Source organism: Coenobita brevimanus, chromosome 71 (assembly GCF_032717465.1).
Source record: "Coenobita brevimanus isolate Jiangsu-jjx chromosome 71, ASM3271746v2, whole genome shotgun sequence".
Classification (NCBI taxonomy): Eukaryota; Metazoa; Arthropoda; class Malacostraca; order Decapoda; family Coenobitidae; genus Coenobita; species Coenobita brevimanus.
Window position 1 is genome coordinate 4,905,406 of NC_137024.1, and position 135,697 is coordinate 5,041,102.

At 41.0% G+C, this 135,697-nt stretch overlaps 2 protein-coding genes and 1 non-coding gene across 3 annotated transcripts; 2 read left to right on the forward strand and 1 right to left on the reverse strand.

Moving 5' to 3' along the window:
- Positions 1–42,353: 42,353 nt before the first annotated feature.
- LOC145406637 (solute carrier family 22 member 15-like) lies at positions 42,354–45,637 on the forward strand. The gene is made up of 3 exons (XM_080277713.1): positions 42,354–42,402; positions 44,038–44,222; positions 45,440–45,637. Exons 1-3 carry the CDS (start codon positions 42,354–42,356, stop codon positions 45,635–45,637), a joined length of 432 nt encoding a protein of 143 aa, XP_080133839.1.
- Positions 45,638–58,403: 12,766 nt separating this feature from the next.
- On the reverse strand, positions 58,404–119,105 carry LOC145406678 (DBH-like monooxygenase protein 1). The gene is made up of 13 exons (XM_080277774.1): positions 119,037–119,105; positions 97,517–97,745; positions 95,012–95,284; positions 94,221–94,309; positions 92,729–92,891; positions 88,149–88,299; positions 83,130–83,182; positions 79,454–79,608; positions 67,373–67,548; positions 65,647–65,790; positions 62,052–62,226; positions 59,963–60,137; positions 58,404–59,111 (listed from the first exon to the last, which is right to left on the reverse strand). Exons 1-13 carry the CDS (start codon positions 119,087–119,089, stop codon positions 58,983–58,985), a joined length of 1,965 nt encoding a protein of 654 aa, XP_080133900.1. The 5' UTR covers positions 119,090–119,105; the 3' UTR covers positions 58,404–58,982.
- On the forward strand, positions 82,323–82,441 carry LOC145406993 (5S ribosomal RNA). Its single transcript, XR_013898658.1, has one exon. It is a non-coding gene; the product is annotated as a 5S ribosomal RNA (ribosomal RNA).
- Positions 119,106–135,697: the final 16,592 nt, after the last annotated feature.

Below are 135,697 nucleotides of genomic sequence, written 5' to 3' on the forward strand. Positions count from 1 at the left end.
CAAATGTCAAACACTTGCAGTCACACTTACTTAAGAATATTCAGGAACAGCAGCAGCAATTCTTGCAGTAAATCATGTGTAGGTGAACTGCGAACGAGTTTGGCATAGTATGATAGCCAGCAATGACTTCAAATATTAGATATGATAAACTAATATATTCTATTTGCGGTTATTTTCTCACTCTCATCCTTCCACCATAAACTCCTCTTTCTCATAATTATACCTCTCTACTCCATCCCTCCATCTCATCCCCGGTCTCTTCCCTCTCTCCCCTTCTCCATCTCACTCACACTCTTATCGTGCAGCCATAGACTAATGAATAATAAAGTTAGTTTTTTTATTTTTTATCTGTTGGGTGCGAATATTTTTTTTTTTCCGTTACTTTTCAAGATGTATTGAAGATTTATTTTGGTATGTTACCCATTAACTTCCATGCATATCAGTCAGGATAATGTTTTAATTCTTAATTCATACCTTCCCCTGCAATACTCATGTTTAATATTATTCCGTTTTCTGTCATTGGGGCAACTAAAGAAAACGCATAAAAGGAGACAGACCTATAAATAATGTGTTTACCGAAACACTGGGACAAATGAGGAAGTGAAGGAGCGTTGTGGTGTTAATGTGGATGCGGAGTTACGTAGAAAGACAGACAAATTAGGAAGTGAAGGAGCGTTGTGGTGTTGATATGAATGTGGAGTCAATGAGCTGGATGTAAAAATCAACCGGTATGGAAACGGTGATAGGGATCTTCCTTTATTGACGAGAAGACGGGCCTATATTTAATCCTCTCACTGTGAAAAGTCTCTCACTATAAGATCATTTGGGAGGAGCAGGAATAAAGTCAAACATGTCATGAGAGTGAAGTGGTTGTTGAGATTCATACGGTCAGTACACATTACTCTAACTCACCTATTGCAGATTGTATTTCTGGAGAAGATGGGGAGTTGCCAAAATGGATAGACTGTCGTAACTATCCTCTGTAGTCAGTAGTTGTAAGTCTCCTCCTCTTCTTCCTTCTCCTTCTCCTCCTCCTCCTCCTCCTCCTCCTTCTTCTATTGTGGATCATATTTCAGGGGTAGACTGGACCTTAACCATCCTTCATTATATGCCCTCATTGACCCTAGTGCAATCAGGAGGCACAAACCTAACCTTTTTTCTCTTCCCTGGTGCTGTAGAGGGACGCCTTCGTGTGGTGTCACTGATATAACCATGCGGTTCCACTACCTGCTTATATAAATGTCTCTCATCTTCATTTGCGTCCCCAGAAGGATGATGCTGGATTGCAGGAGGACATCTTAAGCCTGCAGTTCATTGAGTTAGCATTTCAGATGAACTTGATGCTACTGCTACTACTATTACTACTACAACTACTACTACTACTACTACTACTTCTGCTCATCAGGAACATGAATTTGGCCGACTTCATACATTCATTTGCAGATGTCTGGACAACTTGTATTTAAAAGACTGGGAGCCATAATATGCACAGGGAAATACAGACTAAGGATTCAGTGCCACCCTGTTGCATCAATAAGTAAATGATTGGCTTTTAACTCTTGCATTAGAGAGCTGAACAGAAAAGGGTTGACAATATGCTGCCAAACAGGTGCTTCACACCCACTGTAATGAAGGAAGGATGCAAGCGGAGAGTTTGGAAATGCTGAGGCCATTGAAACAGGGATACTAAAGACATGAAGATGCAAAACTGCGGCAATGGGTGAGGTTGAAGGGAGTCATTGAGAAGAGAGCTGGTGAGATGAAATGTTTTTGACTCCATCCAGTTTAGAAGTGACATATGTGGGAAGCTCCTCCCTACCAACAAGTGAACTGTGCCCCACACAGAGGTGAATAAGACCCATATAAAATGTCAACAGCTGTTCATGGTAAAGAAAATATGGAATCGGCTGAGCACACCTTATCTCTTGGAACCATATTTTGCATTGGAGGTAACATGCTGTGTCCATGATAGGTAATAGAAACAAGGATATTAATAGATTTTGAAGGACTGGGCCGTATAATCCTAAACGTTAGGGGTTATTTATGTGGAAGATCGTGTTGAGTTTTTGATGCTCTGAAAACAACAAGACTTTTACTCAAATCGGAAATGAGCGCCAAATTGGAAATTAGGTGAGTCACAGCCTCATCCCTTGACTGCTGAAGCAACTGCTGGGAGACGCAGCAAGTGAATATTTAATGGATGGAGTCATCAGCATATGGGTGGACACTGTTACTTATGCAGATCAGAAGTTCATTGATAATTAGAAGGAAGAGAATTGGTGACATGACAGAACCTTGAGGAACACAAACACTGATAGCCTTAGAAGAGCAACTGTGGCCGTCTACAGTGGGATCTAAAGAACGACCAGAAAGGAGGCATGAGACGAAGGCACAGAGAGTAGGACAGAATCCGTAAAAGAGAAGTTTGGAAATTATGAATTTATGTCAGACTTGGTCGAATGCCAATGATATGCCAAGTGCAATAGTAAAGCTTTCGCCAAAGCCCCAATAGGAGGATGACGAAGAGTCGGAAAGGAAAATGAGGATTTTGTCACTTGAGTGTCCCTGGCAGACACCACACTGACGGTCGAAAAGATGGGTACTTGAAGAAAGATGTTTGAAAATCTTCCTGTTATGGATAGTATCAAACTTTATAGAAATGCTAGATATTAAAGTTGTTGGACGATAGTTAGAGGGTTGGGAATAGTCACATTTCTTCGGGAAAGCATGAATGAGAGCAACCTTCCAGCTAAAAGGTAAGGTAGTTATTGACAGGCAAGGATGAAAGAGTGTTGCTGGGCTGGTATCATCAAAGAAGCACTTTTTTTTTTTTTTAAATAGAGAAACAGGTGGCACCTCATAAGGTCTCTAGCCTTGTGAGTATTAAGACCAGTGGAGGTAGAAACACATCATTTGAAGAAATTCTAATGATAGGCATGAGGTAGCCAGGGGGTAGAGATAATGGAGGGGTAGCACCGGAATTATCCAAAGTGAAATTCAGGGAGAAAGTCTGGGCAAAGAGTTCTGCCTTATCAGCAGAAGAAACAGCTACAGGACTATCAGAGCGGAATAGAGAGGGGAAGGAGGATGAGGTAGTTATTCGGAAAGTTTTTTGCAAGATGCCATAAGAAGCGGGAAGAATGAGTTCAAACATATTGAGCAAATGAAATGATTTTTAGCAAGATGGTGTACAGACCTAGCACGATTCCGGGCAGAGATAAATAAAGAAAATTATTCAGGAGTAAGTCGGCTCCAGTTCCATTTATGAACCACCTCACAGTTGTGAACAGCATTGGAACAAGCAAGATTTATTTATTTATTTATTTTTTTACATTAGAAAGGGAGTAAGAGAAAGATATGTATGCTTCCATGTTCAGGACAATGACCTCTTAATGAGTGCAACACACTCGAATGGCTTTCGGCCATGGATGGAATAATCGCTCCGGCGAAAGCCTAATGGCTTACCAGTCTGTAGCAGGAAAGTGTCTTAGATGACTCTGTATGGGAAGATCCACAGGTCCTACTGGAGGAACAGGACTGGTTGCTGAGATGAGACTGATCGGAGGAGCCCAATGGAGAGAGAAAAAATTAGTATAGTAAATAGAAAGATTGGTTTTAATTAACAGGTCTAATATGTTACAACTCTTCAAGATGGTCAGCCAATCCCTTTGACCTAACATAATGAAAATTCATTGCCCTGACAGAGTGCTAATCACTTTGACCTGACGCAATGGTAGTCCCTTTGACATGACAGGACCCTATTGTCTTTGATGTAACATCCTGGTAATATATTTCACCTGATATAATGCTAACCTTTTCAACCTGACATAATGCTGGTCCCTTTGACCTGAAATAGTGCTTATTCCTTTGACTTGACACAGAGATACGGACACATGATCTATAGTTACTTAATGCATCATGAAGAAACCAGTTTGCTGTATTTCTTGTAGTTCCTTAACTAAATGGTGTTCTCTCTGGCAGATATCTACTAACCTGACCCAGTACCCAACAGCAGCGCCATACATCCCCCCTGAAGACAAGGCATGTGCTCACGTCCACATGTCCACCGCCCACCTGGTGCCCTCCAGTGGATGCCCCCCTATCCCCTTGGTTGGCTTGGTCCTTGCCTTTGGCCTCGTGGTGATGCTCGTTCCCTAGCAGTGTGGGGTAGATGCAGCTTCCTCACACATGAGGCTGTATTTATAAACTTAAGCTTAAGTTATGTATAAGATGGCTTGTACTCATATACTCGCTTGCCCTCATTCACACAGCTAGAAGCACTTAACTCCTAAAGCCCGGAGTTAAATCTAGCAAGCCACTCAGTGTATGTGGGGATATTTTCAAAAACTGCTTGTTTTCAGACCATCATATCTTAGTAAGTACACCACCTACAGCATTCAGTGAAAGACCAAAATATTCATCAACCCTTCGTCTCTCTCTCTCTCTCTCTCTCTCTCTCTCTCTCTCTCTCTCTCTCAGTGCAGTTTTAGAAGCAAGTGGGGACACATTAACCCTTCCTCACCCTCCATCTCTTCTTTCCCTAATCCTATCTAATTAATGATATACAGTTAAATTAAATAACTATTTCTATGTAGTTTAGTCGTGCCTTTTGAAATGTCTTGAAAATACAGCAAGCACTGTTTTGGGTGTGCCTATGTCACCATTACTGTGCTTTGTATTTAATGCCTGGATCATATCCACCATACCAAGTCACCCCTTGATGCGACTTTACATAAGAAAGTATGATTCTGTACGTGTTGATAAATCACAGTGAAGGAAGAAATAACTTGATGCTTCTTTTGCTCATCAGCAAGAAAGCTACACATGCGAGTGCTGTCAAACAATAACAGTGAGCAGGTTACGACCTTGACCTGTAAAGCCCAAAAGGCAGCACTGGTCATTGGATAAGAAGTGTTTGGAATAATTGTTCTGCTGATGGACACAGCCGTTCTTTATTCCCACCACAGTTTTAAGTGACCGCCAATTTCTTTTATTACCACAGTGTCATGCAAGAATAGGGGAAGCTGCCATATGACATACACAGTGAAGTGCATGCCATGGAAAGGTGTAGAATGACTAGCTCTTGTTCCACATCGTCTGATTCACTTGCTACTGCCACCACCGCCCAACCGGCCCATGCCACCTTCACTCTTGCCAAGCCACTCACTCATGCAAGGAAGAGATTGAGTGAAAGTGCAAATGGGAAGAAAACAGAGGTGCAAGTGTCATCCTGTTCGGACCATTCCGCCCTAGCCACGGTCTTGAATGCTCATCCAAATGCAGCCTTGCCACCACAAAAGCGACGTCTCTTGTAAACTTTTGCAATCCACAACACACCCACCCTGGCACTTGGCGACACTTGCAGTGGAGAAATGAATGGTTGGTGAGTATTTTTATTGAATGTTCTAGGGGGTGTAGTTGCTGAAATATGATAGTCTGAAAACAAGCAATTTCTGTAAATATCACTGAGCACAGCGAGTGACGAGCCAGATTCAATGTCGGGCTCCTGGTGGGTTAATCTTGCTCTTGTTACGGTATCCTGGCACGTGGTTTCATGCTGTCCAATGATGCATGGCAGCTAGAAGAGTGGCTGTTGCATGACAAGCAACAGTACAAATAACCTCTCACTGGTTACAAATTTGTGAGGTCGTTGTCAGATAACATATCGTTAAAATGATATTAAATACATTTAACACTGAACTACATCGTTGCCAATAACTTAATTCCACATGACATTTTGCTGAACATATTGTAGAGTGAGTGTCTCTGTTGTCTGGAATCTGTCACAAAGTTCAATCCGTAGCCCAGGGGGATGGCGTGCGGGGATCACCCCCCCCCCTCCAACCACCTCAGTGCTCTTAATTCCACTTTGCTGAAGTAGTTAATATTATTTTAAATCCATTCTTTAGGTTGTTTGGAGATATTAATTTACTCTCCAGTTTTGGAATGTTGTGAATAACTGAGCTTAATATGCTTAAATTTATTTTGAATTGCGGCAAAATAATATGCATATTTCAACAGATATTTTTGCCATGCACCTAGTCTCCAGAAAATTTAGTGGCAAAACTTTTAAAGTCGTTTATTCACGTAAATGCCAAAACAATAATATTTTTCACTGATAACTCGCAATAATGACTTAAAATTAGGAAGAAAACTGTTTCAATACACCTTACGGTACTGCTGTAAATTGCAAAATAAATATATAAACAAAAAATTATAAAAATGGGGAATCTTAAGTTACCTTTAATGTTGTGCGAGTAGGGATAACAGGTATAATAGAAAACGGTAAACCCAGCTAATTAAATCAATATTAAATACTATAGTAGGACTCGCCCACGTTTGCGGCTGTGGTGTTGTCCGCACCTGTGTACAGTGTTGCCACGTTTTCTATACCGTTATCTCTCTCTCTCTCTCTCTCTCTCTCTCTCTCCTGGCGGGAAATGTGAGCCACCCTGAGTACTTTTGATTCTTTTATAAGTTATTTATAATTGTGCTTTCATTTGTTAATTTGGTTTTGTTATATTTAGTGATGCCGACAATGCATTCAATGCATGCCCCTCTCCTGCCTCCCTCTCTCTCTCTCTCTCTCTCTCTCTCTTACCGACTGGGTGTGGAAGTGTTGCCGCTCGCGAGTGAATAATGTTTTTTTTTTTTTTTCTTCGGTATTGGCGTATGCCTACTATTTTGTCCTACATATTAGCTTATGATTATAAATGTGATTATTCCTCGCCCTTAAAATTATGGTAAAAGCCGGTAAATGTGAGCATTTTTCCCTAGCAACATCTGTACAAGATATGCTTGGGTCTACGGAGGTACGTACTTTATCTTAGGCCAGTGTAAGTGTTGCCACTCACAAGAATTACATGAATTATTTCTTTTACTTTGGATATTGGCATATTTCTTCTTTTTTCAGGTCATTATCTTATATCCATAACTGTGATATTATTACCCACCCTAAAACTACGCTAAAAACTATTAAAAGTGACTACAATTTCTTTTAGCAACACTGTACAATATGTATGCCATGTTTCTGTGTTACTGTATAAATATTTTATGCATAATAAGATTACTGTTAATTCATCCATCAAAATACACAAGTGTAAGTTTTATTCATCTGAATTTATCGAATTTGTGATGCCTTGTACATAAATAGCTTCCGTTTCACATCGCAAGTTGGGGAAACGTGGCACCATTGTACACAGGTGCGGCCACACCACAGCCGCAAACGTGCGCGAGTCCTACTATAGCCTATAGTCTCTTATTTATATCTTATTACGACTGCTCATGTATTAGACGCATTGTTATTCATGCCAGGATAACGACAGCCATGCAAGTATAATTTGCTAAACTGACAGTTTTGCCCAACTGAGAGGCATGATATCAGTTTCGTATTTTTTCAATAATTCCTAACTTTTACAACGCTTGTTATTTCTTGTTCATGTTTTTAAAATTTATTATTATTATTTTTTTTTCAAGCCACTCATTTACTGACCAAGGTATAAAGAATTGATGGAGGCTAATCTACTGGCCAGTGTTGCCAAATCCCCGTTTTTGTCGCTAGATCTAACATCGTTAGACAAATTTAGCGAGAAAATTTTTTACACTCTATAACTAGCGCATTCTAAACTTCAAATCAAGTTTAGTGCGAAAGTTTGAACCGTCCAGCCATAGCTTAAGACGTATTATTTTCAGTTTGGTGCTTTTCAAGAAATCTTTTGGCAACACTGCTACCACTTGCCAGGCAGGCACTAAGATGACCTCTCAAACGAGGATGTGTTGTCGGTACTGTGATATTTTTTGTGTGTGTTATGAAATTTACAAACTTTCAAGGAACTGCGTGTCACCCAAGGACTCTTCAACATCCCTTGCTCATCGTATGGTAAGCGCAGACCCTGGAAGCAACTGTTTCTATTGTAAATGACTAGAATCCAGTGTTCATTTAAGTTTTTGTAGGCTATCCAGTTTTTAAAAGTGTATTTATTCGCCTTTAACTCCGTAAACGAGTGGCCGTATTACTCATTCATGGCTATTTAACGTCAATCGTTACCGTTGATTTTATCTACAACACATAGATAGTTCCTATATGTCACTGAAATGAGTTTATGGATTTGTTTTGCTTTTCACCGATGCTTTGTTACGTTAGCTTCACAACACCCAAGGCAGGTTTGTTTTCATTTGACGGAACTGAGCCTCTTGCATAGCTTGAATACTAAATCGCGGTTGCATGCAATTCGACGAGCCTTCGTTATGAGATAGTAGTGAGTCTCCTTGATTACTAGTCGTCAGTCCCCCCTCCCCCATCTGACAATGTAGTGCCAGCAGGTTAGGTTATGATTTAGTATAAGTGAAATATAAGTGTAATGTGAATGTAATTTGGTAATTAAATACAATTTAGTATAAATGTAATATAAGTGTAGTATAGTGTGATTTTTGTACTGTAGAGATAAGGTAGGAGGTAAATATCTATGTATTATGTAATTTGTGTTAAGTGTTGCATCAGACGATTACACTTCCCCCCCCCCTCCATGAGACACGCTGGTAACAAAGATTTGGCGGTCGTTTAAGTTAGCCGAGACTTCATAGTCTTCCAGCTGAATAAATCCAGGGATATCCTTCAGTCCTAATTCATTTCAATGATAGAGCATTAATTGACGAGTATCAGAAAGAGAGAAGCAGTCCACACGACATCCTATGAGGCGTTAACCTTGAATTTCTAGCAGCGGTGTGCACACCCGAAGCCGGGTTTAACCGACATAAGTAACGTTCGAACCCCATAACAAAAACTTAATATTAAGTGATGTGATCACTGTCAGTAGTTCTCAAATTTTAACCATCGTCGTACAATTTTTGTGAAATACTATAAACCCCGACAGATCAATTACAGAGTAAACGACTCTTGACATGGGTGCTAAGGAATAACAGAGTAATCGGGGAGTTGACACCCTCAGGCGTAATCGGACTGGTCCCCGTAAATAAACAAGAGCACGAGTGGTGTTCTCTTGGTCGAGGCTTTTTTACCATTAGTGTAGGTCTAATTATTTGTCTCCTAGGATTTAGTATAGGTTAGCGATTTGTCTGTTAGGTGATTGTTTTAGGGTCTTTAGATTAGGTGTTTTTGTTTATGAATAATGTAAGGTAATATATATATATATATATATATATATATATATATATATATATTATATACGTGTGCATGAAAGTGTCTGTATATATGCATGCAAGTGTGTGTGTGTGTGTGTGTGTGTATATATGTATATATATATATATATATATATATATATATATGTATGTATATATGTGTATACATATAAGTATACATATATGGCCTTAATGACCAGGGGCTTTGGCCCCAGTGGCCGATAGGCCGGGGAAAAAAAAACAAAAAAATGTGCGTGTGATTCCTTGACCATCTCTCGTCTCATTCGCAGGTCAGTGCTTAAAGTCATTATATCCTCCCCCCCTTAATTTGTTTCTACATTAAGTTTGTTATTTGCGTTGATCATTCCCTTCATATTGTGAGTTGTGGAGAACAGAATGAGTAACAGTTGTAATCTTTAGCATAATTCTTGATTTGTGATTCCGTGACCAGCTCTCATCTCATTAACAGGACACTCAGCACAAACCAAATCATAATCTCGCCAGCCACGTCGTCACACATAAACTTACACTCCCCCCTCTTTGTTTATTCCAGTTCTAGATTTAGTTTGAAATGTAATTGGGCACAATCCTGATATTCTTTTCTTTATTTCATTGAGGTATCGGAGCGTGATTGTTATTAATATAGGGATGAGAAGTTTTTATTATTATTATTCAAAGGTGGAGTAATGAAATCAAATCAATTTATATGTCGTAATATTACTCCCTAGGTTTCAAAAATTGTATTCGCTAAACTCTTGTAACTTTTAAGTCCTCTAGTCATCTGGACTGACTGACTTATGTAACTGTCTCATTTTTAGTACGATAGTGGAGAGTTGCAGTGATAAAAATCGATCCTCCCCGAGTCCACCTGCGACCAAGGAGGACGGCCCCTTGATATTGTTAAACAGGTCATTCAAAGTAGATAATTGTGAGAGAAATCAGTAATCAGAACATCGAAAAATTGGATTTAATAACATTAGTGGTATCATTAAAAAAAATGCAAATATCCTATCTCGGCTTTTCCAACTACTTACTCCAACCAGCACGATGTGGGCGGCCCGCAAGGTGTACTAGGGAGTAAATGGACCCGTATACCCGAGCCAACCAAAACTCGCACTACCCTCTTTAAGTGGAAATTCGAGCCAAACTTTTTGGTCACGTTTCGACTAACTGCCTTGGACATATCAGAAAACAGGGAATTAAATCACTCCAGTTAGGCTTGGATTTCACACTCAAGGCTGAGCTATGTACCCTAGTGGCAGTCACATGGGGGATCCCAAAAGGTTTTAGGACATTACAACAACACAACCAGCTGAACTGAAAAGGGTTATGGATCTTCGTCAGGGGAAAGCAGACCCATTCAATTTACTTTCATTTCCACTAGTTTAATCATACTTACTACAGGGTTGCCATACGTCCGGATTTTCCTGGACATGTCCTCCATTTAGGTGTCCAGATTTTCGTCCGGGACGAAATTCAAAAATTCCCCTAAAGTCCGGAATTTCAGCTTCCCTCACTTTTTCCCGAAAAAAAATAATATACCATTAAACTCTGTAATAAGAGAGAGAGAGAGAGAGAGAGAGAGAGAGAGAGAGAGAGAGAGAGAGAGAGAGAGAGAGAGACCTTCGTTGTTTCCGTCAGCTGTTAAGTGTTGCCAACTTGGCTGGTTTAGTGCTAGTAGCTAGATAAGATGTCTTGCCTCTTCTTCAGCCACGATTTTTTTTTTTTTCCGTAGCGCTGTTATAGCCATAAAATAAATGGTAATTGCACACAATTATTGGCTTAGTTTTCATTGTTACACTGTAGCATTTGTTATTCTTATGATCTTATCCTGCATCTAGTTTTAGCATTTTTCATCCAGCCAATTCTGTACTTTGCCTGTTTTCCATTAGATTGTAATCAGATTGTACAGCAGTTTTGGTGTGTATGTGTGTGTGTGTGTGTGTACCGGTATATATATATATATATATATATATATATATATATATATATATATATATATATATAATGTCAAAGGCCCAATGTGTGTTAGGGGGAGGCAGGGATGGATCCAGGGGGGGGGGATGAGGGGATGCATCCCCCCCCACCGGCCATGCATCATTAAATAAAGAGGCAATATCAGTATGTCGCGTCAAGTCTTTGGTTGAATCAGCGAATCAGAACCCCCCCCACCGAAAATTCCTGGATCCACCCCTGGGGGGAGGGGGGGGCATGGACCTCAGCGTAGGCGTCCGGAATTTTTACTGTTCAGATATGGCAACCCTAACCTACTATCATTTGCCGTAGTGGTGAATGCTGTTTGTTTATAAAGCAGTCTCATACCACTTTGCCATGTTTAGGCCTTTTTGGTATTTATTTAATTGTTAGCAAGCATTTAATCGTTTAATCCAAGCTTGTTCATCGTTAATTCTCGTATAATCAAACTTATCACATATAGTAGTACTGATCAGTATTTTATAATTTACTCAAGTACCGGGTATTACCATGTTTTTAGTTCTGTATTCCAGTGTGCCATAATTACCTACGCCAAGGAGGTTATGTTTTCACCCCTGTCCGTTTGTTGGTTGGTTGGTTTGTGAGCAAGATTACACACAAACCACTGGACGGATTTCCACGAAACATGGTAGAAGAATGGGCCTTGGGCCAGAATAGACTCCATTAAATTTTGGTGCGGATCCGGATACAGGTGCAGATCCAGGATTTTTTTTTTTTTTTTTCACTTTCTCTAACATTCCGAGATAGGACGTTTTTCGACATTTTCGTTGGGCCTTGATGGAGGTATGCGCTCTACTGAGTGCCATTCTAGTTACTATATTATACGATTTTGACCTCAACTTAGCGTCCTTTTATACCAAATATCACAATGTTCAAGTGAAAGGTAAAGACAGAAACACGACTTTACATCCTTCCCATAGCACTGCTTCGTGACTAGCATCATATACAAGTGTTAATTAGCTGCTGCAGTTCAGCATTAAAGATGGAGAGATAGCTACGGAAAGTGTTTCCTTTGATAAAAAAAAAAAAAAAAACGGGTGCAAAATGAAATTGTAAGTTAACACAAGCAAAATTTTTATGGGTTTTCAAGTTGAGATCAGCATTGCATTTCTACGAGTATTGAAAAAAAAAATCCAATATGATTAAGAATACAGTAAAGCTAATTGTTTCCCTATTTTATGAACAGGGGCCAGAAAAGCTCATTTGGTAGCGCTCGTGCTTCATGACCGTAGAGCAGGCAGTTCGAGCCCCCACCAGGGTAACGTATTATTGGTGAGATGTAGAAGTCTCTCCAAGAATCTCTCCTTGTCCTGAAGAGCTATATAGTCCAATGGTCCTAGCTCGGGAGACTCACCATTTTACCCTTTCTGTTTTAATAATCTTTCTCCGTAAGTTAATTACATGGACGTTCTGCTAAATGAAGCTCCCCCCTCCCCCCACTGAATTTCCTGGATATGGTCCCGATTTCCTTCAGTGATCAAGTATTAAGAAATGTTTGAGGCTTCACTGGTGTACTGTTCACTACAGTAAAGTTTCGTCAACCATACTGACGCCTTGATAAAAGTTTCAGTGTAAGGCTTAATCAAACAATAAATATCCAGTAACAGGTTTATTTGCTGGTTTTCATAATGATGAGAAGCCTTACCTTTTGTTACTGTTGCGATCTCCATATATTTGTGCTTCATAATAATGTCCGTTTGCTGACACTGTAGCAGTCGTACAAAAAAAAGAAAAAAAAAATACAGGGATATTGTCCTTTTTGACTGGTCCTGACGGTTATGCCAACTAACAGCTGTGCTAGGTTAGTTCTACAACTAACTTATATTGCCAGTTTTCTTGTATGGATGTGAAATTAGGGACTATGAGAACCTGGATATGCTAAACAACAACAGATTTCTGAAGGAACTACTTAAGTTGGCTAGGTCTACTGCTACATGTATGGTCTATGGGGAACTTGGGCCTAAAAGTATATCCAAACACATAGACAACACAATGGTCAACTTTTGGCTTAGAATTGCAACAGGTGAGGAACACAAAATCTCAAAGGTGCTACATAAGTTTATTAAGGCATTATATGACACAGAACAGTATAAATCATATTGGTTAAATAAAATAAAAATCCTTATTGTCGGCATTGGTATGTCAAATATCTCTGATGATCCATTGAACTTTAATGACAAGTGGTTCAAGGAAGCATTCAAGCTTAAATGAAGTGATATTTATGGTCAAAAATGGAGGGGAGATGTTGATAACACCACCGTGTGTTTAAATTGCAGGTTAATGACTACAAGCAAGGAGCTGCAATATTATCCCGTTGCACTACCAAGAAAATATTCAGTTATGTTAGGTAAATATAAATGCGGAAACCATAAGTTACCAGTTGTTAGGTGGAGACATGACATCATTTTAAATGAACGAGTGTGTGGTCTGTGTAATGATTTTTTTTTTTTTTTAATGAGGGGAAGAAGGAACCAAAAGCTGAACCCGCATGGACGCTCCTTCCAAGAAAAAAAAACAAAAACAAAAACAATACAGAGGAGAGCCAAATTCAAGATCCATTCATTTCGAGATGCCTGGACACACTGCGTTTGAAAGACTGGATCATTGGAAGTAGGAAATACAGACAGAGGGAGACAGTTCCAGAGTTGACCTGTTGCATAAATAAAAGACTGGGAGTAACGGTTAACTCTTGCATTAGAGAGTTGGACAGAAAAGGGATGAGAGTTTGTTGCTAGACGGGTGCTACGCGCCTGTCGTAGAGGTGGAGGGATGCAAGCAGACAGTTCAGAGGAGTAGTGACCATTGAAGTAGCGATAGAAAAGAGATAAAGAGGCAACAGTGCAGCGAAGAGACAGAGGTTGAAGGGAACCAGTAAGAGGAGGAGAGTTGATGAGACGAATAGCCTTTGACTCCACCCTATTGAGAAGAGCTGTATGTGGGGAGCCTCCCCACACATGAGAGTTGTACTCTAAACAGGGGCGAATACCTTGTATAAAGTCAACAACTGTGCAGGGGTAAAGAAGGCATGGAGCCTGCTTAGCACACCTAATCTCTTGGAAGCAGATTTTACAAGAGTTGCAATATGATCTTTCCAAGATAAGTCCCGTGAGAATGAAACCCCAAACATGTTCAAGGATGATGCAGGATTGAGCTGGATATTATTAAACAGTGGGTACTCCTGTTGAAGACTTTGACGGGTTGATATGTGTAAAAACTGAGTCTTTGATGCATTAAAATCAACAAGATTATTTTTACCCCAGTCAGAGATACGAGCCAAGTTAGACATTAGGTTTGCCATAGCCTCATCCCTTGTTTGTTGAAGTAACTGCTGAGATGGACGTTGCGAACCAAATGGAAAGATGAAGAGTGGGATCATCAGCATACGAGTGGATAGGATTAGATGTACAGCTTAGAAGATCATTGATGAATAAAAGGAAGAGAGCTGGTGATGGGACAGAGCCCTGAGGAACACCACTGTTGAAAGATCTAGAAGAACGGTGGCCGTCTACAGCAGCTGCTATAGAACGACTAGAAAGGAAGCTAGAGATGATGGCACAGATAGAAGGATAGAAACTGTAAGAGGTCAGTTTGGAAATTAAAGATTTATGCCAGACTCGATCGAAAGCCTTTGAGATATCAAGTGCAATGGCAAAGCTTTCGCCAAAGTCCCGAAAGGAGGATGACCAGGAGTCTGAAAGGTAGGTGAGAAGATCGCCAGTGGAGCGTCCTTGACGGAACCCATACTGACGATCAGAAAGAAAGTTGTGATAGGAAAGATACTTTAAAATTTTTCTGTTAAGAATCGACTCGAAAACTTTTGAGACACAGCATGTTAAAGCATCTGGACGATAGTTAGAGGGTTGGGAATGGTCACCCTTCTTTGGGACTGGCTGAATGAGAGCAAACTTCCAGCAAGAAGGAAAGGTACAAGTTGAAAGACAAAGTCCAAAGAGTTTACATAGGCAGGGTGTAAGCACAGAAGCACAGTTCTTGAGGACAACAGGAGGGACTCCATCAGGCCCATATGCCTTCTTAATACTGAGGCCAGTGATGGGAGAAAATGCATCAACTGAAGAAATTTTAATGTCAGTCATGAGGAAGTCAGAGGGGGGAAGTGATGGAGGAGCAGCACCGGAATCGTCTAAGGCGGAATTGGAGGAGAAAGTCTGAGCAAACAGATCTGCTTTATCAGTAGAAGAAATAGCTACAGAGCCATCAGAATAGAAAAGAGGAGGGAAGGATGATGAGTTAAAGTTGTTAGAAAGGTTTTTGGCAAGGTGCCAGAAGGAGCGGGAAGAATTTGAGTTGGAGATTAGCATTTAGTACAGATGAAATTATTTTTAGCAGAGCGAAGGACAGACTTAGCACGATTCTGGGCAGAAACAAAAAGGATGTGATTCAGGGGTGGGTTGGCTCCGGTACCTTTTATAGGCCCTCTCCTTGTTGCGGATAGCATTAGAACATGCGTGATTAAACCAAGGCTTTCTTGCATTAGTCAGAGGTTATGAGAAAGGAATGTATGCTTCCATGCTCGAGAGAATAACCTCCGTAATGCGCATGGCACACTCAGATGGCTCCTGGCCATGGAAGCAATAATCATTCCAGTTAAAATCAAAGAAGTACTGCCTGAGGGCCTCCCAATCTGCAGCTCCAGAGTGCCACAGTCGACGTCTCTTTGGGGGATCCACAGGCGGTACTGGAGTGATAGGACAGGTTGAGGTAATAAGGTTATGATCAGAGGAGCCCAACAGAGAGAAAAGGCTAACAGTGTAAGCAGAAGGATTAGTTTTAAGGAGGAGATCAAGTAGGTTGGAGCTCTCTCCAAGTCGGTCAGGGATACGGGTAGGGTGCTGTGCAAGCTGCTCTAGGTCGTTTAGGATAGTAAAGATGAAGACTTGTTCACCATGTGGATCAGTGAAAGGAGAGGAGAGCCAAAGGTGGTGGTGAACATTGAAATCTCTTAGAATAGAGATTTCAGAGAAAGGAGAAATGGATAGAACGTGTTCCATCGTAGACGTAAGATTGTTGAAGAATTTTTAATAGTCAGTAGCATTAGGAGATAAGTAAACAGGGCAGATATATTAAGTCAGAGAATGATAGGACAGCCGAAGCCAGAGAGTAGAGTATTCAGAAGAATCAAAATCAGGAACACTAGAACAAGATAGGTCATTGCGTACATATACGCAATATCCACCTTTGGCATTGAAATGAGTATAGAGAAGGTAGGAGGGTACAGAAAAGGGTTTGCTGTCAGTTGCCTCAGACAGCTGAGTCTCAGTAAGGAAGAGAAGGTGAGGTTTAGAGAAGGAGAGGTGGTGTTCGACAGACAGAAAGGTAGAGGAAAGGCCGCGAATGTTGCAGAAATGAAGAAGAAGGGAGTCAGACAGTTGATCCAGGCAGCTCAAAGAGTCGGCACCGGGAAAGGGGCGAACGATAGGGGCATTTATGATCCCCCCACCCCTCCCCCAGGGACTCCGAGGCCTGATTTGTTGCAGCCATGTTTCTTTTTTAATTTTGAAGAGGAAGCGTAGTTTGTACTGTGCATGTAGTTTGGTGTAGACAGTTAGAGAAACATGTATTGGAGAGCATGCTGGCCTACTCTCTGTGTTACTGAATCACTGAAAAATTTCAGCAAAGGGGGATGGTCAGGAACTAGTCCCGAGGGCTGATGAAACTGGAGCTCCAATTCTCCCTGTCATTAGCTTTCCAACCACCTTGGGAGTACTGCCCTGCTCGACTGGTGCTACAGTCTACTCCTCAGAGTGATATTGGTGACGAATTTCTGTATTTGTTTAAGAGTTCATATTTCATTTCGCAAAGGAAACGATATATGAAGAGATATTATGACGACCCTAATACGATACAGAAGTCACAGATATTCAGCAGCAAACAACACTGTTAATCTTAAATTGGCTAAATTTGTAGGAAAGATAATGGAATGCCTCAGCTAATGTAAAACAATCTGAATGATGTATCTTATTATTTCTTCCACCAGTAAACGAATTATTTATTATCTATGTCTTTACTTTTATAAGTTACTGTATGTATTGTATTCCATTCTTTTGCAAAACCTTATATACCCCCAAATCCCACTTGGGGTCACTTGAATAACATAAACCTTTCAACCTGTCAAACCTTTCACACCCACGACCCTCGACCCCGAAACTTTATTAACCCCACGACCTGTCAAAAATTTATTCAGAAAAGGGTTATAATGAATGCCACTATCCAGCCTAATGGATAGTGGCATTCATTATAACCATGACTGAAGTGAAATCATTTGAATCCTGCAACCGAACCCTTTTTTTTTTTTTTTTCCTTGCAGGTAATTAAATCTCAGAATGAGAATTCGTTTAGTAGAATTCCCATGTGTTTATTTTCAATCATATAATTTGTAGGTTCAACTAACAGCAACAGGTGAGTATTAATCACAAATAACACTCCAGGCTAGAAGAGTAAGGTACAGTATATGTGAAAAACACTATTCACTATATATCTGGGGAATCCGCCCTTTCACAGGTTCCAAAGGCAGTTACGACATCATGCCTGAGGAAAAATACCAGATATTTCAAGCAGGTCATCAATTACCATAGTTTCTTGGTGTTACTCGGTGGATACCATGTTGTACGGGCAAAAGAAAGGCCACAAAAGTTCAATGCCAGGAATATTGGTTAACTGTCATTAATGGGCTTTGGTTATATATAAAATACTTATGTTGTTCAGATTGTATCACTAAACAGGAGCGTTTCTAGCATTACTGGTCACTTTACCACTCATACATTCTAGCTTCTTGGTGTTTCCATGTCTGAATAGCATCTTACTGACTGCCAGTGGTCATATTTCCAAAAAAGTCACCAAAAAAGAAAGGCCGACAGAGCGGAAGGGATGAAGCCAGTCTGTTTTTCCCGCCAGTTACGACCGTCTTCCACAATTTTTAAAGAGGCCGACTTCTTGTCACCAATCATTGTGAATTTCCTTTAGTCTGCAATAGTATTGATTATTGCCTTATACCCGTGACTTGCAAAGCGGGTGGAGGTACTGTTTTGAGCGGCTTGCGCACGTGTTGTGTGTGTGTGTGTGTGTGTGTGTGTGTGTGTGTAAAAATAATTCAAACAGATTTGATCCAATTTCAACGAAACTTGGTGGAAGGACTGGAAGACAGCCCATGAGGAAACCTATTGTTTTTAGAGCAGTAGGTCAAAATGTCAAGGTCACAGGGCCAGGTCAAACACTGACCCAGCAGTATTGACTTGAGATTTTTACCCAGTTTTGACCAATCATGGGGAAAGGGAAAGGGTGGAGGGTTAAGCAAGAATCAAGTGATTATCAATACTGAGAACACTGTCAAAGGTCAAGGTCACAGGTAAGGTCAAGATCGACCCATGTGTGTGCCTGTTAGCAAAATAACTCAAACAGTGTTGATCCGGTTTTAACCAAACTTGGTGGACTGAGTGAAAGTCATCGAAGAAGTAAACTTACTGTTGTGGAAAGCAATAGGCCAGAGGTCAAGGTCTTAGGGCAAGGTCAACTCAGCGTGTTTATACAATTTATATTAAACTTTGGAAGTGTTACGGGTAAGGCAAGAACAATGGAATTCAATTTTGAGAGCAAATAGAGGCTGCAAGGCAAGGTAAAAGTTTGACACGTTTGTCTGTGTGTAAACCTAGTGGATGAGTTGAGGATCATCCAAAATACTTTTTTTTTGTTTGTTTTCTCAGTAGGTCAAAGTCACGACACTGTCAATTTAAATAATATTTATTCGACATAGATTAAACTTTATGGATGGGTTTAGGTTAAAACAAAGATAAAGAGGTTTGATTTTGAGAACAGTCAAAAGTTTAACTCACAGGAAGAGATAAAAACAAATTATGGTTTCTGGGCAGTCAACTCCAGGCAGTTTGGTCTGATCTGAACCAAGGTTGGTGGAAGGGTTAATGTTTAAGCAAGAATTATTTTATCCGATTTTGAGAGTAATTTGTCGAAGGTCAAAGTCACAGGGCAAAGTCATATATACGGCCCTGAGGCCATCTGGTGTTAGCAGATGTTGAGCTCTGATTGTTCCTTCTTCTTCTTCTTCTTTTTTAAATCTAAATGAAGCTTATTTCCTCTACACGATTATGTCACAGACCCGGCTGCTGGTGTAAGGGTGGCCTCATTAATGTTGGACTTGAAGATTTGTCCGATTCTCTTTAATATATCTGTTTAATAGTGTTATTCATATATTCCTTACGTTTCCAGCAAAGCTTACTAGTATGATATAAGGGCTTTATTGTAGCCTTTTTCTGAATAAATTTTGACAGGCAGTGGGTTGAGGGGTGTGGGGGCCATGGAACTATCCACGTTGACAGCTGAGGTGACTGATGGTACAATCCACTGATGAGATAGTTGACTGATGGCTATGCATAATGCAGGTAACTTTCTATTGAAATTATATCTTGAAGCTAATGAAGGACAGTGGTCACCTCGAATTCAAATCCCATATTCTCGGTGATTAGGGAAGTTCTCTAAACCCTCGAAGTGATTTATTTTCCCTATTACACCTTGCCATCTTCTGTGTTACCAAAATAAGTCTGATATCACCATATTCTGCATAAATAATGTAAACAACGATATTAGCCAACTGTATCCAAGAATAAATGGGTAAGGAATAGGTGTTAGGGAGCTACCGTAACTGCCGAGAATACGAGCCTTGGTGTGGTAAGAGCTGCAAGAAAAGACAGCTAAAGTAACTGATTGGCACATATGTATTTGTGAACTGCCTTTTCTGTGCTCAGTAATGATACTTTCTCCCTTAAGAAGTGCAGAGTGATGGCAATCTCCCAGTCTGAGAAAAAAAATCACTCCTACTTTTAAGTTAACCCTTTCACATGCGGATAAGTTACACGATATGCAAAAAAAAAAAAAAAAAATATACGTACATTACGGCCGTGTGAATAAACATTCAGGAGCATACATCTCACTTCCTAACATCATAAGTCGAATGTTTACTAATCAATTTCTACATATTATACCATCATTGGAAAGAGAATTTTATAAGCTTTGGAATGCTGTAGGTCCCAGTTTGATGCGAAGTATGGTGTTCGAGTAATAAGTGAAAAAGTATAACCCATTTCCGACAGCCAATAGATTTTTTTAGTCGGGGAGCTCTAGCAAAAAACTTTTCTCTCCACTGTTATACTTTTATTTTATCATCCTATGCAGAATTTCATTGGATTTCATTTGAGTCCAAAACGATGATACTAGGCCTCATAGTTTTGGAGAAAAATGCAAAAACTACAGTGTACCCACGCCATATCATGACTGTAGATCGGTTTCCTGCCTTCCTCTAAGCTACTGCACGTATTTCACCAATTCTTTGTACACTAGATATGCACATTATATTCATATGATTCACTGTCACTATTTTTTATAGCTGAATACTCACATTTGGTACAGATTAGAGGTAGTATAGTTGATTAGAAACAGTAGCACAATCTTCATTGGGCCAACGGCTGATAACGACCAGGAATGCTTCACAAACACCAAATTTCCTACTGCAAACCCCAAATCTAATCAGAACAGTGCCCAAACACTATACACAAGCACCACTGGGATAGTGAAATATGTTGCATGGCTGAGACGGGGGTAAGAGTGGAAATTTAAAGGGACAGAACCGCGCAGTACCTTCCCCACTCACAGCTCATTTGATATTGAATAACATGTCAGCTCTCTTGCTGGTATTGGGCCCCGCTGTTGCTAACTCATTACTTTTGACGAGGAGCAGGGGAGCTATGACGCCTCCAAAAATGACGCCAGTCAGACGAAATCTTTTCCTCTGACGAAAGTTTTGTGCTTTAATGACACCAAAAGCATCAATGTGTATTTTCACAGCCAGACCCTAATGACGACAAACGCGTGATCGTGTACGAAGGGGTTAAATACACATTGGACCCAAAGAAATAGTAAAAGCTTTAAATTAACTGGAATTTGAAGTATATGGCCGTGCTAAATATACCTAAAAATTAAGCTATATTTGTTTTAAAAATATATGTGACCACATATGTAAATTGAGTTCATTGTGAAAATGCAAAACATTAGGCTGCAATTGTATTGTAACAATATACACAGTCAGTATGTGAGTATAATTTTCATGTGAACTATTCCTTGACAGGGAAATTAAGACACTAAATCATGGATGTAGCTAAGTACAGCAGTGCATTTCTTCTTATGACAAAAATCCCAAACCCCTTTCAACTCTGTTGATGGCCAAATGTAGTCTGAGGGGAAAGTTGTTTTGACCAGTAACCAAGGATTAAATTCGGCACCATAACTAAGGCTCATCAAATTTCAAGTTGTTGGATTGACCCGGCGCTGTCAGGTGAAAACTGATCTATAGCGGTATGTCAGAGCTTTCACAGTGGTACAAGTTGGCCTGAAATGGTCATCAGTTTTGTGACCAATGGGACAGAAACAAATAATGCAATTATCTTTTTTGCCAGCTCTTGCTGCCCTCATTGTTGGTCATGTTTTCATGCTTGGTTTCTTTTTTAGTCTTTCCTTTGGCCAGCTCATGCTGCCCTTATTGTTAGTTGCATTTTCTTGTTTGGCTTTTTGTTTAATTGTGGCAGGCACTTTTCAGAATTAACTGATTCCAACCAGACTTGGACACAGTGACCAGCCTATGACCTAGTTGTGTCTGCAAGGTGTTGGTTGCTAGGTAACTATTCGTTGCCTAACAATGGCTGAAAAAACGTTTTTTTTTCTTCGTAATTTTCGCATTTTGAGCTGTAGAAGCATTACTAATGGGTGCAGAATGTTCTGAGTTCTTTAGGTGTAATCTTGAGGTCATTCCCCATTGGATGCATGGCATCCACTTTTCGTCCCTTTCCTCTAGTTTTCACATGGCAACCTGGCGAAGATTAGCCTCAGCATCCCTAGCAACCTGTACCATTTTTCAAAAATGCCCCCCTTGTTCCACAGCAGCTTAATGGAACTGAATGAAAATTTGCATGCTTATAGACACTGACTACTACTACAACTTTCTATTAAACACCTATGTGCTACATTGGCCAGGTCAGGGGTCAAAGGTCATGAAATGCAAAAAACGGTGAAAATAGCTATAATCATGACTATGCTCGCTCAAAATGCTACGGCTCCGAAGATTATTGAGCCAGGGCCATGATTCTTGGGTGGAATGTTGCACTGGAGTACCTCCACAAAATAAGATTTATTGTCGAAAATCACTCCTAGTCACTGGCAGCGCCACCTAGAAGTTGTACCTCTGGTGGGCCATTTGGCAGATTTCAAGTTCCCCAGCTCCACAGTGGCTGGATGGAATTGAATGAAAGTTTGCATGATTATAGACGTTAATGAATACTAGAAGCGTGCTTCGTATATACAAGACCTATATCCGCCACGTGAGGGGTCAATTGTCATTAAATGCACTTCAATCGAAAATGGCTAAAATCACGGCTGGCTCAAATTGCTAAGGATCTGAAGGTTGTTGATCCAGAGCCATGATTCTTGTGTGAGATGTTGTCCTTCAGGACCACCATACAGGAGTGACTTTTCATACCAAAGCTCGCTTCCGGTCGCTGACAAAGCTTGGTCCACTAAGAGCTGACCATGATTGCCAATTGGTTTGTCTTGCTTAATTGTGGCAGGCACTTTTACCCTTCAGAATTAACCGATTCTGACCAAAGTTCGACACAGTGATAAGCCTATGACCTAGTTGTGTCAGTAAGTCTTTGTTTACTGGGCAACTACTCGTTACCTAGCAATGGTCAATGAATTTTCACGTTTTGAACTGTAGAAGTATTACTAATGGATGTAGAAAGCTCTGACTTCTTTAGGCATAATCTCGAGTTTATTCCCTATCGTAAGTGTGCTTTCCATTTTTCCTCTCTCTCTTCTAGTTTTCGAGTGACAACCCTGTGAAAATTGGCCTCAGTGACCCTAGCAACCAGCACCAGTTTTCAAAAATACCTTGCTACTTCCCCAGCAGCTTGATGGATTTGAATGAAACTTTGCATCCTTATAGACACTGACTAGTCATGGAACTTTATACTGTACACCTATGTGTTACATTGACCAGGTCAGGGGTCAAAGGTCACCAAATGCAAAAATGGTGGAATTAGCTAAAATCACTACTGTGCTTGCATGGAATGCTAAGGCTCCTAAAGTTCTTAAGCCAGGGTCATGATTCTTGGGTGGAATGTTGCATTGGAGTACCTCCATACAATATGATATTTAGTGCTGAAACTCACTTCCTGTCACTGACAGCACCACCTGGAAATTGTACCTCTGGTGGGCCATTCTGCAGATTTCAAGTTCCCTAGCACTGCAGTGGGTGGATGGAAATGAATGAAGCTTTACATGCTTGTAGACGTTAATGAGCAATACAAGTGTGCTTCATATATGGAAGACTTATATTCATAGGCCAAGGGTCAAAGTTCATCAAGTGCAGAAAATAGGAAAAACGCCAAAATTACAACCTTGCTCGAGCAAAGTGCTAAGGAACTGAAAATTATTAAGCCAGGGCCATGATTCTTGGGTGGGATGTTACACTGGAGTACTTCCAAAAGAAAAAAAAAATGACAGTGTTAAGCTCACTTCCGGTCACTAGCAGCGCCATCTATAGTTTGTATCCCAGGTGGGCCAAAACTTGATCCACTTAAAGTTGGCCATCATCGCCTACTTTTTTTTTTTTTTTTTTTTTAACCAAGTATCCCGGTGGCATAGGTGGCATATTGCCGTTGTTTGTTGCTGTTCGGCACTTGGAGAAAATAAAACCAATCAACACACGCAGTGATTGTGGGGGTGTTGGGGGGGACCTAGTTAGCTATCCCCACACAAGTAATGAAAAATCGTTTAACGTTTAACTTGCTTCTTTTGTGGGCAGATATAGTAGGCTAGGTTAGGTTAGGCTGGGTTATTGATTAGTCACTACCCTAACCTAACCTAACTTACTATATCTGTCCACAAAAGGAGCAAGTTACCCATCAAATTAGTTTCTATGATGTGGGGATAACTGATTAGACCCCTCCTACACCCCCGCACTCACTGCGTGCGCTGATTGGCTTTATTTCTCCGAGTGCCGAATAGCAATAGACATCAGGAATACTGTATGGACCCCGGCGTCCCTCTGGTAGACAGTTGGAAAAAAAAATGTTCAAATTGAAAGGTAAAGAAAACCAGAGAAAGGTAAATTAAGAACACTGGGCATCAAAATTTCCAATTTGGCTTCCCATCACCTGATGGCCGCCCTTGCGTCTATATTCTGTTCTATTTTTAATAATGATAATATTGATAATAATAATAATAATAATAATAATAATAATAATAATAATAATATCATCATCATCATCATCATCATCATCATCATCCGGATCCCTTTTCCCACCCTAGGGCAGGGTGAGGAATAGCAACGTCCAGATAGCCTAAGTTTGTCCAGTCCAATAATGATTAAAAAAAAAATAATAATAATAATAATAGAGTAAATATGTTAATAGCCAGGAATATATGATATTATATTGTAGAATCTCGAATAAAATTTGCCATTCTCAGTATAAAATCAGAAGTGTTTATAAATGACCCTAAGCAAGTTACAGGATACGCAAGGCTCCATAGCAGTTTACTATTATCACACTATTATTTTTCCCTATCAGAATTCCTTTATTCTTCCCCGAGCCGCTTCTCTGTGAAATTCGCTTCCCTAGATTAATTTCCCTCCAAACTTCAACTTACAGCAGTTCAAGTCACACTGTTACGGATATTGTGTGTTGAATGGAGGACTCCTGTAATCTGGTACATGGAGTTTTTTCCTGTATTTAATGTGTTTTCCTTCTTCTGTTCATCTTCGTATTTAATAAATAAATTAATAAATTTTCATTGTGATTTAACTACGAAATGTCTTGTGCTTTTTTTTTTATTTTTAACAAGATGAACAGATGGCAAACTAAATTAAAAAAAAAAAAAAACATTCATCAGATTTCAAGTGTCCCCCAGTTATAAACACAATCTGTAACTGTTGGTCTTGATCTACTGAAGGCTGAAGTCTGTAGGGAAGCTAATCCGAGGAAGCAAATTCAAAGACAAGCAGTTCAAGGAATAAAGGAATTCTAATAGGCAGAAGTTTTGCAATATGGCAGTGTGATAATCCAGTCATGAGCGCTACCAGATGCCCAGGTAGCACGGGAGAGGGCGTAGAAGGCACAATGGATGCAACTTCTTCCGAGCATTTGCCATAAAATTATCTGTAAAATAATGCAGGAGTGGCAACACTCTGGCTAACCTGTAGGGGATGTAGTTCATTTGAAATTGAAAGGATATGAATTATTCTTATAGCTTTGTTCTGAATTTTGTCCGGTTGTTTTAGTGCAACCTCTCTACATCAACTCTGCAGGAGTGAGCAGTATTCCAGCTGAGAATGCATATGACTCGTGAAAATTACAGCCAACTGCTTTACAAATACAAAAGATGTTACTGGAATGAAGGGGTCCAGAGAATCTATACGGTAAATGCAGGCCCTAGTGTGAGGAAGCCACGTCTACCAGTGTGGTGGAGGCGAGACTCCTCACACTGCGAGCGGGGCCAGCATCACTGCGAGGAAAAGGATGCGGACCAGACCAGCCAAGAGGATAGAGGGGCGGCCACTGGAGGGCACCAAGTTGGTGGTGGACACGTGGACATGGGCACAGGCCTTGTCTTCAGGGGGGACGTAAGGTGTCGCTCTTGGGTACCGGGTCAGGTTTGTGGACAGCTGCCAAAGAGAACACCATTGAGGAGAGAAACTACGAGAAATACCGTCAACTGTACTGCTTTTACTCTAATCTGGCCTAAAAATGCCATCTCTCCATCTTCACTACTGAACTGCAAACACAAGTTAACACTAAGGTATGATGCTAGTCGTGAAGTGGTGGAATGAAAGTTTGCTGAGCTGTGGCAGTATCTGATTATGCCACAATCATCGCGAGATTAGCTGAAAGGGGACAGAAATCTGGGACTGGTTAAGATAAAAAGGGTGTAGTGTCATGATGACACAAATTTAATTGTACCGTTGTTAGGTCAAAGGAAAAAGCATCATGACAAGTCAAAAGGGTAAACAGTATGTCATGTCAAAGAGATTAGGAGCATGATAGGTCGAGGACACTAGCACTATGTCAGGTCGGAGGTATTAGTAGTCTCATGTCAGTTAAAAGAAGTTAGCATTACTTGTACGTCAGATGAAAGGAATAAGCAGTATGTCAGATCAAAGGTATTAGCATTATGCTGGGTCAGAGGAATTAGTGTTGAGTTAGTTATGTCAATGTTATTATATTATATTAGATCAAAGGAATTAGTATTTTATTAGGTCAAAAAATTACTATTATAGTGGGTCAAAAGAATTAGTGCTGCATTAGATCAAGTCAACGGGATTAACCAGTAAAAGACAAAGACTTTCAAGAATTAGCAATGTGTTAGGCCAAAGAGTTTACAATGATCTCTGGACAAAGGGGCTAGCTAGTCAAAGGTAACTGGCAAAGGCTTACCTTCTTGGATTAGCATTATCTCTGGTCAGTGGGATTATGCTATGTCAGAGGGCCTGGCTAGTCAAAGGTCAAGACTTACTTTCAAGGAGTCGCCATAGTTGTACTGGCACTTGATGACGTGGTCGCCATATGTGAGCCTGTTGTTGATAAGCTGACGATCGAGGGTGTCCCAGGGCAGCGTATTCAATGCCTCCTGGTACCGCCGTCCATCACCCACCTCTGGGTCTAATATATAGGCGGCCAAGTTCAGGTCTCTGGAAGAAGAAGAAAATGGGTTAGATTTACGCATGATGATTGCACGATGGTCTTTAACATCTTGAACCCGGTACTGCATTTCCAATTTTATTCTTGCTATCCCCAGGCGATATTATTCATGTTAGGGTAGGGGTTTTGAACATAGAGATGCAAACGGCAGCGCTCCACTAAGGTCTTCAATTGATGTTACCGTAAGTGGGCCATCTGCCATGTTGTTAGGCCCAGTTTAGCCGTGCCTAGGCTGAACACAAGATAAAATAGGAACTTGTCTGTTGTTTCTTGCAATGTACAGAATAGTTACTGTGTCACAATGATTCAGTGAGCGATGTTGTATTGATTCATTGCTGGAATTACGTAAAAGTGATAAAAGGAGTTACTGACGCCTCTATCAAGTCCTCTTTAGCGTATGAATTATATGATCATGTTAGTTATGGATTATACACAACCATATAATTTGAAGTCAGAGTAATGTCAAGCATACCGTAATATCTTCAGAATAACTATTACTCTCACAATGTAGCCAAAGGTATGCCGTGCTGTGTGGCGTGGTAATGTCGCAGCCGAGACACATTCAGCTGTGGTCTCCGTGAATATGATCAGTATAATTCGATAATGTAATACTGCAGTATGGTTTGTTGTTGTCATGATATGTGTTTGGCACGACTAAATACACATCAATCAATCAATCATTTCCTGTGGCACCTTCGGGGATGCATAGGGCCTCGATGGACTCACACCACCACATCCTATCTTGTGCTAACTCCTCAAGATCTCCCCAACACTCATCTCCAGCTTTCCGTCTCATTGTTCTCACCCACGTCTCTTTTGGCCTTCCTCTACCTCTCCTACCAAGTGCCACCCACCCTGGTGTACCTCGTACTATTCCCTGTCTCCTATACACATGTCCTAGCCACTTCCATCGTGAGAATCTAACATATTCATCGATTGGCTGCACTCCCGTTATTTCTCTAATTCTACTATATCCTTTCCCACCACTTAACTCCTAATATTCTTCTAAGTGCTTTATTTTCAAACACCAAGAATTTATTTTCCATAGTCACTGTGCTGTACCAAGACTCGTGTCCATAAATTAAGATACTCCTAACCATTACCTTATAAAGTTTGATTTTTGTATGCACAGAAAAATTGTTATTATTCCAAATATTTTTAAGCATTCCCATTGCCTGATTAGCCTTCTTTAACCTTTCCTCGAATTCAAAGTTCAAAGAACCATCCTTGGCTAAATAAGTACCTAAATATTTAAACCTATCAACTTGCTTTACAACCATACCTCCAATTACACATTCCTGCGCATTTTCCATATTCATATTGATTATTTCAGTTTTTCCACAATTAATAACCAAACCCACTTTGCGACCTTCACTCACCAAACAGTCCAACACTCTCTGCATCTCTTCTGGCCCATCACAAATCAAAACTATATCATCTGCATAATCTAAATCCAAAAGTTTCCTGTTCTCTCCCCAAAGTATACCTGCACCGGTTTCTGTTCCAACGCGTTTCATAATGTAATCAATGACCAATATAAATAGTAAAGGCGATAGAACACCACCTTGAATTACTCCGGACTTGACTTCAAACGAATCACTCAGACAACCATCAACCATCACTTTACAAAATGTGTCCTCATGCATGTTCATAATGACCCTCACAAACTCCTCTGGTATTCCATAATGTCTCATGATCTTCCCCATAGTCTCTCTCGAAACACTATCAAAAGCCTTTTCAAAATCAACAAAACAAAGACTTAACGGTACTCTCATTTCATAAACTTGCTGCATCAAATGCCTAACAATAAAGATATGATCATTGCAACCACGTCCCTTTCTAAAACCAGCCTGTTCATCCCTCAGAATACCCTCAACCACCGGCTCCAACCTATTTAACAACACTCTACTGAAAACTTTCAAAGCTATCGGTGACAAAGAGATTCCCCTCCAATTACCACATTCACTCAGGTCTCCCTTCTTCGGAACTTTAACAATTACACCATTCTTCCAAACTGATGGTAGTAACCCCGTCACCCATATCTTATTGAATAGCTTGGTCAAGATCATTATTAATCTATCCCCTCCACTTTAAACATTTCCGGAAATAAACCATCCTCCCCTGGTGCCTTATTATTCTTTAACTGTTTTACTGCTTTCTCCACTTCTGCAAGCCTCAACTCTCCTGTTTCTATATTTAAATCTTCCTGAGCAGACGTTATATCCTCTTCTGGTGGTATTGGTCTATTAAGAACTGTCTCAAAATGCTCTTTCCATCTGTTTTTAATATCTCCATCTTTGGTCAATAAATTTCCTTCCCTGTCTCTAACTGGTATTTCCTTGCGTTTACCTGCTTTACCACTCAGTTCCCTAATCGATTCATATGCTATTCTTTGACTCTGTCCATCATTTTTGTTTATTAAGATTTCAGTCTCTGCAACCTTTTCATCCACACATCTTCTTTTATCTCTCCTAGCTAACCTTCTTACTTCTGAATTCAAACTCCAGTACGCAGCTCTTGCTAATTCAATCTCTCGTTCATCAACGCATTGCATCTCACTTCTCAATTTAGCCTCACCTCTCTTTTTTATCATATCCCACGTTTCCTCTGATATCCATTTCTTTCTCCTGAATCTATGTCTCCTTCCAATCGTACATTCAGCAGTCTCATGCAAAACTTTGTTCACATCCTCCCACATCTCATCTACACTTCTCTCCCCCTCTTCCAACGTTTCCAACACCAAAAACCTATTTCTGCATTCTAATCTGAATTCCTCCTTTTCTTCACCTTCCCTTCTAAGCTTAACAATATCGTATCTACCAATACCAGATTTTTCCTTCTTCTGATTTTTAAGTTTAAACCTTATTTTTGCAATGCTGAGTTGATGGTCACTACCAATATCCGCTCCCCGTTTAACATGAACATCTAGCAGAGAACTTCTATGCCTCCTACTGATAGCGATGTGATCAATCTGATTTTTATATTTTCCACACGGCGACACCCAAGTTGTCTTGTGTATATTGCAATGCTGAAAGAGTGTGCCCCCGATGACTAAGTCATTTGCTAGACAGAAGCTTCCAAACCTCACTCCGTTCTCACTCATCCTACTACCAACTCCCATCTTACCCATACATGCCTCAAATCCCTCATTTGAACAGCCCATTACTGCATTAAAGTCTCCAACGCAGATCAAAACATCATGTCTAGGTACCCTTCCTATTCCTTCTTGCAACTTTTCATAAAATGTGTCTTTCCTTTCATCGAGTGCATCATTAGTAGGTGCATAACACACAAACAGACTGATGTTGCCATGATTTGATTTAAACCGTGCGTATAACAATCGCTCATCTATAGGATCCCACTCACATAAAGCCTTATTTGCCTTACAACCCAGCAACAATCCTACTCCCTGATAATGCATTCCGTCCTGTCGGCCAGAGATCAATAAACGTATACCATCCTCCAAATCCAACTTATCAACTCCAGTTAATCTAGTTTCTGTCAGAGCACAAATATCAAGTCCGTAATTTTGAAAAACCTTCACTAACTCATCGATTTTACTGTCATGATTTAGCGTTCTCACATTCCAGTTACCAATTTTAATTGTATTTTTTGCATTAACAAATGAATTAGATTGTAATTGAGGCAACCGTGAGATTCTTAGCACCCCCTGCCCATTTAAGGGCTGCACGGGACTGGGGGCCATTATTGTTCTTTCAGAGTCCATCAAGGTTTCTTTGGCTAACTTCCTGAACACCTCGCCAATGTGTTGCAGTCGCAGTAGGCATCTAACTTGCCTCATTGCCCACACCCGAAAGACCCAGCTATGCTGTAGCCAGTCACGTGCCGGCATGCTTCCCAGCCATTTCACTCTCAAGGAGTTCCTCTGCCTGAGAAAGCAACCACCCCCCTGCTCCCGAGGGTTTTTGATCTGTGTAGGTAGAGGGCGATCACTCCCTCACTAGCCATATACAGTGTATACAGTGTATAGGCTACACTCACCCTAAATGCTTAAATTAGCATACTTAGATGACTGCCGGGTGAGGCTTGCTGGTATCACCACTGGGTACACTCTAAGATATGGGCCACGAGCTCAAATTTGTATTTTAAGTGGATTTAAACTGGGTGGGTGGGTGAGATGCGGGCTTCATTATCTTATTCATAAACAAGTGCTACCGAAGTTAATGTCAGGGTATCAGGGAGGTGAGCTCACCACCCTCTGGCGTCACAGCCGTTCACTCAACTAAAGTTCGACTATATAGCTGGCCAAGTTCAGGTTCCTCGTGATGTATGTGACTTGTGGATCATTGCTTGTGGCGAGGTACAGTCGGGGAAAGTTCCGCATTACCCACCTCCCGAAGCACTGGAGTGAGACGGGTGAGTGTGAAGCAGCAGCAAGTCCTCATGTGTCTGGTAACTGTGTGTGAAGGAGGGGGAGGCGGGGGATTGGGGGCACAGTAGGGTTTGGTGATAGTTGGAAATCACGTGTAAGTCCACAATGTATGACTTGAACGGTGTGTTAATTTAGTAAGGATAGATGACAATATGACGCTAGCATTTTATTTACAAAATAAAGGAAATGTCTGCAGAGTTAATGTTGTCAGGAAAGTTATGGAAGTTTGCTGAGTAGGGACAGAGGTTTGAATGCTTTCATTCCCTCTCGACGTTTCTCCAGGGGATATTCATGACAATATAACATATGTTTTGTGTTGACACGAAAACAAAGCCACTCTCTCTCTCTCTCTCTCTCTCTCTCTCTCTCTCTCTCTCTCCTGTGTGTGTGTGTGTGTATATATATTGTTACGCTGTCCGCCTGTCCGTTCCCACGGGTGCAGCCGTTACAGCTGGGTTAGGGGATTATGCAGTATCCGTGTCATTCGCGGAGTTTAAATTAGCGAGTGTTACAAGTTCTTTTGTTTCTTTCGTTCCTGTCACTGAGGGCAATTTTATTTAATACCATGCTGAGAATGCATTTGATTATTTTGATTGTCTTATGTTAGCTACCAGTATATTTGATGTTTTGCTTGCATTAGAAGTACCAATTCATTGTAGAGAGAGAGAGAGGGGCACGAATTTAAGTTCCTTATTAATTAATCTGATTCATGCGTTCACGCTTGGCTGCACACGAGCCTAGCATCAGTCAGTCCAGTGTCTTCCCAATCAGCTTCAGTATTGTGTGTGTGTACACTCTCTCTCTCCCCAGTCATTTTTTGAGCCGAGCTGGCGTTTTCATTTAAGTTCATTTTATTCTTTTGTTTGCTGACTGAGGGAAGTAGCTATTTTATTTGATGTTGTGACCGTGTTGTCTTTGGAGGGGCAGGCTGGTTCACCGTGGTCCTCTCGTTGCCTTTATTAACGTTCCCCAACACACATACATACACACACACCCCTAACCCCTACACAGTTCAATCCCATCCCCTTGCACAAGGCTAGTGAGAACTATCGTTAGCTATCAACTGCTTTCCCCCTTGGACACGGGTTAAGTAGAAATTCGTCACCACCGGAAATAAGTGGGAGGTGTTCCTGTAGAGTGTCTCGGGCGGTATTATTTCCGGTAGTGACGATAGTAGGCTAGATCCATAGGTAGGCTGCTCCGTTTGTTACTATCAAAGTACAGAGTGTTGCGTACTTAAGTGATAATTCTTCCGTTGCGCAGTTTTCTCTAGTTTACGGAGTGTGAGTGCCGGGGTCTGCGTTATTTTCACAACGCAGTGGAGGCCGATCATCTAAAACTACCTTGTTGTCTTTTTGGTAATAGCCCCGGGCTGGCGCTACCGTAACAATATATATATATATATATATATATATATATATATATATATATATATATATATATATATATATATATTGTTACATAGCCTATGATTTCATCATCCTTTGTGTAATTTTAACGCACAGTATGCTGCATGTTTGATCACGAGCGTGTTCTGCCTCAGTTCCCTCCTTCTACCGTTATAGTAGAGTAAGTCGTCATTTCTGGAGTTCAGACCAGGATTGTCAACTCTTTGTCCCCATGGCTTCATTTGCGCGTCCTTCTTACAAGTTGTATCAAGCTCTGCTGGCCCCTATATAATGAGCTCAGTCTCTGCATCATTGCCACTTAGATCTGCTCCTCATTTTGTTCACATCTCTGTCCTCCCCTGTACAGATATTATTATTGTGAGTGTTCAAGAAATCTCCAAACATCTAGCAGCTGTGTGTAATTTGAGTATAACTGTTATTGCATTTTTTTCTTGTACTGTATAGCATAAGTTTAATTTGTAGGCCTAGTGAAGTTTTTGTAATTCATGTAAAGTTCTTTATGTCAGTCATTTTTGATAATAGTTTGTATCTGTAATCATTTATCTGGCCTTCACTTAGTATTATCTGGTATCTCATTTTTTCAGGGCTGACTTAGATAAATTTACTCTTGCTAATTTCGTGTTAATAGAGGCTATTGCAGTTAACCATATATTTAACCTGTTTTTTGCCATTACATTATCCATATGAGTCCTGAATGTTTTGTTGTTAGTTTGAGCATTAAACTTTAACTTGTAATTTTACCTAACTCTTTTGTTTTGAACCTGGAACTTTACGGGACAGTAGTGATTTTTAGTATTCTCACTTAAAGTGTACATTATCTTTCTCTGTTCCGTAACATAAATTTGGCGACCTCATATCAGGATATCCAGGATATTATCATAAGGATATTGTTTGTTATTTTGTGACTGTGATTTATTCATGATGTCTTCTATTACTACGCTTGATGAAGCCAATTATTTTTTGTCAAATGTGCAAACAGTGTTGGATGTAGAAAACAGAACAAAGAATGAACTTAAGCTTGTTGCTCAACAATTGGGAATTGTTGTTCGCTCTCATCATTCTAAAGATCAAATTGTTGACATGATTAATGAAAGCTTGTTTAATGTAACTCCTCCAAATGAGCAAACGCAGATTGAATTAGCTAAGTTACAGCTAGCCCTGCAGGAGGCCCGTGCTAGGGAGGCTGAGGCACAAGTTGAAATTGCTAGGATTCAGGCAGACCATGAGTATCGCATGAAACAAGGTGGAACTGGATCATCTAGCTCTGATGATTTTGATGTGGCTAAAAATGTTAAACTTGTCCCTCCTTTTAATGAATCTGATTTAACAAAGTATTTTCAGTTGTTTGAGAGGGTAGCTACAGGTTTTAATTGGCCCAAACAGAATTGGCCAGTACTCCTTCAAACTGTTCTCACCGGTAAAGCTCAAGTAACTTATGCATCTTTGCCTCAGGATCAGTCTGATAATTATGATGTAGTTAAGAGCTTGATTCTTAAGGCCTATGAGCTTGTTCCTGAAGCCTATAGAGTAAAATTTAGGACAACTTACAAGCAAGATAAGCAATCCCATGTTGAGTATGCAAAAATCAAAGATCTGTTAGAGCAGTGGTTAAATTCTAAGAATGTGGATTCTGATTTTGGTAAATTTAAGCAGATGATTTTGCTGGAGGATTTCAAAAGGTGTATTTATAAAGATGTAAGCCTATATCTTGATGAGAAAAGACTAGATAATTTGTCTGATGCTGCAGTTTTAGCTGATGAATATGTTCTCACTCACAAGAGATATTCTAAAGAAAAAGGGAAAGCTGAGAGTAAGTACGTTGCCTCTACTTAGAGTACAGGTAACAGGAAAGAGAATAAAGATGATGTTTCTCAGGAAGTAAATACCAGCTTCACCTCTAGATTTCAGAAAAGTAAATGTACTTATTGTAGTAAGCTTGGTCATACTACGGAGAGATGTTTCAGGAGACAGCGTGATGTGAACAAAAAGGAGTCTTTAAATATTCAGTCAATTGGTCTAGTGTCCACTCTTGAGAGTTCCCAGAATTCTTTAACTGAGTTAACTGAACCTGCTTTGAGGGGTAACTTAAATTCTCATGATGGAGCTCCTCTTTTGAGCAGTAACGTGGGTGACACTCTCAAGAGTTCATGTGCTAATTTCCTGTCTGATGGTTTTGTCAGTCCTCTGGACAGTAATGACAGGAAATCAGTTAAAATATATCGTGATACAGGTGCTTGCCAATCCCTTATGCTGACCAGTGTTCTAGGCTCTAATGTTAATTCCTCTGATGAAACTGTAATCTTACAAGGTGTAGGGAATAATTACTTCTCTGTCCCTCTGTGCAGAGTGAATTTAGAGTCTGGTTTTGTTAATGGTTCCGTTATGGTTGGGTTGGTTGAGACACTCCCAATGTCAGGTGTAACTTTCTTACTTGGAAATGATATTGGTGGAAGTCAAGTGTGTCCAGCTCCTCAGTTGTCTAGCGAGCCAGTGGCTGCGTCCCAGGATTGTGATGTCCCTGATGTGTTCCCAGCATGTGCTGTCACTAGGGCTAAGTCTAAAGTTACTGATGATTTAGAGGATAATGATGATGATGATGTTATCCTAGCTGACACTTTTCTTGCTAATTTGGACCACTCACCAGATGAGGCAGTACCCCGTAGTGTTGATAATTTGTCTCGTCAAGAGTTGGTTGAATTGCAGGTTGCTGACCCTGAGTTGAAAGGTCTAGCTAACTCTGCTTACAGTGAAGAAGAGTCAGCCGGTGCTTCTACTTGTTATTATATAAAGTCAGGAGTACTTATGAGGAAGTGGAGACCCCCAACAGCATCAGCCGACTGTGAATGGGAGGTTGTACATCAAGTTGTCATCCCTCGTGTTTGTAGGCAGGATATCATTAGAGTGGCTCATGATTCCAATTTGGCAGGACACCTTGGAGTGAGGAAGACTGTGGCACGCATTTTGAAACACATCTACTGGCCAGGTATCTTCAGGGATGTTTCCTGGTATTGTAAGTCTTGTCACACCTGTCAAGTTGTGGGGAAGTGTAATCAGACCGAAAAGGTTGCACCTCTAGTTCCCATTCCTCCTTTTGAGGCGCCTTTCACCCGTGTGTTGATGGATATTGTGGGCCCTCTTCCTAAGACTTCTTCAGGATTTTCTTATGTGTTGACCCTGATTGATATGGCTACTCGTTATCCTGAAGCCATTCCACTTAGAAATATCTCAGCAAAGAACGTGGTTAAGGAAATGCTAGGGTTCTTCACGACGTTTGGTCTGCCCAAGGAGGTATAGTCAGACCGGGGAAGTAATTTCATGTCAAATGTTTTCAAGCAGTCTCTGAAAGAGTTGGGCATCACCCAGATCACGTCTTCAGCTTACCATCCCCAGACCCAAGGAGCGTTGGAGAGATATCATCAAACACTCAAATCGATGCTCAAGAAATACTGTTTGGAACATCAGAAAGACTGGGATAAAGGTCTTCCATTTGTTGTGTTTGCCGCAAGAGAATCTCCAAATGAATCACTGGGCTTCTCACCTTTTGAACTACTGTTTGGCCATGAAGTAAGAGGACCCCTTAAGTTACTCAAGGAATGCTGGCTGTCGGAGGAAGATGACGTCAACCTGCTGGAGTATGTGATGAAGTTCAAAGAACGGCTGTCCACTGCTTTACAGCTGGTGAGAGAGAATTTAGGAGCTGCTCAGGAGAAGATGAAGACTTGGTATGATAAGAAGTCCAGGTTACGCCACTTTCAGCCAGGAGATCAGGTTTTGATTCTGCTACCAGTTCATGGGCAACCTCTTCAAGCCAAGTTTAGTGGTCCTTATTTCGTGGAGAAGAAACTCAGTGATGTCAATTATGTCATCGCCACACCAGATCGTAGAAAGAACAAGCAACTATGTCACATCAACATGCTAAAGTTATATCACAGGCGGGACGAAAATAATCCAGTCTGCACTGTAGCTGTTCCACCCGAGTCTGCAAGTGAAGCTCTCCCATGCAGTATGAGCCTGAGTGATAGTTTGGGGAAGAATCCTGATATCATGAATGATCTCCAGACTAAGCTTTCTCATCTACCTCCCGAGGAAAGGCAGGAGTTTTCGGCATTACTGCAGGAGTACCCGCAAGTGTTCCATGCTACTCCAGGAAGAACCACTGTGTTGATGCATGATGTCGATGTTGGAGACGCAAAGCCAATTAAATTGCCTCCTTACCGTGTGAACCCAGTGAAAGTTCCTCTCATCCAGAAGGAGCTTGGCTACCTGTTGGACCACAAGATGATTGAGCCCTGTCAGAGCGAGTGGAGTTCTCCTGTCACTTTAGTCCCTAAGCCAGGTGGGTCACAGAGGCTTTGCATCGACTACAGACGTGTTAATCAGATAACTAAAACAGACACCCTCTCCCTCGTGTGGAAGATTGCGTAGACAAGATCGGAAAGGCTAGGTACATGAGTAAGTTTGATTTGTTAAAGGGATACTGGCAAGTACCTATGACTGAACGTGCTAGGGAGATCTCATGTTTTGTAACACTAGGAAAGGTTTTTGCATGTTCTGTAATGCCATATGGTATGAAGAATGCACCAGCCACATTTCAGAAGCTCATGAATGTTGTAACAGAGGGTTTGGCAGGGTGTGTTGTTTATATTGATGATGTATTAATCTTCAGTGACAACTGGAAAGATCATCTATGCCATGTCAGTAAATTTCTTGACCGTTTAGTTCAGGCTAATCTTGTAGCTAATTTATCAAAGTGTGAGTTTGGTCAAGCTAAAGTTCAGTACCTTGGGTATGTAATTGGTGATGGACATGTTGCACCACCAGGAGCTAAGGTTCAGGTTATAAGTGATCTTCCCAGTCCTAAAAGTAGGAAAGAGCTACAAAGATTTTTGGGAATGGTAGGTTATTACAGATTTGTTCTTAACTTTTCAATTCTTGTATCACCACTTACAGACCTACTGAAAAAGGGAGTTAAATTTGTCTGGACCGATAACTGTGAATCCTCTTTCAACAAACTTAAAGCTATTCTATTAAGTCAGCCAGTGCTCGCTACTCCAAATTTTGCTAAGCCTTTTAAGATGGCTGTTGATGCAAGTGATACAGGAGCTGGGGCTGTTTTGCTGCAAGAGGATGATCAGGGTATTGAACATCCTGTATCTTATTACAGTAAGAAGTTCACTCCACCTCAAAAGAACTACTCCACTATTGAGAAAGAGCTTTTGGCCTTGATTTTGGGTTTACAGCATTTTTCATTTTATTTGTGTTCTGGTTTTGACCCCATAGTCATTTATACCGATCATAACCCACTGAAATTCCTTAGTAAGTTTAAAGATAATCAGAGATTGACAAGATGGAGTCTACTTCTTCAGGAGTTTTCATTAGACATACAACATGTCAAGGGGAAAGAAAATGTTATTGCAGATTGCTTATCTAGACTTTAGACAGATTGTTTTAGAGTAATAAGAAATTTCCTTTGTAAATTTCTTTTTCTTTGTGGGGAGGTGTTACATAGCCTATGATTTCATCATCCTTTGTGTAATTTTAACGCACAGTATGCTGCATGTTTGATCACGAGCGTGTTCTGCCTCAGTTCCCCCCTTCTACCGTTATAGTAGAGTAAGTCGTCATTTCTGGAGTTCAGACCAGGATTGTCAACTCTTTGTCCCCATGGCTTCATTTGCGCGTCCTTCTTACAAGTTGTATCAAGCTCTGCTGGCCCCTATATAATGAGCTCAGTCTCTGCATCATTGCCACTTAGATCTGCTCCTCATTTTGTTCACATCTCTCTCCTCCCCTGTACAGATATTATTATTGTGAGTGTTCAAGAAATCTCCAAACATCTAGCAGCTGTGTGTAATTTGAGTATAACTGTTATTGCATTTTTTTCTTGTACTGTATAGCATAAGTTTAATTTGTAGGCCTAGTGAAGTTTTTGTAATTCATGTAAGGTTCTTTATGTCAGTCATTTTTGATAATAGTTTGTATCTGTAATAATTTATCTGGCCTTCACTGAGTATTATCTGGTATCTCATTTTTTCAGGGCTGACTTAGATAAATTTACTCTTGCTAATTTCGTGTTAATAGAGGCTATTGCAGTTAAATATATATTTAACCTGTTTTTTGCCATTACATTATCCTTATGAGTCCTGAATGTTTTGTTGTTAGTTTGAGCATTAAACTTTAACTTGTAATTTTACCTAACTCTTTTGTTTTGAACCTGGAACTTTACGGGACAGTAGTGATTTTTAGTATTCTCACTTAAAGTGTACATTATCTTTCTCTGTTCCGTAACAATATATATATATATATATATATATATAGGTATATATATATATATATATATATATATATATATAGGTATATATATGAGTGTGTGTGTGTGTGTGTGTGTAAATTCTTATAAATTTATCCGGTCATCCTACTATAAATATCCTCCTGAAAACATTGCCAGTGTGATTCTAGTAATTATTTATTTCGAACTTAGAGTCTAGGGTAGTGTTTAATAATAATAAAGGAAGAATATATATAAGTGATTAATAGACTTCGTTTTTCCTTTAGAAAGAATGACATGGGAAGTCCTAACTATAAGATTAGTCTCAGTATCTGTCATTCCTATTGAACATTACAAAACGAAGGCAAAGATGAATACCTTTGATAGTAAACATGTATTGTAGTATATGCAGTAATGTAGACTCAGAGAACAGTGTGGTATCAATACAAACAACATGCCGCTTTCGAATCTTGAGAATACCTTGGGATACTGTGACGTAGGCAACTCTCCAAACCCCCCCAGCCCCAGCCACCCTCCCTCCCACTGACAGTTACCAGACATGGGGGGGTCTGGCTGCTGCTTCGTGAGTATTGTCGACTACCAATGCTCTGAACAGTGGGTAATGCGGAACTTTCCCTGACTGTACATCTGTGTTTAGCATTAGCTCATAAGTATTTGCCTATCTGTTCGCTTCCTGATGCTTTGTCCTCTGAGATAAAGAAAGGTACACGCCTCTTGGTTTTTGTGAAGATTAGAAAACGGTGCACAAATGAATGAATTATGCTCCCATGCTAATACTGTGTTGACTTCAGAAGACACAAAAGCATCGGCCCAGAGGAGGACCTAGGATGAACTATAGCTAATTTCACATTAACTCAGATTCAGGAAGTTAAGACTATTCAATCATTAGAATCTAGAGCACTATAACACAAAACACAATAAACAACTGACATGATACACTCACTCAGGGAAGCAGGTGTTGATGAGGTGCATGAAGAGATGATACGTAGTTAAGAAAGCAGAATGGAATGTTTGCTGGAGATATGTCAGAAAGCTTGGGTAAACGGAGCTGTAGCTGTGGAGTGGGAGAAGATTGTAAGTGTGACCTTGTACTAAACTGAAGATGAATTAAATGAGCTTAAAAATGAGCATGAGATAGAGAATGGCTTATGGAAGTATATTTCAGAGATGAGAAATGAATCAGGTTAGTGAGTCATGAACAGGGGGGTTCAGCAGTGGCGTACTTGAGGGGGGGGGGCTATTTGAAACTGCCCCCCGGGCCCCCAATTGAGGGGGGGGCCTAAAAGCCTTAAAAATTTATAAGCTTTTTTATTAATATTTAAAAACATATATATATATATTATCGTCCCGACAATCCTGGCTGAGATATTAGATAAGTGTTGAGAATGAGGGGGGCTAGATTCTTTAGTAGGGCCCTCCTCCGGGAGGGGGGCCCCGCAAAGAACCTAGCCTCCCGGGCCCCAAAATCTCTAGGTACGCTCCTGGGGGGTTGGATTCATATAAAATCAAAAGGGTTCGAGCTGACCGTATCCTGTAACCTTAAATTTGACCTTGATCCGTGAACTTGACCTGTGAGTGATTGTTCTTAAAAAAAAAAAAAAAAAAAAGTTTAATCTTGCCTTATCCTTAACACTTCCACAAAGTTTAATCTGAATCGGACAAAAAATTTCCCTTGCCCTTTGATCTTAGCTCTTGACCTATTGTTCTAAAAAGAAAAGACTCTTAGCCTTACCCTCAGCCATTCCATTAACTGTGGTTAAAATCGAATCAGAACTGTGTCATTTATTTTATCTGACACACACAGGTGTAACTTTGACCTCGCCCTGTGACCTTGACCTGTAACTATTTATTTTCAAAACTGAATCACATCATTCTTGCTTTACCGGCAACTTTTCCTCCAATTCTGGTCTAAATTGGAAGAACACTGTGTAATCTGATTTGCTAGGTCAGCGTTGGACAGCCCTGTGACCCTGACCTTTTGTTCTCCCACCAAACTTTTGTTCTCCCACCAAACTTTTGTTCTTCCACCAAGTTTCCTTAAAAATGTATAAAAACGGTTTGAGTTATTTTGTTCACAGACAGACAGACACGCATGCCGATCAACTCGTAACTACTTCTCTCGCTTTGGGGTACGCGGTTGTAATATACATACAAATCCGTTTCTGTCTATATATCTATTTACTTAGGTAGACAGATGGACGGAGAAATGGATAGATAGATAGGTAGATAGATACAGGTATTTCCATAATCCTAAGTTCAAGTCTGTCTGTCTGTCTGTGGTGTGCGGTTTGTGTGTGGCATCACGAATACATGGTGAGAGAGAAAAAATCCAAAAGCAAGAGTACTTAACAACCCTATAGTATATCTTCTGGAAAAGTCGACCGCGTACTTGCATCGCACCACAATAGCCGTTGTTTGGACCCTCACGCACAAACGGTGAGGAATATCAACAAAATCCAAAACCAGAGTTGTTAATGCCTTGTGGAGTATGGCCTTTAGTTTTTTTTTTTTTTTGGGGGGGGGAAATAGAATGGAATACTGTACACAAATCATGTTCTGTTGCTTGCCATTAGTGAACTGATCTTTGTAGACTGGCTGTGAATATCTGTAAACAGCTTGATTTAAAGCTAAGTACAGTATAAGTAAGGGGTATGTGATGGTTGTGAAGACAGGCTGACAGTGTGACGTGCTAATAAATGGAGAGACGAACTGGTGAGTGAGTTCAAGCACTTCGGTGTAGTAATAATAATGAAGGGTAAATGTACAGGGACCTGGATTAATACGTTGACCATTGAGACCGTCTAAGAATGCTGATTGTTACGTAAAGGAAATGTGGAGTGGCGGACATATAATCTGAGGAAAACTTGGCTCGAAACTAAGAGGTCCCAGGTTCGACTGCTTGATATTCCGACTGTTTTGATTTTTTTTTATAGTCTGCACTTAGAGCTTAACTTGGGACTTGGAACTGTGGTGGGCAGATGCATGTCCCTGTCTGAGAGTTTGTCGTGTGCTTTCCTTGTCAGTCACACAAAGGGGGTGAAGATTAGAGCGGTTCAGGGGAGAAAAATTACATGTACTATGAAAACCTTGATACAGAAAGAGATCTCAATATGGGAGTTGCAGGAGGGATGCTTAAAGATATAGCACTACTGAGATTTAACATTCAGGTGTGAAAGCTTAGTCAGGCAATATCGTGAAAAGACAAGTAAGAGCTGTGAAAATGTGACTGTTGAGGATTATACATGAAGCGTGTAAAGTAGATAGCCTAAGAAACGACGTTATTAGCAAAAGATGTAGAGCAAGGAAGTATGTTCAAAACGGAGTGGAAGAGATGTGCTTTAGATTGTATGAAGAGAATGGATGAAGGAAAGTTGGTGATGCAGCTAGATGCGAAGAAGGTTGAAGGTGAGGGGAGGAATGGTAAACTAAATAAAAATGTGTAATGATAGGATAAAGAACGGGTGAGAAGGAGAGAGAGGGAAGTTGGGGAAGCTGGCGTATTAACAGAGGCTCGACTTACCTGGATGAGTTAGATAGGGCGTGGATTTCACAATATTTTTTTCCATTTGATAGTTAATGGTCTAACTGACTTACAGGTACATATGAATACCATCTAAATGAATATATATATATATATATATATATATATATATATATATATATATATATATATATATATATATATATATATATATATATTACATCCCCCTAGTACGCGCCTATAAGGGTGGCAGAGGACGTCGCATACTAGGAATTTGCGTACTGTGAATACATAAACTTGTGGGAAAAATTACATATAGACGGCACCCCCCCTTCATGGGCAACCCTTGAAACGCCTTTCAGACCTAAGTATTGTACTGTACAAGGAAACTAAGACATACTACCTAAGATAAAGTAAACCAACAAGATTATGGCTTTACTAGGTAAATCAACAAGGATATGGCTTAACTAAACCAACAAGAATATGGCTGCTCACCTTAACCCAAGAGGACAACGGCTTTGATGGAGGTAAGAAGAGGATCCAAGGCAGGATGAGGCACGTAGCATGCATCTCCTGCATCACCCACCACACCACCCAACACACCACCTTCCTCACCGCTTTCGTTACCGGCACTTTCGACACTTTCACTGCCTAATGCACTCACTTCGTTCATAAATTCTTTCAAAGTCTATTTGTGACACCTCAGACATCGCATCATCCTCTTGATCCTCCTCAGGATATGGCTCTTCTGATGTTGAAGGGAGTGATTCCTCACTTTGTTCAGTCCGAAGGAAACGGGTGATGAAGGTTTGCTTCTGTCTGTTTACTTCCTGGTTGTGCTTGTCGGTGTAGTAGCAGAAGGTTTTGTCCAGTGAAGACATCACCTCCTCCACCCGCAACTGAGAGCGTTCGATGTCCTTGAATTCTTCCTTGAATTCATCAAGGGCACACAGTACCCTGCTGATCTCCATCATGGTCATATCTTCACTCTCCATCACTGGTGTTGCTGCCTTTTCTGCTGCTATCTCCTGCTCTCCGTCGGCCTCGTCCACTTGCTGCACAAGGTGTGCGGATCATAGGCAACTGTTATCACTTCTTGGGGGGGCAATGTCGCGTACTCGGGGTAACCCCAGATTGGGGGCACTCTTTGCTGCCCGTCTCGCTTACAAGGAGTTCGATTCGCATTCTAATAAAAAATACACTAAAAAAAAAAAAAACGTCCTCCCGTACAAGGGGGATCGCTACTCCGAACTCGCGTACTGTGGGGATGTACTGTATATATATATATATATATATATATATATATATATATATATATATATGCAGATGTATAGGCTTGTAAGATGGTGTTAGGAATCCTGGGGTTTGGAGTTTGTGTGAATGATTGCGTGGCTCATTTCACTAAACTTACTATTGATACTTATCCCATTTTGTACATTTTCTTTCTGTCTCTGCTTCTCCATCCATAGTGGAAATGATGATGATGATGATGATAGATTAACAATGAAGTTTCTGATGGCAATAGTCCTACAAGAGATAAGTGTGGATTTTGATTTCAGGAATTAGTTGGCTGATGATGGCGCTGGCTCTGGTGGGGAAGCTAACTCTGTCTGCAGCCTTTCAGATCGTTTACCTGCACCTCACTGAACTCTTCCCTACTGAGGTGCGAACAAGGGGTATGGGTACGGCTTCCATGATGTCCAAATTGGGGTCCACCATTTCTCCTTTCCTCGTCGACTCGTTGGTTAGTATCTTGAGCTTTCATTTTCCTCTCACGATTTTCCTAGTGTAACGCATAGGCCTACAGGGTTTATTGATCTTGTTCAAGGCTGTTTGGCAGATTACCGTGAAGTGTATCCATACAGAAAAATAAAGCTGAGATGATTAGACCTCTGAGATGAACCCGAGCTTGGCTGATGTGAGGATGGGTTGTGTGGCTGTTTCTCCGTACACGCATTTGATACTTCTCCAACCTTCCTACTTTCTCTCTCCCTTTTATTTTTTTTAATGATGATGATGATGATGATGGTGATACTGATCGAGTTCCGTTCATGACGAGGTTCAGTTCATGGCATTTATTGAATCCTCTAACCCCCTGCTACCCAAATCTGAAACATTATTAAAGCTTCTCTGGTCGTTGGTCAAAGCAGTATGTCTCAGTTTGCCTATTTAAATTTTCTAATATCGTGTGTATAAAGTCTGATTTGGCGGAGATTTTCGTTTTTCGGCAAAATATTTCCCATAACTTAGTGGTGAGATAAACCATTTTACTGCTGTACGTCCATGCCATAGCACTTCTTCGTGACTAAAATTAGTTTCTAGTGTTGATTTTCTAACAGTTCAGCATTCAGATTGGAAAAAAAGGTAACTTTAAGCTAATTTAACGTGGATATGACAGTACCTTTCATTTTGTCTGCCTTGATTTCCTTGCAGAGTTCGTTATTTTCTTGATAATGTTACGTGTCTCTTCTGGAGTGAAGGAGGTGTGTGTTGTTACTGAGTGGAAAGATTGCCTATTTGTTGTTTTTCTGACCCAGTATGAGTTGGTGTAAGGTGACTTAGGGTTTGCGTACTAGTTTGTAAGTCTGCTTGTTCCTCGTAAGAAGGGATTTGCTGGGTGTTGGCAGTGATGAATGTTCTGTAGAGCCTAGAGGGTTTTGGGATGTGGTCGATGTGATCAGAAACATTCTTGGCCCACAAGTTAGAAGTCCTCGTTTAGATTCCCGTACCAGTCATGAGACCTTTGGCCAAAATGTTCATTACTACAGCCTCTTGAAGCCTAGAACCAAAGTAGAGACCTAGATCATAAATTCATAACTCGAGTTCAGTTCTTGGACTTATCAAATTGGCTTCCTGTTTGTTTCCCCACTGTCCCTGTTCACTCCTTAGTATAGTTTGGGATTTGGTCGTAAAATCGACGGTATTAATGTAAAGTTGTAAACCTTCATCTTTCGTATGCAGCGAAGTGTGTGGGGGTCAGCGCCATCTATAGTCCTGGGCTGCACTTCCTTGCTTGCTGCCTTCGTCACCTGCCTGCTGCCAGAGACCAAAGGCGCCGCACTCCATGATACAGTTGCTGGTCTTGAAGCATCTGGTTATGTGAGGTACTACCATGATTATATGCTTACCTGTACACTACCCCGCAGGTTGTGGCCTTAGATGGTGTTATTATGAGGTATTTTTGTGCTAGAAAAATGACACACACAACAAAACCGTTTACAAGGGAAGGTTCCTATATGACGTTCAAGGGGAAATGAGACATGTGTAAGGCAAGACACACTGCTGGCAGGAAAGTGTCGGCGAACCATGGCTCATAACCGCACATTCGTTAAGCCATAGTTTCAGCTCACCCCCTTAATCCTACCCCTGGATGGAAAAAACTCACAGCCAGGATTTTGCACCAGATGAAGATGTGTTGTTGAAGCTTTTCTTGAGTGCACGAGTAACAGTGTCATCGCGAACTGTTCCCCCTACACTCGAACAAAGCTTAAAAATCCCACCTTAACAATGGCGAGTTTTCATTATGTGTGTAATCCTGGCTGCAACGTCCCTCCAGGCATGGGTTAAATCAGAATCAGAATCAGAAAGCTGTGTACTTCATCATTGGTAGGAATGTTCCGTTGCGAGTTAGAATTTCTTCCAAGAGACACGACTGCTGTGACTAGGAATACAGTGGCAGATTCTGAGGCGTCTGTGCTCAAAGACAATTGTTGGTTCTTATAATTTATACGTGACTATTACGTTCTGTGCAGGTTATTATTACTGAGCCTCAAACACTGATGGTAAGCGAGAATAATACAAAAGGCATATATGCTCAGTTTCTGTGTGTGTGTGTGTGTGTGTGTGTGTGTGTGTGTGTGTGTGTGTGTGTGTGTGTCTGTCTGTCTCTCTCTCTCTCTCTTCTTTCAAACACTTTGCAGTTTGATTCCATTCCAATATTTCTTCACCACCTCGCTTCAGACTCGGTGCAATTATTCCTTAGGTAAAAAACCCAAGACGACTTTTTAAATTTCAGTAAATAAGGTCTTTTAAAGGGCTTCATAAGGGTCTAAGATCAAACCATAAAAACACAAATTTGGGGATCCTGTGTTCTTGTATAATCGTTAGTCATACCGTCCATGTGCACAGAGTATGCAAGTGTGCTGCATTTGTTTGGAAACCATTTTGCCTTCTCTTGGGACTGTAGGCAGTTTTAAGTGCTAAATTATTTCTCTTCTGGAATGATAGATTTTCGTTGCAATACTTTTATTCCTGTATGTTATACCTAATTACCTTCAGTGACATGATGGTTCATGCTATTTAAAAAAGCTGCTTATACTGTCACAAATATAAACATCTAGGATAAAACTGCCAAACTTCAGTGGCATTTCATTCCTGGTTAAAACGATCTTCCAATAAATATGGTTTATTTTGGTTTTACTACTTTGCAGATGAAAATAAGAACTTGCAGAAGCTTGACCCCTTCAATCCAGTCACACATTTTCTATTAAGTTTTCATTTTCTGCTACCACGCATATTTATAAAACTTATCAAGGACCACAAGTCGAGATAAGGGTGTCATTGGAGGTCAGTTGGAACTTCTTGAGCTCAGGAAATCTAAGTTGAATAAAATCACCTGGTAGTAACAAGAATTAAGTTACGTACTCAGATTGAAGGGGTTGATATTTTTGCACACAGTATAACATCCGATATGATGAAGTGGCCTTATCTATCACAGGAGGAGGAAGTACTCAGCCAAGGACGAGGTGAATTCAAGATAAGGACAGGCCACCTGGTGTGTTCATCGACGGCCTGTGCTGCACCGTGAGTCTCAGCGAAAATTTATCAACGCACATCAACGCACATTTCAACGCACATATCAACGCACAGTTAGGGACAGGAATTCGCCTACTGTTTCACTGCATCAGCGTCACATTTGAGGCACGTCCGTCACATTCCACCCAGACGCACCGTATCAAGGAGAATCATGTACTGACAGAAAAATATACCAAGTCTCTCTCAGCTCAGGAACGTTAGCCACCGAGGAGAGTGATGAGTAGAAGAGGTGAAATAATTAGGATAACTTTTGTTCCCGACTGTACCAACCACTGTCATTTTGCTGTACTCATCAACTTCAACTCGACCTAAAACTGCCACGACTCCATCATGAATGCTGAGCTGTAACTAAGAATTTAAGGCCATTCAGTCCGATGATGCATTTATGTTTCATTCTGTGGTACATCCAGACATTTATTTTTTACTGTAGCATGAAACTGTCTGTCTGAATAAGTTAGATACAGCCTAATTAACCCTCCATTGGTTAATACTGACTAATGATACTTTGATTATATTGAATTAGACGTCGGAGTAGTGAAAGGGTTAATTTCACACAAACGGCCACCTCTGTATATCTTGAATGCTGAGTTGTAGCATTATGTTAATAATACGAAGTGATGCTGATCGTGATGAGTTGCTATGGAAAGGTGTAGAGTCATAGCATTATTCTGCCACTGTCCCAGGTGAAATATCAATTATGCCGCTGAAAAACGAAAATTTGCGCCAGCTTAAGGTGGACGTACTATACAGATCTAAATGAAACTGTATATATATTTGTCTACTTATCCCAGCATCCTGTGAGAAGAGGCCTTGACGTAAGGATTTGGTGGGTTGTGGGGATAGGGTAGGAAAGCACGGTATGCCCTATGAGAATGCGTGTTGTAGAATGAGTGGTTTGAGTGCAGTGACGTTTATTTCAGTATATCCTCCAAGAATGAAAGTGTCAGGTAAGGGGGGCAAAAAAAAAATGAGGGCGAGGGAAAAAGAAATGAATGGGATAAGGTGTAACTGTGGTGGGAGTGGAGCGGGGCCGTGAGAGTGTACCAGTACTTTGTGAAAATGAGTGCTGTAGGATAAAGGGTCTGAGTGTAGTGAAGATTTATTCCATAGTTTTCCCCAGAAGCAGCAAAAACAAGCTAACCTGACGTTGCAATATTTACCTCGCCTCTTGTAATACAGATAAAAACAAAAATACGCGTTTCAACATTATTACTTGTTTCAGTATTCCTAATCATATGCATTTGACTGTGTTGAAAAAACTCTGAGGTAGATTGGCTGTAAAATAAACTTGGATAAAGCCTACTTTTTTTGTTATTGCTGTTGCTATAAAGTGTAATTGCATGATCGACGTTAATGGGGAAAAAAAGGAAAATGTTTTGCTCCTCCCCCTTTCAAAAATGCGCCCCAACACACTGCTATCCTTCCATTGGCGTTTTCCGTTGTATGTGTGTGTGTGTGTGTGTGTGTGTGTGTGTGTGTGTGTGTGTGTGTTCGACTCGTGGCACAGACTTCGTAATCCGCTCCCTGAGTCCGCCAGTCCTTCCATGCACCTTCACATATCACCATTTCATCACTAATCCCGAACGTTCGTACTGAATACAGGCAGAGGGTATTTCACTCAAGATTGATGTAATACATTTAACTGAGATGCTTTCATGCCATGTCCCTGGATTTTGTGTCAAGTCAGGAAAGTATTTTAGCGAATTTTCAGATCATCAGCTCGTTCCGTGCCCTAACGTGGGATCGAAACTGAGCGCATTCAGGCAGCAAACAGCTTCTCTTACCACTTGGCCACCACCTCCACCCCCCTTGGATATACCTACAAAGTTTTCCTTTCATAATATAGGTGCCATTAGCTCGGGAAGTGTTGCAATGAAGATGGTAATTTGATTTTGGTAGTGATGGAAACGCCTCTTACAACTTCTATAGTCCTTTTTCCTTAACTTGGCCCTGGTTGTTGTCTTTTTGTACTTATTTCACATAGCTCAGTGGCGGAAAAAAATGATACACCTCTACATGCTCCCCATAACACTTCTTTGTGATTAGCACCACAGTCTAGCGTTAATCTCTTGTCCTAGCTCACCATACAAGATGGAAAGATGACAATTTTAGACCAAGTTAGAGTAGAAAGAGTATAGTTGACCCCCTTCAGTAGATGACATAATAACGCTTCTAGCCCCGTACTCTCGTCGGTTGAAGAAGCTCCCTAACACCTTTTCCTAAGCGATTTATTTTCTTTATTAAATCTTACTGTACTTTGATATATAAATCCTTCCAGTATCGCCATATTCTGCATAAATACTGTTCAAAAGATATTAGCGATATTGAAAAATAAATCGCTAAGGAAGAGGTATTAGGGAGCTTCCTTAACCGACGAGAATACAAACCTAAGTCTTGCTTATCTAAGACTTTGCTCAGCTTAGGGAAAGAAATCAAGCTGCAGTGAGGTTAATGGAGACTGTTTATAATCTCGTATCTACAAGTGTTTTTTTTAAGTAAAGAAAATCGCAGGAGGAAGCAAGAAGAAACTATAAAAACAAAACAAAAAAACAAAACAAAAACATGTCTGATGAAAAAGGGGTAGTGTGTAAATAAAACTGTAAGTGGAATAAGAAAGATATGGAAATTATGTTTAAAAAAATACTAATATTGCTTCTGTGTTGTATTTCTTCGTGCTGTGTGTGTGTGTGTGTGTGTGTGTGTGTGTGTGTGTGAGAGAGAGAGAGAGAGAGAGAGAGAGAGAGAGAGAGAGAGAGAGAGATGCAGTAAATAATCACTTTGTTTCACGGTTCACTGTATACGTTTATTTTGCCTTAATAAACAAACTTTGACTCCGTTGTTTCTGTACTCAATCCTCGTCAGACACCAAAGGCATTGTTACCACTATACCCTGTCCACTTTAACTTGGCCTAAAATTGCCATCTGTCTATCTTGAACCTTAAGCAGTTGCAGTAGAATAACACTAGAATCGAGTGCTGGTCACGAAGAAGTGCTATGGAATGGATGTGGAGCCGCCAATGAGCTATGGGAAAGAGACAGCTAAAGGATAAACCATGACATAAACATCTGAAGGAGTTCCCATGATGTCTTGTCCTTACTCCTACCCGACATGATGATGGTGATGATGATGATGATGATGGTGATACTGATGATGATGGTGATGATGATGATGGTAATGGTGGTGATGATGATGATGGTGGTGATAATGATAAAAAAATAGGCAGCACTCCTTCAGTCCCAAAACGCGATTGTTCTTATATTCTTGCTATTTTCAGAGGCCTTTATTCACATTAAGATAGACGTTTAGACTGGAATGATTACATAGAGACTTCATTACCCTCTCCTGTAGCGAGGGTTCTCTCCTGACCTGAAAAAAATCAACTATAGCACGTTCATTCTCACCTGACAACGATCCCTAACTCTCTTCAGCTCAGGTGGTCAGGTGTTCTCAGATTGGAAAGTTGATTTGTCTAGTAACCAAGAAGATCCATTTCTGTCTTATAGCGAAGGGTTATCGAATATTGCACAATCACTACTGAGCATTAAAAAATATAGGAGTGGCCTTGTTCGGTCAGATGAAAACAAACTGACTGTCGTAGTGGCAAAATAAACTAAAAATGAAGAGGTCAAGCACTTCACGAGAATTTGTGCTGTTTTCAGAGTCTTTTTATTCAGTTTGGGAGTGACTTTTCGAACTGAGGGAGTCCTTAATCCCTTCAGTACGAGAGACAGTATAATGTATTGGCCTGGAAGCAGCAGGAGTAAAAAGAAAAGTCACTTGATTCAGGGGGTTGACTCTCCATGTTACTTTTTGTCTTAACTCCCTTCTCTTAGGTGGGAGTCGGTGGTGCATTGGTTAGCCTAGATTTAGTCCGATGACTGGGAAGAGGGATGACTTTCAAGAGCACAACTAACAGCACCAGGAGAGTGTTACAAATGACACTCCAGGATGGAAGAGTAAGGTGTATGTGAAAAACACTGTTCAGTATATATCTGGGGAATCCGCCCTTTCACAGGTTCCAGAGTCAGTTGCATCATGCCGGAGGAAAAATACCAGAGATTTCAGGCAGGCCATCAATCACCATTGTTCCCTGGTGTTACTCGGTGGATACCATGTTGTACGGGCAAAAGAAAAGCCACAAAAGTTCAGTGCCAGGAGTATTGGTGAACCGTTATTAATGGGCTTTGGTTATATATAAAATACTCGTGTTGTTCAGATTGTATCACTAAGCAAAGAGCGTTTCTAGCATTACTGGTCACTTTATCTCTCATTACCGGTCACTTTATCTCTAGTTTCTTGGTGTTTCCATGCCTGAATAGCATCTTACTGGCTACTAATGGTCATATTATCAACAAGTCATCAAAAAAGAGAGGCCGGCAGGGTGGAAAGGGATGAAGTCAGTATGTTCTTCACGCCAGTTACGACACTCTTCCTCAATTTTTAAAGAGGCTGACTTTTCGTAACCAATCATTCTGAGTTGCGTTTAATCTGCTACAGCTCTGATTATTTCCTTATACCCGTGACGCGCAAAGCGAGTACGGGTACTGTTTTGAGTGGTGTGCGATCGCACGAATTGTGTGTGTGTGTGTGTGTGTGTGTGTGTGTGTGTGTGTGTGTGTGTGTGTGTGTGTGTTAAAAAATATTTCAAACAGATTTTATCCAATTTCAACGAAACTTGGTGGAAGGATTGGAAGACAGCCCATGAGGAAACCTACTGTTTTTAGAGCAGTCGGTCAAAAGGTCAAGGTCACAAGGTTAGGTCAAATGCTGACTCGGCAGTATTAACTTAAGACAGGTTTTACTCAATTTTGACCAAACTTGGGGGAGGGGTTGAGGGTTAGGCAAGAATGAAGTGATTTTCAATACTGAGAACACTTAGTCAAAGGTCAAGGTCACAGGGAAGGTCAAGTTCCATTCGTGTGTGTGACTGTTACCCAGTTAACTCAAACAGTTTTGATCCGATTTGAACTAAACTTGGTGGACTGAGTGAAGGTCATCAAAGAAGCAGGGTAAACTTACTGTTGTAGAAAAAATACCTCTTAGGGCAAGGTCAACTCAACATGTTTACACAAGTTATTTTAAACTTTGGAAATGTTAAGGGTCAGGCAAGAACAAAGGGATTCAATTTTGAGAACAAGTCAGGGCCTCATGGCAAGATGAGAGTTCGATTCGTGTGTTTATGTGTACACTAAACTAAAAGAGCTTCGATCTGAGTTGGATCAAACCAAGTGGATGAGACGAGGATCACCCAAAAGGCTTTTTTTTTTTTTTTTTTTTTTATATTTATTTTTTTTAACAAAAGGTCAGTCACATGGCAGTGTCAACTTAAACAGTTTCTAGTCAATGCAGACTAAACTTTAAGATTGGGACTAGGTTTAAAAAGAGATATGGAGGGTCGATGTTAAGAACAATTAGTCAAAGGTTTAAGTCACAGGGGGAGAGAGAGAGAGAGAGAGAGAGAGAGAGAGAGAGAGAGAGAGAGAGAGAGAATAATAGTCACTAGGCAACGTCAGCTCTGAACATCTTGGTCTATCTGAACCAAGGTTGGTGGAAAGGTTAATGTTTAGGCAAGAACTGACATCCGATTTTGAGAGGAATATGTCGAAGGTCAAAGTCACAAAGAAAAGTCATATATACGGCCTGAGATCATCTGGTGTTCGCGGATGTAGGGCTCTCTTGTCTGTTCCTTCTTCTTCTTTTTTTCCTATATGAAGCATCTTTACATAATGATGTCCCTGACCCGGCTACCAGTGAAAGGGCGGGCTCGTCAGTGTAGGACTTATTTGATTCTCTTTAATATACCTGTTTATTAGTGTTATTCACATACTCCCTCCTTTTCCAGCAAAGCCTACTGGTGTCACTCCTTTTTTCTGAATAAATTTTGACAGACCGTGCGTCGAGGGGTGCGGGGATCACGTTGTCAGCTGAGGTGACTGACGGTACAATCGACTGACGAGATAGCTGACTGATGGCTATGCAAGAATAATACAGGAAAATTTGTATTGTAATTATATCTCGGTGAAGTTAATGAAGGGCAGTGGTCACTTCGAATTCAAAGCCCGTATTCTAGTAGGTTTGGGAAGTTCTCTTATACCTCTTTCTAAGTGATTTATTTTCCCTATTACACCTTGCCGTCTTCTGTGTTACTAAGATCAGTCTGGCATCACCATACTATGCATAAATAACGTACAGAAAGGTATTAGCCAATCGTATCAAAGAATAAACGGGTAAGGAAGAGGTGTTAGAAAGCTGCCTTAACCGTCGGAATACGAGCCTTGGTGTGGTAAGAGGTGCAAGAAAAGACAACAAAAGTAACTGCTTGACACTTTATTTGTGAACTGCCTTTTCTGTGCTAAATATGACACCCTCTCCCTTAATGCATGCAGAGTGACGGCAATCTCCCAGTCAGAGAGAAAAATCACACCTATTTGTAAGCTAAATACATACTGCACCCAAAGAAATAACAAAAACACTTGAAAGTAAATGTCAGAAGAAAAATATGGCTGTGCAGATTACAAATAAAAACTAAGCCATATTTGAATATATATATATATATATATATATATATATATATATATATATATATATATATATATATATATATATATATATATATATATATATATGCCTGTGCACGTTACAAATAAAAACTAAGCCATATTTGTATATATATATGTATGGCTGTGCAGATTACAAATAAAAAGTATATATATATATATATATATATATATATATATATATATATATATATATCACAGTGGGTCCCGGAATTCCTGTGCGAGGGATTTTGCTGGAAGGCTGGTAAGCGTACCTGTCGGCTCATAGTCGCGAAGCTTGCAGGTCACAACCCGGGGGTTCCCTTCTTTATTAAATGTTGAAAGTACCCAGTTCCGTCCTATATTGAGGACACTGGGTGCGAATGGTATATATATATATATATATATATATATATAATTTCTATTTATTGTGAAAAAGTAAAACTGTTGGCCACAACTGTTTTATCATGCCAATATAGAAAATGTCAATATGTGGGTATAGTTTTAATGTAAACTATTCCTCGGCTGTGAAATTAAGACACTAAACCATGGATCTATTGCATGTATTTTTTTTTCTACCTTTCAGCCCCGTTGATGGCCAGATGTAGCTTGAGAGATGGGTTGTTCTGACTAGTAGCCAAGGACTAATTTCTACCTCATAACTAAGGCTCATTAGTGGCCCGGCTCCGTCAGGTGAAAAAACAGATCAATATACGTAAGTCAGAGCCTTCACGGTGGTACAAGGCGGCCTGAAACGATCATCAGTTATGCGACTGAAGGGGCAGAGACCATCCATATATATATATATATATATATATATATATATATAATATGCATGCAGAGAGTTCACTTCACCGTGAAGATATGTATGCAAAATAACCACAGGAGAAATGAAAGGAGCAACAGTGAGTACTTTCGTATATTACATCTTCAGACAGAGACAGAAACGTAGAGGGTAGAGGTCTTTTATGCATACCCTCAGCAGGGAGTGGCACACAGAACAAAGCATGACCTGAATTTTTACCTGTGGCTTAACTTATGGTCACCTGCAGCAGGGAGTGGAACACAACAAAGGATGACCTGAATCTAAAAATGGGTGATGCACAGAACAATTGGTACCTTTCTTTTTTCATCCTTAGGGATGCGCGTGACAAAGGAGGGAGGGGAGGAGGAGAGGAGGAGGGGAGGAAAGGGGAGGGGGAGGGAAGGGGAAGGGGTAGGGGAGGAGGGGAAGGGGGAAAGGGAGAGGAGGGAGGGAGGAGGAGGAGGAGGGGAAAAATACTGCTGCTTAACTTAAGACCTGGAGGATTAACGCTAGGTGTGTCCCACACAGGTGTGACTACACTACCAGGAGATGACAGGGAACAATCAGTTGTTAGTCTGGGGGATACTGCTTTAAAATTAATTCAGTTAACAATTTATCACACTTAAAATGACCATAGCTCATGTTTACATTCTTTTCATATGTGCCAGAAATTAGACAAGATTCTATTACATTTCTTTCATCCACTCTTTTTGATCTTGCTAGAATCTTAGAGCCTGCCCAGTCAGTATGGTGATCACTGGATGCTTTGTGCTGAAATAAACCACTGCTCTGTTGGGCTGTCCTTACACTGTATTTATGTTGTGAGTTTGTAGTTTCCAGATCTTTTCCAGATTGTCCTATGTAAAATTTGTTACAGTTTTTACACAGGATTGTGTAAACAACGCCTGAATTACTGAAAGGGCTGTTCTTGATGAGTTTTTTTTTGATGGTGTTCTCATATTTGAATACTACTTGTACATTGAGTTTCCTCAGTATGTGAACATCATCAAGAAAATTTTCATGGAAGGGGAGGACAAGGGTTCTTTGAATATTCTGGCGATCTGGCTTATTAGTTTTCCCTTCAAGGAATCGTTTCTTGGCTGTACTGTGGCACTGAGTTAGTATACTCTGTGGATATTTTAGCTTCTTTCCAATACTCTGAATCATTTTTAGTTCATCATTTAAAAATTCTGGGTCTGAAATTTTATATGCTCTTAAGTACATGGATATGAACACAGATGTTTTTACATTAATGTGATGGTTTGAATAATATTGCACATAAGACATAATATTTGTAGGTTTCCTGTATACCTTAGTCTTCAAAACATTTTGGTCTCTGATAACTTTTACATCCAAAAATGGCAATTCATTATCCATGTCCATCTCATGAGTAACCTTAATCGATGGACCTAACGAATTTAATTTCAGGAGAAATTCATCAATGGGAAGACTGTTAGGCCAGAAGCACAGGATATCATCAACGTATCGGAGCCAAACTATGTTTTGCTCCTTTATGGAGGTCAGTAAATGTTTCTCAAAGTATTCCATGTAAATATTTGCCAGAACTGGGGAGAGGGGATTACTCATGGCCATACCAAATTTTTGTGTGTAAAATTTGCCTTCAAAGGTAAAAGATGAGTTCACAATGCACAATTTAATTAGCTTGATAATGTTTTCAGAGGGAATACCATCAGTGTTACAACCCAGAATGCTTGGCAGGAAAGTTAAAACATCATCAACAGGGACATTTGTGATGGTATTCCCTCTGAAAACATTATCAAGCTAATTAAATGGTATACAGGAAACCTACAAATATTATGTCTTATGTGCAATATTATTCAAACCATCACGTTAATGTAAAAACATCTGTGTTCATATCCATGTACTTAAGAGCATTTAAATTTCAGACCCAGAATTTTTAAATGATGAACTAAAAATGATTCAGAGTATTGGAAAGAAGCTAAAATATCCACAAAGCATACTAACTCAGTGCCACAATACAGCCAAGAAACGATTCCTTGAAGGGAAAACTAATAAGTCAGATCGCCAGAATATTCAAAGAACCCTTGTCCTCCCCTTCCATGAAAATTTTCTTGATGATGTTCACATACTGAGGAAACTCAATGTACAAGTAGTATTCAAATATGAGAACACCATAAAAAAAAAACCTCATCAAGAACAGCCCTTTCAGTAATTCAGGCGTTGTTTACACAATCCTGTGTAAAAACTGCAACAAATTTTACATAGGACAATCTGGAAAAGATCTGGAAACTACAAACTCACAACATAAATACAGTGTAAGGACAGCCCAACAGAGCAGTGGTTTATTTCAGCACAAAGCATCCAGTGATCACCATACTGACTGGGCAGGCTCTAAGATTCTAGCAAGATCAAAAAGAGTGGATGAAAGAAATGTAATAGAATCTTGTCTAATTTCTGGCACATATGAAAAGAATGTAAACATGAGCTATGGTCATTTTAAGTGTGATAAATTGTTAACTGAATTAATTTTAAAGCAGTATCCCCCAGACTAACAACTGATTGTTCCCTGTCATCTCCTGGTAGTGTAGTCACACCTGTGTGGGACACACCTAGCGTTAATCCTCCAGGTCTTAAGTTAAGCAGCAGTATTTTCCCCCTCCTCCTCCTCCTCCCTCCCTCCTCTCCCTTTCCCCCTTCCCCTCCTCCCCTCCCCTTCCCCCTTCCCCCCCCTCCCCTTTCCTCCCCTCCTCCTCCCCCCCCTTTTTTCACGCGCATCCCTAAGGAAGAAAAAAGAAAGGTACCTATTGTTCTGTGCATCACCCATTTTTAGATTCAGGTCATCCTTTGTTGTGTGCCACTCCCTGCTGCAGGTGACCATAAGTTAAGCCGCAGGTAAAAATTCAGGTCATGCTTTGTTCTGTGTGCCACTCCCTGTTGCGGGTGTGCATAAAAGACCTCTACCCTCTACGTTTCTGTCTCTGTCTGAAGATGTAATATACGAAAGTACTCACTGTTGCTCCTTTCATTTCTCCTGTGGTTATTTTGCATATATATATATATATATATATATATATATATATATATATATATATATATATATATATATATATATACATATTTTGTGCACCAAGTGCCCTGATGCCCTCTGGCAGACAATAAAAAAAAAAAAAAACAAGACTGCCCGCCATCTGTGAGCCAGGTAGACTGTAATAATGGTGTTTGATGAATCCTTGACTATTATGTATCCATCTTGGATGACTCCCAATGCTGGTTGAGTGACATGTGAACTCAAGTTGTGACTCTATACAAGTCTTAATAACTTTTCCCACTACAAGCAATACTTTCTGAAATTTGAGTTCTCGACACAGACACACAGATAAAGTACATTTCGTACAAAAATAATGACCATCAACTTCGTCTACGTGGCTCAAGAATAGTACTACTACTACTACTACTACTACTACTAATAATAATAATAATAATAATAAAACATATAAACAGCCACGAATATATAATGAATATATTCTATAGTTACGAATAAAATCTGCCATTCTCAGCAGAAAATCAGAAGTATTTATAAAGAATCCCAAGCAAGTTACAGAATACACAAGAGTCCAGAGCACCGTGATTTAACTGTGAAATGTATGGTACTTTTTTTTTTTTTTTATAAGACGAAAAGAACACAAAAAACAAACAAACAAACAAACAAACAAACTTCCATACTCCAGATTCCAGGTGTCTTCCAGTCATAAAAAATCTGTAACAGTTGGGTTGATTTGCTGTAGGTTGGAGGGAAACTAAACTAGGGAAGCAAGTTCCAAAGAGAAGCAGTTCGAGGAATAAAGGAATTCTAATAGGCAGACGTTCTGCAACATGGCAGTGTGATAGTCAAGTCATGAGCGTTACCAGATACCTGTGTAGCACGGGGGAAGGCGTGGAGAGGTGGCACAATGGATGCAACTTTCTCTGAGCATTTGCCATAAGAGTATCTGTAAAATAATTCAAGAGAGCCAACACCCTGTCTTACCTGTAGATGAAGTAGTTCATTTGATACTGCAGCGTTATTAATTATTCTTATAGCTTTGTTCTGAATTTTGTCCAGTTGTTTTAGTACAACCTCTCCACATCCACTCCATAAGGGTGAGCAGTATTCCAGCTGAGAGCGCACATGACTCGTGAAAATTGTAGCCAACTGCTTTACAAATACAAAAGATGTTATTGAAGTGAAGGGGTTCAGAGAATCTATGTAGTAAATACAGGCCCTATTGTGAGGAAGCCACCCCTACCAGACTGGTGGGGGCCAGGCTCCTCACACTGCAAGGGGGGCCAGCATCACTGTGAGGAAAGGGTGGTGACCAGGCCAGCCTAGGGGGTTGAGGGACGGCCATTGGAGCGCACCGAGTTGGCGGCGGACTTGTGGACATGGGCACAGGTCTTGTCTTCAGGAGGAACGTAAGGTGTCGCTTTTGGGTACCGGGTCACGTTCGTGGACGGCTGCCAGAGAGAACACCATTTAGGATAGAAACTAAGAGAGATACCATCAACTGTACTGCTTTTACTCTAAACTCGCGTAAAATTGCCGGACCTCCATCTTCACTGCCGAGTTGTAAAAACAGATGAACACTAAAATATGATGACAGTTACGACGAGATGCTATGAAAGTATGCAGAGCCGTAGTAATGTCCGATTCTGTCATTGATATACGCTAAATTTGCTGAAAAGAGGACGAAAATCTGTGCCTTGTTAAGGAAAAAAAGAGTGTAGTATCATAATGAGGCTAATGTAATTGTACCGTTATGTTAGGTCAATGGTATAAACATCATGCTAAATGAAAGGGATTAGCAGTTTGTCAGGTCAAAGAAATTAGCAGTATGGTTGGTCGAAGAGATTATTATTATGTCAGGTCAGAGGCATTAGTCTTCTGTCAATTAAAAGAAGTTAGCATTAGGTCACGTTAAAAGAATAAGCAATATGTGAGATCAAAGGTACTAGCACTAAGCATTATGCTGGGTCAAAGGAATTAGCATTATGTTAGGTCGAGGATAATTAGTATTGTTACCGTACGTCAAAGAATTACTATTATGTTAGGTCAAAGAATCACTATTATGTTCAGTCAAAAGAATTAGCATTAAGTCAGAGTGACTAATATTACATCAAGTCAACGGGATTAGCCAGAATTAGCAATATGTTAGGCCAAATAGATTACAATGATCTCTGGACATAGGGGCTAGCCAGTTAAAGGTAACTGGCAAAGGCTTACCTTCTTGGATTAGCTGTATCTCTGGTCACAGGGATTAATATTAAGCTATGTCTGAGGGCCTGACTAGTCAAAGGTCAAGACTTACTCTCATGGAAATGCCATAGTTATACTGGCACTTGATGAGGTGGTCGCCATATGTGACCTTCTTGTTGATAAGCTGACGGTCGAGGGTGTCCCAGGGCAGCGAGTTCACCGCCTCCTGGTACCGCCGTCCGTCACCCACCTCGGGGTTGAAAATATAGGCATCCCAGTTCATGTCTCTGGAAGAAGAAGAAAAAGGATTAGATCTATGCTTGATGATTGCACGATGGTCATTAACATCTTGAACTCGGTACTGCATTTCCAATTTTATTCTTGCTATCCCCAGGCAGTATTATTCATGTTAGGATAGGGGTTTTAAGCAATGCGATACAAACTGCAGCGCTCAACCAAGGCCCTCAAGTGAAGTTACCGGGAGTGGGCCATCCGCAATGTTGTTACTCTCAGTTTAGCCGCACCTAGGTCAAACACAAGGTATAATGGATTTCGCTTGTCTGCTAGTTCTTCCAAAGCACAAAACAATTACTGTCACAATGATTCAGTGAGTGATGTTTTATTGATTCAATGCTGGAACTACGTAAAAGAGATTAAATAAGGGGATACTGACGCCTCTATCAGATCCGCTTTAGTATACGAATTATATGATCATGTTAGTTATGGATTATACACAGCCATATAATTTTAAGTCAAAGTAATGTAAAGCGTACCGTAATATCTTCAGAATAACTCACACAGAAATATATTACTCTCACAATGTAACCAAAGGTATGTCGTGCTGTGTGGCGTGGTAGTGTCGCAGCCGAGACATATTTGGCTGTGGTCTACGTGAATATAATCAATGTAGTTCAATACTGTAATACTCAAGTGTGGTTTGTTGGCGTCATAATATGTGTTTGGCACGACTAACGCACACAGGGTTGATGCCTTACCAGAAAACGTTGATGTTGGCTGTAACCTAATGTGCAAAAAAATTTACCAGATTAACTATAGCTCAAGTTCTAAAATTCTTACTATAGCTAAAGTAGTGATGTGTGTGTGTGTGTGTGTGTGTGTGTGTGTGTGTGTGTGTGTGTGTGTGTGTGTGTGTGTGTGTGTGTGTGTGTGTATGTGTGTGTGTGATTATCTGTGACATAAATGTGCTAAAAGACTTCTAAGACGAAAAAGTTTATTTATTGACATATCCTGTACCACAGGCAGTATCAGTAGGCTACAAATAGCCTTTGTTACTAATCAGATTAGTGAAAAAACACTATACAACATGCTAATACTTTAAAAATTCGTGAAATCTTTGAAACTGTGAGTATAATACGCTATAGAGAAGGCAGTTCGATTTGAGGCGTGGGGAGAGTGGGCACATTTTGATGGCTGCCAGGTGAGGCTTGCTGGCATCACTGCTGGCTACATTCAAGGTATGGGATGCAAGTTGTAATGTGTATCTCAGTGGCTGTGAACTGGGTACAGGGGTGAGATGTGGGCTTCATTAACTTCATAAACAAGTGCTACCCAAGTTAATGGCTGTGTACCAGGGAAGAGCACTTACCACCCCCTGATATCGTCGCTGTTCACCTACCTCAAGTTCGGCTGTATAGTTGGCCAAGTTCAGGTTCCTAGTAATGTATGTGACGTGTGGATCATTGCGTGTGGCGAGGTACACACACTCAAAAAAGTATCGTTACAGGGGGGTCCAATGAATTTCGTACTGAATAATCCAGCTGTCTCGGTAGGGCTGGAGGGAGGCTGTTATATGACGTTTCATTCGTGGTGTCAGTTTGTATCGCGCACAAGGTGTAACGATACTTTTTTGAGTGCGTGTACATCTGTGTTTAGCATCAAGTCATAATTATTTGCCTACCTATCCGTTTCCTGATGCCTTGTCCTGTGAAATGAAGAAACGTACTCGCTTCTTGGTTTTATGAATATTAGAAAATCGTGCACAAATGCGTGAATTATGCTCCCATACTAAGACTGTGTTGACCTGAGAAGATACAAGAGTTTCGGCCCAGAGAAGGATCCAAGTTCAACTAAAACTGATCTCCTTTTAATGCACATTCAGAAAGTGGAGACTGTTCATTCATTAGAGCAACTCAGAGCACTATAACACAAGACACAATAAACAAATGACATGATACACTCACTCAGGGAAGCTTTTTAGGCGGAAAACGTCTTTGAGAGTCTCCGGGTGTGGTGATGAGCGGCAAGTGGCGAGCTCCAGGCGAGGATAGTGGTAGAGGAAGGCTTCGCACATCTCGTCCCGCGTTCCCCACCCAGTGAACGTGGCATTATCTCTGTTGCGGCTGTCGTAGTCACACTCTAACAGGAAAACAAGTAGAACCAGCATTATCAAACCAGATCTTTTTTCCTCACCTCACTTAACTCATCTTGACGTAAAGCAAAGAAGGAGAATCAACATCGTCGCCATTATTTCCTTTCTTCCCATTTAACTTAACCTAATCTAAGCAGTCATTCTGTAACCTAACCTGACCTAGCGAAAAGAGAAACAGAAGCATCAACCTGACTTTTTCCTGATAATCGGATCTAACTTACCTTGAAAAGAAGTACAGAATGTACAGTCATCATCATCATCATCATCATCATCATCAACAAGATGATCTCTTCTTCATCTAATGATAGGATGAGGTAAAACCCAGACAACTAGGAAAAGGAAAATGCGAAAGTCAAAGAACTATCAGCAACAGAAACTTTGTAGTACCCTAGTACGAAAGAAAACACACACACACACACACACACACACACACACACACACACACACACACACACACACACACACACACACAAGAAAAAAGGCTTGTGAAGTGAAGCCTGGATTCCGGGTTTTCAGCGATGTATGAACGATCTGTCTCATTTCACTGGGATGCCTGTTTTATGAGAACAGAAAACCCAGGACTGAAACCTTACAAAACTTTTCCTTTCAAAAGAGATCTGAACAAAGAAAATGGCAAATCCGGATATGCGTTTATTTCGAGAAGCCTGGACACACTGAGTTTATAAGGCTGGAGGTCATAGACAGTGGGAAAACATAATAAGAAAAACAGTTTCAGAGCAGCATCAAACACTTGGATTACAAGTTAACTCTTTCATTCAGAAAGGGAGTTGGTGTGAAGCTAGACGGGTGTTGTATGCCTGTCATAATGGGGGAGGAATGCAACACTTCAGATCAAAAAATGACCAGAATAATAACGACGACGACGTCGACGACGACGAGAGAGAGAGAGAGAGAGAGAGAGAGAGAGAGAGAGAGAGAGAGAGAGAGAGAGAGAGAGCAAATTCCGGCAAAAAGAGAGAGGCTGAAAGGAATCCGTGAGAGGAAAGTTCTGAAATAGAGAGCCTTTGTGTCCACCCTGCTTAGATGAGACGAACAGCCTTTGCGTCCACCCCGAGTAGAAAAGCTTTTGTGTCCACCCTGTTTAAAGCCTTTGAGTCCAGTGTTTAGATGATACCAAGAACCTTTGACTCCACCCTCTTTGGAGCCTTTGTGTCCACCTTGTTTAGATTAGACGAGGAGCCTGTGAGTGCAACCTCTATACTAGGTATTGTATGTGAGACCCCCACCCTGCCCGCACATACGCCCTCTTTTGCCAGTTGTATGTGGTAAGAACCCCCTCTCCTCCACACACATGACAGCTGTTCTGCACTCATGGTAGATAAGTTCCCTGGACAAAGTCATCAAATGGTAAAGGCGGGGATAGACGCCACGAGGCGCTTTGCCGAGGCGCTCATCTCTGTAACATTGGCCTTTGTGCCTGTGGCGCATTATGCACCCAGTATCCTGGTTACCACAGTTACCTCCCAAGGTGTTACCCTAGGTACTCATTTTACCTGCCAGTTCACAAGTAGGTGGGGTTAAAGAGTGTGCGAATCGATACATTACACTTAAAATCTGCCTTTGCCATTTATAAAGAACAGTGAACCTCGATATTATCATTCTTATCATTTATTTATGCATTTTATATCAAAGGAAAAAATTTGTTAATATATATATATATATATATATATATATATATATATATATACACACACACAAACACACACACGATCAGTAGGTTACATAAGTGCATTGTTTACCAACTGGAGGCTAGTACTAAATGATAATGAGGTGTAAAGTGTTGTGCAGAACATGTCAGAATTCGTTCGTATCATATGTTGCATGACCAGTCAGATTAATTTATAAACATTGGTTAAAAGTTTTGGTATACTGAATTCAAATACAATGTAAATATTTTCTTAAAAATAACGATATTATTCTTTATATGTATGTAATGTTGGACAGAGAGGTTCTGTTGAATTTACATACTAAATGCACGTGCACGAGAATATGCTCGCCTCTCCTCCTACTGCCGCATTAGTTTTGGTCTTGTTTCCTTAAAATCTAGACCTCTCACATACTTCAAAGAGTCCAGACCACCTTTAGACTTTCATCCTAATCGACAAAATCATCCAATACCAGTCGTCACCATATGAGTACCTTCAGTATTTAATGAAGCCTCCAAGATATTTGTTTAGGATGCTATTCTGATGGATTACTCCCACAATATATCATTTTACCAGTAATTAGCACCTTCGTGACCAGAGCTCCTGCGCGACGGATTTTGCTGGAAGGGTACTAGGCGCACTGCCCCCCTGCCTGTCGGCTCATAGTTGCGAAGCTCATAGGTCCCTACCACGGCGTTCCCTTCTTTATTAAATTTTGAAAACGCCTAGTTCCTTCCCATATCGGGGACGAGGGTGCAAAGAGGTTAACAAAAAAACTTTACACCTATGTATCTCGACTAAATTTCCCTGTACCTCTCGAATTCAAATTATGGCCCTTCATACCTCAACATATGTCAGTTGCTTTACCTTTTATGTTTCCTTTATCTTGCTAAGACCCATTCCCTCTCCACATTTGGTTACTCTTTGACTACGTTGTTTGGCGGTAAACACCAGCGACCATCATTTTCCTTTTCTTCAGTCTCCCATTTTCCTCGTACTTCCTGTTAGCTTTCCCCCTCATTCCACTGGTGCTTCAGGCAGAGGTGTAGGTAAACATTTTTTTTTAAATTTTTTTTACCACCAATGTCATCCATGCCCCAGTTATCGAGTGGCCATTCTCAGCCACAGTTACGTGGCACATTTCTACGTAGATGCCCCACTGTACCAATAGTTTGCTCTCATGATTTTTGCGGCACCAGGAGCGTGGGTGACTGACATAAGATCGTGGCCAGTTTGGGAGGAGTTCATGGCATATGAACCTAACTTGGCTCTTACAGTTCTCGGCAGTAACAAAATCGATGAACAGACTAGACTGGTTCTGTTAGCTGGGGATATTGTCTCTCTGGCTGAGGAAATAAGGAAGAGAATCAGGGCAGTTGCCATGTTGTGGGCACTTAATCCCGTCTGAGGCTCGGGGATGTAACGTCAGCTTGATATAACACCATAATTAACGTAATCAATGGGTGCTTGAGAAGGCAGTCATTTACGAAGGCATGATTCCACCCAGTGGAAAAAAAATATATATATGAATTAGAGTGGGATGATGTCCACCTAAATACAAATTTCTCAAGATCTCTTCATGCACCTGACTAATATTGCTTGGGATTATTTCGAAGCTTAGGACTAGGAAGTAAGAGTAGAATAAAATCAGTGTAAGTGAGGGAGTAGATGTAACAGAGTATCCGTTAGTTGGTGTTACAAAACCTTCAAAGCCACTTAGACCACGACCTGTATACTTACCAACTGAAATGTGATCCCCAGGCATTAGTTTAACCTCCTCGGAGAGTACGTGGGACTGCTGGAAGTGGGTGGCATAGTTGAGGTCTTCCATGAGGGGTGGCAGCTCCACGTTGCCCCGAAAGTGACGAACTCTGATGGCCCGTGCTGCAGTATCACAAATGTTGTAACAGAGCTAATGTCTCAGGAAACAGTAAGTTATATATTTCAAGACGGGTTTTCAAATCATGCATTTAAGAAAGGAAGTTTAGAGCTGGAATTTGAGATAATTTTCCCCTTTATTTAATTATTTATTTATATATTTACTTTTTGCCTACAGGAGATGAAGAGTTCAAATTATCACCACCACCACCAACAACAACACAGCCAAATTCTCAGATATACAGTAGATGTAAGCAATGGGAAAATAGTGTCAGCAGATCAGAGTTTAAGTAATTTCTCTTAACTCCTCCGTGCCAAGCTGTTTATACCGCTGTCGCCCTCTCAGTATGGGCAGTTTTCCCAAAGTTGCTTGTTTTCAAACCTTAGTATCTCAGAAAGTACAGCAACTGGGGAAACAAATGAAAAAGCATATTACTCACGAACTCTTCTTCTTGTGAATAAAACCATCCACAGGTCTGTTGGTGATCGTGTTGACAAGTAAGGACGTGATGAATATACATATTTTTTGGCCTCAGAGCAGGCTGTATTTGTGCATGTGCGCATAGCACTGACTTTCACTTTGCTCTGGACGTGATAACTTCTCCATTACTAGATATACTAGACACAGTTGCATCCAAGACATGCCATCTTGTACTATCACTTAGCTCTTTCCTAGTATCCCTAGAAAGAGGCTTGGCAGGGGTAGATGAGGCAAGGGTTCACGTAAGGCAGGGATGAATTGGATGAGAGACTTAAGAAAAACATCCTACACTCGGCAGGCTTATAGAGATGACTGAGGTATGCTTGCCTTGGGTGCTGAGAGACTATCTCCACCCTTTGGTGATGAGATCAAATGGCGGCCACTTCAAACTGTGGCATGAAAACACTTGCAGTTATAGTCATCCCCTGGCACCCCCGACCCACCAATTTCACGTCAGATATAACCGTCACCCGGCACTTAGGGGTTAATGGTGACTTAAAATATTCGAGGAGAGAAAGGTGATATCCTGAGATGATCCATATATGAAATTATTTACAGCACCTGGTTCCTGTTTCGCCAGAGTGTGGTGATTCTGAGTCTCTGTCCTGCCTTGTAAACATCTGGACAAGAACTACGAGTATAGCATTTTAGTGTCTGTCCACTTCACTTATTTTCATATTATGAACCAATAGATACTTTATATCAGCAACATTGGACTGATTCTCAGGCACACGGAAAATCACACATTTTGTTGCATAGACCTATCATATTTCCCTGATTAGCTGAGACAAGCTTGCTTTTGAATGTTGGTGCTGGCATTCCAGTCGGCCAGTAATTTTATCCAGAAAAAAAAAAAATATATAATGAAATTAAGGGGAATAATTTAATTCATTTCAAGGGTATATAATAGGTGTGAAGCGAAAAAGTTCAGACACCCCCCCAGTTATCCTGATAACAGAACCTTAGCATGAAAAATCAGTGGCTTAAAGAAGAGCAGGTAAATTCTTTCCACCAATGTATAGCATGAAATATTAGTCGCTGTATTTTAAAGCAGTCACAGTGAAGCAGAGGCACTGAATACTGAAGCTGAGTGAAGTAAAAACTGACCGAGGTAGTGCCCGTGGAGGAAGACGGTGAATATGTTGACACCCTGGCTTGGGATGGCTAGTGCGGTGCATTCAGAGGCACAGTGACCCACTGCACGCCAGAAGGGGGTGCGAGGCGGCACCGTCAATGAGAATATCAGGGAGTGACCCAAGGCGAGGTTAGCAGCCTCCTCCTGTCTGATGGCACAAACAGTTATTGGTTTCCACTGCTCATAACACTGAAACAAATCTGAAAGAACATTAATGATAACATGTAACAATACATTTACACTACATATTTCAAGACGTTGGTCATGCTAGCATGTGAAGTCTTGGTCAAAGGATGGCTGCTCTCCAGACTGCTCAGTCTTTTTCTGCACCTCCGGTTAGCTCCATTACCCAGGGGTTTTTATGTAAGACCTCACACCATGTCTTCCTATGTCTTCCCCTTGGTACTTTTCCTTCACCATTCATATTCATACTGCTCGTCACCCAGTAAATCTCTTCCTTTCTTTCTGCATATCCATAAAACCTCGGTTGTCTCGTTTGCATAGCATCTTTAATGCATTTTATGCCAAAGTGTTCCTTCATTGCTGCACTGTGTAACCTGTCCCTCAAGGAAAGAATAGTCATCCATTTCACTATCCTCATCTCAGTTTGCTGTGGCTGTGTTTCACTGCCTTATACACCAAATATCTTCGAAAAAATTAGTTCATAGTTATTATTGATATACTACATTGTCATTGTTTTGTTAAAAATTTCTGAGCAATACATGGAAGTGGTTTGTTCTCAGAGGAAGAAAACACTTTACTCTCTGCCTGAAGGTAACAAAACTACAGTACATTAACCTTAACCTGTTGGAGATTTTCGTCCTCCTGCAGTTCTATTGTACGTCCTTTCCGTGACAATTTTTGCGACTAGCACCATATTTTGGTTGTGATCTCATGCTACAACTAAAGCATTCAAGATGGAAAGATGCCAATTTTAGGCGATGTTAAAGCGAAACTTCCTATGGATTTATGCATTATGTAGTTGTACTTCTACTTTTCCATCTTTATTTGTAAGATACCTCCCTTGTCACTCACCACTAACAAGACCAACATTTCTTTTTTCTGTAAAGCTGCTGCTGTGTTTTACTGTTGTCTAAACCATGATAATGCAGTTACTGAAATGAGTGAACCCAAGCAGGCGCAGATATCTCCCCTTAACAGTTACCATTGGTTAACTGTAGACTGGCAGGATTCTCAGCCATCGCAGCTGACATGGGAAGGGAAGAGAGAGGCAAGTCTGAGTGTACAAATTTCAACTGCCAGATTTCAAACTGTACAAGTAAAAGTTTGAGTGTACAGGGTACTGAACCCGGCACACACCACTGAATAGCCAGGAACGTACCAGGTACCGAAACCAATGCAGAGGAGATAATTTTATGTAGTGGTAGTCTCAGTAAAAGCAAGAGTACATCGTCATAAAGGAGTGCTTAAGAAACTGAAACGTGTGTTTTCGAAAAGTAGTGATATTTCTCAAATATTTGTTCTCTGTTTCTTCTTGATGTAGGCGTTCTTGTTCTTACCAACGTTTGGTGCCACTGTATCATCACTTTATTTCTGTATCATGACTTTATTTCTGAACTGATTGGCCTTATCTCATGATAGTGACTCTGATTTATTTTATCTGCTTGGATAATTACAGGAATGTAGAAGGCACAGTAACTTAACGTCCTCATTTCTTTTTAATTATATTCTTGCTACCACTTGATAGTTTCATTAGGCCTGTGTTGACTGTGAACTGGAGTTTTGACAGGCTTCAGTAACATCCTGCACTGCTAGACATAATTTAGAAGCTTCATAAAACTGTCCAGAGTGGCAAGAATAAACTAAAACAAGAAGGAGGATTCAGGGAGTGCAAGGTCCACCCTCTACAGTTGGTCTAAGGGCCTAGCATTTAACATTGCCTTGTGACCTTGACCTTCAACGACTGATTGTCCTCAAAACTGAATCACGTCACTCTTGCCTGACTTTCAACTCTTTCACCAGCTGAGGTTCAGACCAGATCAAAATTGTTGCAGTTCACCTTGCCCTTTGACCCATTTTTCTCAATCCTTTTTTGACCCTTAATCCTTCCGCAGTGCTTGTTTCATATCGAATAATAGTTGTCTGGGTAATTGGGTCGAACATTTGACCTTGCCCTGTCACTTTTTAAATATCTTCATCCTTTGCTGACCCTCAACATTTCCACCAAGTTTGATCAAAGTTGGATCAGAACTGCTGACGTGGGCCTTGTCGTGTGATCATCAACTCTGGTCTTTCTCTGTGATCTTGACCTTTGACTGACTGTTCTCAAAATAGACTAATTAAAATGAAGTGAAAAACAGTAGATGAAATTTAATATAAATAAATGTAAAGTAATGCACTCCTGCAACAAAAACATTATATATGAGTATTGCATGCTTGGTATTCCACTGACGGTAGTAAAGGACGAAAGAAATCAAGAAGTTACTGTTAGTAACGATCTTAAATCCTTTATGCAGTGCGCAGTAGTGAGTAACGAGGCAAACAAAATGCTCAGCTTCACTGCATGGAGCTTCCAGCACAAAACACCCGATATAATATCTGAACTTCATGTGTCATAAGTTGGACCACACCTACAGCGTCCCCAAACGATATTAACCCCTTAACTGCGGGGCATCACTTTCGTGATGCTCGGGCACAAGAGATCATACTGCAGTTCGTCACTTCTGTGATTCTGTGCTATTTTGAATTCGCCCGGGCTTTCAAGTGGTGGCTTGTATCATCTGTCAGTACTGCCAGTGTCCAGCTATAGTCAGTACTGCTAATGTCATCTGTACTCCCACCCATTGTTGACAGTTTAACCATTTTTCCCCTGTCCTTGACTCCTCTCCTTACCTCCCCTCCATTACCCTCTCCTTCTGCCTGCCCAGCCATGCCGCGCTACGCATATCCTGCCCGGATTTTTACACTCATTTCATCCATTTAAATGTGCCCTATGCCCTATTCTTAAACAAAATAATATACAAAAAAAAAGAGAAAAGGTAATTGATACTGCCATACACCTGGAATGGGCTAATTATCACCTGGCAACACCCCACGTGCACTCGTTCACTGATTTTCCCTGTTTATTTCCCATTGAAATATGCCGTATGACCTATTCTAGTAATAAAAATATATACAAGAAAGGAAGAGAGAAGCCTAAGTGATATTTACATTCACCTGGAACTACCTAATTTATTGTATATTGTCTAGATTTCCTGCCAGTCATTCCTATCTATCTATCTAATGACAGGCACCTTAATCCCATATGGGGTGGCCACAAACAAATCACCTCCACGTCACCCTGTCCTCCACCATTTCACTGCCCTGCTCCCAACTCACACCACCCTCTCTCATATACCTCTCCATTCCATCCCTCCATCTCATCCTCGGCCTCCCCCTCCCTCTCCCCCCTCCACTTCACTCACATACACTCTCCTCATCAGTCTCTCACCCTCCATCCTCTCCACATAGCCAAACCACCTCAGTGTATTCCTCCTAACACTTCCTATCACATCCACATCCACACCACAACGCTCCTTTATATTCTCATTTGTTAGCCTGTCTCTCCATGTGACTCAACAGGCTCCTCTTAAATAACTCATTTCCACTGCTCTCACTCTTGACTTGTGTCCTTCCAACAACGTCCAAGCTTCACTTCCATACATTAGACTTGGTATTACAATACTGTCATGTAGTAACTTTTTCACTTCCATGCTCACATTCCTGTTTCTTATCACTACTTTCAAGGAACCAGCAACCTTTCTTCCTTGTTGTACCCTTTCAAGCACTTCACCCTCCACTCTTCCATCCTTACTCATCACACTCCCCAAGTACAGTGATCCAATGTAATAGAGCCAAAGGCATGTCCGGATAGTGATCCTGTCTGGATATTGGGCCCCATCCTCCTGGACTTGTACTTATGGACCCTAACTCAGAAAAACACCTATAAAACTCCCTCTGGACATGCATAGCACCTATTTAAGACCCAAATCACACCAATAAGGGACATAAAATACTGAAATAAATGCAAAGAACCATAAAATGAGGTTTTAGAGATGAGTTTATACAATATTAAACATTCTGGGTACTTACAACAAGTCCCTGGCTCCTGGACTGGTTTGAACCACCAGTTTGCAGTCCACAGTTAATCCTTTTGCACTCTAAATTCTAATTTCTTAACTCTGCACAACATTGTAAATTCCCATGTGTTCTAGTGGCGAGGTATTGCAGTTCATTCACTGTTTATTCACAAAAACGTGCACCTGTGTCTTGCATTGCTATAAGCATCTGCTCTTGATCGGAGTTAGGCTGTGACTGTTGATGATGGCGGGGGTAACAGAGTTGCCAGATCGCAACAGCCACATTATCAAACTCCTCAATTTTCATTAGCATTTTTAACTTTCATTACCAAATTCGTAAAACTAGCATCTATTCTTCACTAATTATATACACAAGTGGAAATACATGTAATCACTCTTCTTATAGTTAACAGCATGTTGATTATTATCACGCTATATAGGCTACCAAATTAATCAGAGAGAGCAAACAATCCACCATCTCAATCCTGTGTATCCTCATACATGTGAAAAATCCGTTTGGTATTGTATTATTCTGATTCATTACCAAACGAATTTTTCATTACCAAATTGGCCCACATTTGGTATTGAAAAATACCAAATGGCAACCCTGAAAGGGGAGGGGGGAGGGGAAGGAAGGAAGGGATGAAGGGACCATGGTGTAACAGCTGTTTGGCGCCATGCGGCAATTTCAAATTATGGGTGGGAAAAAAGTCAGATTTTTTTTTTAATTTTTTGTGGTTTTTGGCCCATTTTGGGAATATTGGATCCCGGGACGAAAATGTCTGGTTATTGGGGATGTCCAGAAAATGGGCATCCGGATATTGGAGGGATTACTTTAAACGTACTCACACTTTCCATTTCCTCATCATCCAATCTCACTGTACATTCACTGACTTCCCCTCTCTCAAAGACCATCACTTTACTCTTCCCTACATTCACCTTTAGATTCTGTTTCTTATACACTCTCCCAAACTCATCCACCAAGCTCCCCTTCGTCTTCACTTAACAACAGCATCTGCAAACAACAGTACAGGGAGTTTCCAAACAGTACCCTCTCTCACTAGGGCCACTCCAACATCCACTGCCCTACCTTGTATCTCTTTTATTACCCCATCCATGTACAGATTGAACAACCATGGAGACATGACACATCCCTGATTCAACCCAACCTTCAAAGAGAAAAATTCACTCACTTCACCATTCACATGCACTGCAGCCTTAGCACCACCATACATACTCTTCACAGGATTCAGCAACTTCCCATCTACTCCATATATTCTTAATACTTTCCACAATCCTTTTCTATCCACCCTGTCATATGCTTTCTCCATATCCACAAAGGCCGCATACAACTTCTTTCCCTTCTCTAAAAACTTTTCCACTAAAGATCTAAGAATGAATATCTGATCTACATAACCTCTTCCCTTCCTAAAGCCTCCCTGTTCTTCTCCAACTAATTCCTCTCTCATTTCCCTAACTCTGTCAATAAGTACCCTACCATACACTTTTCCTATTACACTAAAAAGACAAATACCCTATGATTACCACACACTTCTTTTTCCCCTTTTACTTTGTACAAGGGAATAATTATACCTGACTTCCAATCTTCCGAGACTCTACCTTCCTCCCAGGCCAATCTGCACATCTTCCACATCCATTCTACTACTATCTCTCCCCCATGCTTCAGCATTTCACCACACACTCCATCAATTCCTGGGTCTTTCCCCAATTTGACTTTCTTCATTGCTTCCACAATTTCTATCCTACTGATTTCTTCCTGTCTTCTCACCTCCCTCAATCTCCCAGCCATTCCCCAGCCACTTATACTCACATTACTTCCATCCTCTACGTTCAACAATTCCTTAAAGTGTTCTCTCCATCTGGTCACTTTTTCTCCCTTCTCCACTATTAATCTACCATTTTTGTCTTTCACTCCCCTACTAACTTCACTGCCACCCTGTCTTTCTCTCTTCACCTCTTTCCAGAACATTTTCTTACAGTCCCTCCACTTTACACTCAAATTCCTTCCAAATTCCTCATGCACTATCTTCTTACTCTCTCATACTACTCTTTTCACCTCTCTCTTCCTTTCTACATATAACTCTCTCTTCCACCTCTCAATTTCTTCCATGCCCCTATTTCTCATCCATTCTTTGTATGCTTTCTTCTTTTGTGCCACAGCCTGTCTCACCTCTTCATTCCACCATGCTGTTCCTCGCACCCCCTTCCGTCTTCTCTTCACCCCACACACCACATCACATGCTGCACATATTTCTTCTGTGAATAACTTGCACACACCTTCCACGTCCCCCATCTGCTTCAATTCATATTTACCCAATCGTTCCTCCACTTCTCTCTTATATTCTGCTTTTTTCTCATCTTCTTGTAACCTTTCCACTCTCCTTGCAACTACTCCTTCCTCCCGTCCTTCCCTTCTTTTATTTCTCCATCTTACTTGGATCTCAATTCTGGCCACCACCAAGTAGTGGTCAGAAAGTCCACTCCCCCAACCTCTATAAGCTCTTGCATCCATTACACATCTTCGCATCCTTTCATCTACACACACATAATCAGTCTTTGCCTTCCTTTCATTCAGTTCACCACCCACCCTTCTCATCACTCGCCATGTATACCTGTGGATCATTTTGTGTTTGAAGAGGGTATTGGCTATCACCAACCCCCTCCCAGCACAAATGTCCACTAACGCACTGCCATTCTCATCTATCTCTGTAGGCACACCCCACTCACCAACTATTCCATCCACCTTCACATTCCCTACTTTACCATTCATATCACCAATCAAAATCACACTCTTATTCCTTCCTGCATATAAATTAGCAGCTGTCACCACGCTGACATTGTCAACCCTTCCCTGCCCATAATATGCCATATCATTCAGTTTACTGTCATCTTTCGAGGTGAAACCATATCGGATTCGCGCCCCTCCATTTCTGCCGCTTCGTAGCCCACTGCAAAGGGCCCTGTGACCTCTACTCCTACTAAACCTCGTGTGGGAAGGGGTAAAGGACTAAGTGACTCTGCTGTGGAACATGAACTGGCTAATTTGTCCATGATAATGATGGACAGTGACTATGATCTTTCTGGTAAATCGTGTGATAAGCCAGTGGAGGAAATGATGACAGAAACTCCCAGTACGAGTGCTTCAGTGTCCCAAGTTCATCCTGGCTCCAAAGGAAATGAGCCCTTAGTTACTGCAAGTGACAGTGCATAACATAGTGTGAATAAAATTGATATGCAAATAATGTAAATAAAATAGAAAATGTAAATAGAAATGTAGATAATTACTAATATAAGAATAAGAGTATAAATACTTGGAGTAATGACAGTGAAAGTGAAAGCTTCGCTCTCTACGCTAGTTTACTGAACGAGAAAGTGAATGTCTGGAGTGAAAATAAACTACTAGTAGTGAAGGAAACTTATAGATAAATATTGTATATATAAATAAGTGTAATACAGTACTAGGAATATAAAGTGTGAGTGTGTTTATAAATAATGAATGACAGCTCCGCCTCAGAATACCAGCAGGGAACGAGTGTGGGTGGAAAGCTGGTACACGCTCGTAATTTACATTGCTTCCACAGTGTTTTTTTTTTTTTTTGAGTATGGATTCCAAACTACTTGAAATTCATAGAATAGTGTTTGTAGTGATAATATCAGGCAGTGGTAACCATATTACGGGGTATCGGGAAGTGTAAAGTGAAGACTTCGTTACCCAACTTCAGAAGTCTCCACAAGTCCTACGGTAGTCGACGAAGGCACAACAAACATCCCAGGGGAAAGCTGAAGGTATGTACCATAGGAATTTATAATTATAATATTCTAGGACTAATAACTGATTTTTGGAAAATATTTTTAAAAAGTCAGTCGGAGAGCGATTATCCCCGCAGGACGGTTACGGCGCGCTTCCGACATCCCCGCGATTAAGGGGTTAGGGAAGAAATATTCGATAGACTACTGCGAAAAACTAATAAAATGATACCGTCACTGTTATATCTACCATACGAAGAATGTCTAAAGAAACTAAATATGTCTCTCTCTCTCTTTCTAAAAAAAAAAAAAAAAAAAAAAGACAAAAAATACCTGATATAAGTAGTTAAAATTCTTTTAAAAATCCAACGACGTAAGATATTATACATTGTTCGAAATACATAAGTAGACTGTGACTAGAAATAATGGGGCTAATTCAAATGTAAGCGATGCAGCACTAAAACAGTATTCGCGCAGTTGAACAGAGTAAACTATCAGCAACAGTAGTTTGTGCAAAAACTGTAGATACACTGAAAATCCAGCTAGATAATTATTTCGAAAGAGTAGGCCACAAATAAGAGTGTTTTTTTTTAGTTCCAGACTGACGTGCACGCTGACGACAGGTAGACGATTGCTTGGTTATGAGGACATTCTGCGATCGTATAATTATGGTTCTTTTTCAGATCTGAGGTTAGAAATTGCCTAGAGCATAACTTTTCTACTTCTTTCCGTATAAAAATTTCCATACATATTATTTCTAAGAAGCATAGTGTTTTCTGGCTTTCTTTCCTGCTGGTTATTTTACTGGATGATGTGGTGGGTGAGGGAGAGCCCTCCTTTATTCTATCCATGTCTCACACACGTTTAAGTTGTATCGTAATAAAATTATTATTATTTTTTTAAATAAATAACCTCGTTATGGGGTAATAGGCCTTCTATTATCTGTACTTCCTATGTAATTGTATGTATCACCGTTCTTGCCTTACCCTCAACATTTCCATCAAGTTTGGGTTTAATCGGCTAAAACTGTTTAAGTTGTCCATGTCATGTAGCCTTGACCTTTTGGCTGACTCTCAACACATCCACCAGTTTTCATTAAAATTAGAATAATACTGCTGTAAATATTATGTTCACACACACACACACACACACACACACACACACACACACACACACACACACACACACACACACACACACACACACACACACACCACGATCGCGCGAGCCCAGTAAATCCCAATACTCTCACATCGTAGTGAAGAGGGCAGCAGAAAGATATGAACATGACAGTATTATTGTCAAACAGCTAACAGATAACTATAGACACGGCTCGCGACTCTGAGGTCGTTATTATTGTGCCCTGGCAACCTACCCCTCAACAGTGCGTTCGATTTCGTGTATAATATGAGACACATGTGATTCGTGTATATGTTGATATGTAATAATATTCGTGTATGATATATTCGTGCATAGTAATATGATTCGTGTATATACGAAATCGGACGCACTTCTGAATGGTAGGTTGCCAGGGTACGTTAGTGACAACCTCAGAGTCATGCGCCGCGACTATAATAAAACAACAGTCTGTAAACTAAGAGACAGGAAGAGTTTACTGGAATACCTGAAGGAAAAATGAGATACATAATTTTCCTAGGTGGGAATTTAAACGGATTTATTATCAGTAATAGACTCAAAAACTCAAAGCGTTGTATAGCAGTCAGTAACAAGGCAAAATAAAATGCTTGGCTTCATCACAAGGAACTTCAATTATAAAACACCTGATGCAATGTCTTATATTTTATACGTCGTTAGTTACACACCCAGAATACTGTGTGCAGCACTGATCCACAAACGTCATTAAGGACGAAGACAAATTCGAGAGAGCGCAGCGCAGAGCCACGGAAATGATCCCATCGCCTCGACATTTATGCTGCGTTAGAGCGACTAAATATACCAAATATGTTTTCTCTTTGAAATCGACGAGTCAGTGAGGTCTAAAGAAGTATTTAAAATTTTTAACAAATTCTACGATATTAAACAGCATAATTTGTTCGAAGTACAGAATGATACTGTAACCAGAAATAACAGGATGAAGCCCAAAAGCAAGAAATGCAGCACTAATATAAGTAATTATTTCGATATTTGCGTAGAGGACTTGTGGAACAAACTTCCAGCAACAGTACTTATTGTAATAACTATTTATAGGTTTAAAATTCGGTAAGGCAAATATTTCGAGACAATAGGCCATACCTAACTGAATGTGGTTATTTCCACGTTAGTGTATGCTTACGACAGTGAGATGTTTGCTTAATCTTGAGAACATTCGGCGATCGGGTATGCTTTTTCTATTACAGATCTGTTGACTAGAAATTACATAATGTATAGCTGTTCCGCTTCTACCTCTCCTAAAAAAATAATAATAATAAAAAAAAACTGAAGCCCCGTTCTTTCGAACAAGCATGTTTTTTTTTTTTTCCCCTATTTTTTCTCTGCCGGTTTTACCGGATGGTGTTGTGGGGTGGGGGAAGAGCCTTCCTCTCTGCTGTACTTTACTCTTACATGTTGGTTATAGCTAAGCAGAATTAGCTTTTTTGCCAACAGATAACCTCGTCAAGGATCGTTGGCCTGTTATCTGTATTTCTAACGCCACAGGCCTGACAAGTGAAATTTGGGAAATGTATTCCCTTTGGACTGGATAAAAACTCATATGATGAATGTTGCCCGTCAAACATAGCTTGTGGATGTCCTAAGCTTTAACTGGTTAACACACACACACACACACACATACACACACACACATACACGTCAACATTGCACCCTCAACTTTTCTACTCATTTTCCGTGCTTGCATCACAATCACCTCAAAAAGTAACACCTAACATTTTGTGGATATGTATATATATATATATATATATATATATATATATATATATATATATATATATATATAGATATATATATAGATAGATAGATAAATAGATAGATAGATAGATAGATAGATAGATAGATATAGCTATCTATCTATCTATCTATATCTATATCTATCTATCTATCTATCTATATCTATATCTATCTATCTTTCTATCTATCTATCTATCTATCTATATATATCACGCTGCGTTTGTGCAAAACGTGTTCTTTTCGGTGTCTCAAAACACTAATTTCCTCCGTCTTTCTACTGGCCAGTCTTTCACATGACATCACCTTGCCTTCAACCACACAAAATACTAGCTTTCACCATTATTATTATTATAAAATTATCATTATTATTACAGTATTAATATCATTATTATTATTATTATTATTATTATCATTATTGTTGTTGTTGTTGTTTTTGTCGTTGTTGTTGGTAGTTGGTATTATTATTATTATTATTATTAAATTTATATTCTTTATTTTCCATTCAGAACAATCCTATTACTCAGGGGACGTTGTCGCTGAAGGCAAAGCAGGAAAAGGAACATGAGAACAAAGGGTGTAAAGGGTGTAAAGAATACTAGGTCAGCCCTTGGTTCACTCCCTCCCTTTCCCCCCCCCAAAAAAAAAAGTTAATCCCCACGCATGACGTCACTGGCAGTAGAAAGACGATATCACGGGATAATTTGCCCAGAGGAATGCTATCAAAATTTCTCACTTTGTTTTCCAGCGATTCGTATTTTTATTGTAAACTTTTGTTCAAGCTAACAGTCAGACATGTCCATTAAGTGCTGAGGGTTGGGGTGAAGTTCGTGCTATAGTAAGACGATCTTCTTTTTTTTTCGGTTTCTTAAGAATAAAGATCGTTTTCTTAGGGACAAAAGTTAGCCTAGTGCTCCGCTGTATATACGACAAGCTTGGGTCATGTCCGCCAGTCTCTTTCCTCAGTGAGAATAGTTTGTGGGCAGAGATGTATACCAAGCCTCTCTTGGCCGAGGAATATTAGTTAAAGACATAAAATTTCAGGTTAATATTAGGCAGGAGAAAATAAGAAGTAGAAGAGACAAAAACTAAGGTTAATCTTAGTTTCCGATCTTACTTCACACTCCATCAAGGCACAAGAGAAAAACGAATGTGGTGAAATTTCCAATAATCTGTACAGAAAGGTGTAACAATATTCATTTTGACTGTGGGTAAAAGCAGAGTATATAAATCAATGAACTCTACAAACATGGCCTTGAATCACAGCGACGTATGAGCTGATTCCCGAGTATCTGAATTAATTACCTCAGTTTGTCCGTGTAGTAGATGTCCATGGCCCAGTCCACGGTAACTCCCTTCTTGAGCATGTAGTTGTCGTAGTGGGTCTCGAACATCAGGTAGGTGGAGCCCCCGTGCTGGTCACCCATGGGAATACCAACCCTCTCTGGCAGGATCTCACCCTAGGAACACACGTCACATGCGTTATTATTATTTTCTTTGTTTTTCAGAAGAATAAGGGAAGGAAAAACAAATAAAAAAAAAACATACACCAGATCACAGGTGTCCTCTCTTCATAAAAAATCTGTAACAGTTGGATTTAGACTGCTGTAGTGGTGGTATATAAGCTTTATCCTCTTGGACCATCCTCTTGTTGGCTTGAGAGATTCGTAATATATCTTCTAGAGTTATTTATTTTCTCCTAGCTTTATTTCCTTTAGCCTGGGAGATTTTGTAATTCCTCTTCCTCAGCGATTCATTGCCAGACGTTTCTAGGGTTCGGCCGAGAAATGCCTTTGTTACCGAGTTACTTACTGACTGATTTACTTTCAGGCTAATCTGAAATTAGCTTTTTGAAGCCTCCCCAGAGCTTCTTGGACAGTCACAGAGGCTTTCCCAGTCCCCCCCCCCTCCTTCCCCCGTGGTCAGTAGAAATTTAAGTCATATTTGGAAAAATCATTGAGTTAGGAATTATTATAAACAGTAAGATTCTTTTTGAATGGCAAGTTAAAGGCAGAAAGTGCCTTTTAAAGCCCATTGTTTGGTTCAGGGCTCATATTCAGATTTCTAAGTCATATTTACAAAAACTTTTAAGCCATGTTGATGAAGACTCTTAGACTAAAAGTTTTATAAGTGACTTAGAATTCTTTATGTAATAACTGAACTGAAACTTAACAAATGAATCACTGGTCTTGGCCGTGATTCGATGTCAGGCCCTCGTGCTTCATAGGTGTGCACGTTACCACTGGGCCAAGGAGAGGATTCCCACTGTACCTCAAGGCAACTCAGGCTATTAAAGACCCCATTACATAACCATGTTCTCCCCTTGGTGATTAATTTGGTGATTTTTGAACATGGCAGTGTAACACTGGAGGCCACCACTGGGGACGCTGTGGACCACACTGAACAGCTGATTCCCGGGATGTAAGGACTAGGACACTGTCAGCTAACCAACATCATTACCCTCCATGCCTCACCTCACATCCCACACCGCTGCCAACCAATGTAATAACCGAAATGAAACTAAACAAAATAATCACACTGGCCTGGCAGAGATTCAGTCCCAGGCCCTGGCGCTTCCATATGAAGCACGAGGGCCTGGGAGATTTCGTAACATCTCTTCCTCAGTGATTTGTCTTGCCTATTATCCCTTCTTATTTTGTCCTTCTTGTTTGTTACAGATACAAACTACGTCATAAAAGGAAAGAAGTGGCACGAAGACTCGTAGCAATGAGTATACAGCAATAACAGTACAGTGCATGGAAAACTTAGGTCAAGTAAAACGTATGACAGTACAGTGACTGCTGTATCAGTGCAGATCTACATGTTACGGGGCATTTGTCGTGGGAAAATATGCAAAAAATCTATTATTATATTTGCCTTTTCGTTACATACAGTATTGACTTCAGATTGTTCTGATGTATAATAAGACCAATTATCTGCTTATAAATAGGTTATTTTGCCGTTCATACTATGGATGCGTCGTGCAGGACAGGCCTGGAGTCAGTGGAATGTGAAGCTCAGAAACAAAACTTAACAGAAATCTATGCTGAAGCTGCTATTTTAATGATCACCTGGGGTAATGTCTATCACTAGTAAAAACCAAGACACAAATTGCATATCCCACATTCTGTATTTCATGTATACCTGCAGCCACCAATATTTTCCAGTAAGGTATATAGCATGCATAATGTTTAGCGCACCATTTTTCATAATCATACACGCTTGCCGTTCAGCATAATAGTACTTCTGTGTCAAATTTCATATGTCTGGGAGAATTAGACCAGGAGATAAGGCAAAATGAGTTGTCCTCTTTCAATGAGCCGTCCTTAAAAAAATCTGGTGTAACTCAAGTATTTATTGACCAAAATTTAAAAATGTTTCACCCTCATAATAGCATATCCATGTCAAATTTCATGTGTCTAGGTGAATTAAATCAGAATATGAAACAAATGTGTTGTCATCTTTCAGTGGGCTGTCCCGAAAAACTAAATTTCAGTATAAAATGTTCCACAAATTGGCTATTTGTTGATCAATTTTGTTTGTTTCGAAACCATTTTACTGACTTCTGGGCACAAGAAAAAAAAAAAAATGCATTTTTAAACATTTAAACTCTCTTGCTTATATGTACGACACAGATCTTGAACTTTTAGAATTTAAGAACATATTATTTCTTGCCCAAAATATGTTGCGTAGATGAATAATAACAATTAGTTTTTTGTCTTTAAATTTCTTGGTAAATTACCCTTCAAATGGACAATACCGCAGTATAAACAAATCGTTCGTTCGTTCGTTTAAAGATTTCCTGCACATATAGTGCAGGCCGGGCCATACATTAGCCCGGTCAGTGGGGTATGGGCTGGTTAAAAAATAGTAAGAGGGGAGAACAGGACCTGGGGATTGCCCAGCACACACATCCTGTCTCCTGGCTGGCTTTGTGGTGTGTGTATATAAACAAAGAAGCAACAACATTTTTATTGACACGAGTAATGTGTGCCGTGACAAACGCTCCTTAAGAACGACTGTTTAATTGGTTGGCCTCACTTTATGACCAAAGAATATAGCAAAGAATGAAATTTTTAAAGTAATCTACTCGAAAATTATATTAGTAAAAGAAATTTTAACACTAATTCTCTTATTCTAACCCATTCTTTCCCAAAGATTAATGAAATCGACTGGAGACGGTCATACCGCGTTGAGTACACCGCTTCCCGTCCGATCAGCGAAGTTAAGCAACGTTGGGTCTGGTTTGTACTTGGATGGGTGACCGCCTGGGAACACCAGATGCTGTTGGCATAACGTTCTCCCTACGTGTCAAGTGGGGTTGGTGGAGGATTAGTGCCCCTCCCTGTAAAACAATTAACTCTAAGCCCTTGGCCACCCCGTTTGGGATACATGGCGTCTGGCAATGAATGAAAAAAAAAAGAAACAAAAATGGAACACTGAACGTCATAGTGCTGAAGTGATTATTGAGGATTGTTGCTAACACATTCAGCGCCAGGGAGTCTCTTATACTGAATACATATTAACCAACTATAGCAAGAAGAAGGGAAAATTACACCAGCATATTTAACGGGCTAAATTAAGATTAACAAAACTCTAACCTCCTTATTCTGAAATGACAGTATTCAGACAGACAATACTAGACAGGTGCAAGGTTATAGACAAAGACTATATATAACGTTTCTAAATTATGGTTATTTACTGAACCCTTAGACGACGAGAATCCACTCCTAAGCTGAGTATAAACATCAGGAGAATATAATAAGTCAAAATATTTGTCCTCGTCACAGGGTTTAGAATATACCAATAGCAGTTTCAGTCATCTGTACAAGAAGTGGTCAGCTAGGGCGCTCAGAAACGAAGACAGACTAGACTCATAAAGCGATATTATAACGTGAAAACAGAGACAAAGTTCCAGTGTTTCCTACTTATGTTTTTAGCGCTTGTCTGCCTTCATTTCTGTTCACCTCAAATCATTTACCTCACTGCCGATGGCCCAGAGGATGAAGAAGCGGTTGCACTGGTAGAGGTGTTCTGAGGAAGAATTCATAAAAGATATTAACTTTTTTTCATGAAAGTCTCCAAACGCGAGGAACATCAGGAATATTTTTTCTTCATTTTCATTCTAGTTTGGTTATGAAGGTGCTTCTATCATCAGGAATAATTGTGTGTGTGTGTGTGTGTGTGTGTGTGTGTGTGTGTGTGTGTGTGTGTGTGTGTGTGTGTTCATTCATTTTCATTCAGTGTCGCTATGTTGTGTTTAGTAGCCGTGTGAACGAAGATAAAATTATAACAGAGTAATCATACACAACTAAGGACTTGTGCTTAAAGTTTTAATCGGAGGCAGAAAGGCAAGACCCAAGACTCAAATTTTTGAAGGATATTTATAGAACGCCTGTGATAGATATGATTAGCCTGCATCCCATAATACAGTGCGCAGTCAGCAAAGATATGGAGACGCAACACACGTTCCGGCTGGTCAGACTAGTGCACTCGTTATAGATGGGGACCTGGAGACAGCTACAAAGACCAAAGGCTGGAAGTTTGAGGAAGAGTTGTTCTTTACAGGAGAAAAAAAAAAAAATCCATTTTAAAAAGCCATTCATTTCGAGATGCTTGGACACTTTGCGCTTAGAATACTGGAGGTCATAGGCAAAGGGAAATGCACACTAACATAGATCCTGAGGCGACCATCTGGATACAGGAAGGAGTGAAAGTATCAGATAATATTTTCCTTTTGCCGCCGATTGGAGAGAAAAGCCCGGTGAGTGCGTCGCTAGACAGATAATGTGTACCTGCAATAATGGATGCCGGATGCAACTAGCCAAAAAAAAAAAGAAAAAAGAAAAAAATGAAAAAAAAAACAGGGTCGTGCTCTGACGAAAACTGAGACAACAAACATTGATTGTCTGTCACAGTGACCCTCGAACAGTTGACAGGTATAAATCTAAATCTTCTCCATCTGTATCCGTCACATGGTTCAGAAAACATCGTCAAAGATCTGGGGCTTGCCTTCTCTTTCTCGATTCAAGTTTTAACCTCTTTAGCCTGAGGACGTCTTTTTGTACTCTGTTCTTCCTACTGCCAGGCGACTTAGGTTAGAGTACCATAGTAGTTAATCAGTTCATGAAATTGTATAATAAAATCTTTCCAGCTTAAAAAGTCTTTCCCAAGCTGAGTACAATCATTTTCGGGTTGTAGGAGTTAGGAGTTTGGCGTGTTTCGCTAGTTTTAAATAACTGTGAGACAAAACTGTGAAGAGATATGATTTCTTCCTATACACATGAGCCATAGTTCTGCTAACTCTCTACCCGTACCCCTGACTGCAACAAAAACCATACAGTGATTCGTAGCTTTTCCAGACTGCAATAGTGTCAGCGCAAGCTGTTCCTGTTTAGCAAAGCTTCTAACTACCACCTTAGCAGTGAACAGCAGGTGTGGGATTCACAGACATATCTGCGACCGATTCCTTGCTGTGGCAGGTTTATTTTTGTAAAATGAACTATAGGCACGGGAAGGCTATGCACTCTATTTCCATGTTCTCCCTGCATAAAACAGATGTAGCCAGCAATAATTTTGTTCTCATAATGGATGTATGTTTTTCGTAGGAGAAATAGTATACTTGGAAGGACTCATAACTCTTCTTTCCCTCTACTTCCTTCTAAAACAAATTTTGTTTACGACAAGGAGTCGATCGTAAATTTTTTCCAGACTACCATCCAGGGTCTTCCTTGGGTGTGAAACTCTGGCTACGGCTTCCCTCTAGACAGCGGCAGGATTAGAAGATGAGCAGAAACTATGGCACACAAGTGTATAGTCAAGGACAAAACTTCGCCCTTTTCTGTATTTCTTTTCCTCTGCTGACGAATATTGAGAGACTCATGTATGTTTCTCTGCCCACAGGCGATTTACTTATAATGTGTCATGGAGGAAAGTAACGGACATATCACAGGTGTGAATTAGGCCTGGGACTGAGGCCTGGCCTCCGTCTCGTGGCCTCGGACGCGACCTTGGCATCTATCTCCAAAGCTGGCCCTCTGGAAAGGGTTCAGGCCTTGTAACAGTTCCGAGACCAAACCACAGTTATGGATACAGAAGTGAATCCCAGAACACACACACACACACACACACACACACACACACACACATACACACACACACAGGAAGGGAAAGAATCAGCACAGTGATATGCCTGTTTTTTTTTTTTTTTAATGATAGGAAGAAGGAACCAAAGGCCACGAGCCCGCAATAACTGTTCCTTCCAAGAGAAAAACAAAATACAAGAGAGAGCCAAATTCAAGATCTGATCATTTCGAGACAGATAGATAGGGTTGCAAAGATACACTGAACATAAAAAATAAGCCTATGTGCAGTCAGGACTTTGCCGGAGGTGGAACCCAGAATTATAGAAATTAAATCTCGGTGAGTGTTCGTGTGGCCCTTATTTAGTGACACAGGGTTTTCTTAATCTAGGTCTTTCTTTCTTTTTGTGGAGACCTTGAAACCACAACACTTACGTCTGAAGTAGTGTTATGAGGCTGGCGGTGTTGATGAGATATAGTTTAAAATGTTTGAAACATACGATACTGCAGTCAGTCTGACATAAGAGAGTGCACCATCATGTCTAGTCCCGAACAAGAACAAGATTGCAATGCCAGCACCATCTTAGGCACGTCAAGTGTGTGAATACAAGCTTAATCCACATCCCAGTATTGTTAGTACCACAGAAGCCAATATTATTTATGATGGCATCTCTCAGCTTCTGAGTTCGTTAGCAGCATATGTGGTTGTGAATACTACTGTGGTTTATGTTGTACTACTACTCTGTAATAGGGTACGTCTGTGTTAAATAAATTTAATTTGTCCTAGTTTCTGTTCGTCATAGTAGACAAGCATTCAGCAACTGGTACAGAGATACCTATAAGCTATGTAGATAACACATTCACCATAAATGTTTAAGTGATATGATGGTATTTACATTTACCAGTCATGTCCTATGAATGTCCACAGTACTTTATTTTTTCTAGACCAGCAGCAGTTGGGGTAATACTGCCGCACTGTCGACAACTTCATTCTCTAGTCCCCGTGCGGAACTATCTTTTGAAACTACATTGCTAATTACTGCACATGGCAAAGGCATCACTCCATGCAAAAGTAAGTGGTTTTTATCAGATGTAAATCAAGTTCCCGTCCAAATATTGAAGCTGAGATTTCTGGTAACTTAACAATGATCAAACCACTGCCATATCTCTCCCTCATAGCTCCTCTACCCAGTTCATTGTCCACTGATGTACGCAATTACCCATATGAATGTTTTCAAAGCGATTCTATCTGCTTCGTTTTTGTATCCTTTATTAATGATGCCCAGAAAAGCAACTTAAAGAGATTCGGACCCATAAAAGATATGATAATAATTAAGGAAAAAAAAGTGTGTCTCTTTTATTGTACTTATATATCTGAAAAGTAATCACTGACCGTAAAACATAATGAAATAGTTTGTGCATTTGGAAAGGGTAGTAGTTTGGTGCTTTTCTGCTAATTATTAAAGTTTTAACAAGGAAATGAATAATGCTTATTGAGTACAAGAAATGAACCCTCTAAAAAGGGGTTTGTGTGAACACTGAAATAACACAGAGGACGACTTTCCGTCACCAAATTATCTGAAATTCCATAAGGGAATAATTATTGGAAGGTCATTAAAACTGGACAGAGACTGGCGAAGCAAATTCCATTCAAAGCTACATAACCAGAAAAATAAAAAGCTCTGAGACAATGAGCATGATCCTGCATTCAGACTTTGACCTTTACCTCCACTTTGACCTACCACTGATCTGTTCAAAAATATCATTACATCTCTGCGTCCCCACACATAATTCTCCAGCCGAGTGCAAGTAGGGTCATTGTCCAAACCCCGTTATAAATTCAGGTTTTCATTATACTTTTGTAAGGTACATGTGAAACCTTCCCCAATGAGTCAAGAGATTGGCGTTTTTACCACTGAATGCAATGTCACTTACGATGGTACTTCTTTGGCGAAACTCAAATTTAGTATATTTTTAGACACTGGCCCTCCTTGCACACAGCCGGAGAACTCATGTGCCAAGTTTGATTCAGACTGCATTACTGATTAAGAGATAATCCCACTCCCTAATGCTGCACCTAGAACTTTGGCCTTGACTCGTTACCTTAAATTCTGTTCATTCTCTTTCAAAATCCAGTAAGTTATTCCCAAACCACTACACAGTGTTTATGCTAAATCTGATAAATAAACGGAAAAAATATGAATGAGGTAGCTAATGCTGCGTCACGACACTGTACCACGAACTTTGACCTCGGCCTGTGACCTTGATGTTTGATTGTTCAGTAAAGAAAAAACATGACTTCTTTTCCAAACCCACCCACAGTATATGTGCCAAGTTTGATTAGAATAGGATCAGGTGGCATGAGGCTACTTGTTAACATTATACAAACAGACTTGATCACAGAAGCTATTGCCATTTTTAAAAAATGGAAAAGAGAAAAATGCATTGCTTAAAATTAATGAAAAAGTTGCTGGAAGGTGACCCTTTTGTTTTGCACAATTTTTCAAAACCCGAAGAATGTCGTTTTCCAGTCCTGTATCCCACGCATCCCTTAGCAAATATGAGTCGTGAAATGGTGGTGAGGGTGTTTTCAGCTTTGGTTAGGTGTTGGTTTGTGCAATACTTTTCACTAGCTTTCCTGGATTCACAAAAATCGTAGCAAGTTAATGTTTGTTTCATAATAGTCTTCATGAAAAGAAATAGCGGTAAAACAACTCTCACTTCCTCCTCTCTCTCTACCAGGAATTACTTCTGCTCCATTCTGCCGTCAGTTCATCCTGCCATCATCCCCTCACTACCGTTGTCTGCTTTCATCCTCCTCTCCCTCATGACCCGTCAACAAGAAACAACCAGAAGTGTGCGTAATAGGGACAGGGCAATGTCACTGTTTCACCGGCAAGGAGTTGTACAGTTCCTACCTGGCATATTGGGTGTGTAGCACTCATAGCCTGGGTGACCCACATACTGCTCCAAAGTCCGGCTTGCATCAGTCCCGTCCTGCGTGTGGCACTCAAACGCCACAACGTGATGAAGGTTACTACGAGCGTTCCTCCCATATTTCAAGCTGAACTGTAGAAGTAATAAAGCCATGAACAAAATACATGCATGAACATACAGTAAATGCACCCATAAATAAATTATGCACCCATTAACATCCATTCAGCAGTATTCATATTTGCTTACATTCATTCTAGTCATTTTAAGTAATTTAAATACGTCTGGGCACAATCAGGTTAATTTATGTTCTTCAAGGTTACCTCAGGTCAAGTGCATAATCAGTTCAGGTTAAATATATTCAGTGAAAGCATTTTTATTAAAATTTACTTGACTTACTTCAAGACCGCTGTTTTTAACCTCTTCATGCAAGATGACACAACGTGAATCATAAGCCTTGCAATCTGAAGTGACAGATGACCCAACATGATGCAACTTCCCTATAAATGGTAGTAGAAACTTTTCCTGTGGATGGATTTGTGTCAAATTTGGTTGAGTCAAAGCTGAGGATAGCCAGGTCTAGGGGAAATAATGGCAACACCCGGGAGCTTATCGGTGGAGCCAGCGGCCTATATTTAGCTCAGTACTCTCCTGGCAGTCAGGCTCAAAGGGTGTGTGAGCGCACGTCGGGCATTTAAACCCGCGTTTGCTATTACCGCACCGCCCATACCTTACGTGTGTATAGTGATATTGTGTTGTATATAGTGCAGTGTGCTTGTGAAGAACGTTAAAAGTGTATTCTTATATTTTTTCAGGGAAAGCCAGATTTGAAAATTCATAACTGATTTTTACCGGTCCGTTGCAGTATTACACTACGGAAAAAATGTCTTGCAAGAAGTTATCCGAGAAGGACTGTATAGAAATACTTGTTCAGTGGCAGTGAGAGTGAGGAAAGTGATAGTGAAACAGATAGTGAATATATTGAGGAGGAGAGAGTGAGGAGCAGGAGAGCGAGGGGGAAATCTGACCTGAGGAGTGATAAGCGCAAACCCCAGGTCAAGGCCGCGGAGATAAGCACACCAGAGAGTAGTAGTAGCACCATCACTACCACCACTCCTTTCACCACTGCCACCACTGGTGTTACTAAAACTCCTGTTACCGCCATCACTCTGACGACATTTTTCACCTCTCTAGAGACTACCACCATCCCTGCCATCATTCCTATCACCCCAGACACCGCTGCCTTCACTGCCACCACTGAAACCACCCTGACCCTGGAGACTGAGCTGCATTATCGCCACCTATCATCCCCCCCCCACCACCACAAGCACTGACCTCTTTCCCCATAGTCATCCTACACTCTCACCACACTTGAAATCACCTGCATCTCACCATCCATCCAAGATATTTCCATATCATCTTCCCCAGCTAAATCAGGAAAGTCACTGTCCCCTTCAGACTTCATTCCCCCTGAATATAAGCCATCATCATCAGCAGCAGCAGCACCACAACCATCTTCTCCACAACCATCACCACCACAACCATCTTCATTACAACCATCACAGTAAATCACATTGCAAACACACACACACACACACACACACACACACACACACACACACACACACACACACACACACATCACAAATACTCACACACACACACAGGCTGTGATCGTACCTGTCCTCCTCTGCAGCTCCATCTCCTCTCAAGAAACACCACAACACTGCTAGAGAACATGAGTAACCGGCTTATTTGTCTAGTTTTTATACTATTGTATTGTAAGGTATAAAATGTGTGTTTACTATATATTTCTCATAGGGAAAACGTGGTGGATTTCACTGCTGTTCTCTGTCATTATACTTGTAAAGTATAGGTCGCATAAAAAATGTGAAGAAAGCTTGATCAAGCTGATGATTACTTACGCATACTTTTGTAAAGCAAAGTAACCTATGTGTGAAAATAACTGGAGAAAAGTTACAAAAGACGAACATACTCAGCCTATGGGCCTGAACGTACGTGCTGTCACTGTGCGCAAACTGCATGCAACCCATCGTAACTTTTCAAAATTCATTTTCTCTATAACAATAATGGTTATAACACTGTGAATTATATCATGGGCTTTCTTAACCTCTAGGCTACAAAACTGGTTAGAGTTTACATTTATATTTGTTACAGTGTCACTGACAATATACGAAATAATACACAAATCACAGGTTTTTAGGCGATTATTGTAGTTTTTTCGATTTACTCGAAAATTATTGGACGTATCAACTTGACATTTTCACAGACGAAAGATCGTGCAATTCTGCATATAGACATGTCCTTTGCAGCTGTGCGTCATGGGAAAAATTTTTCACGGTGATGTTGGGAAGTTATGAGAAGCTAGTTTTCATGTAAATAAGGTTTATTCACGCTTCATTTCTGTACATTTATTCATCTGTTTTATTTATTTTTTTTCTTATCTGATAGAATAAACATCAACGAAGATGATGGGAAGAGATTAACAACAATAGAAGAACTTTCCGAGGGTAAATTGGGCTATAGAAATTTTTCCCTTGCTGTGCAAGCAGAGCCAGCCTGAGCAAGGTTTTGGTTCTCTGCGTGGAAGCAAAACTTTTTGAAAACTTATGGTGTGCAAGAGGGTTATTTAACTTCTGGTCCGCTGAGGTCACTCAGACTCCATCAAACCCAATCACCGATCAGGCGAACCTTACTCGTATAAAGCCAGGAGCAAAAAATTAGTCCTTTTCATACTAAAATTTCCAATTTTTTTCTTCATCATCATCATCTTATTCACTTGCACTGTGATATGCAAAGTGAACCTATATGAGCACAGTGTACATTTGTTTTCTTGTTTCCTCTCCCAAGAGGAAGTGTTTTGTTGCATTTCCCAAAGCAATGTTCTTTTCTGTGTTTTTTTGTGTTACTTTTGTTGTTCTTACCACCACTTGTTGCCACGGCCTCGTAACTTTATTTCTGGGCTGATTAGTCTGAAAATTACCATGCATATATTTTATCTGGACCTGATATCTCGAGACAGTTTTTATATTTTCAGTTTGAACCCTTGATTGCATTTTATATTCCCCAGAGTGTAAAAAGACGGATACAGAACAACCAAAAGACGATCGTGAAATCATCAGACACCAAAACACCCAGTCTGTTCGTAGACTTTAAAAAACACCCATCCCAATAAAAGGACGGGTTTCCAGAGATAAAGTTTGAGGGCCTAAGGGCGCTGAGCCGGGATGAGAGTTTCCGTCCGTTCTTTCGTCCGCGCTCTAGAGGCCGTTGTCAAGGGAAACACAGTAATGGACCGATTTAGAAGACTGAGGTGTTGAGTGAATCCTCTCCATCTGACGCTGTGCGCCTGTCGCATTGATGGACATGCCCAAAGTCACAGTGACCACAACTGTCTGTATGTCTGTATAATCGGTAAGGGATGTCAACATGCTGTAATTTATGCCCTCATCATAATTTTGATACAACTCACTATAAACTGGCAATCTGCAAAAACTTTAAATACCGGCCTGTGTCGCTACCTCAATAAGTGGTCAGGCAAATACGTAGGGAAGTAGAGCTGTGGGTAGGCAGGAAAGTCTGAAAGTGGAGAAGTATGTAAACTTGTAGACAAGGAGGTAAGGAGGTCGGGAGGGAGGCAAGTAAGCAGGTAGGGAGTTAGGGGACGGGAGTAGGTTGGTTGGTAGGTAGGTAAGAAGGTGGAGTGGGGAGCAGACAGGGAGGTAGGTAGGTATACAAGTTGGTAGGTATGAAAGCAGGTAGTGAGGGAGGCAGGCACGGGGTTAAGGTAGGAAGAAAGGCAAGTAGTTGAAGAGGAAGGTAAGCAGGAAAAAGCAACAAGAAGTGCAGTTTATCCCTTATGTTGTGAAGGAATAATTTGCACCTTAATACCACAGTGCAACAGAATGGCCGCATAACCCGAAATCAATGCGAAAAACAACGAATCCACTGTACACGGCAAGGATCATACGTGACTTGCTGCGAGACCCTATCGTGGCAAAATGCAGCCAGTACCGTAATTTCGAACGGGTTACAGTAGAGGTGAGTTCAGTCTGAATATGACCCCTACTCTGATTGCTCTGTGATTCTATCCAAATGAGTTACAAATAGATACATGTATATGCGCGTGAGTAACAAACTTTGGGAAATATCATCAATTTTCTTGCAAATGTTGCCACTCTTTTCATTAAAATTTATTTTTTTATTTTTTTTATTTTTTTTCTTCATGCATTCGCTCATGTATTTACTGAAAGGCAGGAGTTATGAAAAGGTGGGGCTGGGTAAATAAGATCGGATAGGATGAAAGAGTACAGCCTGTGAAAGCGGGCATTGTACGCGAGGTAAGATAAGTGAGAAAAAGGTTTAAATCAAACTTTTCACCCAGAAGATAAAGAACAGGAAGAACACGACAGGAAGAATACATTGTTCTCCGGTACCGTTTTCAGAATGTAATATTTCTGTATACTCTGGTTTTATTGCTGATTGAGACACGGGCCTCTGCTGTCATGTATTCCAGTAGTGTCTATACAGCGACAGGACTCACCCCAAGGTAATGGTGTTTCTTTTGCCACTTTGGTATCTTCTCAACGTGGCACCAGTAGAATGTGTTCTGCGTGTGTGGCACTGTGACACTCTGACTCACTCGCCACACCTGCGCATCCTCTGGCACCATCTCCTGGTAGAATGGCATCAACACATAGGCGAACCTGATGAAAATAAGGGCTTATGAGGGTACACAGAGGCAGGCAGGGTACGCAGGCCTAAAGACAAGGTAAACTGTACAAAACATTCATTGTAACATCTATCTATATACCTAGGCTGCTTCCCCCAAGGAAAGGGAGGTAGTTGTAACATAATACGAAGAAAGTTCACAAAAATGCACAGAACAACAATTATTAGTGTCGAAGACTCATGGCAGCAATGCATATAAACCAGGTAGACAAAAACAAATGTATACGATTATAGTGAGGCAAATTTTTCGGGCTCTTTGGGCCAGTTCAGGTGGATCTGCACTGTCGGGGCCTCTCTAGATGCTTGTGAGAATGGACTGAGACTAGTCGTTTCCTGAACGTTGCTCCTTTTGAATGGGAGAAACAAGTGGGAGCAACAAGGAAGCAATTAACTGAGTTATGTAAAAAAATAATGAAAGATAATACGTCAGGTAAATCATTAATGTCAGTTATTAATGCACGGTTGCTTCTACTGTACAATAATTTAGTAGTTGTTCACCATCATTCATAATACCATGATTCTTACCACACAGTGTTAGTGCAAGACTGAAATAGAATTGACTTAAACCAGTGTTACAGTTCTCATCCTTGAGGAATTACTACTGAGAAATACTTGCTACTGCCGTCTTTACTTTTTATATTCCCTTGAGACTAAAAAAATTATATTTTTCTCCAGACATATTTTTTCCATTAGTTTAGGAATAAATAAGTGATTTCAGTTTAGGTCTTAGTGATCATTAATTTCATTAAGAGTCTGCATTATAATCATCACCTTACCACATTAGTACTGGCTGTCAATTATGTGAAATCCATTTTTGTTTTAACATTTATCTTTTGAGCATAGTGACAGTCTTTATGCTATCAGCCTTTTACCCTCTACCAAAAACTACCTTTTTCGCTTGGTGCTAAAGTGCAGCTTTGTGTACAAGCAGCTCGTCAGTTCAGTCCAGAAGACGGGCCGAGTAGTCCAGTCTAGACAGGCTAAACTGCTTCGCCAGAACTCCCATGAAACTGACCCAGTCAGCCTGGACTGGTCGTGAAAATGCACTATACTTCGTTTACTCTAACTTGGCCCAGATTTTCATGCTTTTGAAGCTAATTTCTTATAACTCAGTGGTAGAAAAATCCAGCGCTACGGTTCTACATTCCTTTTATAACATTTCTCTGTGACAGGCATCATATTCTAGTGCTGATGTATACTTACAGTTCAGCATTCATTTTGGAGATATGGAAAGTTCAGGCCAAGATAGTATAACAGAGTATGGTACTTGGCCAACTGACATACTCATGACATCAGTGACTTACTTGTTTCCCCGATGAGGACCGTGGTAGGAAGGGTGTTCGTCACTGGGGTCGCTGTCTCCCCACGCGTACAGCAGCCGCACAGTGTCATTCTGTCGTGGAAAATTTGGCACAGCGTCTAGTCCCGCCATTTCAGTTATATCTATTTTCCGTTTTTATTCTTGCTTGATTGTTTTATTCATATTAGGAGGGACTTTTTCCAAGTAGACGGTTTATATATTGCCGTCGTTAAATCTTTTAATACAAGTGGTCTCTCCTAAACTTAACAAAAAATCAACTGGTGATAAGAAAAAACAAAATTAAGAAACATTAAGCAACTTGCATATAACTGAATGCCCCTACTCAGAGCAAAACCCCTCACCCATTGGCAACTCAGAAACACAAGAATGGTCAAACATAGTCGCACGAGCAGGTTTTCTGGCATTTTTTTTTCTAGGAACATTGTCCTCGCAACATCTCTTGATAACTTTCAAGGGAATATTTTAACACAAACTTTCACAGCCACGGGCAACCTATGAAAAGCTACCACCATCATCGAGTTACCTGAGAAAACCTGCCACAAAACTGCTCGTGTGGCGCCTCCTTAACTCTGCAGGTGACACATATACAGTATGTAGCGCCATACCTCAACTATACAACATAATTTCACACTGTCCGACATTCATACAACAGAGGCAGCAACACAATATGTCAAGTGTGCTCGACTCTGTGATGTTCGCCCAGGTAAATCGGTCTGGTATATCCTTATCGTGGGCCTGCTCAGTCTCTTCCAACAACTGCAATCGCACACTTACTGTAAGGACGTAATCGTGCGGGTCGCAGGTGTTGATGTCCCTGGCCACAACAAGGACGGTGTGCGTGTCGTTCTCGTGTGCGTGCAGCGGCCGCCAGTCAGCGTGGTCGTCGAGGGGCGGTGTGAGTTCACCCACGCCGTGGCGGTCCTGCAGGAACAGTCGTCCGTCCTTCACCCAGGCGGTGATCATGTCCCCGCCAGTCATCCCGCCATTAGACGAGAACCCGAACCCCAGCCAGCCAAGGGTGCGAGCATGGATCTCCCACACCACCTCCTGCATCGGAACAATGGTACTTAGGAATACCAAAAGGAGCATAACGTTGACACACCAACATTGTCAGGGAAATTATAACACACCAGCCATCCCGACATAGGCCGGAAACACAAACCCTAGCTAGCCACGAGTGCCAGCATGGATCTCCCACACCACCTCCCATCAGTGATAGAGACACTTAGCAATACCAAAATAAGGCATTAATTAACACGGCAACATTGTCAGGGGGAAACCTAACACGACAGTCATTATTCCGTTCGACGAGAATATGAACCTCAGCCAACCTCAGGTGCGGGTATGTATCTCTCACAAAATATACCCCCAGAGAAACATTGACACACCAGAAACTGATTTGTATGCCTTAACCATTTGACTGTTGGGATGAACAAACTCGTTTTGTGTTGTCCTAATTTGATTCTTCAGCGTACCAAGAGGGGAGAAAGAGTCACTCGAGATGGTTTTTGAAGCAATTGCTATGATTTCTCTCCCAGCTGAACAAAATCCTCTGCTGCTAGGATGAAAAAAAAATGCTCAAGTACCTCAGCAGCAAGCAAAGTATTAAATTATATGCAAGCCCCTGATTTCTACGGTCACTTATGGAACACGTGAAATTGGCCGATGTGATTAGCCTGCATCCCACATTACAGTGTAGTCAGCAACGTTACAGAAAGTTCAGATGTGTTCTATCATTTCGAGCATCAAATAATAGCGTCAGTAACTGAGGGCTTTACCTCCGGTTTGTCTTCATAGTTCAAATATTGTGGTGTTTTGACTTAGCTTTTGTTGTTGCTGCTCAGCCCCGGTCCATCTGTCCGAGCAGATCCATCGACCGCATGGAAGCAGCTTGTCCCTATGGGGTTGTCCTATAGGTGTCCTACACTGGTGATGTTGTGTGTATGTCTTAGTGTGACATGTGCTGTACAGTGCTCCATTATGTGTTACGTTGTGTGGTCCTATTCTACAAGCAGGGCACGTGTCATCTGTGATTCTACCCAGCCCATAGCTGACCTGGTAGGTAAACAGGGCTGGGTTATATCCTCATCTAAGCCTAGGTAAATGATCTCGATCAGATCTGCTGAAGTATAGCTCCAATGGGTGGGTGTCAGGATGCGGGGCTTGCAATATAGCGCTCTGATCAAGGTGTGGTATTGCCTTGCAAGTGAGTATATAGGTGTTTCTTGATTGCTTGTGTTGGATTGTCTGGAAGTAGGATATTGTTGTAGAAGGTTTGATATTGTATGGTGATTGTTTTATGTGCCAGGGTGTGTTGTGTGTCTCTGCCATGTAATGACATGGGCGTTATGTACTGGCACAGACTGCTACATAGACCTGTGTACATACCTCTCATATCAAGGTAACCTCTGACAGACAGGACTTTAGCTTCAGAATGTGAGCTGTGGCAGTGGTTTTGGTGCAGGCAATGGTGATAGGTCAGGCGTGGTTCTGTATGATTTGCAAGGTGAGCAATAAATATTAGAAAGGATGGGAGTCCATGCCGGGAAAGCCCATGGCGAAAATAGGTCCATGGTGAAAATTGGTCCATGGGGAAACTAGGTTCATGGTATAAATAGGCCCATGGTGAAATTAGGTCCATGAGGGAAATATGTTTATGAAGGAAAATAGGTAAGTCTGGAAAATAGGTTCATGCGGGAAAGTACGTTCTTGACAAAAAATGAGTCCAAGAGGAAAACTGGTCAATGGGAGAACTGATCCCTGAGGAAAATTAGATGGGCTGTGAACTGCCCCTTAGGGGGTGTGGCTGGAGACAGGCATAAGTGCTAATGATCTTGACACAATGTCAATGTTATTATTTGCATGTTGTGCTATAGGCAGTGTAGCAGGTAAATCAAATCTTACTGCTGTAATTCGTACGAATAAAACAAAGACATTACATATGTAACAAAAGAGATGCAGTCATCACTGTCGTCATCTTGACCTATTTTTTCCACCTAAGGATGGGGTGAGATAGGATGCAGAAAACAATGCAAGGGAAAATAGGAAAGTGGGAGAACTGTTAACTGCATACCTAGTATATTGGGATGGATACAGTCACTGTGAATTAGTACTATATTTAACTTCTCTGGGTTAAGCCTGGTATACAGCCAGCTTCACTGAGCGAATTTGTCCCACACAGCTGCCTGGGGAGGTATAATTTTCCAAAATAAATCACGGAGAAAAAGATGCTACTAAGGCTCCTATGTAATTCAGACAATGACCTCTTGGCCCACAAACCTGCTTGTTTAGGTCCGGTGTCCAGAGCACTGTGAAAACGCCGTCAGGATCCAGCACGGCCTGGTGTGTGTGCTCAGCTTGGTGGTGGGCGGGCAGGGAACACAGCTGCACTTCAGCTGCCACGTCAAGCCTGGGTCTGTTGAGTCTGTCTGCCTCACTGATGCCAGTCATAACAGCCGCCACCGCCACCACCCACCACAACAGCCCCGTCAGACCCATACCTGCAACACTGGGGAGGGACAAGAAAAAGGTTTTGATTAACACCTATAGACCACACGAGGATCATTAAATTCTTGAATCTATTGATGATGTTATCATTCATGCTAACTCCACATGTGTATTTAGTGCCTGTCATTCACTTGCATGCCCCCACTGCAGGAGGTCACCTTGACATGGTGTTGGGGCTTGAAGCGTGGTTGGCAGTGCCACCTACTTTGGAGGCATGCCTACTTTTGTAGGGTTTGGCATTTGTTGGCCATGTGGACTAAGCATCCCCTACATCATTGGTAGAGGAGGCCTGCTGGTATTGTTAGCCCCAGCCCATTTTCCATATAGGGCGGGACTGTTGCCTCCCCACGTGTTTCCCGTGCGTGGCGTCCCGTAGTGCTGGGAGATGGGAGTCCTGGAGGTTGAGCGATGCTGCACGATGTGCCCTGCAGCTAGCAATACACCTCTTTGGTCCCTTATTCTGGCTAGACTGGTGGCCTGGTTGGGCCCAACCAGGTCAATCGGCTGGTCATGCGTTGGCTAAGGTCAAGTGGGCACTGTGGGGCCTGGTGGCTCCTACCGTCCTGGAGTCACCCTTGCCCAGGTCCCCTGGTGGTTACCTGCGTATACTCTCCTGCTACCTCTGGGGTCACCAGTGGTGTTATCCCTGAGATACGACCTCCCTGGTTGGGCTCCATGGTGGGTGGAGGGATGAGGGAATGAAGTTTCTGTCGTATATTAATGGATTATTTAACAAAAAATACTGTTGACGACACCTCATCTGTCCCTGGTAATTCTGCGGAATCGTCCTCTTTAATTGCCACGTTAGAGCCTTTCCAGGTCCCAAAGGACTATCCTCCTCTGACCCAGCATTCAACTAGGAATAGGAGGTCACGTCGGGTTGGTTTGGCTCCGGGGTTCAGTTCGGAAGAGAATGAGCCTGAGACCTTCACTAAGTATCTAGTACTGAAACCCTCTGCTGGTGGTTCAGTGCTGGATATAGATATTTTTGAACTGCACCGAGCCATTGTTTTGCTTGGGGCCGTGAACCGGCGATCTCAACCCAGGTGGATGGTAGCCTACTTATTGAGGTGTCCTCCCCAGTAGAAAGTTCCCATCTCCGGAATCTGACCTCCATATCTGGCAATAGTATGTCCAGTGTACCCCATGGCACCTTCAACCAAAGTAAGGGGGTTATTTACTCTCGGGACCTCCTGCGGTACCCTGAGTCACAGTTATTAGAAGAACTATGCTCTTATGGTGTTGTAAAGGTTGACCAGGTACAGAAGAAGATCGATGGTATTCTGACCCCGACTCTGACGCTGTTTCTGACCTTTGACCGCTTAACGTTGCCTGCTTCCATGAAACTTGCTTGGCTCTCTCTGCCTGTGAAGCCTTATGTTCCGAACCCAAAGTGGTGTTTCCACTGTCAGGGGTATGGGGATGTTAGAAAATTTTGCCAACACGCACTGGCTGGCCATCCTGGTGTTTGTGCCACCTGTGGCGAAATGAGTCATACCAGTGATTGTCCAGGACCCCTTAAATGCTATCACTGTGGGGGTCCTCATGCTGTATTTTCCAAAAACTGTCCTCGCTACTGCCTTGAAAAGGAGGTTTTGAGCATTCGCGCACGTGAGAAGGTTTCCTTTCCAGAAGCAAAGAGGAGGGCCCAGACTCTCTTCTTTCAGCCTGGAGTTTTTTATGCTTCTGTCCTTTCTGGGGCGCCAGTACGTCGTTCTGTGTCCCAGAAGTTGCCACGACCCTTTACAGTGACCACTTCCCCACCTACTGAATTGACGGATGCTAACCCTGGAATTACTAATACGTGTGTGACTGATGCTCGTCCACCCACTGCTCCAACTGTCTCTGCCTCCACTTCAGTGGCTGATGGTTTGCGTACTTCTGTGGTGGTGGCAGATGTACATGTTGACGAGACTCATCCCCCCTTATCCAGTATGGACGAGCCTCCTTCTGTACCTGGCAAACGTCACCGTAATTCGTCAGAGTCCTCAGAGCCTGAAAACCGGCCACCTAAAATCTCTGTTGTCGAACCTTGTATCAACCTCTCTACTGTTCCCTCTGCCTCAGAGGAGGAGGGGTCTAGCCAAGTGGAAGCTGCTGCTACTGGTTCACCTGTAGTCAGGTCCCCACCTGGGGATGGTGTTGGAGAGACCGTTCGTGCGTCCGCTCTGAAAAATACAATGTTATCCTCGCAGAGTTCTAATCCTGTCAACTCTCTTTCCACTTCTGGAGCTTCTAATCGTGGCACTGGCCATCCCACATCACCTAAGGTGGCCTCCAAGCCTCTTTCCAAGCCGAATGTTAATCCATCTCAAAGGAAGAATGTTGTAAAACTTTCCTCTTCCACGTCCTCACGTTTGCCCATGGATGCTCGACATAAAGAACAGGTTCTTGGTGCTGGGCAGTCTCTTACCAAGGGCCTTTCTAAGCATCATTCCAAACTCGCTCGCATGTCAGGAGGTGTACAGTCCCGCACTTAATCATTTTCCCCTCCACTATGGGTTCTATCATCCAGTGGAATTGTCAAGGTCTACGTGCTAACTATGAGGAACTGTGTCATCTTGTTTCTCAATTTACTCCTCTATGCATGTGTATCCAGGAGACCATGGTTGGTGATACTGCTCCTGCTGGTCCTTCTGGCTACAGTGCTTTTTATTCTGATCCTCTGCCAGGCCAAGGTCATCAAGAAGGTGCTGCTATCTTCCTTCGCAGGATATTCCATATAGTCATCTGGATATTTCCAGTCCCTTGCAGGCAGTTGCTGTCCGGATGTTTTTACGTCGGCAGTATACAGTTTGCAGTTTTTATCTACCTCCTAGTGCTACTGTTGAAAGGGCGGATCTGGAACGCCTTATTCATGGCCTTCCTTCTCCCTTTCTGTTACTAGGAGATATGAATGGCCACCATCCATTATAGGGAAACGATGAGACTAACCCTCGGGGTGTTATGCTAGCCTCTTTAGTGGAAGGTGAGGAGGTAGGCATTTTAAACTCCAATTTAATGACTTATTTCCATAGCCAGACAGGAACTTTTACTGCCATTGATTTGTCCTTATGTTCAGCTGATGCTGTTTTAGATTTTAACTGGGATGTGTTGCCAGACCTGTATGGCAGCGACCATTTTCCGTTACTCTTAACTGCTAGTGCAGGTGGACCTCAGCCACGTCTTCCTCGCTGGCTTTTGGATAAGGCTGACTGGCCACGTTTCAGGGAATTAAGTTCCATTTCCCTTTCTGTCAACGAGTTTGGCTGTCTTACTGAGGCTGTGTCATATTTCAATACCGTGTTGCACTCAACAGCCCTATTATCTATTCCAAAAACAAAGGGTTGGTTTCCTAAACGTACGGTTCCTTGGTGGAACTCTGAGTGCAGTTCCACAGTGAGAGCCAAACGAGTCGCCTACTCACGACTTCGTCGTCACCGCTGGGATCCTCAGTATTTGGTGGCGTATCAGAGGGCACGAGCTCATATGAGGCGGGTCTTAAAGGAGGCCAAGCGTTCGTCCTGGAAGGGTTATGTTTCCTCCATCAATTCGAGGACTTCCATCACCCAGGTGTGGAAACGGGTAAGGAAAATTTTGGGAAAATTTACTGTTCCATCCCCTCCTGTTTTATTTGCAGCAGGTGGCACTGTGGCTAAGCCATTTGCTGTTGCAGAGTTGCTTGCTGATCATTTTGCCAGTGTGTCACAGAAGGATGCCGATACGCCTTCAGCTTCCCACCGTCAGCGCCTAGAGTCTCGTGGTCTCAGTTTTGCCTCTGCTGGGGGAGAGCCTTACAATGTTTCATTTTCAATTTCTGAACTCCAGACGGCTCTATTGCAGTGCCATGATTCCTCTCCTGGTTAATGTTGATATTCCTTATGCCTTTTTATGCCACCTGTCTGGTGAATCCCTGATGTTTTTACTTTCACTGTTTAATAAGATCTGGTGTTCTGGGGAGTTTCCAGCTTGTTGGGGTGTTGCTGTAGTTATCCCCATCCCCAAACCAGGTAAGGACCACCTACAGGCAACGAATTATCGGCCTATTTCTTTGACGTCTTGTATATATATGCAAAGTCTTGGAAAAGATGGTCAATGTTAGGCTTGTGTGGTTTTTAGAGAGAGGTGACTTCTTATCCCCTGCCCAGTATGGTTTTCGAAAAATGCGATCTACCTCTGATGCATTACTGTCCTTGGAATCTTCTGTCTGTGAGGCTTTTTCCACTAACCAACACCAGGTCACGGTCTTCTTCGATCTGGAGAAGGCATATGACACTGCATGGGGTCATGATATTTTACTCTTTCTTCATGAGTTTGGTCTTCGTGGGCACTTGCCTATTTTTATTCAACAGTTTTTATCTAACCGAATTTTAAGGGTCCGAGTGGGAGGAGTGCTTTCTAATGCCTGAGCAGTAGAAGATGGAGTACTACAGGGGAGTATCCTTAGTGTTACTCTGTTTGCTGTTGCCATTAACAGCAGCATCAGTGTACTTCCTGATGGTGTACGAGGATCACTATATGTCGATGACCTCTCGATTTCCTTCACCTCATCTAGAATGTCTCTGATAGAAAGGAAGTTGCAGCTGGCTCTCAATAGAATTTCTGACTGGGCAGAAACTCGAGGTTTCCATTTTTCTACAGCAAAGACAGTGGCTATACATTTTTGTCGTCTTCGAGGGGTTCGCCCAGACCCTGACTTGTATCTCTATGGTAGGAGAATATCCTTCGTGGAAGAGACGCGGTTTCTGGGTCTTCTGTTTAATAGACAACTAACCTGGGTTCCTCATATTCGTTCTGTTAAGGTGGCTTGTCTTAAAGCTTTGAGTCTTTTGAGGGTTTTAGCTCATACCTCTTGGGGTGCTGACCGACAAACCCTCCTCCTCTTGCATAGGTCTCTTATTCTTCCTAAACTTGAATATGGGTGTGAGGTCTACTCCTCTGCAACAGCTGCCCGCCTCCGGTTGTTAAATTCTGTGCATCATGCTGGTGTACGTCTTGCAACAGGGGCATTCAGATCATCCCCAATTCCAAGTCTGTTGGTGGATGCTGGTGTACTCCCCTTGGATTTGCGACACCAGTTGCTAATGATGAGGTGTTGGTATTGTCTTCACCGCATTCCAGACAGTTTCTTGTGCCATTGTCTCCCAGGATTCCCGATCTGTTTTTGACACCCATCCTAATTTCCCAAAGCCATTTGGTTACAGGGTCCAGTCTATTATATTATCCCTCTCTGTCCCGAGACTGGCAATTTGTCCATATCGGATCCCAGGGGTGGGTTCTTGGCTAATCCCTCGTGTGACATTCTGTAGGTCCGTTGTTGAAAAATAGGGCTCACTTCCCTCTCAGGTGTCCCTCTCTCTCTTTTTAGAACATGCCTCCATTCATGAGGGTTCTGTCCCCGTCTATAATGACGGGTCCAAGACTGATACTGGAGTAGGATTTGGTGTTGTCTTCCCTTCCTTTAGTAGGGGCGGTAGTCTTCCTGGTATTACTTCAGTGTATACGGCAGAACTGACTGGAATTTTATATGCTTTGAAAATCATTTTTACTCTCCCCCAATCCGTTTTTGTGATTTTTAGTGACTCGTGTAGTGCTTTGTCTGCACTGGAGTCTTTTAATGCATCCCATCCATTGGTTTTGTCAATTTTAGAGTGGCTTTTTCTTCTTGGCCGTCGTGGCTGCCGTGTAGACTTCTGTTGGGTTCCTGCACATGTTGGTGTGGTGGGCAAGGAGAGGGCAGATACTTTAGCTAAAGCTGCATCTTCTCAACAGCCCCCAACTGACTACCCACTTCCTGCTTCTGATGCAACACCTTACTTGCGGTACGCAATTCGTACATGTCGGCAGAGACACTGGGATGGTGTTTCTCACGATAAACTAAAAGAAATCTTTCAGAGAGTGGTTGTGCTGAGGGTTCTTCCCTCTATGTCTCGGCGACTGGAGGTGGCTCTTGCTAGGCTTTTCATTGGGCATTCTCGGCTTACCCATGGGTTCCTCATGTGTGGTGAGGCTCAACCGTACTGTGATGACTGCCTTGTTCCCCTTACTGTCCATCACTTGCTGGTCGAGTGTCCAAGTCTGGGGGACGTACGTCAGAGGTTCCTCCCTAGACATAAGGGGGCAGATGGTGCTTACTGTTTGTCCTCGATGCTTGGTGAAGCCTCTAGCGATTTTACTGATGTTGTTAGTTTTCTTCAGGAGGCAGGCCTCCTTCCACTTTTATAAATAATTGATATTTTATCAACTATTCTTATATTATTTTTAGTGTTTTATTCCTACTAACAGATATTAACTTTATTTTGAATAGGCACTTTTTATTTTGCCGTGTCTTTTACTTTGTCATCCGGCGGCATATGACCCTGGCAGTTGCGCCGCCAGATTTTAATTATTTTCAATCGATCAATCACTCGCATGTTGTAATGCAACCATCAGGTGACTCTACAGTGAATGTCAAGCTTAACGGTTTTCCTTAATCCAGGAATTCTTTAAGTACGATGGATAGTAACATTAAACCATTTCCTGGGAAAGGGGAGGAAATATTGTCCCTGTAATCCCTATGAACCTGAAGGCAAAATGGGAGAGTAGTGGGGATAAGAGTTTACCCATCCTCAATTTTTACCTCTAAGAAACGTATAGGAAACTTCGGACCTGAGTACTGTGCCTGCCCATGGCCCAGTAAACAGAGGTTTACATGGCTGTGCAGGCATAATATGTTAAAACACAATAATATATGTAACTACAATATGTAACTATACACCTATAGGTAACAATATGTAAAACAGGTAGTTATGACCGAGTTCTCCAGGAAGAGACAACTAAACATCCACCTTGCCCTAACTAATCAAGAACGCCAAACACCCCTGATCATGTGCCGGAAATGTGAACGACACACACACACGTACATACTTACGCACATGTACGCCCACACACTTTAGCAGGAATCTAGAAGGGGATATAAGACCGATGTCACATGTAGGAGAGTTAGTAGAACAAGTCAGAGTAGGACAGGAGAGAACAAGAGTTAGACAAGGAGAGAGCAACAGGGAGTAGGAGAGTGAGAGTAAAGTAGGAGGACAACAGCTAGCATAAACTGCTACTAACCATACGCTACACGGGTCATGCCAAGCTCTTAACTTTTATTCAAGTAACCGTCACAATAAACTCCACTGATCCAAATTTGCCTTTCATCATCCAACTTAAAATACGAAGAGAATAACGGAACAGAGAAAGCCTACACTGACATCTACAACCCCTCACCATTACTCTTTCCTTGCATCTCCCATCGACGATTGAACCAAATAACCTTCTTTATAGAATTAGACCACTTGGCTATGTCTACTTACATTGGTGGCAGCGGTAAAAACGAACCTACTATGCTCAATTACATTGGCAGCAGCGGTAAACTACGACAAACCACGCCTTAAGAGTTTATTCAACGCTCATCAGTAATAGTTTATACGTTCATCGATATACGCAGGAAACTAATCTCCTGAACCGCTACAGCGGTAAACTACGAAAAACTACGTTCACTGAGACTGATGGGGAGCAGTAAACGAAGCCGATAAACGTCTCTATGAACAATCAACGAGCAAAACTACAATCAAATAATCTACGACTACGCTTAATTTGGCGACTTCACGCAATCGAACCAAAAACAAACAAACAAAGCTGAGAGCAGGAGCTAGCGGTGCATCTACGCACCTTAAATTCGTCCCTAATCGTGCGTAACCACCTCAACCACAACTCCACGATTACGAGAAACAATACCAGTGACAAATTACGTCTATCAACAACTCTACAAGCCTACAAGTTTATCTCAACAAGTACAGTAAAGAAAATCAAATGTACAAGAAGAAGAAACAACGAAAATGAGTGAAGTGTCACCTGAGTAACGCACAACACAGCTGAATTTCCCCCACCTACTCCACTACCCCAGCACGACCCCCACCACTATTCCCCACCACCTTCTCCACCACCAGGAGGAGGCAAGCGAGTGTCTTGACCTCAGATGTGATGACCAAACGATGCTGACGTGTTGATCTTCAACAACATCTCCCTCACCACACCTCACACCAGGACTGTATCTCCTCTGCTGTTCTAGTGAGTTGATTTATTCTAACCAAGGTTGTCTTAGTTAACACTTCATCATTTACATAACTATACATAAAATACTAACACTTAGTTAACAAACCAAGCAATTATATACATATATATTCATCATCATAAATATTACAAACTACACAGTGAGAGACAATTACACGATTTATACTGACATATGTGTTTTATAATTTTATGAGCAATCAAGAGAAAGGTAAAATATGATTTAGTGTGTAATCCCATTATGCTAAGTAGTGTTCCACAATTAGTGCCTGAAGGATCAACATTAACAGTGACAAATACCCTGACACAAACAAAACGATAAAAAAAAATATAAATTCCAAAACACCATCAGACACACAAGAACAAGAGAAAACCAAACTCGGGAAACGAAAGATACACTAGATAAAGAACGGCAAACAGATGCAGTCTACGCTAAAGCAAATAATGATGACACTTGATCAGAATATTCAGATGTAGATAGTGAACTTTATAAAAATTTACCTCCAGTTTACTATAACTTGGACAAGAAGGTATTAACCCTTTTGCACGCAGATGAATTTTAAAAGTTTTCTGTGGTATGACGCATCGGCTTATCTCCCCTCCCCCATGCCCGCTGCACGCTCCATAAAAGTGTATTCTCGGCTCATTTTCACCACCCAAACATATTTATTTTGCCACAAAACCCACGTATTCCTATTCGTGGATGTTTGTTCTACACGATAAGCAAAAAAAACAAAACACTATACATACGTTAGGGCCCCGATAATAAACGTTTGGGAACATACTGTAGATCTCACTTCCCAACATCATAAGTCGAATGTTTACTATTCAATCTTTACATTTTATACAATCATTAGAAAGAGAATTTTATTAGCTTTCGAATGCCGGAGGTCCCAGTTTGATATGAGCTATGGTATTCGAATAATAACCAAAAAGTAAAACCCATTTCGACATTTTTTTTTTTTTTTTTTTGAGAGCTCTACCGAAGAACTTTTCTCTTCACTGTTATGTTTTTATTTTATCATCCTATGCAGAATTTCACTGGCTTCCTTTTGAGTCAACAATGGTGATCCTAGGCCTCATATTTTCGAGAAAAATTAGAAAAACTATGGTGTACCCACGCTGTGTCATGACTGTAGGGCAGTTTCCTGCCTTCCTCTAAGCTCCTTTCATGTATTTCACCAATTCCTTGTACATTAGATATGCACACTATATTCACATAATTCACTGGCATTATTTTTATAGTTGAATACTCACATTTGGTGCAGGGTAAAGGCAATGTAGTTGATTAGAAACAGTAGTACAATCTTTGTTGGGCCAACGGCTGATAACGACCAGGAATGCTTCACAAACACCAGATTTCCTATTCCAAACACCAAATCTAATCACAACAGTGCCCAACAACTATACATAAGCACTATTGGTATAGGGAAATATGTTGCACGGCCGGGATGGGGGTAAGAGCAGAAATTTAAAGGGCCAAACCGCACAGTACCTCCCCCACTCACAGCTCATTTTGTATTGGGACCCACAGTCACCAAACCATTACTTTTGACAAGCGCTAGTCAAGCAATGATGCCTCCAAAAATGACGGCGATTGGCCGAACTCTGAAAGTTTTTATGCTTTATGGACGACAAAAACATCAGTGAGTATGGGTGCACCCCACACCCATAAGACAAATGCGTCAACGTGGGCGAAGGGGTTAAGGTCAGGAAAAACATATAAATTACCAGTAAATGACGACTGCAAGGAAAACACCGTAAAAATGGCTAATTTAGATGCAGCAGGCACGAGTGCAGTAACTTCTCCACAACATTCCAATAACACTTCACTTCCAGTGTACTGTATATTTGTCATGAAGACAATGAACTCCCAAAATTCTCTGGTACTGAAAAAGACAAGATCGACATAAACACACTTACTGAACAGTGTCAGCAATATTTCATTAGGGGACACATTACAAATGAGAAAGGAAAAATCACTGTTTTTTCAGCTAGAATAAACCAAGGACGATGCCCAGCTGGCAATTTGCTGAAGTCAGACAAGCTGTTGAGAGCTTTAACATTTTAGCAAGTTAAGACAGAATTTCTCAGGAAATTCTCTGGAGGTAGGAATTTTCTTGGTGGTATAACTCCAGAATTAAACAAAATCGTAGACCTTCTAAGGCAAACACACTTATGCTCAGATCTAGGGGATATAACAGCAGATATTTGCACTATTAAGAAAATCTTGTTATCTAGCTTAGAAAACTCAGACTGGGTCACACAGGATGGTAATATGTCACCAGTGCATGTCGTTGACATCACTGGCTACGTATCAGCCCTATGCAAGTTTCCTGACAGGGTGTTAAAGATTGCCAAAACCATCCCGCATAATCGAGAGATTTGTTTACTTGATTTCATTTATGAAGTGGAATTAAACTGCAGTAAAGCTGGCGTGACTGATACATCACAGGCCAACAGGACAGGGATCAAAGTGCCAGAAATTGTAGCAGGGATAAATAAGTCAAGTCCTGGCAAAAGACCAGAGACAGTCTCGTCCAGTTCACACATAAACACACAGTCAAGTTAGCTCAAGGACACGTTCTGCACACCAGGTAACAGGGCGGTACAAAAGTATGACTAGTGCGCAAATCCTGGTCACACAAAATATGAGTGTTAAGGTACATAAAGAATAAAGAGGACATGTATAAGGCAAAAGGGTTCGAACCGTATTGCAGACATCACCGAACCTCCGGTCACTGGACCTCAGACTGTAAAACAATAGAAAAACTGGTATCCATCTATAGGCCGGGGGAAGGTCGTACCAGCACAAAAGAGGACGACACAAAACGCAAATAAACAAAATAATAGTCAATATCGGAAGTCTCTTTGGAAATGAAAGCATTTTAGTCTCTGCTTTATGTGAGGAGGAAGAGATTTCATTTTTTTTTGGATTCAGGCTCACCAGTGAATTTAATAACGCAAGATGAGTTAGAAAGGATTTTCAGAAATAGAAGAAAAGTGACACTTTTGGAAAATTCAGACTTAAATTTATACACAGTGGATGGTAAAGAAATACCAGTTATTGGTATGATTGAGTTAAAGATGAAATTCCCAGAGACCACAAAATCATACACTACCACCGTTTACGTAGTAGAAAAATTATCAATTACGGATATTATGTTGCTTGGACTAAACTACATGAGGACACAAAATATAATATTGATGCCCCATTTCAATGGAATTAGCTATGACAGCGAATTCATAGAGGAAATTTCATCTCCTGATACTACCACTAACAATTTATATAAAAACTAGAGTCACAAGAGCGATGACTCACAACTTAAAGAAGGGAGAGTCTACTGTACAATTTCTCAAAGAAAATGGGCGCTTAGACCAGTTGGTACAGGCCGACTGACTCACCCACCCACAGTCCAATCGTGACTCGCTTACTCACTCAGCAAGCATTAATTATGATATAAATTTAGCACCAACATCATTCATACAGGTTACTGTTAAGAGTAAACTGGGAAATTGTAATGTCATTGTATTAGAGGAGACTTAGAATAAATTGCCTTTTGATAGAAAGCGCCCTGTGTTGGATGAATGATAAGGTTGATGTTAATGTCATTTTTACTAACCCCCTGAATGGAGATGTGAAGATAAAGAAAGGAACCTGTATTTGTAGGTTAGAGATTTGCCCAGCTCCTATAAGCGAAGTATTAGTAGCGCGAGCATCAAGCAGAGTAAACTCGTCAGACAGAGAGTGCATAAAGGAGCACTTGGTTTGCTTAGATACTTCTGATGTGGAAAATGATTTATTAAATGTGCTGCAGAAACAATGACAAGCTGTTGCATTACCTGGTGAAAATTTAGATGTACAATCATAAGAAAAAGTATCGTTACCCTCATGACTGCTCGATGCTAAACGAACGTTAGCTGGGCTGTGTGGGCGGGTCCTTGCTGTTCGCCCCTCCCCTATCTAGTGTTGCCATATCACAATCCCATTACAAGAGTTGGAGTAATGAGCAAGAATAAACCACCTGGCGGGGAAATATATAGAAGGTGTTTGCATTACCCTGAGCGCCCCACCGGGGATTCAATAATGAAACTCGGCAGGTTTATTATTTTCCGACTATTCAACACTTATTATCAATAGAATACAACAAATAAATTATTTTGAATAGTATTAAATCTATAGGCATCGACTGTGTGTGTGTGTGTGTGTGTGTGTGTGTGTGTGTGTGTGTGTGTGTGTTTAATGATAGTCTAGCAGGGGTGCACGAGTTCATTTGTTTGCTTTAGTTGGGTGGTTAAATGCTTTAGATGGATGCTTCAGACGTGTAGAGGCTGTTTTCGAAGCAGGGGGTGGGTATACAAAATATTAAAGCAGTGAGACTGAACACGTATTATTATTTTCTTTCTACTGAACATTTATTATATGTAGAAAGCAATGCATATCATTATTATACTGAAATTTACTAAGTTGGCTTGTATCGGCTGAAGTACTATCATACGTCTGGCACAGGTGCACATACTCATTGCCCGTCTGCATGTGTGTTGCCGACTTCAGACCATTCGGTTATATTTTTATTTAATGAATTCGGTGCCGGATAATAAAACGTATTGTCTCTATGCACAGAGGCCACACGATCTAATTAGCTTTTTTACCTCTAGCACAAATCTACTATCTGTGTCTCAAAATCGGGTTTGAGTACCGTACAAGCTTTCCTGTCCCGTCATTCCACAACACTTCGTCGTTGTGTCATAGTGCATAGCTCGGAAGGGTAACGATAGTTTTTCTTATGACTGTACAACTTGGGTGTGGAACGCACCACTCTTCTTTGTACCTAAACAAAACGGGGAAATGAGGGCAGTTGTTGATTATCGCAAACTTAATCAGGAAACCATTCCCGACCGTATTCCCATGCCATTGTTAAATGATGTCCTGCACAACATTGGACCAGAAAATATGGTCTTCTCTACAATCAATTTATTAAGCGGTTATTATCAGATAGGTTTAGATGTAGAATCCCGCAAATACACTGCTTTCTCTACAGACAGTGGGCATTATCAGAATAAGAGAATGCCGATGGGATTAAGGACAGCTCCAGGCACGTTCCAGCGATTAATGAATAGCATAGTGGCTGGAATATTGACGGTATATTTGTCTTTCTGGACGACATCATAATTGCAACACACACAATAGAAAAACATCTACAGAAATTAGACCAGCTCCTATACAAGTTAGCCAATGTGGGTTTAAAAATTAAGTCTTTCATGAATGGAATTGCTAATGCTGGTAACGGAAGGATCATTATTAATCTGCTACCCATTCACAATGTCCGGCAAATAATTAGTCAAGGCATACATAAGCATGGTTTGAAACCTTTGTTTGAGGAAAGAAATCTGATGTTATATTATCCATATTTGGAAGCAACACTCACAACAACATCAATAGTAGTTCGTGTACCATTCGTAACAGATGATTTGTTCACAGTCTAACAAATATACCAATTTCCTTCTAGGAAAGATGACTCATTAGTCACCATCAACATCAAAACAGAATTTATCATGGTCTCCGAGAAACAGGTCTCTGTCACATTCAATAGTGAAACAACAATTGAACACAAATGTCGCACATCATTACATGCATTTAATCTTTGTCCTGCGTACATCTTCACGTTTCAGCCAGCTGAGACAGTCCCTTGTGAAATGGCTGTCATACAAGGTCATGACATCCCTCATCATTGTAACTTCACATTTGCTCCACATAAACTCATCCATCATCAACACATTGGACATTCACAGTTCTGCTTCACTCAAAAGTACATCAGTTTTTGTGGCTTGCCCAGACACATCTCCAGCCCATACACCAGCTTCTGGTTTATACATCTCACCAAATTACTGTGCAGTCCAGACACCTACACTATCCACTTTGCCCACTAAAAACCATTATGCCATTCTCAATCACACACACAAGTATTTCCAGCCATTACCTAGGATGAACTTAAATTTAAGTGCACACATTACGTTGGCTTCACCCAAGTATGAAACCATGCAGCTAATAAATCAGACAATACAACTTGGGAAGAATACAGTAGGATTATGTTCAACCCACATTATGTATACAGCCCAGCTCCAGTCATTTTTGTAATTTTCTCCATCATATTTGTTATATTACTTTTGGCCTTGCACAGAAAGCAAGCAAGGATTGCTAACCTGGAATCAGTGTTTAAGAACTGTACAAGTGAGACAAACTGTGTAAATATTGTATATATATTTTACATAAAATAACAAAATTTGGGTCACATAATATAGGCTTACTTTAATTATACTACTGTGTCTCATTTATATATGAATATATACAGCAAGTCCTTCACATATGTATTGTATAATTGACTACAGTAGATTTGCCATTATATTGTTTTAATATTACTATTATATTTATATATCCACTACACATGTACCATTTAATTATGTTACAATTATATTACTACAATGAATACAGTTCTAATCACAATATTATCACAATTATGTAACTTTTACAATATGTACTTCACTTAATTAACTTGCAAATTATTGTAATGTGTATATATATGTATTAATATGTTATGACAATATTTAATATCGCTGGTACGACAGTTGGCGTGACCGTGCGATGTGTAGGCATAATATGTTATAACACAGTAATATATGTTACTACAGTATGTAACTAAGTAGCTATAGGTAACAATATGTAAAACAGGTAGTTATGTCTGAGTTCTCCAGGAAGAGATAATTAAACATCCACCTTGCCCTAGACTAATAAAGAATGCCAAACACCCCTGATCATGTGCCGAAAACGTGATCGACACACACACACACTCACACACACACACACACACACACACGCACATACGTACACACACGTACGCCCACACACTTTAGTCGGAAGCTAAAGGGGGATATAAGTCCGATATCACATGTAGGAGTTAGTAGAACAAGTCAGAGTAGGACAGGAGAAAACAAGAGTTAGACAAGGAGAGAGCAATAGGGAGTAGGAGAGTGAGAGTAAAGTAGGAGGACAACAGCTAACATAAACTGCTACTAACCATACGCTACACGGGTCATGCCAAGCTCTTAACTTTTATTCAAGTAACCGTCACAATAAACTCCACCGTCCCAAATTTGCCTATTTCAGCATCCCATTAAAAATAAGAAGAGAATAATGGAACAGAGAAAGCCTACAGTGACATCTACAACGCCTCACCATTACTTTCCTAGCGACTCTTACATCGACAGTTCAACCAAATAACCTTCTCTATAGAATTACACCCTCGGCTACGTCTGCTTACAGCTCTATGGGGTATGGGAGGCGTAAAAAATGAATAAGAGTTGAAGCAGTGAATGTGTTCAAGAATGCAAAGAATACGGTGTGGTATTGTGTGAAACAAAGATGAAAGGGAGTGACGTGGATGAGTGTTAAGGTGTGAAGTATGTAAGGTCAGTGTGTATACGCGAGGACGGTGGCAATGTGCTGCTTAATTGATGAAATATGAATGGGAGAGAGTAATGAAAGGATTATAAACATGTACACGAGATGTGTATATGTTAAGTTCAAAATAGTGAAGGTGGTGTACACTCCTTGGAATGATAAATGTTAGAAGAAAGACAGGGTTGAAGACACACTACACGGACTGTGATAGGACAGATGATTAAGAGTTCTAAAGTGTTTGTGATTAGAGACTTGAATGAAAGAGCTGGCACTGGTCCTGTAAATTATATATTGGGTCGTCCTGGAGAACCAAGGGAGAGAGATTAGGGCCGGCGACTGAAGGATGCGTCTGTATTGTCAATTTGTATTCTAGGCACAAACAACACAGGGACGCAAGTGGTAAAGGGAGAATGGAGATTGAAACACTGAAAGTGAAGCTGGAAAATAAGAAATGTCAGATGAATATGCATACCAGCTAATGTTAGTGGTTAGTGCAGTTAGGGTCAATGGATTGGGAGGATATGGATTTAAAAAACTTATGAAGTGCATACAGAGAGTTAGGAATGCTAAAGCTGTGTGTGGTGTTGTAAAGGCAACAGCTAGTCAGATATGTGTAGCTTAGAGGAATGAGGTGGTTAGAAGAGAAGTGTAAGGAAAGAGAAAGTAGTGGCTTCGGTGGATGGGAAAAAAAAGACTGAAATAAATGAGGGAAAGAAAATACTGAGTAACAAACACGTAAAGAGACTAGGATACTGGAAATAGGAACTGGGTAAATAATGATTTGGATGATAAAGAAATACTAGCTGTTCTAGAAAAAATAGGAAACTGTCCTGGGAAGAGGTGCAAAAATGTAGAAATGAAAGTGGAAAAAGTGTAAATGTGTGGGGGATGTGTGAAAGAAGACTAACAAATGGAAATAAAGTCAGGCAGAGATGGAAAGAGTATTTTTGAAAAGCTGATAAGAATAATGAAAGAAGAATGGTAGTGTATACACGGATCTTGTAGTGTGCACATAGTGAGTGTGATGTTGGTAAATGTAACGCTGGGAGAAGCTGTTGTTGTTGCTCAACCCCGGACCATAAATGAACAACTTTCCCGTCTGGGATTGTCTCATAGGTTTGCTACACCGTTGATGTGTTTGCGTCTTTGTGTGATATGTTCTGTGTAGTTGTTCATTATGTATGTTATGTTGTGTGGGCCTATCCTGCAAGCTGGGCTCGTGTCATCTGTGATTCCACCCAACCCAAATCTTAGCTGGTGGCTGAGGAGGGCTGGTTAATGTCCTGGTCACACTTCCTCAATCGTACTGCTTCCTATTCTCACACCAAAGCGTCTCGTGATTTGTGGTTACGTTGCCAGGTGTCCTGTGACTCGTCGTGTAGAAAGATGGGGAGACTGAATCTATCCACAGTCGTGCGGACCACACGTTCTTTTATGAGTGACTGTTCAGTACATGTTATTGAGCTGTGGAGAAATGTTGAGGCCTCGGCGGCTGTTTTGACTGTGTTTATATCAGACAGTGTATTTAGCGTCAAAGTCCCCAACAATGATAGCGTTAGGTGTCTGTGTTAGGGAGGTGCTGAGGGTTGTATTGCGCTGGTACAGTATGGGAGGTGTCAGGGGGAATGTAAAAGATGGTCGGGAACAGATCCTAAGGGTTGGTGAAACGGGAGCTCCAGCTCCCCATGCAGGGCCGGATTTAGACCTGTGGAGGCCACTGGGCAGCCTCCGTGTGGAGGCCTCCCTACCTTAGAATTACATAAAGTTGAAGACGTAGTCATGAGGTTTGAAGTTGACCGGTTCCAATTTACCACCTGCTATGACGAAAATTTTCAAGCCATTTTATTGCAGAAAATATATATTTTTTCAAGATTCTTCATATTACTGAAAGTTGAAACCTCAAATAATGGTTTTGTCCAACAATGTAAGATATGACTAGATTTCCTCGGAAATAATATATGTATTACATCCTAACAGAGCACCTCAACTGTGGTGGTCACAGACCTATGCGCCATAGTTTATATACTATAAAAGTTAGCCAGGTTTGTAAATGTAAGATCAAGTAAATTCTTTATAAAGTATTATTAAAGATGAAGGTTTATATTCAGACTAGTAAAACAAATATACAATTTGTTGAATTTGACAACATACTAACAAAATTATGAATAATTTATAAAACAGAATTTTAGTAAATACTAAATATAACGGCCTACAACCACTGATCCAATTAACTCAGACAGAAGCTGATCAGTTACTGAAAGACAATTGAAAAATGTACAGTAGGCTACCTGCATATACAAACCAGGCACTTTACGAGACTTGACCCTTGCAAAGTCTCTGATCAGCCTGTCGAGCTCAATCTCTCTGAAAATGTCATACTCAATGCCCATCAAGGCGAGATGACTGAGCCTATCATGACACATTGCAGTAGGAAGTCTGTTGTTAATAAACTTAATTTTACTGAATGAACGTTCACCAGAACAGTTTGTGACCATGAGCACCAAGTACATCCGTAGCATTATCTCGACATTTGGAAGTGTATCTGCAACCTTCTTGCCCATCAACAGTTTGTAAAGGAAATGTGCCCTCCCTCTCTCACCTTCTTCGTCTTCTAGAAATTGGGTGAAGATGGGGTAAATGTAGGCTGGCTAAGCTAAGCTAGACCTATCTATCTATCTATAGCCCGACGCCCTAATCCCGCAAAGGGTGGCCGCAAACAAAACGCCTCCAAGTCACTCTGTCACCCACCATTTGACTCCCCGCCCCCAACTCACCCCCTCCCTCATATACCTCTCAACTTCCATCCCTCCACCTCATCCTCGGTCTACCCCTCCCTCTCCCTCCCTCCACCTCACCTACATACACCCTCTTAGTCAGTCTTTCATTCTCCATTCTCTCCACATGTCCAAACCACCTCAGTGTATTTCTCCTAATCTTTTCAACCACATCCACATCTACCCCACAACGTTCCTTCACCTCTTCATTCGTCAACCTGTCCCTCCACGTCACTCCACATGCTCCTCTCAAGTAACTCATTTCCACTGCTCTCACTCTTGACTTGTTCCCCTCTTGCAAGGTCCACGCCTCGCTTCTGTAAGTCAGGGTAGGGATCACAATACCATCGTGCAGTGACTTCTTAACTTCCATACTCACCTCCCTATTTCTCATCACTGCTTTCAGTGTACCAACAACCTTTCTTCCCTGCTGTACCCTTTCACGTACTTCATCCCCCAAAGTTCCATCCTTACTCATCACACTACCCAAGTACTTGAATGCACTCACATTCTCCATATCCTCACCATCCAACCTCACTGCACACTCTGTGACTTCCTTCCTCTCAAACACCATAACTTTACTTTTGTTTACATTAACTTTCAGCTTCCTCCTCCTACACACTGTCCCAAATTCATTCACCAAACCTTGCAACTACGAAATGGCATCAAGTAACACAAGTTAGGCTGTTGAATATAAGAAATAATCATTTTTTTCCCCAGACCTTCACCCTCGGTGTCTCCTTTTCATCTACTAATACCACAAGTGACTTTGTTATATTAGTTAACCATAGAAACAGTCACTGAAACCAATAACATATTCCAAATATATCCGAATTTCTGAAATTAACTCAAACTCACCTGCGATTCCCTCTGAATTTGTCAACAAACAATGGGACAAGAATACGTTCCGGGGTATTCGATAAGGGAAACAAATAAATAAATAAATAAATATATATATATATATATATATATATATATATATATATATATATATATATATATATATATATTTTCTAATTGAAATTCTCATATTCGTTCATGTTCCAAGCAGTTTATAAATATATAAAATATTACAGTGAAAGTACCAGTCTAATATAGCCTAAGCGACACAGAGTCAGTTGAATCTGAGTATGTACGAGGGAGCAAGGGCTACGGTGCGAGTGGATGGTGAGCTGAGTGAGTTCTTTGATCTCAATGTGGGACTGAAACAGGGTTGTGTGATGTCTCCATGGCTGTTTAATATATACTTGGATGGGGTTGTAAAGGAGGTGCAGGGTAGGGCAGTGGATGTGGGGGTGGCTCTAATGAATGAGGGTGAGATTTGGAAGCTTCCGGTGCTGCTGTTTGCTGATGATACAGTACTGTTGAGTGAAGATGAATGGGAGTTGCAAGGTTTGGTGAATGAATTTGGGACAGTGTGTAGGAGGAGGAAGCTGAAAGTTAATGTAAACAAAAGTAAAGTTATGGTGTTTGAGAGGAATGAAGTCACAGAGTGTGCAGTGAGGTTGGATGGTGAGGATATGGAGAATGTGAGTGCATTCAAGTACTTGGGTAGTGTGATGAGTAAGGATGGAACTTTGGGGGATGAAGTGCGTGAAAGGGTACAGCAGGGAAGGAAGGTTGTTGGTACACTGAAAGCAGTGATGAGAAATAGGGAGGTGAGTATGGAAGTTAAGAAGTCACTGCATGATAGTATTGTGATCCCTATCCTGACGTATGGAAGCGAGGCATGGACCTTGCAAGAGGGGAACAAGTCAAGAGTGAGAGCAGTGGAAATGAGTTACTTGAGAGGAGCATGTGGAGTGACGTGGAGGGACAGGTTGACGAATGAAGAAGTGAAGGAACGCTGTGGGGTGGATGTGGATGTGGTTGAGAAGATTAGGAGAAATACACTGAGGTGGTTTGGACATGTGAAGAGAATGGAGAATGAAAGACTGACTAAGAGGGTGTATGTAGGTGAGGTGGAGGGAGGGAGAGGGAGAGGTAGACCGAGGATGAGGTGGAGGGATGGAGCTTGAGAGGTATATGAGGGGAGGGGTGAGTTGGGGGAGGGTAGTCAAATGGTGGGTGACATAGTGATTTGGAGGCGTTTTGTCTGCGGCCACCCTTTGCGGGATTAGGGCGTCGGGCTATAGATAGATAGATAGATAGATAGAGATAGACAAAAAATAAAATGTTTCATAGAAAACTTCAAGTTTTCAAGGTTTAAGGGGTAACTATATGATATGCTTTCTTTCCGGACCTCTGGACTGGTGGTAGTTTTCCTTAATAAAATCGATAAAGGTAAACTCAAAATTTTTATTTCTGTCCTTACACAAATATTTAAAGTAATAATAATAACAACAACAACAACAACAATAATAATAATAATAATAATAATAATAATAATAATAACTGATAATAAAATCACATTGAATGTGTGGAGGCCCCCAGGTTGTGGAGGCCCCTGGGCAGCTGCCCACTTTGCCCACTCCTAAATCTGGCTGTCCCTATGTCACCAGAGAGAGAGGAAAGAATCAGCTTGAATTAGAGAACGAGCTGAAGTAAAGGACGTGATAAAATAAATTAAAAAGAAGAAAAGGCAGTGAGCGGGAAATATTTGTAGAAGACGCAACATATGGACAATTAAAGCAACAAAATTGGTAAAAACTAATTCAAGAAGACCAAGAGCAAGACCAGCAACTAGATGGTGTAATGAAATAAAAAATAACTTCAGGAGATACAGGATCCCAGATAAAAATAAAAGAGTAAGCGATGAAGACAGAAAACTCGTTAGAGATCTTGGGATTCTGGACATGAAACAAACAGCACAAGACTGGGATAAGTGAACGTGTGGGACAGGTTTATGTCCTACACTGGAATATTACAGGCTGACTTTGATTACTTATAGTGTAATACCCTCGTATTCTATCATCCATTTTCATTTAGTCTCTCATTTTTCTTTCACTTTCTCAGCCGTTACATAAAATACAGTGGTTACCTTAATCCTGGTAAGGAGGAGGGAGTGAACACTGCACCACCACCGCCTGCCATCCCGGGCTTCGCTCTACTGTGCCTTGCCGAGCACCGGCCGCATGTTGAGTGCTCGCATACACACACACACACACACACACACACACACACACACACACACACACACACACACATACAAACACACACACACACACACACACACACACACACACACACACACACACACACACACACACAGTCGTGAACTGTCTTGATGCAAAATTTCGTTTGAGAATCCCTGTTTACATTTTTCACTCATACAGCCACAGAGCACTTTACAACAAAACAAGAATGAATTTTAATGCGAAAAAAAAAAAATACAACGCAAAATCATTTCCGAAAAATTATGAACTCTCACGAGGACTTGTTTTTATTGAAGAAATGGATTAAGCTTCTCTGTGGCTACGGTTTCTCCAGGGACACAATTTGTCTATCATTCCACTGACCCTGCCAGAACCCCGGCCTCCCGCCACTGCCTCCACTCATACACCACACGAAATGGAGGCGTAGCTGTATATTTTCATCATCATCATCATCATCATCATCATCATCATCATCATCTTCTTCTTCGACTGCCTGTAAACCCCTTTACCATGCTTCCCAGTGGACATAATATTCAGCATGTAATAGCTATATTTCGACATAACCCTTCAAGTATTAAACAGGAAGCGGGGCCAAGGCACAGCAAACCCGTCTCTGACAGTCATTTTAGTGCTAACGCATAAACACAACAGGATTTCTAGTCAAAGATGTCACATATAAGTTTCGAGTAAATAGGGTGAAAATTGACGATTTTATGCCAATTTACAATATTAGGGTCGACCCACCTGACATTGACCTCCCTACCGCTAGCTGGCGGGGTGATCCCCCTGATGTAATCATGCATGTTATAGGATGTAGATTTGAAAGATGCACATTTAGGTTTTAGATTCATGTCGAAATGACGAATTTGAAAGGAGTCTATTTATCTATCTATCTATTGCCAGACGCCTCAATCCCGTTTGGGGTGGCCACAAACAAATCGCCTCCAAGTCGCCCTGTCCCCCGCCATTTCACTGCCCTGCTCCCAACTCACACCCCTCTCTCATATACCTCTCCACCCCATCCCTCCATCTCATCCTCGGCCTCCCCCTCCCTCTTCCCCCCTCCACCTCACTCACATACACTCTCTTCGTCAGTCTTTCACCCTCCATCCTCTCCACATGGCCAAACCACCTCAGTGTGTTCCTCATAACGCTTCCTATCACATCCACATCCACACCACAACGCTCCTTTATATCCTCATTCGTCAGCCTGTCTCTCCATGTGACTCCACAGGCTCCTCTTAAATAACTCATTTCCACTGCTCTCACTCTTGACTTGTGTTGAAAGGAGTTATGGCGAAAAAACGATTTTTTTTCTTATTCATTTTTGGGGCCTACATCCTCGGCCTTGGCCAAATTTGGCCCAAAATTTAATCAAGTGATAAAAAGGTCATAGCCCTGCATCCCTGTAATTTTGGTCATAATCGCCCCAGTAGTTTTCGCTTAAAATTGTTGACAGACAGACAGACAGACAAAAATCCGAGTGAAAACAATACCCGAGGGGAGGGGACGGTTAAAAAATATTTTCGTAAAATCATTCTCTCTCTCTCTCTCTCTCTCTCCGTATCAAACTTCTGAGATGAGGATATTAATTTACTTACTGGAACTTCCCCCACCCTCCGCTCTCACAGTTCTGCTTACGCGCCTTTAAAACCTCCGGAATTACTCTCTATTAAAGGAAAAATGAACACATAAAGTTTCATGAGGATATAGCCGATTGATTTAGCTATGTGTGTGTGTGTGTGTGTGTGTGTGTGTGTGTGTGTGTGTGTGTGTGTGTGTGTGTGTGTGTGTGTGTGTGTGTGTGTGTGTGTGTGTGTGTGTGTGGGTGTGTGTGGGTGTTTATATTACATGGCTGGTTCAGGCTAAGTTTGAATTTTTTTTAGCCATTTTGTCAAGAACCATCAGTCAGTGTTGGTAAAGTTCATTAATTTTAACTTGGCTCAAATTTTCGTCCTATGCAAATTATCTCTCGTGGGTCAGTGGCAGAAAAAGACAGTGCTACGGCTCTACATCCTTTTCATGGAACTTTTTCGTGACTAGCATCATATTAAAGTGCTAATCTCCTGTTACAGATCAGCTAATCAAGACGGAGAGATGGCAATTATAGGCCAACTTAAAACGAACAGACTATATCACTATGTAAGTTTATAATGTAATGATGTACACACCCCTATACGTTTTCTTTCTTGCCAAGGATGGGGGGGAAGAAAAGGGATTACCCACGTATTCCCCGCTTCTTTTATATGGCGATTGGCCCTTCATTCCGATGATATATATTTTTTTGTTCATTCTTGACAACACCAAACGAACTTACTAAAATCAGGAAGAACCTCATTTCCCGTATTCTCGTAGGTCAAGGAAGCTCCCTAGCACCTCTTCCTCAGCGATTTATTTTTCGACCCGCCTGGTTGATATCACTTTATATCTTGGTTATGCAGAGTATGAGGATTGAATGATTTAAGCAAAACATAAGAGGATAAACATATTATAAGCCAAACAATTCGCTTAGGAAGACTTTTTTGGGAGCTTCGTTAACCGACGGGAATGCGGGCTTCTGTTCAACCCGTCCAGTTCGAAAAGCATCTCTTAAGCTGAAAAAAAAAATCGTCAGTAAGTAGATGGAATTAAATATAAATATCGTCCTCGGGATGAATGGGTTGAAGGGAGAAGGCGTGAGGGGCTGGAATATCAGACTTTCTGTAGTGGCGTTGAGATCTTGCTGCCTAGCACTTGGGTTGTGGTTTGATTCGCATTTCCTAGAACACTGGAAGGGAGAGGAGAAAGGTGTGACATTATACAGTTGACCTATAAATAGGTACAAAACATTGGAGGTTCATGAGAAGAAGAAGATGACGATGGTGATGGTGATGATAGAGGAGGACGAGGAAGAGGGGGAGATGGATGGGGACGAGGAGGAAGAGGAGGAGGAGGACGCGAAGAAGAAGAACGGAGGAATAGAGATTATTAATAAGAACGGGAGAAAGAGTAAATAAGGAGAAGGTCATGAAGCGATAATTGTATTCCGTTAATACAGCTTACTGAGTGATTATATGCGCGTCACTGTGGTCGGATTTTGCAGAGATATTACTAAGGCCTTGAGAAGTGACCTTGGATATTGTCATCTAAAAACAACCTCTGTCCAGTGTGAGATCACGCAGCTGTGACATCAGCGTGTTACAATATATGCCAGCCACCAGCCACGTGGCGTGACTGTGAAATCTGGGCAGAGTTTTATAATATTGGCCTTGTAATATGGTGTCCTCAGAATCTCAAGACAGGTCAAGGCCGTTATACTGCAGTCGTTTTTTTTTTTTTTTGTTCATCTGATGGAGCTGAGTCATTTTCACACCTTGAATACTAAGTAGTGGTTGCATGGAATTCACAGAGTCAAGGCTATGAGACAGGGATGAGTCTCCTTGGTCACTAGACAGATTAACCCCCTTGGCCATCAACCGAGCTAAAAGAAGTTAGGGATATTTATCAGGCCAAAGTAAACGCGCTAGTGAAGGTTTAGCAATAAAGATCGTGACTGTAAATGTAATATATCGTAGTCGTCGCCGAGCTATTGTAACAGTGTGTTGATTTGTAGGGATTTTACGAAAAGAGAGAATGTTAGTTGTACTTGTCATAGATGGCAGGAGAAAGATAAAGATGCGTCTGGGGTTTGATTGCAGTTTATTTTCTTCAAAGGGAATATCTCAAGAGTAATACTGAGGTGAGCAATAGTATCTCACAAGAGCAGTACTGAGGTGAGAGCGGTTTTATGCTGGCTAACCCCGCGCGCTCCTTCCTCCTGTCCTCGCCGTGTCTCTGTCCTCTCCTAAACCCCTTCTAACCTGGTTCTCCCAGTTCTCCTGTAAATGGCTGGTTGTGTCACGTGTAAGGGCACGGGTGTGTGGAACCTTCCCGAGCCTGGGGACTTGCCATCCAGCGTCACACTTTGCTGTGTTTTGATATTCCTAACTGAGAATGTGCGAACGTTATTTCCTTTCGCCCTAGGCATAACTTTCATCTTACCTCCATATTACATATATACTTTACTAGCTATTATGCACTGTGTTATGATATTTTAGGGTCCTGCAAGATTTCAGGATTAAATTCACCTCCATTATCACATATTAATACATTCGGGGTAGTGAACCTACATAATATTATGACGTTACCTGTGATTGATCTTGCCACTGTTTCTGCTGTCTTATCCTTAATTGGGACTAAAGTCACACTTCTTGAGAAATGATCTGTAGCAAAGAAGAGATATTAATTATTATTGTAAAGTAAGGGTAACTTAAATAAGTCAACCGCGACAACGTCCCATGATTGGTTAGGTACAGGATATTTCCCTATAGGTGCAAGTGTTAACAAGTAGCCTTTGTGCCTCGCACATGACTCACAGCCATCTATATTATTGTATATATCTTTTCGTAACCATAGCCAGTAGTATAACATCCGGGCTTGTCTAACCGTCCTGTCCCTGCCAGGATGTCCTGCATGTGGACTATCGTGTATCATCCTTAATACGTGAGGTATCATTTCATTAGGTACCACTAATTGTTTATTAATTTTTCTATGGTTTGGTTGTCCTGAGTTGATCCTATATAAGGCATTATTGACTACTGCGAATTGTTCGAGTGGTATATGTAGCTTGGGTACTTGTATGTCCTCACCACTTTCCAGCCTGTATATAACTTTAGACCATGTTGGATCAAGTCTCTGTGCTTTTGAGATTTCATCATAGTTTGGGATGTTTTCCTCGAGACCTAATGTCGCGACATGAATTGTCGTCGGGTTCCTAGATAGTGCATCGGCGACTAAATTTATTTTGCCATGGATGGAGTGAATATGTACATTAGCCCTAGAACACTGAACATGGGTATACTATACCCAAGTGCCATGACGTCATGCGCATTATGCGGTGTTACTGTGGAGGCAGGCATCTGGTATCCTCAGTAGCTTCTGTCTGTCCCGAGCCCTGACTGATGTAGGTCATGTCACTCCGCTCTGCACCCTGGAGTTTTCTATGATCATGTGATATACCCAAGTTCAGTGTTATGGCCACCTCTCTTCCCTACAGTTTGTGCATGGACTGGGTACTGGTGACCCCCTGTGAGCAGAGGCAGAATACCTGGGAAGGGTTTGGGGAAGTTTGGTTGATATTGATGGTGCCATTTTTTTTTTTTTTTTTTTGTGAAATTTTTCCAAAAACTTCTCAAATGTTTGATTTTTTTTTTTTTTGCTTTTTCAAGATTTTTTTTTCTCCTAAATTCGTACCTTATCTGTATGAGTTAAGAATTAAAATTAGGCTTAATAATAGTAAGGTGCATTAACTTTAGTGAGTAATTGTTAATTTGAGTAGATATGCATATTTACTATTTTTTCCCCTATTTTCCAATGTCTGGTATAATATACCCACTTTCAGTGATTTTGTTAAAAAAAAAAAAAAATAGTACTCCAGGGTTAGGGTTATGACTTTATGATTTTTTTTTTTTTTTCAAGAAAAGGTGGCCTGTATCATAAAAAATTGATGAATTTTGTTTAAAAACAAAGAAAAAAGCCCTTATTTCTCTCATAAAAAAAAAAAAAGGTCACCTGCAAATAAAAAAATGGATTACCATATATTAGACATTACCACACGCAAGTTTTATCACTTTTTTATTCTTTATGTAGATTTTTTCGTAACACTATAGACTTGCACAGAAGATTTTAGAACTGTCTAGAACTTTCTAGAAGTTTGTAACGTTCTAGTATGGTTTAACATTGTTTAGAACATTGTATAATAATCTAAATATTATAAAACGGGATGCAGTTTTCAGCATCTAATGGTTATCTTCACAATTTGCAGGTGAACAGTCAGCATGATAGTTACTCAGTGTGTAACTGTTATATATATAATATTTTTGTTTTTCAGGTAAGCATGATGTCGCACAAAAGAACTGATACTATCGTAAAGAAGAACAAGGATGTCTGGACCAATAATATGGTGTGGTTCCAGCAGTTACATAGAAGAGGAATTGTGCCTTTAGAAGAATCTTCATTAGAAGAAAAATGCAGAATGCCAAACCAAATGCAAGTTGTTGGACGTTACCAGTTTCTTGGAGCAAAAATCAAATTTAGAAAAGAAGGAATAGTCGAATTTCCAAAGAAGTTACAAAATTATGGGAGAATAAATTGAACTTTCCACATTTGTCAGATCAAGCAATACAAAAAAAGCTTGACAAGGTGCTGAAATCTTACGATGATGTGTCAGGAGGGGAAAACATAATGCCCTAAATAAACTTTTTGATATCACAAAAATAAATGGTCAATGGTTATGCACTGAAGATAAACAACTCTACCACCTACAAGTGCAAAGCAAAGGAGAAGTGGGGTACTCAACAGGTCAAGTTGCAAGTAAGGAAACCATTCACCCTTCAAAAAGACAAAAACTGCCTGATGAACCTATATTACCATCAACATCTTGTGATCTTTCATCTAATGCTAATTGCACTGAATCTGATGACATCAAATATAAGGATGAAGATGAGACTAATCATCCACCAACCAGACAACACAACAAAAGTAATGTTGCAACTGACAGCGACATACGCTGGAGTATCGACAAATAAAGCTGCTAAAATATGCAAACAATTGTCACATGATGGTATTGACATTTTGGCTCCAAGTCAAGCAACAATTTACAAGTCAATATACAAAGAGGCTGCTACAATGAAGGAGAAAATGATTGAAAAGTTACAATTGGAAACATGGTCTTTACATTTCGTTGGAATGCGGGCTGATGCAAATGAGTACCAGGTAGTACTACTTAAAAATGAAAGAACCGAAATAAAATTGGATGCATTTCATTTGGAAAATGGCAAGGCTGAAACTATTGTTGAAGGAACTGCACAAGTTATTGATGAATACAACTTATGGCATGCAATAAAAATGATCATTTGCTGATACAACTAGCTTTAACACTGGGAAAAAAAGTGGAGTTGTTTTCAGATTACAACAAATGTTCTCGAATCAGTGTTTCAACAAACCGCAGTATATTGGTTATCAGCATCACATTCTGGACAGGATTCTCCGTTTGGAGATGGACGAAGAACTTGGCGCTAACACCAATTCTCCAAACATCGAATATCCATTTGTGTCTCAACTAAATAAAGAATTATGAAAAACAAAAATCACAATTTGTTAATGGAACAGAAAAGATCCTCGATAAGTCAGGATGGAGAGATGACTTGAAGTTTTTGTACCATTTAACACGGGTGTTTAGATTCTTTGAAGAAAAAGGGCATTTTCCTTTGATTAACTTTCACAAAATTCCAAATATCAGTAACGCAAGGTGGAATTCAAAAGCAATTCTCGATATCCTTGCATTCATTTCTATACCTACAAAAAGGAAGACTTTGGAGAAGATATGCAGATTCATTTCGTATGAATGGGCAGAGTACTGGTTTACTAATCAGATGTACAATGAAAATGACTTCAAGAACTTGTCAGAAATACTGAAACACAAAAAAACACTAAACTCATTGCAGAATCACTAGAAGCAGGTGCCATCCTTACTCAAGATACCAAGAAGTAATCAGTGTGCAGAATATGCCATCAAAGTGATGCAGGAACTTTATGCTGCCTGCAGAAACAGAGCCAAACTGCAACTTAGATTTATTCTAGGTAATAAACAGTGATTTTAAGTGTTAATGCATTTGTATAAGCTCTTTTTTTTTATTATTTTTATTGTTATTGTACATGTAATGTACACCCTCAAAAATCGAATTTTAAAAATTTCGGGGTGACTTTTTTTTTTGTTTTTACTGAGAAGAATAAGGGATTTTTCCTTTGTCTTTAAGCAAAAGTTCATCGACTTGAGGTACAGGAACGTAAGGTTGTAAAAAAGTTATAACCCTAATGTACATTATAGTTTTCAACTGTACATTTCCATCTTGCTCTCCTCCCATAGAGTTTTTCTTGGAACACGCCCATGAGCGATTTATGGTCGGTGAATAGGTGAATTTCATAACCATATGCCAAATCTCGAAAGTTCTGTAATGCAAAGACCACTGCAAGTGCCTCAAGGTCTATAGTGCAATAATTTTTTTCTGCACCTTTTATTTGTCTGCTAGCGAATGCAGTTGGTTGATTTTTTTTCCAAGCTTATCTTCTTGCATCAGTACGGCCCCTAATCCTTTAGGAGATGCATCTGTGCAAATTATAAATCTATCTATCTATCTATTGCCAGACGCCATAATCCCGTACGGGGTGGCCATTTGACTCTGAGTTATTTGTTTTACAGGGAGGGGCACTAACCCTCCACCAACCCACTTGACACGTAGGGAGCACGTATGGTTGGTTATATGGTTACCACCCAGCGTTGTAAATGGTTTCTTGGCTTACAGGAAACCATTTGGCTTGTCACTCAATGTAAAGCCACCTGTAACGGAAAGAAAAGTGGTTTTGTGAAATAAGGATCGGCCAAGCAAGGTACACCTGTAAGTTTATATTTTAATTCATTAGATGCTAGTGTTTGTTCCTCTCCTCACTGGAATACTGCATCTTTTTTCAGTAGATGGAATAATGGTTCTGCTATATGAGAGAATTGAATTACGAAAGGTCTGTAATAGCCCGCCAGACCTAAAAATTTTCTCACTTCATCTACATTTGTGGGTTCAGGGAAATCCTTTACTGCCTGTATTTTGTCCTCAGACGTGTGGATCCCCTCTGCATCTAGTCTGTGACCAAAGAATTTTATTTCCTTAAAGCAAAATTTGCATTTAGACAACTTAATTTTCAAACTAGCATTGGCTAACTTGTGTAGGAACTGGTCTAATTTCTGTAGGTGTTCGTCTATTGTTTGTGCTGCAATTATGATGTCTTCCAAATAGACAAATATTCCATTTCCTAGCATTTAAGACAATACATAATTCATTAATCGTTGGAATGTGCCTGGCGCTGTCCTTAACTCCATCGTTATCTGTGTATATTGGTGATGTCCTGTATTTGTGGAGAAAACAGTGTATCTGCGTGCCTCTTGATCAGTGGTTATTTGGTAATAGCAATTAAGCAAATTGATTGTGGAAAATACATTATTTTCTGGTCCAATACTCACTTAACAATGGCACAGGGAACCGGTCTGGGATTGTGTGTTGGTTTAATTTACAGTAATCTACTACCGCACTCATTTCTCCATGTCGTTTAGGCACGAAAAATAATGGGTCATTCCACGGGGAGACTGATGGCTCAATAATACCCAGTTTTAGCATTTCATCAACATACTGATTTGCAAAGGTATGTTGTGAGTGTGCTACTCTATAGGCTGGTACTTATATTGGTTGTGTGTCCTGGTGTACGTTAATCTTGTGTTTAATCACGTTAGTACACCTAATTATTCTCCAGTTAATGGTACAGTTTGTCGGTGTTTTTGTCATTAATCTAGTAGATCTTTTTCCACATCAAAATTTCCTGAGTGAATGAAACTCTCCTTTATGCATTCTCTGTCCACTGATTTTATCTCACTTGAAGTTCCAGCTATAGTTATTTCCCATATAGGAGCAGGACATGTCTCTAAATTGCATATACAAGTCCCCTTCTTATCTGCACATCTCCATTCACCTGATTAATTAGGAACACATGAGTTTCCCCATTGTTATTCACCTGACATAAGGCGTTTTCCACTGTGAATCCTTTCACTTTACATAATTCTTTTAAGACAAGAACAGTACCATTCTTCAATTTACCCTTTATGGTGACTTTCGTATATGAATTAGGCGGAAGCTACATCATCGTTGATGAGATGTGCGGGGACTAATGTTCGGGGTTTACTGTCACCTCGGTCCCTGGGCAAAGGGGATGGGGGGCATGGGAGGGATGGTGTGAGTGCATCTGTACCCTCGTTAGACTGAGTAGTTCTGTTTAGTTGTGTTAAGAAGCGAGATTTGCCAGTTAGGTAGTCAAGGAGCTTCTCGACATTTCCTGCTGCTTACCGTAGCTTCGGTGTGAGTCAGAGTTGCCAGTTTGCATGTTGTTTGTGAGCGTAGTTATTTCGTAAGTTTTGCATTAATTTTTGTGCTCTTTTTTTCTATGATGTTTTATTTATACGATTGTTTGTTAAATTGTGCAATTTGATTTGGGTTTGTATGCTAAATAATTTACGGTGTGATGTAATGTAAGAAAACTCTGGCATGTTTTGATGCCTCCTAATTGGTAATTATTAACTGTGGCCCCGTCGAGTTTGTACTAGAAGTTTCTCGAGTAATGTTAGCTTATATAAGGTTCGGGAAGAGAGCAGAGGAAGTTCAGTCGGTTTTCAGTTCAGTTTGAGTGTAGTGCTGTGTCAGTGCAGTTTGTATATTTTTGGTACTTGTGAAAACAGTGAAGTGTTGTTGGCAAATAGTGAAGAGTTACTGATGTTTGTATATCATCAGAACTTGTGATAAGAGTAAAATCTTGCCAAGCATTAATTGTATTTGCAGTTAGTAAAGTTTGTATGGCTCCAGTGCATGTGAGAATAGTGAAGTGAAATTGGAAAGCTTTAAGTGTAATTATTTGGAAAATAAAGACAGTGAACTAAAGAAGCCAGTGTTCATTTATGATGCCTGAGCTGATCCTGTGTACTGTACACCTAAAGGCTGACTACTGGAAGCACAGCTCACTGGGCAATGTTCTTCCAATACTGAACTACTGCTGTTGAAGCCTGTGGCAGTATGGGACGAGGACGTAACCAAGGTGTCAGAAGTGTGAATTATTCAGGGCTGCAATGAGGCTAACCTTCGACATGAGTGCAGGATGTGTGCAGACAAGATCCCGAGGTGAGCAGGAGGAGGATGTGTCCCTGGTTCCAATTGTGAAACTATTACAAGCATCAAAGAAAGAACTCCAAGAACAATTACAGGCCCAAAGTGAACAATTTCAGGCACAAAAGAAAGAACTTAAAGAACTGTCGCAAGCGCAAAGTGTACAACTGCAGGCACAGAATGAAGGACACGAAGAACTTAAAGAACAGTTACAAGCACAAAGTGTACAACTGCAGGCACAGAATGAGGGACAGAAAGAACTCAAACAACAGTTACAGGCACAGAATGAAGAACAGAAAGAACGATATGAACAGCTTCAGGAGACATTACAGGAGCAACAGTGGGAATTACAATTAAGGATACAAGGACAGCTGGACGCTTTCATGGCGGAAATGAAGGAAGAGCAGCAGGAGTTGAAGAAGGAAGTATATGCTGCGCTACAGCAGCAGAAGTGTGAGGTAAGCAATAAGATGATGGAGTTCAGACAGCATCTAGATAACCAGGTGAAGCATGTAGAGAACCAGCTGAAGATTAGCGAGGGAATAGTGATGGAGCGCAGACAGCATGTAGATAACCAGCTGAGGCATGTAGTGGACCATGTGAAGATAATCAGTGAGAAAATTGAGGCAATAGAGAAATATTGCACTGCTGAACCTCAGGTTAGTGTACAGGGATCATATGAAAAGAATGGACAGCGTATGGTGAATCTTGATGGATCCCAGGCATCTAAAAGTAGCATTACAGGGTTGTATAATCAGAATGTAGGAGATTTAAGACCTGGACTTAATTATGATGCTCCAGTTTTTATGACCCAAACTAATGAAGTGCATGGCTATAATGGGGGTCCAGGTAAAAAGAAACCCCAGGAATTTGATGGTAGAGTATCTTGGGAAGCTTACCGTGCACGGTTTGAGTTACTTGCGGATCAGAATGGTTGGGATGATAGGCAGAGGGCAGTACAGCTTGTTACCAGCTTTAAAGGTGCCACAGTGGAAATCCTGGGCCAGATGTCAGTGATGGAGAGGAACAGTTATCAGTCCTTAGTAGAAGTGCTGGAGTGCAGATATGGGACCATGTACCAGACTGAGGTTTACAGAGCAAGATTCTGGAGCAGTGTATGGGCTCGAGGGGAATCCCTACAGCAGCTTGCCCATGACCTGGAGAGTATGGCATATAAGGCATACCCTGGAACAGCACCTAACCTATTGGCTATTCTTCTGAGGGACTAGTTCATCGATGCACCTGGCAATGCAGAGTTGAAAGTGCAAGTGAAGCAGGCACAACCAAGAAACATGCAAGAAGCACTAGCCATGGCTCTAGAATTTGAGTCCTATGTCAGATCCAATACATCCACCTTTCAGGCAGGTCGTAGTGCAGGATCCAAGACAAGAAAGGTGCAGGTACGTGAAGCGGAAAATTTTGAAGGAAGGTGCTGGTACTGCGAAAAGCCAGTACCAGAAAGTGGATTGCAATAAGTGGAAGAGAGAACAGGAGAAGACTGGAGGAGGCTGCTGGTTCTGCGGGAAGCTGGGACACAAGAAGGTGCATTGTTACTGTACAAATGGAAAAAGGAGCAAGAACGGAATAGTGCAAGGAAACCCACGATTGGAACAACTGGGTGTTGGACATGTGGTGAGGAGGGACATTTCAGCCATGAGTGTCCAATTGAGAAGGATGAAGGTAAATTAGCGAAGGCTGGTGACGAGAGGCAATAACCAGCCAATATTTCCCAAGAAGCCCCACCACTGAAGAAATGCAGAAGAACCTTGTTGAATACTGTGCGAGAAGACGGAAGAACAGATGGCAAGGAGTGCAGTTGGAATGGGAATCTTTGCAATAAATGCCGCCGTATGGTTGTGACAGGGCCAGCATCAGATACAGAAAACCTGAAGAGGATGCAGGTGGAGGATGCAAATTTACATCAGTGCTAGAGTGGCTGCAGCAGAGTACTGTGCGACCTCCGGGGAAGAAGTTTCCAGGTTAAGCCCTGCGACCAAGAGTTACTGGAATCAGTGGGACCTTCTTTGTTTGAACAGCAGGCTACTGGAGTGTCAGTGGGAGACACCTGATGGCCTCAGCAAGTATTGGCAACTGGTGGTTCTGAAGACGATGAGTTCCGAGATCTTGGATGTGTCCCATAACCAGATCGCTAGTGGGCACCTGGAAGTGAAGAAAACTCTAAGCCGGCTGCGACAGAGGTTTTACTGGATTGGCATGCGTCAGGACATTGAAGAGTGGTGTTGGGCCTGTGGTGTGTATTGTGGCAAGAAGGGGCCTAAGAAACGTGGTTGTGCCCCTCTCCAGCTGTACCAAGTGCCGATGGAAAGAGTCGGTGGACATTGCTGGACCTCTGCCACTCACTGAAAGAGGGAACCAGTATATATATGTGTTGCCATGGACTACTTCTCAAAGTGACCAAAAGCCTATGCTATCGCTGACCAAGAGACTGCGACTGTTGCTCAGGTGTTTGTTGACCAGTTTTTCTGTCGTTTTGGGATGCCAAAAGAGCTATATTCAGATTAGGGTATAAACTTTGAGTCTTCCAGGTTCCGTGAATGCTGCAATTTATTGGAGATCAAGAAGACCAGGACAACCCCATTATGGCCACAGTCGGATGGGATTGTGGAGAAATTCAACTGGACCCTGGGACAAGAACTGGCCAAGTACTGCATAGAGGGACAAAACAGAATGGGACCAGAAATTACCTGCGTTGCTGATGGCTATCGATCTGTATCCCATGAGTCTACCAGCTACACCCCTGCAAAGCTGATGTTGGGCCACGAATTACACTGACCTGTTGACTTGTTAATGGGAAGACCACCTGATGAAGAGCTGCCTACAAACACCACCGGCTATGCGAAGCACCTTCAGGAAAGGTTGGCTGAGGTACATCATCAAGTGTGAGGAGCCCTCAAGTTTTCAAGAGAGGTGATGAAGTCCAAGTATGATGCCAGGGCAAGTGAGGTGAGCTTCAAGGATAGTGACCAAGTTTGGTTATACAATCCTCAGCGAAAGAAGGGACAGTCACCGAAGCTGCAGAGCCCATGGGACTGGCCTTACGCTGTGTCGGATCGCCTATCAGACGTAACGTATCGGATTCGGGGAGGCAGGAATCTCGCCCAAAGGTGGTACATGTGAATCGTCTGTGGCAGTACCATGGGCCAGGACAGTACAGCTGGGACGTCTCTGAGGAATTGTGCTTTCCTGCAGCCGAGGATGTTGAGGACCAAGGAGCTGAAGTGCAAGAGGATGGTGACAATTTCCCTTGAGAAAAAGTGACTCAGGAAGAGGACTAAGACATTCCAGGAGGAGTTGACTGTGTGGAGCAGCAAGGATGTCATTGGAAGTGGCATAGATAAAGATCTAATAAATTGAAGGATTATTTTGTGTATAGTTAGATGTTTCATTAGGATGCAGGTTTATGTTTGTATATATTGTGTAGTGTTGTCGGGACGACAAAGGACTAGAGAGGGGGTACAGTTAAGAAGCGAGATTTGTCAGTTAGGTAGTCGAGGAGCTTCTCGACATTTCCCTTTGTTTACCGTAGCTTCGGTACAAGTCAAAGTTGCCAGTTTGCCTGCTGTTTGTGAGCGTAGTTATTTCGTAAGTTACGCATTAATTTTTGTGCTCTTTTTCTCTGTAATGTTTTATTTGTGTGATTGTTTGTTAAATTGTGTAATTTGATTTGGGTTTGTATGCAAATAAATTACAATGTAATGTAATGTAAGAAAACTCTGGCATGTTTTGACGTCTCCTAGTTGGTAACTATTAACTGTGGCCCCATCGAGTTTTTGCTAGAAGTTTCTCTAGTAATGTAAGCTTATATAAGTATGGGGAAGAGACTAGAGCAAGTTCAGTCGGTTTTCAGTTCAGTTTGAGTGTAGTGCAGTGTCAGTGCAGTTTGTATATTTTCGGTAATTGTGAAAACAGTGAAGTGTTGTTGGCAAATAGTGAAGACTTATTGAAGTTTGCATATCATTGGAACTTGTGAAAATAGTGAAGTGTTGTCAAGCATTAAGTGTAATTGCAGTTAGTAAAGTTTGTATAGCTTCAGTGCTTGTGAGAATAGTGAAGAGAAGTTGGAAAGCATTAAGAGTAATTGTGGAAAATGAAGACAGTGAACTTAGGAAGCCAGTGTTTATTTACGATGCCTGAGCTGATCCTGTGTACTGTACACATAAACGCTGACCACTGGAAGAACAACTCATTGGGCAACGTTCTTCCTGTACTGAACTGCTGCTGTTGGAGCCTGTGGCAGTGTGGGACGAGGATCTAACAGTTGTTTGATAGTTCCAGCTCCCTTCGATTTTCTACCATTGTTGGGTGACAGTTCTGGAGAAAATTCATCTATGAATTCATTATCGTGTTGAATTCCATTCATTTGTGGGAGTAAAACTATATTCTCTTTCCTCATAGTTCTCAAATTCAGTAATATGTTAGGTTTAATTGCGAAGTTCTGCACTATATAGAAAATAGCGGAGATTTGTCTCGTAGTCTCTATAAAACTGACGTCTAATTGCATCATGCCCTTTACGGTTATTTGTTTGCCATCTACAGCATATAACTCTAAATCAGATTCCTCCACGAAAATTACTTTCTTCTTATTTCTAAAAATCATCTCTAATTCCTCTTGTGTTATTAAATTCACTGCAGAGCCTGAATCCAAGCATAATGAAATGTCTTCATCTATACAGGAAGAGGGCACCAAGATATACTCGTTTCCGAGTATGCTTCCTGTGTGCACTTTAGACTTGGTTTTCTTTATGTATGGTCGTTTTTTGTCGTGGCATGCCCTTCCCCCGGCTTAAAAACAGATACTATCCTTTCAACTGTTTTACAGTATGATGTCCACTGTCCTGTGTTTTTGTGTTTTCTACAATATGGTTGCATCCCCTTTTCTTTGTCTCGATCTTCCTTAAGCTTAATGTAGCATTCAGATTTCGTGTGACCAGGGTTCACACAATAACAACATAGAGTACACCTATCTCCCAAATGAGACCCTCGAGATGACTTCCCATATTTTGGTTCTTCTGTGGCACGGTTTCTGCTTGGACTGCGTGCAAACTTTTGATGCTGCCTTTGGCCTGGTGTTTGATATAGCTGCCTCGATGTCAGTTGTTGTTTGGTTTGTATGTTTTCGGGTCGCGATCGTTTTTCTTCTGTGCTTGGGCTAGATGTATTCATGGCTGCCACTGTGTTGGTAATTCTCTTTGGTTGTACTGTCTGGGTTGTGATATTACATTCAGCTCTGCTTTGCAACAGTTCATCTCTGTCTCGTTCATAAACTCTAATAAACACATTCCTGGGGTGTATGTGACAGTTTTAACAATTTTTAATACTTATCAGGTAATTTACACAGTGCAGCTACATAATCAAGGATGTCTACAATATGCATGGGTGACATCATCCCATCAACTGTTACACAGTTTGAGTTCTCTATAGTGGCTAAGAGTGTTCTCTTAATTGTGGACACATCTGTTGTTATTTCACCTAAGAAAGGGTTTGTGGTATGTTGTCTCAAGATCCACAGTCTTATGTAATTCTGGAATTATACATGGCAAGAAATTTATACCTCCAGAAAATTTCTTTAGGAATTCCGTCTTAAACTCATCGTATGTCAAAGCTCGTAAGAGCTTATAAGATCTCAGTAGATCACCAGCTGGGCATCTTTCTTGGTTAATCCATGATGAAGAAACAGCTATCTTTTCACTCTCATCTGTTACATGTATCTTAACAAAGAGTTGCTCACACTGATTGAAAAGGGACGTCAC

What these genes read in the sequence shown, in the direction of transcription:
- LOC145406637 (XM_080277713.1), top strand. Translation starts at nt 42,354, where the DNA reads ATGGATGAAGGAAAGTTGGTGATGCAGCTAGATGCGAAGAAGGTTGAA. An exon ending in AGATGCGAAGAAGGTTGAAG is followed by an intron (nt 42,403 to 44,037) that starts GTGAGGGGAGGA and finishes TTTTGATTTCAG; the next exon opens with GAATTAGTTGGCTGATGATG. An exon ending in CTTTCCTCGTCGACTCGTTG is followed by an intron (nt 44,223 to 45,439) that starts GTTAGTATCTTG and finishes TTTCGTATGCAG; the next exon opens with CGAAGTGTGTGGGGGTCAGC.
- LOC145406678 (XM_080277774.1), bottom strand. Translation starts at nt 119,089, where the DNA reads ATGGCAGGCGGTGGTGGTGCAGTGTTCACTCCCTCCTCCTTACCAGGA. An exon ending in AGAAACACCATTACCTTGGG is followed by an intron (nt 88,300 to 92,728) that starts GTGAGTCCTGTC and finishes TTACTTCTACAG; the next exon opens with TTCAGCTTGAAATATGGGAG. An exon ending in CCTCCACGGGCACTACCTCG is followed by an intron (nt 65,791 to 67,372) that starts GTCAGTTTTTAC and finishes GTGATACTGCAG; the next exon opens with CACGGGCCATCAGAGTTCGT.